This window comes from Hibiscus syriacus, unplaced genomic scaffold, assembly GCF_006381635.1.
Source record: "Hibiscus syriacus cultivar Baekdansim isolate YM2019G1 unplaced genomic scaffold, ASM638163v2 tig00110621_pilon, whole genome shotgun sequence".
Lineage (NCBI taxonomy): Eukaryota > Viridiplantae > Streptophyta > Magnoliopsida > Malvales > Malvaceae > Hibiscus > Hibiscus syriacus.
The window spans coordinates 2,611,982-2,742,152 of record NW_024062802.1 but is presented as its reverse complement, the minus strand read 5'-3'; the positions used below and the strand labels follow the sequence as shown (position 1 = coordinate 2,742,152).

At 35.6% G+C, this 130,171-nt stretch overlaps 10 protein-coding genes, 1 non-coding gene and 10 pseudogenes across 12 annotated transcripts in view; 10 read left to right on the top strand and 11 right to left on the bottom strand.

The window, feature by feature from the left end:
• LOC120136135 (digalactosyldiacylglycerol synthase 2, chloroplastic-like) overlaps positions 1-3,150 on the top strand; it is a 3,189-nt gene extending 39 nt beyond the window's left edge. Inside the window, exons 1-5 of the mRNA XM_039152248.1 lie at positions 1-32; positions 815-1,131; positions 1,503-1,769; positions 2,115-2,464; positions 2,578-3,150. The exon at positions 1-32 is cut by the window's left edge and continues 39 nt beyond it. Coding sequence (XP_039008179.1) covers positions 850-1,131; positions 1,503-1,769; positions 2,115-2,464; positions 2,578-3,064 — 1,386 coding nt within the window. The 5' untranslated portion in view covers positions 1-32; positions 815-849 and the 3' untranslated portion in view covers positions 3,065-3,150. The remainder of the gene's footprint in view (positions 33-814; positions 1,132-1,502; positions 1,770-2,114; positions 2,465-2,577) is intronic.
• The window catches only part of LOC120136136, a 14,375-nt pseudogene extending 2,777 nt beyond the window's left edge, over positions 1-11,598 (top strand).
• An 18,995-nt stretch (positions 11,599-30,593) lies between these two features.
• On the top strand, positions 30,594-32,670 carry LOC120135932 (uncharacterized mitochondrial protein AtMg00810-like). The gene is made up of 3 exons (XM_039152075.1): positions 30,594-31,394; positions 31,448-31,501; positions 32,593-32,670. The coding sequence occupies exons 1-3, from the start codon at positions 30,594-30,596 to the stop codon at positions 32,668-32,670; spliced, it is 933 nt and encodes a 310-aa protein (XP_039008006.1).
• A 1,059-nt stretch (positions 32,671-33,729) lies between these two features.
• On the top strand, positions 33,730-35,138 carry LOC120135972 (annotated as a pseudogene).
• A 202-nt stretch (positions 35,139-35,340) lies between these two features.
• On the bottom strand, positions 35,341-38,278 carry LOC120135971 (cell division protein FtsY homolog, chloroplastic-like). Its single transcript, XM_039152103.1, has 12 exons — positions 37,886-38,278; positions 37,676-37,780; positions 37,488-37,561; positions 37,331-37,389; positions 37,071-37,108; positions 36,823-36,943; positions 36,607-36,675; positions 36,433-36,515; positions 35,995-36,063; positions 35,829-35,891; positions 35,563-35,713; positions 35,341-35,470 (listed from the first exon to the last, which is right to left on the bottom strand). The coding sequence occupies exons 1-11, from the start codon at positions 38,192-38,194 to the stop codon at positions 35,600-35,602; spliced, it is 1,104 nt and encodes a 367-aa protein (XP_039008034.1). The 5' UTR covers positions 38,195-38,278; the 3' UTR covers positions 35,341-35,470; positions 35,563-35,599.
• Positions 37,675-39,766, top strand: LOC120135973 (BON1-associated protein 2-like). Its single transcript, XM_039152104.1, has 2 exons — positions 37,675-37,703; positions 39,219-39,766. The coding sequence occupies exon 2, from the start codon at positions 39,224-39,226 to the stop codon at positions 39,749-39,751; it is 528 nt and encodes a 175-aa protein (XP_039008035.1). The 5' UTR covers positions 37,675-37,703; positions 39,219-39,223; the 3' UTR covers positions 39,752-39,766.
• A 1,729-nt stretch (positions 39,767-41,495) lies between these two features.
• Positions 41,496-41,582, top strand: LOC120136276. The gene has a single exon (XR_005517323.1). It is a non-coding gene; the product is annotated as a small nucleolar RNA snoR114 (small nucleolar RNA).
• Positions 41,583-41,711: 129 nt separating this feature from the next.
• Positions 41,712-43,903, bottom strand: LOC120135970 (E3 ubiquitin-protein ligase At1g63170-like). 2 transcript variants are annotated; one of them, XM_039152100.1, is made up of 5 exons: positions 43,301-43,903; positions 43,009-43,128; positions 42,785-42,917; positions 42,150-42,317; positions 41,712-41,943 (listed from the first exon to the last, which is right to left on the bottom strand). In XM_039152100.1, exons 1-5 carry the CDS (start codon positions 43,870-43,872, stop codon positions 41,782-41,784), a joined length of 1,155 nt encoding a protein of 384 aa, XP_039008031.1. In that variant the 5' UTR covers positions 43,873-43,903; the 3' UTR covers positions 41,712-41,781. The 2 variants fall into 2 exon arrangements, with proteins under 2 accessions (XP_039008031.1, XP_039008033.1); XM_039152102.1 differs by having other exon boundaries at positions 42,150-42,314.
• A 677-nt stretch (positions 43,904-44,580) lies between these two features.
• Positions 44,581-47,368, top strand: LOC120135969 (annotated as a pseudogene).
• A 13,482-nt stretch (positions 47,369-60,850) lies between these two features.
• On the bottom strand, positions 60,851-66,486 carry LOC120135945 (annotated as a pseudogene).
• Positions 66,487-70,327: 3,841 nt separating this feature from the next.
• LOC120135931 lies at positions 70,328-76,263 on the bottom strand (annotated as a pseudogene).
• Positions 76,264-79,178: 2,915 nt separating this feature from the next.
• LOC120135801 lies at positions 79,179-87,720 on the bottom strand (annotated as a pseudogene).
• A 790-nt stretch (positions 87,721-88,510) lies between these two features.
• On the bottom strand, positions 88,511-92,600 carry LOC120135824 (probable pectin methyltransferase QUA3). Its single transcript, XM_039152015.1, has 7 exons — positions 92,045-92,600; positions 91,625-91,828; positions 91,322-91,532; positions 90,966-91,227; positions 90,404-90,778; positions 89,242-89,337; positions 88,511-88,898 (listed from the first exon to the last, which is right to left on the bottom strand). Exons 1-7 carry the CDS (start codon positions 92,468-92,470, stop codon positions 88,676-88,678), a joined length of 1,797 nt encoding a protein of 598 aa, XP_039007946.1. The 5' UTR covers positions 92,471-92,600; the 3' UTR covers positions 88,511-88,675.
• A 640-nt stretch (positions 92,601-93,240) lies between these two features.
• On the bottom strand, positions 93,241-96,286 carry LOC120135959 (COP9 signalosome complex subunit 1-like). Its single transcript, XM_039152093.1, has 6 exons — positions 95,864-96,286; positions 95,468-95,788; positions 94,596-94,712; positions 94,412-94,497; positions 94,024-94,258; positions 93,241-93,631 (listed from the first exon to the last, which is right to left on the bottom strand). Exons 1-6 carry the CDS (start codon positions 96,284-96,286, stop codon positions 93,455-93,457), a joined length of 1,359 nt encoding a protein of 452 aa, XP_039008024.1. The 3' UTR covers positions 93,241-93,454.
• A 543-nt stretch (positions 96,287-96,829) lies between these two features.
• LOC120135961 (F-box protein At4g00755-like) lies at positions 96,830-100,460 on the top strand. The gene is made up of 6 exons (XM_039152094.1): positions 96,830-96,869; positions 97,779-97,969; positions 98,739-99,155; positions 99,255-99,418; positions 99,700-99,818; positions 100,024-100,460. Exons 2-6 carry the CDS (start codon positions 97,843-97,845, stop codon positions 100,319-100,321), a joined length of 1,125 nt encoding a protein of 374 aa, XP_039008025.1. The 5' UTR covers positions 96,830-96,869; positions 97,779-97,842; the 3' UTR covers positions 100,322-100,460.
• Positions 100,461-101,496: 1,036 nt separating this feature from the next.
• Positions 101,497-108,570, bottom strand: LOC120136073 (annotated as a pseudogene).
• Positions 108,571-110,121: 1,551 nt separating this feature from the next.
• Positions 110,122-112,292, bottom strand: LOC120136071 (annotated as a pseudogene).
• Positions 112,293-114,774: 2,482 nt separating this feature from the next.
• Positions 114,775-118,981, bottom strand: LOC120136072 (protein-ribulosamine 3-kinase, chloroplastic-like). Its single transcript, XM_039152185.1, has 10 exons — positions 118,827-118,981; positions 118,279-118,432; positions 118,069-118,159; positions 117,886-117,960; positions 117,697-117,785; positions 117,396-117,514; positions 116,785-116,925; positions 116,430-116,506; positions 115,893-116,038; positions 114,775-114,787 (listed from the first exon to the last, which is right to left on the bottom strand). Coding segments are annotated over exons 1-10 (990 nt in total). The 5' UTR covers positions 118,924-118,981; the 3' UTR covers positions 114,775-114,786.
• A 642-nt stretch (positions 118,982-119,623) lies between these two features.
• LOC120135978 lies at positions 119,624-123,770 on the top strand (annotated as a pseudogene).
• A 998-nt stretch (positions 123,771-124,768) lies between these two features.
• LOC120136043 (ubiquitin-related modifier 1 homolog 2) lies at positions 124,769-125,707 on the bottom strand. Its single transcript, XM_039152160.1, has 4 exons — positions 125,589-125,707; positions 125,345-125,420; positions 125,158-125,240; positions 124,769-125,050 (listed from the first exon to the last, which is right to left on the bottom strand). The coding sequence occupies exons 1-4, from the start codon at positions 125,609-125,611 to the stop codon at positions 124,933-124,935; spliced, it is 300 nt and encodes a 99-aa protein (XP_039008091.1). The 5' UTR covers positions 125,612-125,707; the 3' UTR covers positions 124,769-124,932.
• A 1,301-nt stretch (positions 125,708-127,008) lies between these two features.
• Positions 127,009-129,967, top strand: LOC120136069 (annotated as a pseudogene).
• The last annotated feature ends 204 nt before the right edge of the window (positions 129,968-130,171 follow it).

Here is a 130,171-nt window from a genome sequence, read left to right as displayed (position 1 = left end):
TCGCTTACAAGGAAAAACAAATTACAATACAGGTAAATTTTACTTCTTCCTATCTTTGTTTTACATCAATCTGCTTTGTTCTTCAATCTAGCTTTCTACAATTCTCGGTATTATGATTTCTGTTTCTTTTCATATATATGATTGGTTGAAGATTTTCTCGTGCTCGTATTTTTTAGCGAAAAAGAGAGAAAAAAGAAACGAATTTTAGATTGTGATCCTTGAATATAAATTCTCCCTGAATTTCTTGCTTCTCATGGTTTCGTGTCGAGGCAGCTATCCTGGAATCTCTTTGTTTTATGCCTTTTTTCCCTCCGCTATTGAAGCGTCTTAGTTGATAGGTCAGATCATTGATTAAGATCGTCAAATAATCCTTAATAATTTTTTATCGTTTAAAATTTTCACTAATATGATTTCGTGGCCTAGGATTTGGAAGGACCTTATTATCACACTATTAGTTCGTCTTAGGACCCACTTTTAACTTAATTTCTGCTAAATAGGGAGTTAATCTGACTTGATTAATTCAGTTTCTTAAATTTAAAAAAGGAAAGGAAAAAAAAGAAGCTAAAGCTAGCTTAGTTTAAGCTATAGATTGGAATATGGTGGAATGGATTTGGTATTAGCTTTGTTCACAATTTATGGGAATTCCAATTTAATTATTAGCTTTTATATTTTAGGTAAGAATATTTTGGTTGCTCGACTCTTGTTCCATTTTTTTATTTTTTGCATTTCAGCTAATACTTGTGCTTTTATAATTTTTGATGCAGTTTAGGCCAATCTCTCTATATTATAAGCTGATTCTGTTGGTTCCGTGCAGAAATTATTAGTTGAGAATTTAAAGCTGATGCCTTAATGGATAGAAAACGACATATAGCAATTTTTACAACAGCAAGTCTGCCATGGATGACTGGAACTGCAGTTAACCCATTGTTTCGAGCCGCTTATCTTGCCAAAAATGGAGAGAGAAAGATCACATTGGTGATTCCTTGGTTATCCTTGAAAGATCAAAAACTAGTATACCCAAACAACACTAAGTTTGGTTCACCCTCAGAGCAAGAGTCATATATTCGTCAATGGCTTGACGAGAGGATAGCATTTATAGCTGGTTTCACTATACGCTTTTATCCTGGAAAGGTAATCGTAACAGGCTGTTATTTTCCTGTCAGGCCTTTACCTGGAATTGTAATCATGTCTGATCTTTTCCTGAAATATAAACGTGTTCATTCATTTACATGGTAGGCTCGTGGCTAATTTATCTTGTATTATACATTTTCTGATCATTAAAACTTCTTAATGTCGTCAAATGATATGTGGAGTTAAAAATAAATAAATGTACGTAATTTTGAGTTCTCCACATCTATTGGAATGCTAATCTGGTTGAATTTATCTGTGCACTCGTGCACCATTTTGCTGTATGTCTTCGGTATTTATTTAGACATTAGAACCATCATTTGAGTAGTGTAGTAGTAATCTGATGGTAATTTATGACAACACTTGTGATGCAGTTTGCTGTAGATAAGAGAAGCATTCTTCCTGTTGGAGACATCTCGAAAATCATCCCTGATGAAGAGGCAGATATTGCTGTCCTTGAAGAACCTGAGCATCTTACATGGTTTCATCATGGGAAGAGATGGAAAGATAAATTCCGCCTTGTCATTGGAATAATACATACCAATTATCTGGAGTATGTGAAGAGAGAAAAAAATGGACAATTCCAAGCATTTCTTCTGAAAAATGTAAATAGTTGGGTTGTAAGCATCTATTGCCATAAGGTAAGTTTCCTAATGAATCTTGATTTTCATCCTGGTTGTAAAACATTAATGCGACTTTTGCCCCTATTCTGTTAAAGATCTGTGTTATTTTAGGATTAAAATTTGTACTTCTGCGCACTAGAACAAACTTGTTGAAACAGCTTAGATTAACTAAGGAAGAAGGTACTTGCAGTTTACTTTGCCCTAGATGCTGTATTCTTCGTACTTTAACCGGGATAGGATCTCTGCCAGCAAGGGTAGAACTGGGAAGGAGAAGAAAGTTGAATTTCCTTGAGTTTCCATACGTTGATTTATAAATTATAATTAATTTCATCGAATTGAAATCATGTGTAAGTGTAATCGCAGGTAATTAGGTTGTCTGCTGCTACCCAGGATTATCCCAGATCCATCATCTGTAATGTTCATGGAGTTAATCCCAAGTTCCTCGAGATAGGTAAGAAAAGATTTGAGCAACAACATGGAAGTAACCAAGCCTTCACCAAAGGGGCTTACTACATTGGGAAGATGATTTGGAGCAAAGGCTATGGAGAACTACTTAAACTACTCCATGATCACCAGAAGGAGCTCGCTGGTCTTGAATTTGATCTATATGGCAACGGAGAGGACTCCGGTCAAATTAAGGAAGCTGCTAGCAAGCTGAAACTGATGGTTAGAGTGCTTCCTGGTCGTGATCATGTCGATCCTTTATTCCATGAGTAAGCCTCCTTTGGTTCTCACACAGTCCCGACCCTTTTATTTTAGTCTGGGTGATGAATGCAGGTATTGGTATAAATGAACAGTGATTTCCCCCCCTTGTTTTCCTTTTCAGTTACAAAGTGTTCTTGAATCCTAGCACCACAGATGTTGTTTGCACAACCACAGCTGAAGCATTGGCTATGGGAAAGATTGTTGTTTGTGCCAATCACCCCTCAAACGACTTCTTCAAGCAGTTTCCCAATTGCCGAATATATGACGACGAAAATGGTTTTGTTGAAGTCACACGCAAGGTACTGAGTGAAGTGCCTGTCCCATTGACCGATGCACAACGAGGTGAACTATCTTGGGAAGCAGCCACGGAACGGTTTTTAAGGGTTTCTGAGCTAAACCAGGTCTGTACAACAACAGAAACGGAGAAAAAATCATCGAAGAAATTTGCATCGGTCTCCTTAAACCTGTGGAAAAATATAGAGGACACTTCAGCATATTTTCACTATCTGGCCTTAGGATATGAAGCAACGAGAAGAGCATTTGGTGCGATTCCGGGGAGCTTGCAACCGGATGAAGAGCAACGTAAAGAACTTGGGTTGACCAACTGATTCAAAGTTGAAACTTTGTAAATTCATTTCAGGACATATTTGGAATGCTATAAAAATTCATTTAATGGCTACGTTTTCTTTGTAAATTCTTTTTTATCGTATTTCGACCGATTTATTTATTTAGTGTTGGGTTCAGTTCATCCTATATTTCAGGGTAATCGTATCCAAGAGTCATCCTGAACTAGCAGTTTTATACTTTGAATAGTGCAAAAATATAACGGGTAATCTTGATACTATAGGTAATGAAAATTACCTTTGTCAGTCTTCATTTTATTATTATTTTTATAAATTAAATAAATGTATTATACATACATGTCTTAAAATTGTTAAATATAAGATAAAAGTTGACTCTCCCAAGAATCGGAGATTGTTTGGCCTTAACAATGGGTATTTTGATTCAAGTGGTTGTACCTCTTCCGAGTCCGGATATTTTCCATAAACATTTTCATTGTCATTCCTTTGTCTATTAAACCTCGAAATTTTTAAAGTTTCATGTAGGATATTTAAAAATTATGTTAAATCCGATTAGATTATAATTAGAATTAAATTTTTAAATCAAAATTAAAATAAATAAATTATATTTAAATTTAATTCCAATAAAATTTTATTAAAATCATATATGATATGATTAAAATCAACAAAAAAATTTATCTTACTCTATTTCTTTGTAATCCTTGATGAAATATAATCGAGGATTATAATCTAATAAGACAAACTTTTTTTTGGATAAGTAGATTTTATTATCCATAGGAAAAGTAGCTACAAAAATCGTCCCAAAAGGGAGTATAAACAATAATTACAACAAAATAAAGATTAGTCTATACCCCATTTACAACAAATATTATAGTCAACAGAATCATTTATATTGATATTTTTTCCATTAAGCTTGATTCGGACAGTTTCTTTGATAGATTACAGAAGTAGTGCAGCCTCCCTAGTTCTTTGCTGGAAAATTCTTCTATTTCTCTCCTCCCAAATCGCATAGATGTAGGAAGTCCAAACTATTTTAAATAGGGTGGAGATTAAAGATTTACCCCTCCATTCAACACAAGCCCATTCAATCATTGTTTCTTAAGATATTTGGGGTTTATGCAAGTGAGTCAAGTTTAATATAGAGTTCCACAGAGTTTTAGCAAAGCTACAATCTGTAAAAAGATGGTTTATAGACTCAAAAGCCTCATTGCATAGAACACATTGAACATCATTAAGAATTCCCATCCTTGACAGTCTATCTCGAGTTGGGAGTATGTCTAGGATTGCCATCCAAGCCATCATACTAAACTTAGGAATATGCATAGGGAACCATATGATTTTATGCCAAGTCACCTTACTCTTTCTATCTCTGACAGCTTCCCAAATATCTTTAGTGTAAATTGTTCAAGCATTCAGAATGGGAAGAGCAGTAAGTCTCAGCTTCAGAAGTTTTTTAGTACACCAGCTGTGTGCATTGCTTTCATCCATGTCATGGAAGTCATTATTCTTGAGAACATAGCAGTGCAACCAAGCCACCCAAAGGGATCTTTCTCCTGCCAGAATATTTCAAATTAACTGAATCATGCAAGCAATATTCCAGGATTTTAAGTTCTTCAAACTTAAGCCACCTTCAGATTTAGGACATCAAATACTTGTCCAACTGAATCGCACCCCAGAAGCTGCCTGATCAGTGCCTTCCACAGGAACCGAGAACAAAGCTGATCTATATGGTTAATAATAGACTGAGGAAGCATGAATTGCCTGCACCAAAAATTAACCACACTGAAGAGAACTGTTTTGATTTATTCAAGTCTCCCAGCATAACCGAGCAGCTTACTAGACCAATGATACAATCTTAACTTGATTTTATCTAGAAGAGGCTGGTAGTCAAGTTCAGACAGTTTTTTAGTGACTAATGGAACTCCTAAATACCTGACTGGGAGCTGACCATGCTTAAAGCCAGAAATGGAATGAATAATTTCAAGGTTTCTAGAGGAAATACCAGCAACAAAAAGTTTAGTTTTGCTTACATTGAGCTTGAGTCCAGACAAGGCATAGAAATGGTTTAATACAGAGATGATTCCAACTATAGATTTAGGATTTCCTTTGCAGAAAATAAGAAGGTCGTCAACAAAAGAGAGATGAGTTTGACCAATTTTTTTTATATTTAGGGTGATACCCAAATATCCCTTTAGAAGAAGCAAGATTTAGGATTTTGGAGAGTATGTTCATAGCAAGCACAAAGAGGATAGGGGATAAAGGGTCTCCTTGTCTAATCCCCTTTTGACCTTTGAAATAACCAACTAAGCTACCATTGAAGGAGATAGAGTATCTGGCTTCTTTGAAACAAACCTCTATCCATTTTAAGAAGATATTAGGAAGACCAAAGGCTTTAAGGGTAGCAGAGATGAAATCCCAATGGAGAGAATCAAATGCCTTTTGTAGATCAATTTTGAGAGCATACCTAGGAGATATTTGTTTTCTACCATAACCTTTTAATAAGCTCCTGAGCAAGAAGAGTGTTGTCAGTTATAGATTTTCCACGAACAAAAGCAGACTGGCTAGGAGTAATAACAGCAGGAAGTAAAGTGGTCAGCCTTTTAACAAGGATTTTGAAGATGGTTTTGTACACTACTGAGCAACATGAGATAGGTCTATAATCCTTGATAGTACTAGGATTATGTATCTTAGGAATCAAGGCTATAATCGTGGAGTTAAAAGCAGGCAGAATGAAAGCTTCTTTAAAGAAAAATCTGATTGCTTTGGTTACATCATTTTCAACCACAGTCCAAGTTCTTTTGAAGAAAAGAGGAGTAAAACCATCTGGACCAGGAGATTTATCATTTTATTGGCTAAATATGGCTTCTTTGATCTCTTCATTAGAAACATTTTTAACTAAGTCTTAAGAGAGCTCAGCAGGCATGTCGAATTGGAGAAGGTTTTTCAAGAAATGAGGATCGGTTTACTATAAGTCAAGGTCCACCTTGCATAATTGCTATTTGAAGAATTCTAAGGCTTCTGATGACATGTCTTCAAAAGATTCCAGCCTTTTTCCTTGAGTATTTATAAGGACTCTTATGGTATCATTTTGGTTTTTAGTAGCAATAACAGAGTGAAAATGTTTAGTACACTTGTCTCCCTCTTTAAGCCACTTGACCTTAGATTTTTGCCTTAAAAACAGTTTTTCAACTTCCTATAATGCAACAAGCTCATTTTGAATAGATAGTTCCTTCTCAAGGGGGTTGGTTCCTTTAAGAGTAGAGATTTAAACTTGTTCCAGCTCTATTTTCTTTAGCTTGACTCTAGTAGATAAGTTACTGTAGGAATTCTTGTTCAAAGCTTGTAAACAAGGCTTAAGTCTTTTAAGTTTGAGGAAAAGAGCCTGCATTGGATTACCATGAATAGTTTGTTGCCAAGAATGTCACACTTCATCAAGAAAAATAGGATGGTTGGACCAAAAATTGAAGAACTTGAAAGGCTTGGGTTTGTTGGTATAGGCTTCTGTTGAACTATGTTTTGATATAACAATTTAAGGCAAAATGGTTTTTGGACTTGAATTGAATTTACAAAATGTTTTTGGACTTAATTGAATTTATTCAAAGTTTTAAAAGGTTTCAAAAATAATTCAAATTCCATTAAATTTGAATTTGAGCCAAAATGCTAAAGGGTGTCAAAGTGCATCCATGCACCCCTGCAGTGCATCCATGCACCTGCACTAGTGCATCGATTCACCTTGCAGTGCATCCATGCACTCAAACACCGAATGCAATTAGTGCATCGATGCATCCTTCTGTGCATTGATGCATCAAGGTTGTGCATCGATGCATCCTGTTGTGCATCCATGCATGAAGGCTACAACGGCTAGTAATGACTAGTTTATTTGAATTTAATGAAGGGGTATCGATGCACCATGATAGTGCATCGATGCATCATGTTATGGGCAGCCTTTTTGAGTAGAAATATCATCCCTAAACGGCTCCAAAACATCCCCAACGACTATATACAACATCAAACACATTCTAAGCTATACATACAAGCTAAGGACACTTGAAGAAGAAAGAGAACAACCATCCAAGCAATCAAACACAAGAGAAGAGTTTTTCATTCTTATTTCATCTTTCTCTTGTAAATATTTTGTTCTTGTGAGCTTAATTCTTGTAAACACATAACTTTGAGAGGGTTTTCTTGTTTACTTATTTTATCCTTTTGTAAAGGGGAAAGGTTCTAGCTTATCCCGTGTAAAAGCTAGGGAAAGCTTCTAGTTTAGCCCGGAAAAACTAGGGAGTTTGTAAGGTTACTTTTTATCCTCAAAAGAAAGAACAAATTAGTGAATTTGTTGGAAAATCCTTGGTGTGGAGCTAAGGCAGTGGATGTAGACTTTGGTTGAGAAAGTCGAACCACTATAAATCACTGTGTAATTCTCTATCTTTCAATCTCCTTACTCCCTAAACACAAAACCGTTCCGACCCCTCTTTGCAAACTGTTCCCGTTATCGATTTGAGCTTCCAAAAATCCCAACAATTGGAATCAGAGCCTAACTCGTTAAAAAGGTTTAACCACCTTGAGACGATCCTCAAAGAAGCTCTACCAATTCCCGACACAACTGAGAAGATGGCTTCCATCTCCGGTTCGTTCTACATGGAAGACTCCCTACCAACGGACAAGCCTCCATACTTCAATGGAGTCAACTATCATCATTGGAAGAAATTAATGAAGGTATTCATCCAATCCAATGATCTTGATGTATGAGAGATAATCGAGAACGGCTACTTTTCTCCAAAAAAGAAGGAGAAGAAGTAGAGTGACAAAGAACGGAAGAAAGCTCAACTTAATGCCAAGGCCATGCACATGGTGGTATGTGCATTTGGTCCTGAAATCTATGAAGGAGTTTCTTCATGTTCAAGTGCCAAGGAGCTTTGGAATAAGCTCGAGGAAATCCATGGAAATAAGAAAGAAGAACCAACAAAGGTGGTGTCTCTAATGGCTTGTGAAGATCCCGAGGTATCTTCTAACACAAATGAATTTAATTCATATATGTTTGATGAGTTACAAGGTGCTTTTAATAGTTTATATTCGGAGTTTGAGGCCATGAACTCTAAATATAAGAAAATGATTTCAAAATTTAAAACCGAAAATGATTTTCTTTTGAAAACAAAAATAGATTTTGAAAGCCAAAATGAAATTTTGAAAAAGGATTTAGAGCTTTCAAAAATCAAAATTGAAAGTTTTGAAAAAGAAAATTTTGATTTAAAAGTTAAGCTTGAATGCTTAACAAAAGAAAAAGAAATCATTTTAAATAATTCGTTTAGTTCAATAATGACAATATGCTCACATTGTCATTGCCATGGTCATAAGGAACATACTTGTCCTTTGAAGAAAGGAAAACGTTTTAAAATTAGACAAGTGTGGATTCCTAAAGGAACAAGGGGCATTGAAACTAACGTCCAAGGATCCAAAGCAATTTGGATACCAAAATCGAAATGAATATCTCTTGTAGGTGTATGGAAGCAATTGTGATGAAAATGATGATATTCAAGATGCTCTAGCCACACATGAAGAGGAATGGGTAACCTCTAAGTTTAATGTTTTTAATTTTAGTTATTTGGTTGCTCATTTGATTTTAAGCATGCATGGAGTTTGGTCTTAATGCAAATGATATCTCTCTAACAATTGATATCAACTTTTCAAATGTTTTGATTTTATAAATTTTAAAATATTTGACCTAAATTTAAATGTTTATGCATGTGGTTTAAATGAAAATGATATCTCTCTAACAATTGATATCAAAATTTTCAAATGCATAACATTTTTGGAAAACTTTATGCATATGCACTTAATTTCAATAATTGATATTGCATAAAGTATTTTAGACTTGGATGTATTGAATTTCATGTGCTACTAACACGTTTGTTATTCTTTGTTGAAATTCAATTTTGTTTAAGTGTCAAGATCCTTAAAGCTAAATTTTGATTGGAATGCATTTATTGAGGGGGAGCTTTGATTTTTCAAATGATTTTTAAATGTCAAATTTACCACTTACTCTCTAAAGTTATTTTAAACTTCAAAGATCGAATTATTTTTTATATAACAAAAAGGAGGAGAAGTTTGGTTTGAAAAATTCAATTTCTAAATGAAAAAGGGGGAGCTTAACATTTTCATATATTTTCCAACAATTGTTAACAATTGATATCTTTTTCATTAAACAATTTATTAAGGGGGAGTTTTGCCAAAAACAATTTTTCAAATGTTTTGTTATATCAAAAAGGGGAAGATTGTTGAACTATGTTTTGATATAACAATTTAAGTCAAAATGGTTTTTGGACTTGAATTGAATTTACAAAATGTTTTTGGACTTAATTGAATTTATTCAAAGTTTTAAAATGTTTCAAAAATAATTCAAAGTCCATTAAATTCAGATTTGAGCCAAAATGCTAAAGGGTGTCAAAGTGCATCCATGCATCCCTGCAGTGCATCCATGCACCTGCACTAGTGCATTGATGCACCTTGCAGTGCATCCATGCACTCAAACACCGAATGCAATTAGTGCATCGATGCATCCTTCTGTGCATTGATGCATCAAGGTTGTGCATCGATGCATCAAGGTTGTGCATCGATGCATCAAGGTTGTGCATCGATGCATCAAGATTGTGCATCGATGCATCCTGCTGTGCATCCATGCACGAAGGCTGCAATGGCTAGTAACGACTAGTTTATTTAAATTTAATGAAAGGATATCGATGCACCATGATAGTGCACCGATGCACCATGATAGTGCACCGTCAAGGTTTGTGCATCGATGCATCAAGGTTGTGCATCGATCAAGATTGTGCATCGATGCATCCTGCTGTGCATCCATGCACGAAGGCTGCAATGGCTAGTAACGACTAGTTTATTTAAATTTAATGAAAGGATATCGATGCACCATGATAGTGCACCGATGCACCATGATAGTGCACCGATGCACCATGTTATGGGCAACCTTTTTTGAGTAGAAAAATCATCCCCAAACGGCTCCAAAACATCCCCAACGACTATATACAACATCAAACACATTCCAAGCTATAAATACAAGCTAAGGACACTTGAAGAAGAAAGAGAACAACCATCCAAGCAATCAAACACAAAAGAAGAGTTTTTCATTCTTATTTCATCTTTCTCTTGTAAATATTTCATTCTTGTGAGCTTAATTCTTGTAAACACCTACCTTTGAGAGGTTTTATTGTTTACTTATTTTATCCTTTTGTAAATGGGAAAGGTTCTAGCTTAACCCGTGTAAAAGCTAAGGAAAGGTTATAGTTTAGCCCGGAAAAATTAGGGAGTTTGTAAGGTTACTCTTTATCCTCAAAAGAAAGAACAAATTAGTGAATTTGTTGGAAAATCCTTGGTGAGGAGCTAAGGTAGTGGACGTAGACTTTGGTTGAGAAAGTCGAACCACTATAAATCGCTGTGTAATTCTCTATCTTTCAATCTCCTTACTCCCTAAACACAAAACTGTTCCGACCCCTCTTTGCAAACCGTTCCGGTTGTCGATTCGAGCTTCCGAAAATCCCAACAGCTTCTTTGTTCAGCCATGCAATGATCAGAGGGTCCAGGAGCAAAAAATTCAACAAAAGACTTGTTGAAGGAATTGACCCAATGAGAGTTTATGAGAACTCTATCAAGTTTCCTTGCAAGGAATGTGTCTTTTTGTTTGTTACTCCAAGAGAAGGTAGAGCCAAAAAATGGATGGTCCTGAAGGAGGAGGTCTTTAACCACATCAAGGAAGTCTTTCATATCAGTGGATAGATAAAGACCTAATAGGTTAGAGTTAGAGCTTTCTTTGTAGTGCAGAAAGGAGTTAAAATCTCCTCCAAGAATCCAAGGAAGAGAATTGTATTGGGAATTAAGGATTCTAAGTTGTTGCCAAATGTGCCTTCTAGAAGTACCACTGTTACTGCCATAAATGGCAGAGATGATGAAAGGGATACTGTTGAAGTGGCATTTGATAGTAATACTTTGATCAGAAGAATTACAAAAGCATATGTCAATTCTTTTTTCCCAGAGCAGCCAGATTCTACCATTAGAGGCAAATTCATAATTAGTGAGAGTATTCCAACTTCTGAATTTAGAGTGTAAGATGTTGACAGAATTATCAGACTTGATACGAGTCTCCATCAAACAAAGGATATTTATTTTATAAAGATTGGTTCTTTGAAGAACTTATATTTGTTTTTTAGGGTTGTTTAACTCTTTAATGTTCCAAAAACAAATAATCATTGAGAATAAGGTTTTGAGGTTTCCCCTTTTTCTCTATTGGAAGGGGTTTTGACTTTAACTATTTGTTCCTTCTTTTTTTATTTGAGTTTCTTTAGAAGGTTAGCCACTCTTGGAGCTGATGGCTTAGTTTTCTTAACCTGAAACCTCTGCAATTGGTGAGTTTTCATCAACAGTATTAAGGATTTTGAATCTATTAGATGATCCTTTAAGAGCAACTTTAGATTTAACCTTAGTGGGTATTCTTCTATCACTTTTGGGGAAAGGGGTTGACTCTTGATCCTTGTCAATTAGAGAATGAGGCAAAGGAATATTATCAACTTTGTTTGATTCTTCACTTTGAGAAATATTTGAATATTATTTTCCTTCGCTAGAAGGAATGACAGAAGGAATTGAAGAATCATCCTTAGGAGATTGCTCTGTTAGATGAATGTGATTATCAGAAATCTCTCATGAGTGAATGGTAGGAGCAGATTGTTCCTTTAAGGGAGGAGGGACTTGCTTTGAGTTTTGTACTTTAACATTACTAACTGAAATGTTAGCTTCTGAGTTAGTATTAGGGGCTATTTTTTTCCTCTATATTTTCATTGTTTGAGGTGTTGTTGATTGATGAGAAGGACAATTCTTGTCAAAGTGCCCAAAAGAAATACATTTACTGCATCTACTCGACATCTAGGGAATTTCAACATAAATATTAGTGGTTTGTCCGTTAGCAATTTCCACTTTGATCGATTCAGGAATTTCCTCTTTAACTCTTATCTAAACACAGACTTTAGCATAGTGAATTCTAGTTTTAGAAGCAGTTACATTGTCCATAGATATAGTAGTTCCTAAGGCACTAAAGATATAACTAAGGCCAGCTTGTGTATACAGTTCAAGAGAAACATTAAATAGATGTATACATATAGGCAGTCGAGCTAAGTCAAAATCTAATCTTTGCATATTAGGCTCACATTTCCTTAAAATTAGAGGCTTGCTTAATATAAATCAATCGATTTTAGTGGTTAAGGGATTATTTTTATATCTTGATATTTTGGGTTCAAATATTATACATACAAGAATATAAATATTTATTATTAAATGGTTGAAAATTTTAAATCAGATATTATATATCGTATTCCTCCCAAAATTATTTATAAAAAAAGAACCTCCTTAGTAGAGTTGGTTTACATGAATTTATTAAGCAGTGGTCCACAATTCGTTGCTATCTGGGGCCCAGAGCCTGCGGTATACTAATAAGAAATAACCGTCACTGGCGTCGCCGTTTTGCCTAAAGCACCAGTAAGGCAGTAACACCACCGATGGCAGCAGGACAACCCATTTTTCTTCAATTCCCAATAACGGCTGCTTTCTGGGTTTCTTTCCTACTAAACATTGCCTTTTATGGCCTCAAAATTCCAAATACAACTCATCAGCTTTTACTCATATTTGCTTCATTTATCATTGATACTTCATGAAATCAAACTAATCCTAGTAAAATCAAAACTGTTCTGGGGAGGAATCAATTTCTTACATTTTTTAACCATGACCTACCACGTTTTTCCCTCTCCACGAACGATTTCAACACGTGCTATGGCGGTAATCTTTTCATCCTCAATGACCTCCATATTAACACCTCCTCCCCCAGTCCAGTTCTGCACTAGAGACCTTAATTTCAACAGACAATTGAAGTTCGGTGACAATGGCTGATGGTAAGGAGCTGCAACAATCATTGCAGGAAAGCAGTGTTTCTGATGTTCCAGAAACTGAAATTGAGGTATATTGTGCTATATTAGTTGATAATATGGAATGGGTTTAGATGAATTCGTTTAATTGGTCCATTAATTAAGTTTAACTTTTCCATGTTCGATTTTGCATCAGAGACCTTAATTTCTATAGACATTTTAACTTTGTACATCCCAAAAACTGAAATTGAGGTGTATAAATAATGTATAAATTGATAATACGGAATGGTTTTGTCCTAATAGTCTTTCGATTGGGCCCCAGAATTGGGCTTCGACTTGAAAATGTGGATTGGAGTCGCCACCGACCATTTTAAAACGAATTTAGGTGGGTCGAACACCATCTTACCTGATCTACGTTTTTACCAGAAATGTGTCGGGTTCAGGATTCGATTACGGTCAAGGAAGGATTAGCACCCTTGAACCGCCCTTTCGGTACCAATTAATTTGCCGGTTGTCTTAGTTGTGAAAATTCGAAATTAAAATTAAAATTTAACAGACTCGATTCAAATTACTTACAATTGATTGATTTGAATACCCTTAAAAGATAAAAATGTTTGACTCGTAGTGGAGTATAAAATCGAATTAGGATAGCAAGTGTGCAAACATGAGAATAATAAATAAAACAAGAAAAAATGGAAAATAACAAAACATGTAAAAAATAATAAAAAATAATAAAAATAAACAAAATGAATAAAATGTTAAAAAAAACAAAGACACAGATAAAGGGAAAATATTAATGGAGTAAAAAATAAAAAAGGTAAAAGAAATTAAAAATGAATAAAAATAATGTGTATATATAAAGTAGTATTTACTAAAACAAATAAAAATAATAAATATATAATACTAAGTAAACAAATAAAAATAAAGATACATGATATTAAGAAAAAAATAGAAAAAAAAATAAAGTAAAATATATATATAAATAAATAAAAATAAAAATAGAATATAAAGAAAATATATATATATATAAACGTATAAAATATAATATTAAGAAAAAATGTATATACATAGTAAATAGAGAAAAATTAATACATATATATATATATAATGATATAAGATATATATAATAAAAAATAGTATAATATAAATAAAAAAAGGAATATAGTAAATAAAAAATATATATAATTAAAGATATATATATATATATAGGGGAAGGAATTAATATAAAAGTAAAATTAAAGGGTAAATTTCAAGGTAAATTAAAGATTAAGATTGACTTAGGGGAAATATTAAATACTTTAAAAAAAATGAACATGCCTCGAGAGTATATCTAGGTTCGAAACTTCAAAACCCCACCCCTTTTTGGTCATCGGCGCAACCCACACTTTGGGTTATTCAAACCAAATCTAAAAAAAATAACATGCACATGCGAGAAATGAACGAATCAATGTAAAAAAAGATGCTACCTTTTATTTCATTTTCGAATCATTTACAATAGCTTTGCCTTTGTATTTTTTCGTGCTTTCCTCTGTATCTTCTATGTAAATCCGTGTCTTACAAATGGGGAGGATTACATGTATTTATAGTGAAAAAAACTAACTATTTTTAGAATCTTATTAACAATAGAATCCTAATGCAACTAGACTCCTTGCTCGGTTGTTGCACGTTTGTTGGTGTGGTTGTTGCTTTAAAAGATATGGAGGTGGAAGAGTCCTCTTAGGAGATGAACTCTTGCTAGTTCTATCTTTTAAGAAAATGGGTGTCTACAGCTGTCTCTCTTTGTCTTTTTTCGTGGAACGAAAAATAGGACAAAGATAAAAAGACACAAATTTTCGTTCAGTAGAGTTGAAGAATAACTCCCTGTCGAATTGAGTTGCGGATGACTCATCTGTCGTGAAGTCGAGTCCATCCTGAAATGATTTGAATCAGAATGTGGCTTCTCGTTGTAGTCCACTTTGGTATTCTTCTCGGTTTAAAGACCTTGGCTAAAAATTCGACTGGAATGTAATCCATTGACTCCACAATGTGATTGATATGCCCTCAAGCTGAATGAAACTGAACTCGAAAAGTCTTCGTTGACAGATAGCTTTTCTCGACATAAGCTATGCTGACAGAAAAAAGCTTCTTGCTACTAAGGCACGGCTAACCCATATCTTCTTCTTAGCTTGAAAACCTCGATTGTAGTCGGACAATAGTGTGATTGAGGTGTCATCGAGCTGAATGGAATCGAACTCGACAATTTTCGTTGACAAATAGCCCTTCTTGCCTTGAGCTATGCTGTAAATTTGATTTACCTCTGAGTTTAATGTAATCGAACTCGAAGATCTTTGATGATAGATAACCCTTCTTGCCTTGAGTTATGTTGCAAATTACGTGTCTTTGAGCTGAGTGTAGTCGAACTCGAAGGTCTTTATTGACAGATAACCCTTCTTTGATTTGGATATCCTTCGTCGTGAAGTTGAAATCCAATCTAGAGATGGATGTTGCTTGTGTACACGATTCCCCTTCGTCGTGAAGTTGAAAGCACGGGTGGCCCATTCGTCGTGAAGTTGAACCTGGTAATTGGATATCCTTCATCGTGAAGTTGAAATCCAAGTGGGTAGTATTGTTCCGAGTCCAATATCCTCCGTCGTGAAGTTAAAATTGGCTCTGGAACTGGGAAATTGTTTGTTGACAGCCAGCCGCCCCTTCGCTGTGAAGTTGAGCTTGTGTTGTCTCGAGTTCAATGAAGTTGGAATTGACTCTGAATGAAACTGAAAAGTTGTTTGTTGACAATCAGTCGCCCTTTCGTTATGAATTTGAGCTTGTGTTGTTTTGAGTCCAATATCCCTCGCTGTGAAGTTGAAATTGGCTCTGAAACTGGGAAGCCCATTCATCGTGAAGTTGAGCCTCAAATGGCTCTATCGTGGAGTTGAAATATTGGATGTGCGGGTACGATATCCTCCGTCGTGGAGTTAAAATCACGGATGGCCCCTTCATCGTGAAGTTGAGCCTTGACTTGAATATCCTTCGTCGTGAAGTTGAAATCCAAGTATTGTATGTTACGGGTGGACACGATTCCCTTCGCCGTGAAGTTGAAACCGTGAATGACCCCTTTATTGTGAAGTTTGGCTTCGAGTTAGATATCCTCCGTCGTGAAGTTGAAATCTACTCTCGAGCAAATTGTGTCACTTTGAGTTCAATATCCTTCGCCGCGAGTTGAAATTGACTCTAGCTAAAACCTGAAACAGTTATGCATATATGTGATGCTATGGATGCAATGCTCTTAGGTGTGCCTAAAATGCATATGCAACATATGTTATCTTGGGGCTCTGGAGAGAAATCTTGATCTCCGGTTGCCTGTCTGGAATCTTGATTCTTGAATCTTCAAGTTCTGATCCCTGATCTTGAATTCTTCAAATATTCAAATTTGATGTGCACATTCTATTTTTGATTTGAGAAATACTTCTCGACCATCTCAAGTATGTGTCTGAGCTGAGTGTAACGATTCAGATGATGCTTCAAGAGAAGTTGTCTCGAAAGAGATAGAATTCGTTTCAAGGGAAACGATCTCAAAGATATCTGTTGTTTCATGAAAACGGTCTCAATGGAAACAAAATTTTGTTTTAAGGGAAATAAATTTGAAGATTTTGTGTTTCAAGAGAAACTGTCTCAAGGGAGATAAAATTTGTTTTAGGGGAAATAAATTCAAAGATTTTGTTTCAAGGGACACTGTCTCAAGAAAGACGAAATTTGTTTCAAGAGAAACTGTCTCAAGAGAGAGACAAAACTTAGTTCCAAAAAAAACTGTCTCAAGGGAGATGAAATTTGTTTCATATAAAACATATTCAAATAATTTGTTTCAAGAGAAACTTGGAAACTGTCTCAAGAGAGACAATGGTGAGCACGATTCCCTTCGTCGTAATGTTGAAACCGTGGATGACCCATTCGTTGTGAAGTTGAGCCTTAGAATTGGATATCCTTCGTCGTGAAGTTGAAATCCAAGTAAGTTGTATTGTTCTGAGTCCAATATCCTCCGCCGTGAAGTTAAAATTGGCTCTGGAACTAAGAAATTGTTTGTTGACAGCCAGCCGCCCCTTCGCTGTGAAGTTGAGCTTGTGCTGTCTCGAGTCCAATATCCTTTGCTGTGAAGTTGAAATTGGCTCTGAAATTGGGAAATTGTTTGTTGACAACCAGCCGTCCCTTCGCTGTGGAGTTGAACTTGTGTTGTCTCGAGTGGCACGATATCCTCTGTCGTGGAGTTGAAATCGCAGGTAGCCCTTTCGCCGTGAAGTTGAGCCTTGACTTGGATATCCTTCGTTGTAAAGTTGAAATCCAAATATTGTATGTTGTGGGTGGACACGATTCCCTCCGCCGTGAAGTCAAACCGTGGATGACCCTTTTATTGTGAAGTTTGGCTTCGAGCTAGATATCTTTCATTATGAAGCTGAAACCTACTCTCGAGCGAATTGTGTCGATTTGAGTTCAATATCCTTCGCCATGAATTTGAAATTGACTCTGACTGAAACTGGAAAGTTGTTTTGTTGTCAGACAGTCGCCCCTTCGCTGTGAGGTAGAGCAACCACCATGTACTTTTGAATCGAGCATCTTTCATCTTGAAGTTGAAACTTGACTCTAAAAGCTGCAAAAACTTATGTATACAAAAATGATAAATGCGATGCTCTTATGTATGTCTAAGATGCATGTAACATGAATTAGTTATGTTTTATCCCCTAGATGGAGTCTCGTGATTTATGTGATTATTCTTGTATATGGAAGAAATGCCTTCAAAAGGTCTGATAATTTGCATCAGGATGTTGAATTCCCAAAGATGCCCCAATATTCGATGTTGAATCTCAAAAAATACCCCAACATTTGATGTTGAATCTTCAAAGATGCCCTCATTGTTCCTGATTTCTTGCTTCAACATTGATTCTAAGCATGAGTTTTATGTTTGAGAGCCACATATCATTTACCAAGATCCACTCTAGAGAGATTGTTTTGTTTTTAAAAAAATGTTTTTCTTTATTTTTTATTTTCAAAGTTCTGAATATATCAAAAAGAGTTTCGAAAAATGTTTAATCAAAAGTTTTGTAAATATTACCCCTTTCACGGTTTTACAATTGAGACAAATCATAAAACTAGAGTTCATTCAATATCAAAGAATTAATTATATTGTTAATCCTTCAATAAATTATAGTTGTTTGACACGTGCCAAGATCAAATCTATTTTTGGGAAATGGTTAAGTAAGGAAAAGATAAAAAAAAAGTCTTAGGTTATTGAGTTTGGTCAAAGGTTTGGCATTTTTGTTTATTTGATGCTCAAAGGTTTGATGGGGTATCTTGCATGCTCCTCTATTAGAAGTATTCTCTGATTCCCAATTTTCATAGTCAAGCTCGGATTATACGATGCCTTATCAAGGAATTCGTGCGATCGCCTCAGCTGCCCAATTTTTGTATTCGAGCTGCCTTTTCAGGTTTTCAACTCGAATCCTCCTTTGGTTTCAAGACGTCATTCGTAATTTACGTCTTGAACCCCCCCTTTGTTATTTTTCTCTATCATACATTAATTACACTGTTTTTTTGCAAATCAAGATTAATCCTGATGGGCGGTATGAAATATGAAGATAGTCTCTTCTGTTCAGAAATCCATGTATGATTAGAAGGGACTTTTAAGGCACGTAACGTAGGTCATGGTTCATGGTTATAAAAGAAAGGGATAAAAGGCCCAAACAAGTGTTTAAGGGTGATTGAACCAAGGATCAATTCATTCTGATGTCTTCGATCATATCTTGCTCAATTTGAATCTGCTCGTATGTCTCTCTCTTGATGCTCCATGATCTTCGAGTAGAATGATGCAGTAATTCAGAAATGATTGTGCTTGATCAATCTCATTTGATGCTCTATGATCTTCTAGTGAAGTGGTTCAGTGATTTGGAAATGATTGTGCTTGATCAATCTCATAGTTTAAATCTCGATGCGTCGTTTGAATCGAGAGAATTTTTGCATATGCATCTTGTCTTCTTTTTTCTTCAATTTTCCTTTTTTCTTTTTTATTTTCTCTTTGTTTTTTTTCTTTTTTATCTTTTTATTCTGATTGAATCTTCGCACTTGGCATTTGGTTCACCTTTCGGTATCTTATCTGAATCAATGTCTTCATTCATGCGAGCAGATTTTCTCCACCTTGCCCTCAGTATGGAGGGTGATCCTTGGTTAGGGTTGAATCAAAATAAAAATACTATAGGCTCAAAATGGGACACAAGGGATATATATTTTCTTCTGTTACGAAGGGGTAAAGAAAGAAAATCGTTCATTATTTCATATATGGAAGTCCTCACAGAAGAGGTATCCCCTGGGGGATAGATTTTCATGATTATTTTTATTCACATGAAAAACAGTGCAATTAATGCATGGTAGAATTATTTTGAGTGAATTCTTCTTTCTGCTTCTTGCCCCCAACATGTCTCAATGTTCATGCTCCCTGCGAGATGCCCCAAGTTGTGTCTTAGAAGAAGGCTCATGTTCAAATGAACAACTCAATGCCTTGGGTTTTAATGGCATAAAAAATGTCAATTTTGAGTCTAAAAAGACAATGGTGTGACTTTATTTGACTCAAAGAAAGGTATGGGCGTATCAAAAGATAAAGGCAATGTTCAAAAGTTTCAAAGGGAGGTAATGTCAAAATTTGGACTTTTTGGTAATGACCATGAGTTATTTTGGGTAAAGAATCAATGTATTTTATTTTGGGGTTTGAGACAGGATAAGAAAGGTCTAATCTTGCCATATGTCAAAAATCTATAATTCTTAAAGAATTAAAAGAATCCTTAATTCATTTAATATTCAAAGAACAAAAGATTAAAATTTTTTCAATTGCTCCACTTAGAAAGTAGCATAAATTCAATCGTTTAAAAGATTAAGCAAACATGAAAGATCAAAGACGTGTTTAAACAAAATAATCCTCTAAGTGCAAATGATATATGCAATATCCCCTTCTTCGGCTGTCAATACCCCTGAATCCATCAGGTTTTGGATCTCGCGCTTCAGCGCCTTATAGTTCTCAGAGGAATGTATGGAGCATCCTATGTGGCAACTGCAAACAGCTTCAACATCGTAGCCCTTAGGATATGTGGACTCTTTTCTCAGATCATCCTGGCAGGCTTAGTCGTACAACCATCTGATCGGGCTCATTCGTTGTGATTTCAATTTTTTTTTCTTTTGATGTTACAATCTTGTTTCCATGTGGTGTCATGTGGTTAAAACCACTTCATCGAATTCTCCATGAAGAAATTTCATGTTTATGAAATGGCTTAAAAAATAAAATGTAGATGCAAAATACAAAAAATGCATAAAATGTTCGAGACATTGATCCAAAAACATGTCTGTTATTATAAATAATCTTTATTGGGACAAAAGTGTTTTATCTTTTAAGAGACAATAAACATATTTAAAGGTACATCCGGACTAAATCCTCTAGACCCAGAACAAGTTGACTAGTCATTTGCCTTCGTCTTTCACCGGTTGAATAACCTGTTGAACCACTCCGGCCTCTCTGGATGAACCGTGAAAATGTTGAGTTGAGTTTTTGTACTGGTTCCCAAAAAGTGTCAAATGACTGCATCTCTGGCTTTCATCCTTTGCTGAATTGGAAATTCTATTGAAATCCTCCATCAAAGGGATTATCTGAAGTTCATTTGTGTGTTTCTTGAATTTATCGACAGTGACTTGCCATCTTGTTATTGTTGTCTTTGAATGGACTCTCGAGGTCAGTAACCTTTTTCTCGTCTTGCCCCTGCCACCTTTGTCAACCCATTTTTGAAAAGTTAACTTTTGATGTACTTGATTGTGGGCACCATGTCTTCTTGATCGAATGTGACACATAGTTGTCTTGCAAATTGTCCTCATTTTCTTTCTGAGTCTTTTCTGGCCATAGCCAGACCCCTGCGTTTTTCATCTCTTGTATTACAACCCTTTTGTCCATTAATGCAAATTATTTATGGTTAACGAACACGTTTTTGTGTGTGGATCAACACCTCTTTTGAATGATGCAGATGATGGAAATAAAATAAAAGAGAGAAAAATTGAAAAGAGTTAGTAAGGTAAAGATAATAATAATGAAAATAAAAGGTCCTACCCCACATGATATCTACCCCATATGCTTTAATTCCTACCCGGACATGATCTCTATCCCGCATGCTAATTCCACACAAATCCTAACTGCATATTTGTCTAGTTCGCATGCTTTGAACATAAAGTAAAGCATGAAACAAAGTAGCCTAGGGTTTGGAATGAGGTTTTGGGGTAGGCTCTAATTCTCCATAGCCTCCCAGTTTAGGTTCTAAAAATGGTACCCGAGTTCTCCTTGCCGGGGCCCCCTTAGGCTTACTAGACCCTTAGTCCTAAACTCATCTCAGACTTGTGTGGACTAAGTTAAACTCGAGAGGACACATTCCCTTATGCCCGCACGGTGAATAAATTCACACGAAGACATAAGGTATATGAATCCCAAAGGCTACTTGCTAGGCCCGCACGGTGAATAAATTCACACAAATGTGTCACTTTCACTCACACTTAAGACAGCGTTTGGAGCTCGGGTATAGAGCCTTAAATGAAAAAGATTTGAAGGCTGAAATCACGAGAAAACGATTAGTACAACTATTTACCCGAAAATATAATCAAAAGTAAGTAAAAAAAAAGGATCGAAATGTTACCTTAAAATTTAAACTTACCCTTTTCGTTAAAAAGACAACTGGAAATTACCTTAGTCTGACTCACTTACCTGTCCCCAACGGAGTCGCCAAGCTGTCGTAACCGTCTTTCGGTTGGGCCCCAGAATTGGGCTTCGACTTGAAAATTGTGGATTGGAGTCGCCATCGACCATTTTAAAACGAATTTAGGTAGGTCGGACACCATCTTACCTGATCTGCGTTTTTACCAGAAATGTGTCGGGTTCGGGAGTCGATTATGGTCAAGGAAGGATTAGCACCCTTGAACCGCCCTTTTGGTACCAATTAATTTGCCGGTTGTCTTAGTTGCGAAAATTCGAAATTTAAATTAAAATTTAATAGACCCGATTCAAATTACATACAATTGATTGATTTAAATACCCTTAAAAGATAAAAACGTTTGACTCGTAGCGGAGTATAAAATTGAATTAGGATAGCAAGTGTGCAAACGTGAGAATAATAAATAAAATAACAAAAAATGGAAAATAACAAAACACGTAAAAAATAATAATAAAAATAATAAAAATAAACAAAATGAATAAAATGTTAAAAAAACAAAGACTTATATAAAGGGAAAATATTAATGGAGTAAAAAATAAAAAAGGTAAAAGAAATTAAAAAATAATAAAAATAATGTGTATATATAAAGTAGTATTTACTAAAACAAATAAAAATAATAAATATATAATACTAAGTAAAACAAATAAAAAATAAAGATATACATGATATTAAGAAAAAAATAATAGAAAAAAATAAAATAAAGTAAAAATATAATATATATATATATATATATATATAAATAAATAAAAATAGAATATTAAGAAAATATATATATAAAAACGTATAAAATATAATATTAAGGAAAAATGTATATACATAATAAATGGAGAAAAATTAATACATATATATATATATATATATATATAATGATATAAGATATATATAATAAAAAATAGTATAATATAAATAAAAAAAAAGGAATATATTAAATAAAAAAAATATAATTAAAGATATATATATAGGGGACGAAATTAACATAAAAGTAAAATTAAAGGGTAAATTTCAATGTAAATTAAATATTAAGATTGACTTAGGGGGAATATTAAATACTTTAAAAAATGAACATGCCTCGGGAGTAGATCTAGGTTTAAAACTTCAAAACCCCACCCCTTTTTTGTCATCGGCGCAACCCACACTTTGGCTTATTCAAACCAAATCTCAAGAAAAATAACATGCACATGCGAGAAATGAACGAATCAATGTAAAAAAAGATGTTACCTTTTATTTCCTTTTCGAATCGTTTACAATAGCTTTGCCTTTGTATTTTTTCGTGCTTTTCTCTGTATCTTCTTTGTAAATTTGTGTCTTACAAATGAGGAGGATTACATGTATTTATAGTGAACAAAACTAACTATTTTTAGAATCCTATTAACAATAGAATCCTAATGCAACTAGACTCCTTGCTCGGTTGTTGCATGTTTGTTGGTGTGGTTGTTGTTTTAAAAGATATGGAGGTGGAAGAGTCCTCTTAGGAGATGAACTCTTGCTAGTTCTATCTTTTAAGAAAATGAGTGTCTACAGGTTTTTTTATGGATTTGTTTAATCGATTCATTAAGTAAACAAACTCAACTTTCCCCTGTTCATTTTGCGCTAGAGACCTTATTTTCTATAGAAAATTTAACTTTGGTAACAATGGCTGATATTATGAAGCTTCAACAATTATTGCAGGAAAGCAGTGCTCATGACATCCCAATGATTGAAATTGAGGTATGTTAGGATATGTTTTGCTTTAGATGATATGACATGTATGTGCTTGTTTTGCCTTTGTACTCGTAAACCGGTAATACCGTTTGTAGAATTTGGTAAGTCAAGTGCATCGTTCAAATACTAGCATGTTTTCTGTAGCTTAGAGGTCACTTTCTAGTAAGATATGTTGGTTTTAGACAAATAAATGTGGAGCATCTTAGATTACATGTTCATCAACTCATCGCCAATCTTGTTCGTAAACTAGCACGTGTCCTGGTGCTTGTATAGTTACGCAGATTAAGATCTTTCGGTTTTATACGAATAAATTTGGACACGTGAGAAATGATTATTGATTTTACCGTTTATATTATGATTACTTCATGTCAAGAACAATCGATCTAGTAATCTTGTTATTTATGATGACTAGTGGCATGTGATGAATATAGGTTACCTTAACTTTGTTCGATATGGTCAAAGAGAATCTATTGACAACTGCCTCATTTACGTAACGTCACAACTCACATGCTGATCATGAGCTGACGTATTTTCTATGGTCATAGTTTAATTGTAACGTAACATATTTTAACTTCTGAATTTTGAAGCTAGTACAAAACTAATCAGCAAACACAACAGGATTTTAGTCGAGTGGATCCATATAGTTATTAAGCCAATGCAAAGGATGGAATACCTCAACAGCTGAGGGCTTCTAGTACTGTTTTAAATCAATGTGTATGTATTAGGTCTCACAGTTATAACAAACACATAATGTGCAGTTAACAAAGCATCAACTTAAATTGGTGAAACATAAAAATTGCTTTGTTTTTTATGATAGCACACAAGAATCTGGTGCTACGTTTTTTTTCCCAGTCTGCACTAATATCTGCCTTCTTCAGTTCCAAAAATCTAATTTGTAATAATACTTCATCGGCAGACTTACATAACAAGTATGTATGGTTTCAATGCATCATCATCTGTTCATTTTGGAAAATTATATGTCAAACTTGAATTTCTTGTAGATCGTCGTACAACTTTTTGCAAGGAAACATTTAAAACGATGACAATGCTGCACCCCGGATACTTTAATTGTCATTTCACCTAGTTAATGATGTTTTCTCACACATATTTCGCGCTTTCTCTGTATATTGACTAAGCACTTTTGTTTTGAATCTTTAGGACTATTTTCCAGCTCCTCTGGCAAGCCCTGAACGTCCTAATCTCTAGCAAGATCCAGCTCCTCCGGTAAGTTCGGAACATCCTGATCTCTGGAGAGTGCCAGCTCCTCCAGTAAGTCTGGAACATTCTGATCTCTGGAGAGAGCAACTGTGTAAGTATATCTTAAGCAAAGAGGAGCCGACACACTGCTTTCCACGCTGTGAGGAGATAAGGCATGGTCTTCATCATTGTCCTTATCCAGTCCTTTGTTTGTCGGCAAGTTTCATATTCTATAATTTCTTTCAATTTCCTCAACATATTCATCATCACCGCCTATTTTGCTTAAGCTTTGTCTTCTTGATTCCCAGGTTGCAGAAGAAGGGAATCCCCAGCCAATGGTCTGGAAGCCTCCACAACAAAAATACCAATGCAGTCACTGTGGTCGACAGGGACACAACTGCCGCTCTGTTGTTTTCTGTCAGATTACAGAAGGAGGGAATCCCCAGCCAATGGTCCCTAAACTTCCACATGGAAAATACCGATGCGGTAGCTGTGGTCGATGTGGACACAACCGCCGCACTGTTGTTTTCTGTCAGACTACGGAAGAAGGGAATCCCCAGCCAATGGTCCCTGAACCTCCACAAAGAAAATACGGATGCAGTCTCTGGTCGACGTGGACAAAACTGCCGCACTTGTCATGGACCTGTTTTCAAATAAATAGGTTGTCTGTGTTTTCTGTCATGCTGAACTTTTGAACATCTTTGTTTGCTAGGCTTTTCCTTTGTTTTTTTCTCTTCCTTTTAAATTTTCTTGACAACGGATGGTTATATCTGTGGTTGAAATATCATCCGTGCTGACAACATCACGGAATACGACTATTATCACCAATATAGTGGGACTTTTTGTCTATTATTTAAGCTTTTTCAAGCAAGTTAGAAGCTCTAGGGTAATGCTAGCCATGTTTAAGTTCAAGTCCAAACGTATATGGAAAGAAAATGGAAAAAATGCATTTTCCTTTTGAGCAAAAAAACAAAAGGAAGAAGGTTTTACTAGGTTTCTTTACAAGGTTGTACTATTTGTTACCAAACAAAATATGGCAGCATGATCCCCACTGAGGAACAAGATCGACATGGCTTGCTGCTTTTGACTTCCTTTTAAGAGCCCTGTCTTTGTTATTCTCTTGAACTTTACTCAGCTGCTGATGGAAACAACATAAATGGACTGGAAAAGAAGATCCGATTGAGCACTCTCTTTTGTTTTGGTACATCTCACCGCACTTTAATCAAGCTTTCTTCCTGCATGAGTATGTTGAATGCTTAATAAGCTTTCTTCTGTTAGTGTATGTAAATGCATGGCATATAAGTTCACTGATGTGCATGATGGTTGTGCAGCTGAGGATTGGTTCACTGCAACTGATCAGTTGAAGTAGTTAATTTGTTGTGCAGTTAGTTACTTCATCTGTTATAGCTATAGTACTAGCTATAAATACTCTCCTTGAGAGTTGTAATACACACGCTTGAAAATAATGAATTTCAGAAGATTTGTTTCTCTCATTTGTTTTCTCTGTTCTTGTTTACATAGATTAGACATCTATTGCTAATCTTTACATGGTATCAGTCGCCAAAACGGTCCTGCAGTTTCTGATTTGCTTCTTTTCTTGGAGGTTCTTGAAGGTTCTTGCTTTTCTTTGAAGATGGTGGACTTGCAACAAGCTGGTGTTCAATCTCCAGTGAATACCACAGTTACTTCAACGTCATATGGTTCTTCAGTTCTGTCCAGTATTCAACATATACCCAAACAGGATGTCATAAAGCTTACCGAGTCAACATACTTTCTTTGGAAGCATCAGGTGACCCTTATAATTGATGGCTATGGATTGTTAGCTTACATCTCTGGTAATAGTCCTGCTCCATCTCAGTTTGTTACAAATGAGTCTGGACAGCTTGAGGAAAATCCAGTGTATCCTGTGCATAGGCAACAAGACAAGTTGCTTGCTTCGTGGTTGTTGACAACGGTTAGCATGAAGGTTTTGCCACATCTTACGGGGCTCACATCCTCTCGCACAATCTGGAATGCAGTTTCAAGATTGTTTGGAGTTCGTTCTAGTGCCAAGATTTCTTCTCTCAAACACAGTTTGCACTCTCAGAGGAAAGCTGGCTTGACTGTGAGTGATTATTTAGACAAGATCAAGACAATCTGTGATTTGTTGAATGTTGCAGGTTGTGTTGTATCTGAACAAGAACAAGTAAGTGTGATTCTTGCTGGATTGTCAATGGAATTCGAGTCCATTATTGCTATAGCATCTCGTGATGTAGTGTCACTGGATAGCCTCACTGAAATGCTCCTGGATTGTGAGGCTAGGCAGAAAGCCTTTTTAAGCGATGGTATTGCTGCAAATATGGTTGTGCAACCGAAAGAAGAGAAAGGGACAAAGTCTCAGGCTGCCACTGAAACAGATGCAACAGAAAAGCAGTTTTATTCGGGAGGTCAACAGGGAAGTCAGCAGGGAGGCTATCGCGGTCGAGGCAGAGGAAGGTTTAACAGTTCAAATAGACCACAGTGTCAGTTGTGTGGAAAGTTTGGGCACATTGTTTAGCGGTGTTATCGTCGCTTTGATCGAGATTTCATTGGAGTTAACAGTGAAGATCAGTCTGCTGAGCAGTGGAAGAAACCAACTGAACAGACAGTTCCTGTGAATGGACATGCGTATAGTCACACGCTGCAATCTCCTGTATTCTACCACTATCCATCTAGCTTCATGCATGGTATGCCCTATGCTTTGACTAGTCAATGACTGCCTTACTCCTCGAGTCAAGTAATGAATACCTTCCCTGGGGACTGTGGAACTCATCCTGCAAAAACAGAAGGACAAGAGTCATTTGTTCATACCGCACCTACAGCCTTTGTATTAACTGTGCCTAGTATGGCAGCAACTCACAGTGCTCCAAACCACTCCAATGCTTTGTGGTATCCAGACACTGGAGCCACTCATCACGTATCAAATGATCTTGTACAGTTCAATTCAGGTATGTCATACAAAGGTAACAATACTCTTTTAATGGGAAATGGTGAAGGAATTAAAATTGATCATGTTGGTCAAGGCTTTCTGTCTTCTAGTCTGAGACCTCTGGTGTTACAGAATATGCTATATGTCCCACACATTAAGAAGAAGTTGATGTCAGTATCTCAATTCACTCGTGATAACAATGTATTTATTGAGTTTCACCTTTTTGAGTGCTTGGTGAATGATGCACAGACTCGGAACATTCTGTTGAGAGGGAAGCTCACACGTGAAGGTTTATACCAGCTGCTACCGTATGAAGGAAAGAAATTGTGTTGCATGGTGAATAATGTGACCAAGGCTTCAAACAGTCTGGAACTTTGGCATAGGCGCTTAGGACACTCCTGTGAGAAGACTGTCAAAGATGTTATGAAAATGTGTAATGTTTCTTCTAGTGAAAACAAATTGAACAATGTTTGTTCTGCGTGTTTGCAAGGCAAGGCTCACAAACTGCCTTTTTGTAATTCATTGACTGAATACAAAGAAATTTTTCAGCTGGTTGTGTCAGATGTGTGGGGACCTGCACATGTTGTTTCGACTGAGGGTTACGCATATTATGTATCGTTTATTGACGTGTTTAACAGACATACCTGGGTGTATTTAATTAGAAAGAAATCTGAAGTCAGCCAATGCTTTATCAACCTTGTTAAAATTGCTGAAGTTCAGTTTGGGAAGAAAATCAAAGCGTTGCAAAGTGATGGTGGAGGTGAATATCAAGCCCTGAAGTGTTGGTTTTTTACCAATGGTGTACAACATCGAATCTCCTGTCCCAGCACGTCAGAGCATAATGGGAAGGCTGAACGTAAACATCGCCACATTGTTGAGATGGGACTAGCCATGTTGGCTCAAGCATCACTGCCAATAAAGTTCTGGAGTCATGCTTTTACTATGGCAGTGTATATCATAAACAGGCTACCATCTGAGATTATTTCAGGTAAGACCCCGTTTGAGGTTCTCTACCAAAAAACTCCTGACTACTCTGGTATGAAAGTGTTTGGGTGTGCTTGATTTCCTTTCTTGAGACCGTTTAATCAACATAAATTGGATTTTCGGTCAAGGCAGTGTGTTTTTCTTGGGCCCAACACCTCACATCATGGATACAAATGTCTAGACAGTGATGGCAGAGTTTTTGTCTCTCGGCATGTGAGGTTTGATGAGCAAGTTTTTCCATTTGATAAAAATCAATCTGTGTGCAAGTGTCATGGACAAGAAGTCTTCACGACTGGACAGCTGCCTATAGTTTATAATAAGCGTGGAGCCACACCGCTTGGAAGTCATAATAATGTTGGGGTAGGTGAGAATAATCCAACTCAAAATATTATTGGGAGCATGCCTTTTGGAATGGTGAATGCACATGGTAGTGCTATTGGGGACACAAACGCATGGGTCCAAGAGTTAGAAAATGCACATGGCGAGGTTCAAGATAGTGGTGCGGCAGTTTTAAATGATATTGGTAATGCTTTTTCAACCGGCCATTATATTGGTAATATGCGTGGGGTCCAACGTGGTGTTGCACATGGGGAGCAAGGAGAATATAATGCAAATGTTGATATGCATGATGATATGCGTGAGAGTGGTGATATGCGTGCAATTGAAAGTGCACATGGCATGCGTGGAATTGAAAATATGCGTGGTGCACATGAAGACAGCCATAGTAGTGCGCCAAGTTTAAATAATGGGAGCTCACATGGTGATGGAATCTCACGTGGGGTCCAAGGAGAGAGTAATGTGGATTTTAATATTGAAAGTTATGGTGGAATCTCACGTGCGCCAAGTTATGGTGGCTTCCCTGTTGGAGAATTAAATACGCATGGGGAGCAAGGAGAAAACAATGCAAATGTTGAATTAAATAGGCGTGGTGATATGCGTGGTGCACATGGAGAATTAAATAATGATGATATGCGTGGTGCACATGGGGAGCAAGCTTCGGTCCTAGTAGAAAATAACTCAAGTTCAAACGTTGAAAATGGTGATATGCGTGATGCGCATGGGCTCCAAGGAGGTTGTCTTGGTGCGCATGGGGTCCAAGGGAATTATCATGGTACGATTATTGTATATAATAGGAGTAGTGCGCCTAAAATAAATAATGAAGATGGCAATGCACGTGGGGTCCAAGGAGAAATTTGTGATGGTGCACCAATTTTGAATAATAATGATAGTGATGCCAGCTCACGTGGGACTCAAGAAGAAAATGGTGCAGCAGAAACGTGCATTGAAGCTCAACACGGTGTGGAGAGTGAGGTACCACAAGCAGTCTCCAATGTTCATCCCATGATGACCAGGAGTAAGCATGGAATCCGGAAGCCAAAAGTTTATAACGTTGCAAGTTCAGATCGAGAGCCAGCTAATATCACAGAGGCCTTCATGAGTCCTCATTGGAAAGAAGCTGCACAAGCCGAGTATGACGCCCTGGTAAAGAATGGCACGTGGACACTAGCTCCTCTTCCTAGAGATAAGAAGGAAGTAAACTGTAAATGGATATTTCGTATAAAGAAAAATGATGATGGCTCAATTTCAAGGTACAAAGCACGCTTGGTGGCGAAAGGTTTTCTTCAGAAACCAGGAATTGACTTTGATGAAGTTTTTAGCCCGGTGGTCAAGCATGCAACGATCAGGGTAATCATTTCCTTGGCGTTGTCACGATGGTGGAAGCTGAGACAGATTGATGTCAACAATGCCTTCTTGAATGGGCTGCTCACTGAAGAGGTGTACATGACTCAACCACCAGGGTATGAGCAAGGAAATGGTGAGCTGGTATGCAAGTTACACAAGGCAATTTATGGGCTGAAACAAGCACCGAGAGCCTGGTTTGAACGGCTAAAGGCATACTTGGAGTCTAAAGGTTTTTGCCTAGCTAAGTCGGATGCTTCTATTTATGTTAGAAAGACCTCGGATAGCTTGGTGTACTTACTGGTGTACGTTGAAGATATCATCTTAACAGGGGATAGAGAGGTAGTTGTTCAAAGTGCTATAGACAGATGAATGCTCAGTTCTCGTTGAAGGATCTTGGACCATTGAGTTTTTTCCTAGGAGTGGAAGTCAGTTATAGAGGTTGTGATGTTGTTTTGAGTCAACAAAAGTATATTCAAGATCTTCTACAGAAGCATGGCTTTGGTGGAGTAAAGAGTCTTCCCACCCCTATGGTCTCTAACATCAAGCTGTCAACCAAGGAAGGAACACCACTTGAAGATGCTGCACAATACAGAAGCATCGTAGGTGCCCTGCAGTACATTGTGATCACTCGACCTGATGTGGCGTTTGCTGTGAATAGAGTGTGTCAATTCATGCAAGCCTCACTGGATGTTCATTTTCTGGCAGTGAAGCGGATACTTCGTTACCTACAAGGCACTGTTGATTTTGGACTACGGTTTACACCTTCCTCGAGAATGGCTTTGACTGGCTTTGTAGATGCGAATTGGGGTTCAGATGTTGATGATAGGCTATCAACTTCAGGATTCTGTATATATTTTTGTGGGAACTTGGTCTCGTGGAGCTCTAAGAAGCAACAGGTTGTTGCACGTTCAACTGCTGAGGCTGAGTATAGAAGTGTGGCTTGCGCAGCTGCTGAAATGGTGTGGCTTCGATCACTGTTGGGAGAGCTGCACATAGTTACTCATGGCAAGGCCACGTTGTGGTGTGATAATACAAGTGCAGTTACAGTATGTGCTAATCCCGTACTGCATTCCAAGTTTAAACATGTTGAGTTAGACCTGTTTTTTGTTCGAGAAATGGTGGCCATGGGACAACTACAAGTGCATAAAGTGCCTGCAGTCGAGCAGGTTACTGATGTGCTAACCAAGCCTTTATCAGCACCTTTGTTTTTTAAACACAGACAACGGTTGCTGGTGATGCAGCTCAAGAGCAGATCAGTTTGAGTTTGAAGGAGGTTTGAAGTTGAAGATTGCAAGGGGAATGTTAGTATAAATGATCATTCATTTCATTTTGAGTTTGAATGAGCATTGACCATGTTTGTGCATGAGTTTGAAGGAGGTTTGAAGTTGAAGATTGCAAGGGGAATGTTAGTGTATGTAAATGCATGGCATATAAGTTCACTGATGTGCATGATGGTTGTGCAGCTGAGGATTGGTTCACTGCAACTGATCAGTTGAAGTAGTTAATTTGTTGTGCAGTTAGTAACTTCATCTGTTATAGCTATAGTACTAGCTATAAATACTCTCCTTGAGAGTTGTAATACACACGCTTGAAAATAATGAATTTTAGAAGATTTGTTTCTCTCATTTGCTTTCTCTGTTCTTGTTTACATAGATTAGACATATATTGCTAATCTTTACATCTTCCTGCATGAGTATGTTGAATGCTTAATAATATTGTTCTAGTGATGGATTGATTCAGTTGATCATGTTTTGACTGTCTGTATTTTGTTATGTAATCCGTTGAGTCATATCTTTTATTTTAGGCATGCGTGTTGCGCCTTCGTGTGAAATATCAAGAATGCAGATCTTCTTGTGTTTAGTGGTTATGAACCTGCGTTCTATTTTGTCTGAACTGACAGAACTGTGACATGGATGATGGTTTATAAAGTTTCGACTCCTTTATGTGTGCAATATTCTTCATAAAACTTAAGAGTGGATCCACTGTTGTTGTAAGATCGTATATGCTTAGACTTTAGCTTGGAGTCTGAAACTTGAGCTTTTCATCTGCTCAAGTACCGCCGTACCGGTGAGTTGGAACTTCTTAGAACCATGGTATTATTATTCATCCATGATTAGCTTATAACACAAGGGTTGTATGTTCTTGTAGAGTCTCGGGCTAAATCGGATGTAAACATACTACGAGACAGTAATCCTTGATGGTTAAAAGATCATTGGGGACTTGGTTGCTGAATTTGCTTCAGTTTTTGCTTTAGGAGTTGCCATTATTCTCATGTTCTCACTTCAGCATATAAATCTTTGAGAAAGTTATGGGTGGCCAATGGTTTTGATTTTCCGTTGTGTTTGACTGACATATCATATGCAGCCAGCTGAGTTGGGAAAAGCCGAGTTTCAGATGATTCTGAACCCGAACTGCCGCGGTCGAGCTTGTGCATGGAGGTGACGAGTCCATTACAGTCACAGAAGCAATCCGGAAGGGAGACGTTAAAGAACAGTGTGTACGTATATAAAATATTTTATATAATTACACAAAATATTTCAAAATTTTAATAATTTTATAACGTTTTATGAAATCAAATATTACATGAAATGTTAACAAAATTATAATAAAATATGTGATTTTATCTTAAAATTACTTTTTTTCTTAAGGCCTTAATATAATTTTTTTCTCCAAATTACACTTCTTTTCCTCTTTAAGTGTCTAATTTTTTTAAGTCAATTTAGGTGTTTAACATTTTCAATATTATTATTTAGGTGCTTGGATCATGACAGTCGTTAAAAATATCTCGTCAATCATGTAACACGTGGAGCTTTTATAAATTTTATTTTTTAAAAAAATTAAAATTATTTTTTTCAAAAAACCTCTCAAAATGTTTCTAAAATCTCAAAAAAATTATAAAATCCTTAATTTCAAAGCATTCACCCTATCCGCGGTCAACCACTATCGTTTTCGATTTCATCGGCTATCACTTATCCATCCATCGTCAACCGTGACTTCAAACTCTTAAAATTCTTAAATCTAAATTTTAAATCCTTAATTTTCAACCCCATCTATCCCAACGGTGGATGAATAGTCAACGGGTGAATGAGTGATTGTTAGCGAAGATGGTGGTCGACGTCTAAATTGAAGGTCTCATAATATTTTTATGAAAAATAAGAAAAATTGAGATTTTTTGAAAATCTATGAATTTTGATTTTTAAAAATTAAAGAAAATAAAAATTCAAATCACGTGTTAAATATTAATTAATATAATTTACCCTAACATTTAATACAAAATGCACTATGCAGGAAAACTATAAATAAATAAAACGTAATACATGGTATAATACAAATATATAAATAAAACTATAAACTATAAACTCTTACATGTCAGTAAGGCACAGGGTTCATTGTTGGGTGACAATCCCATAAAGCTGCACCTGTAAACTGCTCGAGATATCAATCATCATCCACAGTGATTTATTTTTAACAATTTTTTTACTTAGCCTTTTCTTAAAACTGCTTAAAATTTCCCGACAATTAGGCTGGGGAAAGGTCTACTTTAGACCGAGAGATATTCGATCCTTTCCAAGTAATCTTTTAAAAGACTTATCAACAGGCGCTGACTGAGTCACACAAATGACGAAGCCCTCCTCTACTTTTCCAGCTTCTCAGGTCTCTTCTTCAGATGGTGCCACCACCACTGAACCCGAGGAGAGATCTACACCGCACGCGTCCAGTGCTATACGTTTCCTAGAAAGCGTCGGAATTTCCGATCCCGAAGTGGAAAACTACAGTTCAAAAGACTTCTACTCCGTTCTCTTATGTAACCACCTTAAGACTCACACCGTCCAACGTGGCCACGTCACCAGCTTCACCACCGTCAAACCCCCTATCACCGTAATTATTCTGGGTTAATTCTCATGTTATACGGATTCTTTTTTCTTTTGTATTGATTTTATTGGTTGTTTTGCAGAACTCTTTTGGCGGGTTACATGGAGGTGTAGTTGCAGCGATAGCAGAAAGAGTGGCTATCGCCACAGCTAGAACAGCGGTGGGTGAGGATAACGACATTTTTCTTTGGTGAATTGGCCATGTCTTATCTCTCTGCTGCTACCACAAATGTGAGTTTCTTTCTTTGGGTTTTCAAAATTCTAATATCTGGTTTTTGGTTAATAATTATTCCCATTTGTAGTTTCAGTGAAATTAAGTGAACCTTGATTGTGAATCGTGGTTATGCCTACCAACTTGATGTGTAAATAATACAATGAACAGCGGCTAAGCAATTCAATTTTCAGATGTTAATTAGAGCAACAGTTTTCTATATAATTATATCATCATACATTCATAGTGGTAGATAGTGGTAGGTATGGACGAAGTTAAAACCAAATATTAAGAGAATTAAAGAAGTTAATTATCTAAATTCGATAACACTGCTTCCATGAAACCGTGAATCCTCTCGTAAACATTGCTCATCAACAGTTAGATAATGACAATCTTTTGTATCAAGCATCTCATATGGTGTTTGTAATGGAAGTGATAGTATGATACCATGTATGTTTACAACGGTGCAGGCAGAGTTGGTCGTTGATGGATCCGTGATTAGAAGTGGAAGAAATATAACTGTAATTGCGACTGAATTCAAAATGGAGAAAACTGGGAGACTGGTCTACAGCTGCCGTGCTACCTTTTATAGTTCACCCGGCCAACTTATGAAGTTTGCATTACTTTGAGGCTCAGTCGATATCTAAATCTTTCCTGTAAGATCTCTGATTCGTTTGGTTGGTATAGCGAAAAATATTCCGTGTTACTTGATAGTATCTATTATTCTTGTTAGTTAAAAACAATATACACTAATAGGATCCTCGTATTCTATGAGTTGGTTCCTGTACTTGATAATATTTCATCAGGCTATTCATCAATTGTTAACAAAGAGGGAGCCTAAAATTGAATCTGGTTAATGATTGCGGCTGCAACGTTTATAAATGTAAGTGTATCGCACTATTTGAAGTGCACGTTTCATTGGCTAGTCTTATAGTCTTGCTCACTGGTGAAGACAATATCAAAATGCTTAAAAACTAGGTGGAATTTGATGAACATATCAAACTTGTATCGTCATAGTAAAGAAGAATTTAACGCGTCTAATCCACCTGTTTAATCCCAACTTGCTGGCCAACAAATACTCTTCTGACCGAGTTCTTAAAATAATATGCATCTAGAAGCCTGACGTATTGGCCAAACATATCTTTAATGAATGAAATACCTAAGAAACAAGAAGGTAATAATGCACTGGTTTAATCCAACAATGCATATGGTGATTGATAAGACGTTTCCAAAAGAGTAGTATTAATGGACCTAACAGGCAATCTGATGACTTTTCCAACCATATTTCTCATGAAAATATGGCATTAACGAATTCCTCTGCGTCAAACGGTTGAAGGTCTTCAACACCTTCTCCGACACCTACAAACTTCACGGGAATCCCAAGTTCATCAACCACACTGACCTGTCCAAGGCAAGGACAGAGATAAAAAAAATGTGAATTGGAAGTTCGTAAACAACCCTCAATACTCTCCCACCTCATCCCAAAAGCAAATAGAAGCTGGTTTAAGAGATGATACCACACAGCCCCCTCTAGCAGAACCATCAAGTTTCGTCAAAATAAAACCAGTTATTCCAACGACCTGACAACATTGAATGTTAATACAGCTGAAACAGCAACTAGGAGCAATAATAAGATATTAGCATTTACAAGTCTTAATATCTTGACGAAGGTGAGAGTAGTGCCTCATTGAACTCTCTAGCTTGAGGAAGCATATTCAATCCAGTGTTCCCATCAAGAACTAGTAGTATCTCCTGCAAATGTTTTGGTATTCTCATAACTAAGATAAGTCTTTGCTATAAATACAAGAATTTGAAAAGATAAACACGTAGCTCAGTATATAATTATTTCAAATTCATCGTCCTTGACAATACTTTTGAATATACTACTAACAGCTATAGCTAAACCATAGAAACTGGAACTATAACATCTTTGAATTTCGTGTCCAAGGAACCATGCCCTTGACAAAGCCAGAAATGATGACTAAATTAAAAGATGTGGAATAGAGGCAGATAAAGTAATGTATCAACATGTTCTTTGTCCGGACAGAAGAGGAAATGCAAATCTCTCTCATTGCCTGGACATTTAACTGATTTCAGGGCCATGAAAAAAATTGAGCTTACGTTAGGTGCACCACGAATAACTTTGCCGACAGCCTTCTTACATGCTATCAACTCTTCCATTAAGCTGTAGTTAGTGTGAAGACCTGCAAAATTAATAAAGCACCCCATTGAGGAACAGCTTAGAGGCCGAGAAATATCAACACGAATATAAGATGAAGGTTTCATAATACTTACGTCCAGATGTGTCACACAAGACAACATCAAAACCTTCCTCTTTACCTCTTTTCACAGCCTGCGAAAGCACTATTCAGAAAGCACTTTAACGTCACAAGTTAAAACTTTGTAATGCATCACAGTCGTAGCAATCACAAAACACAACATTCGTCTCCTTCCACTCCACCCCTTTCAGTCCTAAAAGGAAGACTTTCATTAGATATTATTTTTGTCTACCTGATGATGCTTTGGCATTCCCTTTTTCTGCTACAACTATCTCACAACCAGTTCGCTCAGCCCAGATCTCTAGTTGATCACTGGCAGCTGCTCTGAATGTGTCGCCAGCTGCCATCAATATCTGCCAAGATCTCAAACTGTAAGATAAAATGATATGCAAAAACTATTTATGAACAAACATGTTTACAACTACAAAGCCCTCATCACATTGTAGTAGCTAAAGCATTTTATGCTTTTTAGAAGCTCACGTTTGCCCCTTCATTCTTTAATCTATAAGCCAGCTTTCCTGCAAGGGAATCAATAATTGAATAGGATCAATTTGTAATAAAATGTCAAACATCAATTTTAATTAAAAGTTGCTCATAAATCTCAACACCCTTATAATCACAGTATTAAATAGCGGCCGCAAATTAGTGTAATGGCCGCATCGTACCGTAGCATCAGCAACCGCAATATAGTACTATGCCCTTACCGCTAGAACAATTAAGACTTCGCTTTATCGACTTACCAAGTGATGTTGTCTTGCCACCTCCATTAACGCCGACAATCATGATCACGGCTGGCTTCCTGAATGCATTAAAGAGTGTTAAGCAAGAGAAACAAACAACAGCAGTTTACAGCAGGATGGATCATGAAGTAAATTCAAAATCTGAAACACAAAAAACCTGAATCCAAGTTGAAGCTCGGTGTTACTTCCCTTTGTTGTTAAGAGATCCAACACACACTTCTTCAGTGCATCCTAAATCCATAATTAACTCACATTTTTCAATATTTATAACATCATAAAATAAAACACTCCACTAACTATATTCAACAAAGAATGTAAAAATATTGTTGGACTTGTTGAATTAACCTTTATTTCACTTCCTGATTTAAGTTTTCCACCTAGAATATCTTCCCGCAAGCTTTCCACTATTTTAATAGTAATTCTTGGCCCAAAATCGGATACCAATAAAGCCTGCAAAATCAAGTTAGAATAAATTTATTCATTTTCCCCATCTTTTTAACTGCTTCACTAACACTTTTCCGATAGCGTTTAAACTATGAATATAGATGAGAAAACCTCTTCAAGTTCATCAAGGACACGATCGGTTTCGGCGAGGTTCCAGTATAATAAGAGCTCGTCGATGACGGCGAGGTTGTCTCTGGTTTTGGAGAATCCCGAGAAGATCTTTTCAACGTCACTCTTGGCTTTTTCCTTGATTAACCGGCCGAGTCGAGTGAAGAACCCCGTCTGACTAGCAAGGATTTTGGGAGGAGAAGCGATCGGTCTGGCTGTTGTGAAAGGGGTGAACCGGGTTCGAGGGAAGTTGGAAAAGAGCGGCGACGGTGAGGGTTTGAAAGCGAGGGAGAAGTGAGTAGAAGAAGCCATTTCTATGGCTTTCGGTATACTGTATTGTGTGAGATGAAGGCAAGGGACTCGGAGTGGATAACATCCTACTAACGACGTCGTTTTGATGGAACAAGTGGATAACATTTTAAAATGGTCTCAATTGTAGAGCCTTATTTTATTAAGTCTCTCTATTATTGAAATTTATAAAATGATCCACCATTATAGGAGTTACTTTGTTGATTTCCGGAATTTTTAAAAGTTATTCATATATTTTAAAATTGTTGTTTTATTTTGTTAAAAAATTGACAATCATCTAAATTGGATGTTAATCTAATGACAAAGATATAATAAAATCATATTTTTAATGATATTTATTGGTTATGTTGTTGTTTTCAATCATTGATTCGATTACATAAAGTTTAAATCATTAACTCAACGGTATAATGTAAATAAAGACTCAATCTAGAAAAATGCAACTCAAATGATTCTTGGTCAATTTTTATCATATCTATGTAAGTAAAATAACTTCTAACTTTAACGGTCGCTAATGTTTTAACAAAAAATGATAAGTTTAGAACATATAAATAATCAATTGATTATTTTATAATTTTTAATAATTAAAATATTCAATAATATAACATTTTATAATCTTGAGACAATTTATAATTTTTAATAAAAAGACTCAACAAAACTTTATAATAAATGGATCATAGGTGTAGTTCAACCTTAAAATTAATCCTTTACAAACTTGCTTCCTTGCAAGTAGGCAGGTGATTTCGTTGGCATTTATCAAAATGCAAAAAGTCGAAAATGACCTACAAATGTCACACGCTCTGAATATTCAACCCCTTTAAATCTGACTATGATTTGGAAGCCACACGGTTCAACACTGAAGCACCCTCTCTCTTTCCGCCGCCTTTCTCGTCAACTTCATTCCGCCACCTCCGATATAAACCCTTCCTCGTCAACCCTTTCTTCTCATCAGCCGTCGCCCCTCTAATTTTCATCAAACATTCAATACCTCGCTTCATTCTTCTTAAACTTTCGCTGCCGCTTCTTTTTCATTCTATGGAGACCAACTCTCGCACCCTGGAGATCACGATTTTGTCAGCAGAAGATCTGAGAATCGACAACAAATCCATTAAAAACAACGCTTTCGTCGTTGTTTGGACCGACACTTATAACTACAAGACGACGAAGATCGATGCAGAAGGAGGGAGCTTTCCTTCCTGGAACGATAAACTAGTGATGCCCATGCCCATGCACACACGCTTCGTTACACTCCAAGTCAAATGCAAGGCTTCAAACGGTGGGGATAAAGCAGTCGGAATCGCAAGAATACCGGTGACGGATTTCATTGGAGGGTATTACCCCGAGAATCGTTTACATTTCTTGAGTTATCGATTGAGAGATTCGAAGGGAGTGAAGAACGGAATCGTCAACGTTTCAGTTAGGGTAAAAGAGCCTTTACAACCTTGTTCTTCACAGGCTGCGGCGTCTGGTCTTGGAATAGCCGTCGATGGACGTAAAGATTCGGGAGTCGTTATTGGGATTCCGGTTTGGAATGGTTATCCATCTGGTCCTTTGTTTAGATGATTTCCACTGAATTAGATTGAAGCAATGTTTATAAAAGAAATGTGTTAATTGGCGTCAGACAAATGCAAACAATTCTTTGTTAATGATAATTAGGTATTCCTTATAATATTGATCAGTGAGATTAGAGTTTTAGACTTATAGTGCATACCCAACACCCAATCTTACACGTGTTACAGGTTCAAATCAAAAACATTGTTTTTGTTATTGAAAATATAAGGTTATGTTTATTTAGATGTAATTGATTTTCCAGAAAATGAATTACTCAAATTTGAATTACTGGAATTTGAATTCTAGAAAATGAATTATATTTCTGGAAAACATCTTGAAAACGTTTTATGATGTTTGGAAGATGTTATTTAAACATTTTTTCCACTAGTTGAAGAATTTTTTAAAAATTATGTATTACAAATATTAAATATAATAAATAATATTATTTATCATAAAACTTAATATTATTATTTTAAAATATTAAAATAATTTATTTATTATTAAATATTATTTTTATAATTTTATTAATAAAAATAAAAATATTGGTATATTTTAGTGAAATAAAATATTATAAATTATATTAATTATTTATTAAAGTAATAGTGCTATATTATATTTTAAAAATATTAGTATATTTTAAATATCTTTACTAAAATATTATTGAAATATATAAATAATATTATTCATTATTAAATATATAAAAAATTTATTATATATTATTAAAATAAAAATATAATATCTTATATTATTATAATATAATTGATTATTTTATATAATATTATAAATATTATATTATATTATTATAAATATTAATAAATATATTTTAAATATTTTAATAATTAATATTTTGATGAAAATGATATTAAAATATTTTATTAATATTAAATTCATAAAATAAAATTATTTTGAGTATTTATGCTTTGAAGTGAAAAGTTCGGAAAATGACTTACGGAAAATGAATCCGTAAGTCATTTTACAGAAAACACAAAGGAAATTCTGTTACTAGGAAAATGAATTACATTCCGGAAAACGAATTACGTGAAACAAACACGGGAAAACGTTTTCCAGAAAACGAATTACGTGAAACAAACACGGAAAAACATTTTCCGGAAAACGAATTACGTGAAACAAACACGGGGAATTCAGGGAAAATCAATTCCGTAATTCCAATTACGGAAACAAACAGACCCTAAAATTTATATTAATTAGTTTAAGGGTACATTAAGTCCTCAAACTTCTGAAAGTGATTAAATAAAATTTTTAATTTTTTTCATTCGATTGATTTCTCAAATTAAGAAATTAAATTAATTAAATTTATGAATAAAAAATCGAATTAATTAAATTATTTGATTAATTTTTTAGTTTAACCACTTATATCCGATTTATTAATCGATTAATCCGAATCGAGTACTATAGAGACAGGGCAACCATTCCAACTCAATTTGCTCCGTTCATAAACACCAAGATTCAAACTTTTAACTTTACTTAAGAAATCTAGTGTCTTGTTCCACTAGACCAACTGGTTATTATGTGATATTATTATCACATGACACATTATGAATTTGTAATTATGTCAAATGATATTTACGAATTTATAAAATTAAAAGTCTAAAAAATTAAAATAATAAGCTTCTGATAATGAGGAGGAGGAATTAGCAAATATTAAAGCTACAAAGATTTAATTAATAAAAATTTAATTATTAGTGGGCTAATCAACCAACATATTACAAATATGCCTCAAATGGTACACAATTTAGAGCTATGTAGAAGATATATGCGCTATCGTGATGGTGGGTTCATCATTCAATCATCACCTTCGATGAAAAGAAGAGCCTCTGAGCTCTCTTATAGTCATTTCTTTTAGTATTTTTCATGTCCGCTTTACGGTCCATGTTCAATACCCAAAATCTATTGGTGAAAAACCTGCCTGTGTTGCAAAACCTGTTCTTACCTGATGTATATAGTCATAATTACATTTACATACAGCCAGGGTATTTGCAAAGAAGCACTGTTACTATTTACTACTCCGATTTAGGGGTTTTCTAAACTTCTTCACTGGTCTGTAATATGTTGGACTTGCAGAGAGGACATGTAGCATTGATGTACAACCACTTGTCTATACAGTTGCAGTGGAAATGGTGATGGCACGGAAGCTCCCGCAATTCGTTCCTGTCTTCGTAAGCGGAAAGGCAGATGCAGCATTCCTATATCATGATCGGAACATAAACTTTCGTCAAAATCGTGAAAATCGTTCAGAAAAAAGAGAGGCCGGGTTGACAAAGATGGTGACCCAACTACTCTAAAATGCCTGATGTAAGCTACCGCCTACCAGCATTTTGAATTATAACTTCCTAAAACTTTTTAATGGTTTTATAAAAGATCTTAATACACAGCAGTACAGGCTACTTACAGCATCTTCGTGTGGAAGAATCCGTCCAGAAGGTGTATCAGTGTTGCATTCAGTCATTATTCCCTCATGAGATTCTGGAGTTTCAGAATAAACTTTTTCGAGATCTCTGATCCTTTGGAACTTGTACTTTGGCAATCTATCGATTTCTTCATCTGTTGCTCCATCCTGTTTTTAAATATCGAAGGTGGTGTAAATAACTCGGGGTTATTCAAGAACATAGAGACCAGAAGGGAAAGTATAGACTTGTACAAAGATTAAGAAGGGTGTTGTATATATATAACATTGTCTAATCACTATGATTCACTCAACGGAGAATTCCATTTATGCAGCCGGAATCGAAACCCCCCCCGGACACACATTTGGTCTCTTAAATTATTCTGTGATACCGGATCAACGGAATTCGCAATCGAAGGAGATCACAGGTGGTTCATCAAACAACAAAGGCGGCCATCCAGATCAGGGTCAGGATTTGTTTATCATACATCATGATTTTGTTATTAGATTGTGTTCCACTTTGACAAAACATAAAAAAAAAAAGGACAATCTTCCTCTCGATCATGATTAAAGTACTAATCCACCAACGAAATCTCTATAATAATGTAATAATAATCTGCATAAAAAGTAATGAAATTTACCCGGTCTGTGAGAGTATACAAAATTGCAATGATGCAAGGAAGACGGCAGCATACAGCAAGACCAATAAGGCAGGCAACAGCAACACAGATGAACAAAAACAGGACATCTAATACAAGAAATGTAACACAAAGCCTGCCAAATTAAGAACACATCTAACAGTTACCAATAATTGATGAAAAAATATTGTAAAAAATATATCTTGAAATGATCATAGTAGCTGTACCAGTAAAGCTGAAGGGACTGATGAATCAAAGCTTGTCCTTTAGCAGTTACCCAATAGAATCCAATTATCCACCAAAGAAATGAAAACATTGTATTTGCAGACTCCAAGCTTTTGGCTACTCTGCAAATTTCATAAATATTTGGCCTAATAAGCAAATTCCGTAGTCACATGGATCTTGATTATATTCGAAACCGAATCGAATAGGTTCTCTATATACAGGACTTAAACCCTGAAACTTAGTTAAACTTGCTTAAGGATTGAATTACTTACTATAACTAATATGGTTATTTACCTGTTTTCATCTCCACTGTTCAGCTCCTCTGTTTCATGATCATCGGAATCCTCTGTTTCACTCCCGGACTTAGAATTCAAACCCGAATCCGAATCCTCGTTATTCTGCAAACCCGGAAACCTTCGTTCGTTTCTTATTTTATATTGTACAATCACGCAAGCAACGCGAAATAAATACTGTAACCCGTAACCCGAAACCCAGAGCCTTAATGGGACGGTTGGCTCTTCTTCATGGCTGAGTCCCAAAACGACAACCGCCATAACTACAAACGTCAAGTTCCAGATAATGTCGAGGATTATGACGGGCTTCGAGTACGACCAATCGCTTTGACGATCTTCGAGTTGCTCCGCAGCGGTTTCTCGCACACGAACCGACGGCTCGCGTAGCATCAGACGACGACTGCTGGCGCGTCGGAGGAGTCTAGCGGCGACGCCACGTAAAGGCGGAGGTCGACGACGGAGGAGGCGGCGGCTGCGGAGGAGGTGGTCAGATATGGAATATGTCAGGAGGGGTGACGCGTCCACTCCATCAGATGGAGGTGACGTCTGAGGTAGTGAATTTGATGGGTTCATCTAAAAAAAAATATTTCTGGAAATTAAAGGTTGTAAAGAAGAAGGCGTGTTAGAAAGGGTATCTGTTTGAAGCAATTGTTTAATAATGAAGATGGAAGACTAGACTTCCATGGAGAGTGATTTTAAAGGAAAATTGGGAGACATTGATAGGAGCTTCAAATTTGGTGGGTTTATTTGGATTTATGTACAAAAAAAAAATCAAACTTTAAATTCAGATAAAAAGCAAAGAAAAAGGGGATAATCTCCTACTTATAAAATGACAATAACTTTGGTACGGAACAGTTGAATTATGATGATGGTAGGGGAGAAATTGGTATCGAAGACGACGAACTATGGTGGTGAAAAACAGAGGCAGACAGCAACGGCAAACAGCTTGCTCTTACTGGGGTGGGCGACGGATCAATTCAATCTATTTAAATTATTTAAACTGATTAATCATATTTTATATAATTAATTTAATTTAATATTTTTCAAATAATCTAAAATGATCCTAAAATAATATATATTAAAAAAATTAATAATTTATAACATATAGATATTCTGCAAAATAACTTTCACTATTGAGAACATTTAATAGACTATAATTTAATATATTTTTAAGTGAGATTTGAGATAAATAATTTTGTTTTAATTAAATTAAAAATACTTATCATATAAATTGATGTCTTGAATTGACGACACAACCAATCTGAAAGAAAGAAAAAAGTGAAGAGAAAGAGAAAAAGAGCAGAAGAAAGCAAGGAAATGAAAACAAACGAAAGCAATGGTTACCGGAGCAGCTCAGCTTCATATGTTATGTTCCCGTGGAGATTCCCGCCAAGTTGCTTCAACATTTGGCGCTCCATGTAAACTCGAAAGGACCCACCTCGTATCTTTTTCAGCTGGGGAGGCTCCGACTCGTATTCGGTATTTCTTCTCAAAATATATTTACATTTCATAGTTTTGGTAGTTGGGGATTTGACTTCTGCTCGGCTTTAATGATAAAACTGAACTTCAAATTCCTCAACTTTTCTTTCAAGTCATTTCACCAATGCATTCACTTGCGATCAAATCATTTCCAATTTGAGTACTCCAGCCAATCGAAGATTGAGTCCAATCTGGTTTTGAATGAGTTGTCCAAATCGGGTCGGATAAATGAAGCTCGGAAGCTATTTGACAAAATGCCTGAACGGGATGAGTTCGCCTGGAACACATTGATAGCTGCTTATGCAGCATCCGGGAAATTAACTGAAGCTATCGAACTTTTCAAAGGAACCCCAATAAAGAGTTCCATCACTTGGAATTCATTAATTTCAGGTTATTGTCAACATGGGATGGAAACTGAAGCTTTTGATTTGTTTTCGAGAATGCAAGTTGAGGGACAACGGCCTAATCAATACACCATGGGAAGTATTTTGAGGTTGAGTTCAACATCGGGATTGCTTGGAAGAGGCAAACAGGTGCATGGTTATGTAATAAAGACACAATTCGAGTCGAATGACTATGTTGTTACGGGTCTGGTTGATATGTATGCAAAGTGCAATTGCATTTTGGAAGCTGAATATCTGTTTAAAACGATGCCTGACAAAAAAAACCATGTCATGTGGACTGCCATGGTTGCTGGTTATTCTCAGAATGGAGAGGCATTCAAAGCAATTAAATGTTATCGAGATATGGTGATTGAGGGAGTTGCATCTAATCAGTTCACTTTCCCCAGTGTGTTAACAGCTTGTGCTGCGGTTGAAGCTGGTAATTTTGGCGCACAAGTGCATGGTTTCATTGTTAGGAGTGGTTTTGAAGCTAATGTTTTCGTTCAAAGTGCATTGGTTGATATGTACGCAAAATGCCGAGATTTGGATAGTGCCATTAAAGTCTTGGAGAATACGGAGGTTGACGATGCTGTTTCTTGGAACACTATGTTAGTGGGGTGCGTGAGGCTGGGTTGTGAAGAGGATGCTCTCTTGTTGTTCCGGAATATGCATGCTAGAGATATGAAGCTGGATAATTTCACATTCCCGTCCGTTCTAAACTGTTTTGCTTCGATTAAAGATATGAACAATGCAATATCAGTACACTGTTTGATTATCAAAACCGGATTTGAGGCTTCCAAGCTAGTGAATAATGCTTTGGTTGACATGTATGCTAAACAAGGAAACATGGATTGTGCTTTTCAGGTTTTCAACTACATGTCGAACAAGGACGTGGTCTCGTGGACCTCTCTGGTGACAGGATATGCACGTAATAACCGTCATGAAGAAGCTCTCAAGTTGTTTTGTGACATGAGATTGGCAGGCGTTTATCCCGACCATATCGTTCTTGCTGGTGCTTTGAGTGCTTGTGCGGAATTAACAATTCTGGAATTCGGGCAACAACTTCATGCAAACTTTGTTAAATCCGGCCTCCGATCATCCATTTCGGTAGATAATTCCCTCGTAACAATGTATGCTAAGTGCGGATGTATAGATGATGCAAGCAGAGTATTTGATTCTATGCAGATTCGGGATGTAATATCTTGGACTGCACTAATAGTTGGTTATGCCCAGAACGGTAAAGGAAGGGACTCAGTAAGGTTCTATGATCAAATGATTTGCTAGTGACACAAAACCCGACTTCATTACTTTTATAGGCTTACTATTTGCTTGCAGCCATGCCGGTCTTTTGGAAAGTGGTCGCTCGTATTTCGCATCAATGAAGAAGGTATACGGAATTAAACCGGGTCCCGAACACTTTGCTTGTATGATTGATCTCTTGGGTCGCTCCGGAAAACTCGTTGAAGCCGAAACATTGTTAAATCAAATGGATGTGGAACCAGATGCGACTGTATGGAAGGCTCTTCTTGCTGCATGTAGAGTACACGGCAACCTGGAATTAGGGGAAAGAGCGGCAAATAACCTCTTTGAGTTAGAGCCCACAAATGCTGTGCCATACATCATGTTGTCTAACATGTATTCTGCTGCCGGGAAATGGGAAAACGCTGCTAGGATTCGAAGGACAATGAAATCAAGGGGGATCAGTAAGGAGCCTGGATGTAGTTGGATCGAGGTAAACAGCAAGGTGCACACCTTTATGTCGGAAGAGAGAGGGCATCCTAGAACTACCGAGATCTATTCCAAGATCGACGAGATCATGGTTTCGATCAAGGAAGGTGGTTATGAACCAGACATCAGTTTTTCCCTACATAACATGGATGAAGAAGGGAAGGAGCTTGGTCTGGCCTATCACAGTGAAAAACTGGCGGTTGCATTCGGACTTCTAAGCTTGCCATCCGGGGCTCCGATCCGAATTTTTAAGAATCTTCGGGTTTGTGGGGATTGTCATACTGCTATGAAATATATATCGAGAGTTTACCATCGTCACATCATCTTGAGAGATTCTAATTGTTTCCATCACTTCAAAGAAGGACAATGCTCATGCGGAGACTATTGGTAGAAAAAGGCCGATCCATATGCCTGCCAAATCTTAGTTTTCTTATATTAATTATTTATTTTATTGATGGTTATTGATGCACATTTTTAATATTTTAAGGTGAAGTATAGAAACGGCCCCTCGACTATATAATATTATTTTATTTGATTCTTCAACTATTTAAAATTATAAAATAAACAACAATTATAGGATGTTATTTTGTTTAGTCCCTGACTATTAAAAGTTATAAAATGTTCATTTGACTATTCATATGTTCTAAACTCGTCCTTTTTCGTTAAAAAACTAACAGTTGTCTGAATTGGATGTTAATCTATTGATTGAGATATGATAAAATTACCTTTTAAGGATATTTATTAGTATCATCGTTGCTTTCAAGCACTGACTCAACTACATAATATTTCAGGCATTGCTTTGACCACGTAATGTAAACAGAGAGTCAATACACAAAATACAACTCAAACGGTTCTGGGATCAGATTTTATCATCTTAGTTAACATTTTAATGTTTAACTCAGACGGTCGTCATTTTTTTAACAGAAAAGGAAAAGTCCGAAATATATGAATAGTCGAGTCGTCATTTTGTATCTTTTAATAGTAAGAAGACTCGACAAAATAATGTCCTATAATCTAAATATTGTTTTGTAACTTTTAATAATCAATGAACTCAATAAGGTAAAACCCTAAAATTAGAGGATAATTTATGTATTTTACCTTAAATTTTATTTATACTCACTCCAATAAAAAAAATTACATTGCTAAATCTTCCATTATTTGTAAATATTTTTTTTGTCTGACCGTATTACTTTTTCTACATACGACTTAATATATATATATGTGTGTGTGTGTGTGTGTTAGGATATTACACGAATTTAAGATCGTTAGATGAGTGAAAATAGATGACTGAGATTAACTTCTTGTTTTTTTTCTAGTGAATATCTTCTCATTTCATATTGTAAAAGTAAAATAGTTTTACATTATGTAATAAAGCCCTATCCTTATATATATATATATATATATATATATATATATATATATATATATATATATATATATATATCTATATAATACCCCAAAATGTTGGTTAGTGATCAAAATGAGTAAATTGAAAGTTTGATGTCTAAAGTATAAACTTTGGAAGTTTAGGGACCAAAGTATAATTTTAAAAAGTTGTGTAACCTGGTCCCGTAAATGAATAGTTTACCCCAATAATGACATTTTCGTGGGTTTTAGATTTTTCGTACGGAATTTGTGTTAAAAGCTAGAAAGTGTGAATGTTTAAGAAAAATTTGAATAATCGGATCGAATCAAAAATTAAGAAAATTTTCGTAGATGATAAATCAAGGGCAAAAATGTCTTAGCCATTGGATTAAAAAGGATAAGATTGTAATTTTGGAACTTTACAAGGGTAAAGTTGTAAACTACTAACTTCATGGTTTAATTTCAGTTCTTGGATGATAAATTTGATATGTGATATAACTAGGATCATTAGATTTGAAGGTCATAATAGTCATTTTGGACTAAAATAAATTTTAAATTCATTTGGGTTATAAAATAAAAAATTAAAGAAATATCTTAAAAACCTTGTTGCTGCCGTGAGTTACAAAGATAATCATAGGTAAGTTTTAAAATTTATTTTTTAAGCATTTTGAGTTGGATTTAAGGTTAAGATATGAAATCCAATTTTGTTCTCCATTGGATTCTCTTTCATTCGGTACCATTTGTTCATGTTGTTCATGTTTATAACTCTAAATTTATGAAAATCGTGAGTGAAGGGATGATGAAATTTGAGGTTTCAAGGCTTGAAAATAATGATATAATTGTTGTGATGTTGATTTCATGTTCCATGTAATGAAAAATCCATTAGTTTTTCTTTAGGAATCCATTTGGAAAAGATAAAAAGTTAAGGGGTTGATGTTTTGAATTGATTTTTATGTTAGATATGATGAGAATATTATATTGTATGTCTTAGTATGTTTATTCAAGCTTGAAAATTAGGAAGAATGGTTGAATCCTAATAGTGACCAAAACGGCACTTTAGAAAAGTTTGGAAATTATATTCAAATGTTGAATTTGATGAAGGCTACGGTAGAAAATTACAATAAATGTTTAAATGTGTTATTTGGAACTTGAAAACACCTTGTAAGTTGATGAATTATATTCAGTCATATGGGTTTTTTAAGGAAAAATTTATAGAAAAACTCAAGTGACTTATTTATGATATTTGTTACCTTTCAAAGATTAATTTATGATTAAATTATTGAATTTAGACTTGAAATGTAAAAATTTTATGATTAGTTCTTAAAGCCTAAAAGAGAAAAATAAGGACTTAAGGTGAAATTATGATTTTAAAGGTATTCAAGTAAGTTGTTGAAAACATTTTGATGTTTCGATATAACAAATTAAATTAAAAGAATTTTAATTTTGAAAAAGATTTTTCTAAGCATATTCGATATATTAAATCGAATATCAAAATATTACTCAAAGTATTTCAAAGTTCATTTTTAATCCTTACTCAAGTGTAAAATTAAGTTTTAATCTTAAAATAATTTCAAAACGATTTTACAAAATATTTCGAACCAGTTCAAAGCCAAAAATTCCAGATTGCTCAGAAGGAACCGATTCCCCCCAAGGGGGTACTAATTCCCCCATGAATGGTTTGGCTCTGAGAATTCCAGTATGCTCGGAGGGAACCAATTCCCCCCAGGGGGTACCGATTCCCCCTACTGTTCAAACGCTCGAAATATTTGAATTTTACACCTAGGGAACCGATTCCCCATTAGGGGTACCGATTCCCCCCACGCTCCAAGCAGAAATATTAATTGTTTTCACACTTAAACGGCTCCAAAAACTTCATTAATGATCCCCAACATTCAGAAGTGATTCAAGGTGTATTTAAGCAAGCTTATAAGACATTGATCAATAACAAGAAACATCAAGCAACTAGAATCAAGAGAGAATCAAAGAGAAAGCATCAAACCTCAAGTTTGAGCATTTCAAGCCTATTTTTCATTCAATATTTATTTTGCTTTCAAGAACACTTATTGTGCTCAATTGTATTCATTCTTAAGTGTTCTTTTCTTTGTTCTAGAATTATGCAAACAACCTACCATTTGAGGATTTCCTTGTAAGTTTGCAAATTTGTATTGTTCTCTTTGTGAGAGAGTGTTCTCAAGAATTTGGGGTATAATTCTTGAGGGTTTGTAAGGTTACTCTTTGTCCTCAAAAGAAAGACAAATTAGTGAATTTGTGGAAAATCCTTAGTGTGGATAGCTAAGGTAGTGGACGTAGACTTTGGTTGAGAAAGTTGAACCACTCTAAATCGCTGTGCAAATTTCTTTCATTTTTTTGCAAAAGCTTCCATCAAAATTTTAATTGTCAATTCACCCCCCTCTTGGCCATATTCGTCAATCGATTAACTCAACAATTAGCATCAGAGCCTAACTCATTTGAAGGTTTAATCACCTCTTGAGTCAATTCGGGAAGAGTACATCGATAATCAAAGTCATCAATGGCCTCTACTTCAAACTTCGACTCTGGTCTCGATTTGATGCCCGTCAACAAGCATTCTTTCTTCAATGGGGCTAACTATGCCTATTGGAAAAATAAGATGATGTACTTCATTCAAGCAAGTGACATGGGAGCAGGAAATGTCGTAGAAGAATGATACATCAAGCCTTTCACTCATCCAAGATTGTAGAGTGAATGAGAGACAAAAATGTTCCAGCTCAACTCCAAAGTCATCCATATCATATTTTGTGCTCTTGGACCAGATGAATACAGAAGAGTTTGATCTTGTACAACCGCCAAAGAAATATGGGACAAACTTCAAGTCATTCATGAAGGTACTGATGAGGTAAAGAAATCTAAAATTAGTATTCTAACGCATAGCTATGAAAATTTCATGATGAAACCAAATGAAGATATCAAAGCTATGACGGATAGATTTTCAACAATTATCAATGGTCTTAAATCATATGGAGAGATCATTTCAAATGAAAAGCTTGTGAGGAAGTTAGTCTACTTCCTTCCAAAATTGTGGCAATCAAATAAGACGGCAATCATCGAGTCTAAGGACCTAACGTCCTTAACTCTTGAAGAGCTAATCGGTTCACTCCTCACTCATGAAATGATGCTTGAAGATGAGGTAGACCTTGATAAGATTGAAGAGACACCAAAGGAGAAGGAGAAGAAGAAAAACATTGGAGTTGCTCTCAAATCCATAAAAGATGAGAGTGATTCGGATGAAGATGACGATGATGAGGAAATGGCATTGTTTGCCAAACGGTTCAGAAAAATGATGAGACCTTACCGAGGGAGAAAATTCAAACGAAATGAAAGCCTAAAAAATGAACCAAAAGAGAAGGACCCGATCATTTGCTATGAATGCAAAAAGTCGGGGCATGTCAAATATGATTGCCCACAATTGAAGAGAAATGGTCAATCAAAGAATAAGCACAGGGCTCATGTGGCTACATGGAGCGATGAAGAAGGTTCCGATGAGGAAAAACAAGAAATAGCAAACTTGTGCTTGATGGTATTCGGGGAAGATTCCAAGGTACCTCAACTCATCTGATTTGATGATATCCTATGATGAGCTATTAGAGGAATAATGGGTTGGCTTCGGATTATGAGAAATTGTTTTTAAAATATAAAAATGATGTTTCAAAATTGAAAAATAAAAATAAACTCATATTCAAAACCAACAACGATCTTGAAAGTAAAATCAAAGATTTACAAATCAAACTAGAAGAGTTTGAAAAGAAAATTTTGGATTTGCAAAATTTACTTTCAAAGGTCAATGATCATCAAAAGAAATTGATGATCTTAAAACTTCTTTTGATAAAGTTGGAACAAAACGTTTTGAAAATGGATAAAATTCAAAATCCAACTTTGTTAGAAAAAGTTTTAAAAACTACAATCATAGAAGTCCCCAAAGAACCTCTAATGGAAAAATCGTTAGAAGTATATAGGTTCCTAAAGAGCTCATTACTACTAAAGATAAGGATATCCTACACAAATGGATACCTAAGGGGACTAGGATTTTTGAAACTAATGGATATGGACCCAAAAGAATTTGGGTACCAAAAATTAGAAATTAATCTATGTTTGTAGGAAAAGGAGCATTGCTACAAGGCACGGGAAATAAATCCAAATTCATGGTACCTTGATAGTGGATGCTCAAGACACATGACCGGAGACAAAAGCCGGTTCATTGAGCTTAACGCCAAAAATGGAGAAGAAGTGACTTTTGGTGTTGATTCAAAAGGTCACATTTAATGTATTGGTACTATTGGTAATACCTCTTCCATACAAATTAAGAATGTTTTATATGTGAATGGATTAAAGCGTAATCTCTTGAGTATTAGTCAATTATGTGATAAGGGATTCAATGTCTTATTTGAAACTAATGGTTGTAAAGCCATTGACATTGCATCTAATAGGATTTTGCTTGTTGGTCATAGAATAGGAAACATATACATGGTGCATTTAGACTCTATAGAAATGACTAATTTATGCCTAGTTGCAAAGGATGAGCATGATAGTTGGTTATGGCATAGGAGACTAGGACATGCTAGCATGAGTGTTTTGCAATGGTTAGTTCAAGGAGAATTGGTTCGAAAGCTGCCTAAACTAAAATTTGATAATGATAAAATATGTGATGCTTGTTCTAAAGGAAAACAAAAGCGAGTTTCTTTTAAATCCATTAATGACGTATCAACTAGTAGAGTATTACAATTGATCCATATAGATCTTTTTGGGCCAACTAGGACTACTAGCTTGGGTGGAAAACAATATGCATTTGTCTTGGTAGATGACTATTCTAGATATACTTGGGTTCTATTTTTAAGTACTAAAGATGAAGCATTAGAACATTTCATCACATTTTCAAAAATAATCCAAAATGAAAAAGGTTACTCTATAACTAGTGTTAGGAGTAATTATGACACTGAATTTAAAAATCTTGGATTTATTGAGTTTTGTAATTCTAATGGTATTAGCCATAATTTTTCAGCACCTAAAACCCCTCAACAAAATGGAGTTGTTGAGAGGAAAAATCAAACTTTAGAAGAAATGGCTAGAACCATGCTTTGTGAAAATAATTTGCCAAAATATTTTTGGGCAAAAGCCACAAATACTGCTTGTTATGTTTTAAATCGAGTAATGATTAGGCCAATTTTAAAGAAAACTCCATATGAAATTTTCAAAAATAAAAAGGCTAACATTAGTTATTTTCATCCTTTTGGATGTAAATGTTTTGTTTTGAACAACGGTAAAGAAAACCTTGGCAAATTTGATGCTAAAAGTGATGAAGGAATTTTTCTAGGTTATTCCTTAAATTCTAAAGCTTATCGAGTATTTAATAAAAGAACTTTAGTTGTAGAAGAGTCTATACATGTTGTTTTCGATGATAATCCCCTTCCGAGGAAGGATTCTTGTGTGAATGATGATGTAAGTATTGTAAATACAAATGAAGTTAGACATGACGTTGAAGAACCATCATCAAAGGAATAAACAAAAGATGAGGTAACTCATGATCCTCTTGAGAATCCAACCATTGAAGAAAGGGAAGTATCTTATCCAAGAGAGTACAATTATGTCAAGGATGGTGAGATTATAGGTGATCCATCCAAAGGGGTAACAACTCGATCTTCTCTTAGAAATATTTGTAATTATGTTGCATTTATTTCATGCATAGAGCCTAAGAATATTAAAGAAGCATTAAAAGATGAACATTGGATTATGGCTATGCAAGAAGAATTAAATCAATTTGAGAGAAGTAAAGTATGGACATTAGTTGAAAGGCCTAGTAATAAATCTACTGTAGGTACTAGATGGGTATTTAGGAATAAGCTTGATGAGAGTGGTAATATAGTGAGAAACAAGGCTAGACTTGTTGCTCAAGGGTATACTCAAGAAGAGGGCATAGACTATGATGAAACATATGCTCCCATAGCTAGGATGGAAGCAATAAGAATGTTATTAGCATTTGCATGTTTTCATGAATTTAAACTATATCAAATGGATGTTAAAAGTGCATTTTTAAATGGTTTTATAAAAGAAGAAGTGTATGTGGAACAACCTCCAGGTTTTGAAGATTCAAAATTTCTGGATCGTGTTCTTAAATTGACAAAAGCACTTTATGGTTTAAAACAAGCTCCTAGAGCTTGGTATGAAAAGACTGTCAAATTTTTTAATTGAAAAAGGTTTTTTCAAAAGGGAAGGTTGACACTACATTGTTTTTAAAGCATAAAGGTAAAGATTTATTAGTAGTTCAAATTTATGTTGATGATATAATATTTGGTTCTACTAATGATGTTCTTTGCCAAGAATTTTCTAAGCTAATGCAAAGCGAATTCGAAATGAGCATGATGGGGGAGCTCTCATTTTTCTTGGGACTCCAAATCAAGCAAAGAAAAGATGACATCTTCATCAATCAAGCTAAGTACGTCAAAGATATGCTTAAGAAGTTTGGACTGGAAAATGGGAAACCTCATGACACTCCAATGAGCTCTTCTACAAAGCTTGACTTGGATGAAGGAGGTAAATGTGTAGATGTTAAATTATATAGGTCAATGATTGGATCTCTACTTTATCTAACTGCAAGTAGACCAGACATTATGTTTAGTGTTTGCTTATGTGCTAGATTTCAATCATGTCCTAAGAAATCACATTTACTAGCTGTTAAGAGAATCTTTAGATACCTTAAGGACACTCCTAGTTTAGGACTTTGGTATCCTAGAGACTCTAGCTTTAGCTTGCATGCCTTTTCTGATGCGGATTATGGAGGATCCAAATTAGATAGGAAAAGCACCTCCGGTACTTGCCAATTCCTTGGAAATATGCTGATTTCTTGGTTTTCAAAGAAACAAAATTGTGTTGCATTATCTACCACTGAAGCCGAATACATTTCAGCTGGTAGTTACTGTGCTCAAGTTTTATGGATGAAAACAACTTTTTGATTATGGAATTGAAGTAGGTACCATTCCTATCAAGTGTGATAATACTAGTGATATTTGTCTCACTAAAAATCTCATCCAACACTCTAGAACTAAGCACATTGAAATAAGACATCACTTCATTAGAGACCATGTCGCTAAGGAAGATGTAGTTCTAGAATTTATTGATACTTTGCACCAATTAGCGGATATCTTTACAAAACCTTTAGACAAGGAAATATTTTAGACACTTATGAGAGAATTAGGTTTGACCAACCTATCTTCACTTAGTGTTTAAAATAATTTTAGCACTTTTAAGACTAAATTAAAAACGCTTAGAATAGTAATTTTTGATTGCATTCATTGCTATTAGTTAGGGGGAGTTTATGATTCTTGATGAAAATTAACTTTATGTTCAAATATAGTTTAAAGATTAATTTGATTGTTTGAACATGATTAATTTTCAATATATGAGTTGCTAATACCACTAGAGAAAGTTAATTTAGCATTTTGTATGTTTAAAAACGGATTTTAGCATTTTGGTGCAGAGGGAATCGATACCCTCATAAGGGAACCGGTTTCCCCTTTGAAGGGGAACCGATTCCCCCTGGGGTTCTGGTTTTTACGGGCAGAACACCCTAATTTTTCCTCAAACCCTCAATATTTCTTCATTCACGCCGTTCTCTTCCTCTCTCTCTCTCCTTATCTCCTCTTTGACTCATAACATCGATTTTTAATCGGAATTTCATCATATTTCAAATCCTAAACCTGCTTGCATCATTAAAATCGTGCAAACAACATCAAAATCCACTCAATCTCATCTTTCAAGGTAAATTTTTCTAAACTCTCTATTTCATTGATTTTGAACGTATGACTAGTTTCAATTAGTTCTAGATAGAAATACTGATCGGGCATTGATTGTTTAGTGATTAGAAACTTGATTTTACAACTAATTTCATCAAAAACACAAGAATTTTCCAAAATTCTTTGAAATTTTCGAAATAAATTTTTTTTCTTCAAATTATTGTGTTTTGATTGAATTATGTTGTTGTTATGAAAACTATACATATACTGATTTTCAAAACCTTATTTTTCAATATTTTTCAAAAAACTTTGTCCATTAGGATTGGTTTAGAGAACCTTGACATATTGAGAACTCAATTGAGTTTTGGGATTAATTGAATTGCATACATATGTTTTCTAAATTGCAGGTTATCCATTCTATTCCGATTTCCTAAACAATGTTCAATCCTAAATGTGCTAGGTCATCATCTAGTCGCTCAAACCGTCAACCAAATCCACCTCCAAATCCTCCTCCTATTCTTGAAATTCCAATTCCTAATTCTAATCCCATTGATCCTAATATGACTATCCAAAACTCGTGCTTCAATCATCCTGGTCCTAGAAATCATCGTTTTTGGTATTATCAATATTTTGACTCTTACAAAATTAGAGAAGAACGTATCCCTTATCGTCAAACTATGATAGATATCAATTTTAGATATCTTCCTCTTTTACAATAGTGGAAATTTGATAAACTTTGTGACCTTGAACCTATAGTTTACCATCAACTTGTTCGCATATTCTATTCTAATGCTGTGTGTGTTAAAAATCGAGCTCAAACCAAAACCATAGCAGTTCGTTCCTATCTCCTAGGACAATTCATCCATCTTGACTCGGCTTACATAGTTAATGAATTAGGATTAGATAATGATGGTATATCAAATGAAAAACAGCTTTTAGGTTCTCGGTACAAAAGAAGAGATAGTGCGAGTGTCTTAGATCTTCATGATCGTTTTTTTCATCTAATGATTTCTTGGTGGTTTCGACCATCCGGAGGTATATACTCTACTCTTCGTGCTTTAGATCTTTGGTGGTTACATTGTTTCCAAAATAGTATTAAAATAAATCTTCCTGAGATTATTTTTGCTGAAATCGTTGAAACCGTAAACTTAGTGCCAAATAAGAAACTTTGTTCCTCTCTAGTTTATGGTTGCATTCTAAGTAATCTATTTTCTAAAGACGGGCTTAGAGTAGGTCTAGATGTCATCGTTCCTCTCAAGAAACAAATTAATATTCTTTCCTTAACGAGAGCGGGATGGATAAAGAATAAAGACACCGGTGAATGGGTTCGATCTTCTGAAAATACTCCGGGAGCTAGCTCTTCTCAAGCTCCTCCAGCAGATGACGACGATCCCGAGCTTGAACAATTAATGCGAGATATCGATGAAGCTGAAGATGATCCTGAGCAGCCCCAGGAGCAAGCACAACAAACTAATCAAATGCCTCCATATTTTCAATCTTTTATGGAGACATTCGGTTTCCGATATGCTTCCATATATTCGCGCTTTTCTTCTATAGAGTCCCATTTATCCACAATGGGAGCTCAACAATTGGAAATTCTTCGGGAGATGCGTGCAAACAATGAAGCAACCAACGCTCGTATTAGTGAACTCACTCATGAAATGGCCGCTATGCGAGCTCGTTTTCCTCCTCCCGATCCTCCTACAGATGCTTGATTCCGTGTTTTGCTTTAGTACTTTGAACTTAAAGCTTATTGTTTAAACATTTTGAATGTTTTTGGATTGTTTTCTTTTTGTTGTTGGATATTTGAACTTATTTGATGGATTATAGATGTTTGAACTTATATATTTGGTGTGGTTAAATTTCTTCATTATTGCATCATTTACATCATGTTAGATATATGACCAATTTTGCCATGTCACATTGTTTATGAATATTGATTATGAAACTAATGGCTAACGTTTCTCTTGATTGTGATCTTAGCAGCTTAAACTATATATATATAATCAATTGGCTAAATGATTTCAAAACCTTATTTAAATTCTTTTACAAATCTTTTTGATTTAACAAAAAGGGGGAGAAATGTTATTAAATTAAAAGGAGAGTTTTTGAAGAGGAGTAGTGTTAAAGTAAGGGGGAGTAGTATTTTTCAAAATCAAAATTCATTTTGAAATTAGAAAATCTTAAAATGTTTTGTTATATAAAAAAGGGGGAGATTGTTGAAAACATTTTGATGTTTCGATATAACAAATTAAATTAAAAGAATTTTAATTTTGAAAAAGATTTTTCTAAGCATATTCGATATATTAAATCGAATATCAAAATATTACTCAAAGTATTTCAAAGTTCATTTTTAATCCTTACTCAAGTGTAAAATTAAGTTTTAATCTTAAAATAATTTCAAAACGATTTTACAAAATATTTCGAACCATTTCAAAGCCAAAAATTCAAGATTGCTCAGAGGGAACTGATTCCCCCTGAATGGTTTGGCTCCGAGAATTCCAGTATGCTCGGAGGGAACCGATTCCCCCCACTGTTCAAACGGTCGAAATATTTGAATTTTACACCTAGGGAACCGATTCCCAATTAGGGGTACCGATTCCCCCCACGCTCCAAGCAGAAATATTAATTGTTTTCACACTTAAACGGCTCCAAAAACTTCATTAATGATCCCCAACGTTCAGAAGTGATTCAAGGTGTATTTAAGCAAGCTTAGAAGCCATTGATCAATAACAAGAAACATCAAGCAACTAGAATCAAGAGAGAGAATCAAAGATAAAGCATCAAACCTCGAGTTTGAGCATTTCAAGCCTATTTTTCATTCAATATTCATTTTGCTTTCAAGAACACTTATTGTGCTCAACTGTATTCATTCTTGAGTGTTCTTTTCTTTGTTCTAGAATTGTGCAAACAATCTACCTTGTGAGGATTTCCTTGTAAGTTTGCAAATTTGTATTGTTCTCTTTGGGAGAGAGTGTTCTCAAGAATTTGGGGTATAATTCTTGAGGGTTTATAAGGTTACTCTTTGTCCTCAAAAGAAAGACAAATTAGTGAATTTTTGGAAAATCCTTAGTGTGGATAGCTAAGGTAGTGGACGTAAACTTTGGTTGAGAAAGTCGAACCACTCTAAATCGCTGTGCAAATTTCTTTCAATTTTCTGCAAAAGCTTCCATCAAAATTTTAATTGCCAATTCACCCCCTCTTGGCCATATTCGTCAATCGATTAACTCAACATAATTTAATGTGGAATGAAGTATAGAAAACATTGTAATTATAATGTTGTATAGGAATGAATATTATGAATTTGTCCTACATTATATGTGCATGGGTTAGATGAATTCTAACATTTGCTTTTGATTATTTATGTTATATGTTTGATGTATTTATAGACATCAATCAAAACCGCAATTTAACTAGCAACAAAGGAAAGGAAAAAGATCCAACTTAAAGCTTAGTGAGGCTTATATTTTGACTTGTATAAAAAGTGTCAAGGTGAGTGCAATGCATACATAACATGATATATGGATGTTATATACATCATTAGAAGACATACGATGAGTCTACCTTGTTTATATTGACATGATATTTATGTCATAATCATATATTTGACATATTCTAAATATGTCAAAAGTTAATATAAAATGCATTGATAATTAGTTTATTTATGATATTATATCATCAATGTTATGAACTGCCCAATTTTGAATTATGTTGATATACAATATCATGAATGAAATAAATATAGATTATATGCCCAAGTAGGTTATTGAGGGAGAGTGGTATAGTTGACATGTCATAGAGTCCAGCAGCGCGTTGCATATTTGATTTAGCACTATAGTGTATATAAAAGACACTTAGTGCATATGGTGGGCATGACCTTAAGTGTATTAGCACTTCGGTGCATATTTGACTCGTGTACCCAGGGTTCTCATAGGCTTATATTTGGGCTATAGTTTATTGGTTAATAAATTATAAGCAGATAATTAAGCTTATGAGCTCATGGAATAAATGACAAGTATATTGGTAAGAAATTAATATACATTGTTTATTTCTGTTAATATGTGTAACATGAAGGTAATATAGGTAAAGTGATAATGATGAATTGAGTATCGTTATTTCTTTATATATACATTGTATTGCACTGATTGTTATTATTGTTGGCTCACTAAGTGTATACTTAACATGTAATGATTTTCAATCGTAGGTAAAAAAACAAAAAATTGGAGTAAGGAATATCAAGCATCACACTCATCAAGAGATATATCTACAGTATCAGTAGTTGCATCAATCTGATATAATTTAAATTTCTAGTTGGCATGTATATAATAATAATAGTTGATTTCTACTAGTTTAGATATAACCAGTAATAAATTATAAGCTAGTCATGTTGGTAATAATGGATAATGATTAAAATAAACAATGGATATTGTATATTAATGTTTGTAATTGTTAAATTAAATGCAAGTTTAATAATATGGTAAATAATAAAATAAAATAGAGCTACTGATTAAGGTTGAATATAGATAATTTTTAAGAAGCTATTAGTTATGTACTGCTAATGTAGTACCTGAAATTGAATTTAGTTTTGTTAATTAATAACTAAAAATTGATATTACTTGATAAATCGATAAATGATTTAAATTGAAATGTTATAAATTCAAATTATTTAAAAAGAGTAATCTAATACGAAATAGGATCCTATCCCATCATTAGAATATATATATTCGATTTACAAAATCATTGATTCCATAGTATTTACCAAACCAAATAAACCTTATATTTGTGAAATTTGAATCTCATTAGAACTTATACGAAATTATAGCCGGAAAAGGTGGAAATTCCTCTGGTCGAAACTTAAATGGAAAAAGAGTAATCTTTTTCATTAGTAGAATAACAAAACACATGAGATTGTAATCGAAAAAATTTATCAAAACCTTATCGCTAACTGCAATAACCCACCCATCTCAAAGCACCATCTGAACCCATTGTTTGTGGTCCTCGAATCCAATAGCCTCCTGATCCCGATAATATCATTTCGGGTATTCGGTCGTAAACTATCAAGGAATAAATGTGGTCACCTCTGAACTAGAAGAGACGGGGCAGTGAAGCTTGTCTGTCGTGGTAACTTAAGCATCGTCCAAAACCAGTTTGCGGCACCAACAGATGCTGTCCCACTCGATCATTTATGTCCGTGCATGTTCAGGGATAAGACGTCGACACAGTTCAGGAGATGCACCAGCCAGTTCTGCATAACCATTGACATTTGAAACTCCCGAACACCGCAATTTTAAGAGAATAATAAGAAGTGATGAGGTGAAACTCACCGTTATCTGTGAAATTGAATAAAGGAGGTAGGGCCTGGCCGTTAAGCAAACATACGTTGGGGTCTCTTAAATCATCGAAGAAAGGGTGTGCGCATGCCTCCAACTGAAAGCCGGGAAGTGTCACTCGCATTATATAGAACACAAAGGCTGGTTGATAAATTACAAAACTGAAGTTCCCACCCAAGGTTCAAGTATACTAGCACAAACGCATATGTAACGGAAAACAACAATAATATGTCTCAAAATACTTACAGCGGTGCAACGTAGGTTCGGTGAATACTGAAGCAGCCTTGACACAAGATCGACTGCTTCAGGGGGCAAACGCTTGTGAAATATCTGAAAATATAACTTGAATAAGATTTCCGTTTTCATGTACAACATATAATAAGGTAACAACTGATGATCCAATCAGCTCACCTTATGCCATGGATGAGCTTTGATCTGAGGGAACTTAAATTCATTGTAATTTGGATTCATGCATTTGATTTCTTCTCTGGTTGGTGTACCCAGTATCTGATCAAATAAAGAAGAAGGTGAAAAGAATGATAGTATCAATGAGACATTGAAGAAATAGATGCTAAAAGTGATACGTAAAAAATGTTTAAATGTCGCAACGCTTATCATGAATGTTAATAAAATCAGCAGAGCTCATAATCATCAAATGATACATAAAATGAGAATGTGAGGAGCATGAACGCTATTAAAGCATTGTTAGACTTGCAAGTATTAGAGAGGTAAATAGAACATAAATTGATATCAATCTGAATGTAACAGAAACTTGAATTTATGCACTCACTTGTCCAAGCAGAAGCTCAGCCATGACAGCCAACGGACCACATATCAATAGCAGTTGTATACACTGTCGCCCCAAATATAAGCTCTGGAGCTCTAAAATATCTTGAGCATATATATGATATGTTAGGCTCATCTGGAACCTAAACATTGCAGAGTAAATCTCGTATAAATTTTACACAAGAAGAGAAGACTTTCTAACTTTCCAAAAATTTGATGTCTTGAACATACCAACATCTTTGCGCTACCAAAATCACATATCTTCACCTGGTGGTTGTGAGGATTGACCTGAAAATATATCACAACATAAGCTCTAATATTAATAGTATTAATAGTAAAAACATTAGCAGAAGAATAACAAAAGCAATCAAATGTTAAAGCCAACAAAATTTCACAGACAAGAACCACGTTATATCATAAACATACGCAATAAATCCTTAGACAAGCAGTATGGCTGACCACAACAAAAACAAATAGTGTCACATTATAGTGCATTCAAGTTGATGAGAAATTTGTCAAGTTATGACAACTTCCAGCTTATGATAAAAGATAAGAATGTCTCACCAGTAAATTTTGCGGCTTAATATCACGATGACATACACAAACCACACGATGCAAATAATTTAGCCCACGAAAAATCTTCAAAAGCAATATAGATTGTCACAATATGAACAGAGAATATAGTCAAATTCATTAGATCAAAAATCAAACCGGTGGAATTTTGCAACCACTACTTATTAGCAAAGCTGAGGCAAGGATCACCTGGTATACATACAGCTGCACATGAAGAATGGGCATATGTTGATTCATTTTGCTGTAGTGCTTTGAAACTTGGTAAACAGTTTCTGACACATACTCTAAAACAAGATTAAGATATAGCTCATCTTTGTCAGTAGATGAAAAGAAACAGCGCTTCAGTTCAACCACATTAGGATGTTCAAGTATACGCATAATCTGAAGTTCCCTGTTTTTGTATCTTTTATCCTGCAGAACCTTCTTTATAGCAACAGATTCACCACTCTCCAAGCACTTCGCCTACATCATAAACATAAAGTCTTATGTAAAACTAAAAGAGAGAGAGTATACTGAATAAATGCAGACACCAGAGACAAAAAGTTACAAGCAAGAAGATGGTTAAGAGCCAATAAATGCATACCTGAAAGACAACACCAAATGAACCTGTGCCAATCACATGCTCTACCTTGTATGAGATTGTCTACATCCCATGGAAAAATTGCAATGTTATGTGTTAATTGCAGGTTAATCCAAATAGAGTAATCAAATGAAATGGAACACCAAGCATGTAAACCAAGACTCTAACATGACAATCACTTGAGCAAACTATTGAGCTTTGCTGTGTTTTTAAACAACAAAAGGATATGGGATAATTTACAGTTCAGATGAGAAGTTATGTTCAACAAAAAGTCACCCAAAAATCAAATCACCTGTTTTGGTTGTCCATTCTCACCGCCAATAGTAGCTGAAATTATCTGACCTGCTTCTGTTCCATTTCCATTAATAACTGTAGCCTCCATATCCTGTAAAATACAAGTTACAAACAATAATTTTAGGAATAATCAAGGACCTAGATAAATTTAGACAACTTCGAATCATTTCATAAAATCAAGTAACATTTCCAAAAAAACTTCAAAGTTATGTGTTAATTGCAGCTTAATCCAAATAGAATAATCAAATGAAATGGAACACCATACATGTAAACCAAGATTCTAACAAACAGACTTAACAAGAAAAATTATTCCCACTCCATCAAGAAAGAAAAGGACATGGGAAAATTTACAATCCAGATGAGCAGTTATGTTCAAAGAAAAGTCACCCAAAAATCAAATCACCTGTTTTTGTTGCCCATTCTGATTCACACTAGTAGATGAACTTATCTGACCTGCTTCTGTTCCATTTCCATTAATGACAGTAGCCTCCATATCCTGTGAAATACAAGTTACAAACAATAATCTTAGGAATAACCAAGGACCTAGATAGCTGTAGACAGCTTTGAATCATTTTATAAAATCAAGTAACACTTCCAAAAAGGTTGGTCAGAAGAACTCTTGCAGAACCCCAAGCCATAGCCCGTGGAATATGTAGATATTTTCCTCATTGATTCAATCCATAGACAATTCAAGTCATAAGATTGAAAGAAAATAATTATTCCTCATCGATTCAATCCATTGCTCACATTAAGGCTCAATTCAAGTAAACATCGAAAGAAACTTCAAATTATATCAATGGCTTCTTTCTTTTTAAGTTTCAAGAAGTTAATAAGTTCTTAGATGACATTCCAGCATACCTTGTTATCATTTTAAAACAAGATGGATATGAAGACAATATTTAAGAGGGAAATTTCAACATATATGTAGGCCTAAAAGTTTGAAACAGAGTGACCCAAAAATCACCTTCTCATCTTGGACGGCTGTTTCCTCATCTCTAATATCATTTCATGCATTTCATTAGAGAGCTGATCGACAGATGGTTTCTCAATTCTATCATCAGATGCTACATAGGATGTACTGGCCACAGCTTCCAGTGTTGAAGAAGCCATATTATCCCCTGTATCAGCGGTGCTCCTCTCAACTAAATTAGATTCCTCAGTTACCTTACGTTCTGATTCTTGATCAACCTTTGTCCTCTTGGTTCCAGTATCCCCACCCTTATGAGAAAATTATAATTTTCCAAAAACGAAAAAAGAAAGAAAAATCAATCATAAAACCTAAAGATTAAAGAAACCAAGCGTCAACATAGTAATAGTCCTTTTTGTTGCTATCTTTATATACTAGTCCCATTGTAGATCCATATGTTTTCTTTTCATCAGAACAGAATTACATATGTTCATTATGTTTAAGTGAACAGATTAACATTCAATTCAGCCTCCTCCTTTAAACCACTCTTGTCTATTGAATAAGATCATGTGGCTCACTTGGGTATCCAAAAGTCATCCAAGATTAAGCTTAAGATTCAGTAAGAATAGATACATGGACTAAAAACAAAAGACACCAGTCTGAAATTTAATGTGTCAAGTCTCAAGTTAAGTGCCATGCATGTGTTTCATTGTACTTTGCTTCATAGCTCTGCAGTAGATGTAAAGGCAAGAAAAAGAAACAATGACGAGGCTCAAATGTATTTTTCTAAGTTCCTTTCCTTTCTAGAAATCAGTTCATAATTACATAATGCTGTTAACATCACAAGGACCCAATCAGTCCATAATTACATAATGCTGTTAACGTCACAAGGACCCAAGTCCCCAACAGTCTAGGCAAATAACATATCCGCAGAGAATTTTACCTCAATAATACAGCCCCTACCAAGAAAAAGAAGTTTGTTTAGGGCATTACCCGTTCTTAGGAAAAACCAATAATGGTGATTTGACCCATCACCAACCTAAAAACAATGCTCTAAAACAATCCAACCACTGATGCCTGGTCTAAAATAAACCTCCATGGTAAACATATAATCTAAAACTACAGGTTAACCTATGACAATTACATGCATAGAAGCGCAAACGTGAAACTATGCTCATACGGTAATGTAATTTAAATCAAGGTATCTTAAATCAGAAAATCAAATAAGAGGTCCACCAAAATTGATCAATAAATGAAAAGAACACAATCAACGGATACAAAATTGAGAAAACATGGCTAATAACCATTAAAAAAAACAAAAGCAATGAAGAAAAAAACAAAAGAACTCAGCGAATGATGTCATTCCTCTATTGTTTCAAAGAATAATAGTTTAAATAAACCAGCTATAATATAAGCAAGGAATAATTAAGCGACGAGAACAAATATTAAAATGAAAAAATAAACACAAACAAATAAAAATCAGCTAAATCTATAGATGAATTTAAAAAATAATAGGAGCAAAAGGACATATTTTCTGCATTTAGCTGCACATGGAAGACAATGAAAATCTATCTTTTCAACGAGATAAGCTTAGAAATAATCCAAAAATCCGTTCCATTTCTCTAGCCTTTAGATAGCGCCAATTAAATCTATGAAACGAAAAAAAATAGAACTCACGGGATTGGAAGAAACAGAAGGACGACCGGAAGCAATGCTCTTGATACGACGCATCACATTCATGATTTTAGATTTCACCGAACCACACCGCAGCTTCTTCGAACCAAAACAACGATTTTGGCTTCCACCACAACAACGAGAAGAGAAGAGAGAAACCCCGCTTTCTCTCTTCGTCTCCTCCGCCTTTGATCCTCTTACCAGAATTACAGATTACGTAAAACCAAGCAAAAACATAAAATATCAATGCAATCAACAAAATTTCAAATAACCTAATTACATATTTCCAAAAAAAAAACTCATCTGCTTTATTCTCTTCTTTTCTTTTCTCCCTGAATATCTAACGAAACTCAAAAGAAAAGAAAAAATATATTGATTTAAAAAAAAGGAAAAGGAAACTTTCTGTGTAATAGAATTTTTTTCTTGTTCCTTAAAAGCCACCAAAGGCCAATCACACAATCCTAAACTTTTGCTGCTTCAAAACACACGCGGAATATTGGCCGTCGATCCCTCGCAACGAGAGATCCAACAGTCGGGTATATTTAGGTTTTTAGGTACATTGCACTATCCTTTAAATAAGTTCAGACAGATTTATCCTGGACGGGATATTCGGGGGAGCTTTGACCGATCTTTGACGGATCTTTTGGCGGTTAATTTTTTTTTTCTATTTGAGAAATTTAAGATTTTAGGATAAACTATATGGATAGTCTCTTGTGTTTTTGGTTTGATCGATTTTAGTCATTTATTAAAATATTAGTAGTTTGGTCCCTTATTTTATCGATCAATTCGATTCTAATTCCTCAATCGTTAATTCTCGTTAATCTATTAACATAAATATGAGTTGACTAGTAAAAAATTGAAAAATACACTTACAAGTATGAGTTAATAAATAAAAAATAAAATACAGTTCTTCTTCTTCTTCACTATCATGTCACATTCTCTATTAAATGTTATTGGTAAGTAGTTGGATTAGCATAATTCAAATTTTTAAGTGATATAATTAACAAAATAGAAATATCTATGGTCAGATTAGAATCCTCTCATAATTAAGTCATCATTAACATTTAACAAAGAAGATGTCATGACAGATAAAAATTTTGATATAATTATACATTTGATAATTGTTACTACATGTGTCATCATCTTATTAGAGAAAAATAAATGACAATTAAAATCAAATCAACATAACATGACATAACTTAACATAATATAATATAATAGAGACCATATATATAATTTTACCAAACTTCTTAGTTGTCATGTCACCTTTTCTCTTAAATGTTAATGGATGATGACTTGATTGACATCATTTAAATAGTTAAGTGATTTTATTAAAAAAAATAGAAGATTGATTATTTACTTAGAATTATTTTATAATAAATTGACTATATGTGTAATTTTCCCTTTTATTTACTAATTTTAGTTTTATTTTTAGGTGTATGTCAATGGGCTTGTTTTTTTAAAATATATATTTTGTTACATAAATTTTGTTTAAAAGCATAATTTATATTTTTAAATTTAGTTTTTAGATTTAAATTATTATTTGAAATTAATTTTATAATTCAATTATTGATATTAAATATATTAATTAATTAATTAAGATTAATTATTATAAATGTCTATTATAAAAATACTATCTTTAATTTAATTTAGGTTAACTACATGATTGATCACTTATATTTGTGTTTTGTCTGTTTCTCCTCATTGATTTTAAAAAACATAATGTATGGTCACTTTTGTTTTTATTTAATTAAGATATGGTCACCCCGAGCTAACTGTGGTTGATAGTTGACAAATTAGGTGACGTGACAGTTAAATATTTTGACATAATCACACATTTAATTCATGTTATTTACATGTTCTCTAAATTTAGCCATATTTTTAATAAATTAAAATAAATTTAATCCCCCAATTGAATTATGCAACGTGTCATAATAATAAAATATATTTTCAAAATTTTAGATAAGAATAAAATATATATTTTAAAATTAAAATAAAATATTTTTAAATTAAATTAATAATAAAATTTATTTAATAAGTTAATATAAAAATATATTTTTTAATTAATATATATAAAATATTATGAGTTTAAGTTAAGTATTTATATAAAAATATTTTTTAAAGTTAATATATATATATATATAGATAGATTATACCACGTGGTGTCATTTGATTGGAGGATTAAATTTATTTTAATTTATTAAAAATATGATTAAATTAAGAGAATATATAAATAACACAGATTAAATGTGTGATTACACCAAAATATAATGTCACCTTATCTTTTAAATTTTAACGACAGTTAACTCGTGACGATTACATCTTAATTAAATAAAAACAAAAACGATCATATCTTAATTAAATAAAAAACGAAAATAACGATATATTGTGTTTTTTAAAATCATTAAAGAAAGTGGATAAAACATAAATATGGGTGATGAACCATTAGTTAACCCTTTAATTTAATTTATTTATAATATTAAAACTAGAACTTATGTTTATTTAAAAGTTTTAATATATTATTTTTTAAAATTAACAAATTGTTGATTTTTTTCCTTTAATGTAATAATGCTAACGGGGTTATTTTTTTTTTAAATTGAACGTGGAAATAAACACCCAATAACTTGATGCTTAACCTACGCAGTTTTCTAGACCTCGCATAAGTTGTATATATTTTTATTTGTGCAGAATTCAAATTTTAAATAATATAATAATTCGGGATCCCTCAAAAAAAATTGAGATAAAATATTTGAAGCTTGAAACTTCAAACTCTATTCATAATTAATTCGTATATTAAAAACTTTAACTCAAATGTTTTTTTTAAGATTAACTCAAATGGTTGAACGTTGAAATTGAATATATTGTGGATATAATAACGATCTTGACAGAAGAATTTGAAGTTTAATCAAAGTTTTTAAATTTTTTAAAGTTTTGGAATGAAAAAATAATTAAAAAAAAGTCTAACTAATTCTCTGAATTTTTAAAGAATTTTTTATTGTTATTTAAAATAAGAGTGTTAAATAGAATCGATACACAATACCATTTCAAATTAAATTTTTACACTCATTTCTATGGTATCGATACCACATTACATTTTCGATATCTGAGTTTATAAAATAACTTTTAAGGACTAAAAACCACCCCAAAATTTTCTCTACATGTTACCGTTAAGGCTAAACTTTATTTCTAAAGTCTAAACGAGTCATGTATGATCATTTAGCACTTAAATATCCTATGCTAATATTAGCTCAAACATTTCAAGCCACAAGCCTACATAATACACAGAAACACGCTTTCAAGATATATCTACCGCTATGCGTCATCTTTATGGTGGCTATGATATTACAAAGAATTAGAGATATACTACTTTTGTATAAAATCGATTAAACAAAGCTCTTTACACACGATTTGCCGAATTTTAGTTGTCTTTAAATTTAAAAGACTTCCTTTACTCAATTAAACACAAGTAACAGAGAATTTCAATATTTTGGATGATCAGATAAGTGTTGAAGAACAAATTAAAAACATAAATATGCTTTAGGACTCCGTTAACTACATCCTCCAAATCCCCCTCCAAGATTCATACCTTTCAAGATGTTCAATATGTCATTCAAACTAAAGCTCTTGAAAATATTAACATGTTACATACATGGGAGAAAACGTGCTTAACACTTGAGAAAAGATAGGATGGATGATGTATGAATATTGGGAGTGGGAGAGAATAAGAATAAGCAAATATGGTTAAGGAAAAGAGTGGGTGGAAAATGACATCATGGGAAATTAACCCAAATCAATCTTTTCTTTACAATAGATTATTTGTATTTTTAGTCCCTCAACTTCAACTCTCTCATAAAAATATCCCCTTTTAGGCCTAATTGGGTCTACATCTCGGCTAACTAAAGCCTAACGTAATTAAATGGTCCAATTAAGGTCATTTATCATTTCTCTTACGCTGACTCAAAAATTTTAATTATTACAATCTTTATTCTTGAAAGATCAAAACAAAAAGACTTCAATATTGTAACATACTAATAGATTAATATATGATTCTATATTTAATGTTTCTTAATAATTTGATATAATTCTTAAAATATTTAAATTTGTATTATTATAATTTTTATAAATTGATATTTTTCTAAGTATTAGATGGAAATACGTAAAACCAATCAGGCAATCAGCAACCTCTTTTTCCCTTAAAAAGAAAATATGTATTCATAAAAGAGTAAAATACAGAGTTTATAACTTTTGTTTGAGTTTATAAACTTATGGTTACTGGATTAAAAAAGATTAAGATTTGATCACTTATGTTGTCATTTTATTATGATTTGTTCTCTAAGTCGTTAGTTGTCCTGATTTGGATGATGTGTCACATTAATAAAAATGTTTAATTTTTATTTTAAACCTTAGACTTTAGATAATTTATTAATCATGGGTCTTTTTATAAACCCAAAATATTTTAGGGATAAAATATCAATTTACCCCATTTTTCATATATTCTCTTCCCCAAACCTATCTTCACCTCCGCTTCCCCTGCTTCATCTCTAAACCACTGGTAAAACATGACAATCCCAAGCTTATCACAAGGAGCAATCCCAAGCTTCAATATTGATGACAAAACAGAATGATTGTAACACAAATTACTATTCCCACCAACCTTGAAAAAATCTAGTTTCTTTATGAAACTAGCATTGAAAAGAAAAATCCCATGAAACTCATTGTTCTCAAGTTTCAACACTTTCAAGATTTTCAACTCTGAGAAAAACCTTGGGACAGTACCATTGAACTGGTTATTACTCAGATCAACATGAACCAAGCCTGTTATAGCTGATATAGAATCTGGGATTGACCCGGAAAATGAATTGGAAGCCAAAGATAGATTCTTTAATGATATCAAGTCACCGAACTCAGTTGGAATCACCCCATTTAGGCCATTTGAAGAAAGGTTCAAGTACCGATCAAGATCTTCGAGAAAGGTAACGGAAGTTGGTATGTTCCCTTTGAGCTTGTTATCAGATAAATCAACAGGGGTCAGATTCTGAAGCAGGGGTCTTGGAAGTGAACCGGAGAGATTAGCATGAGAAATGGTTAATGTCTTCAACTTGTGCATATACCCAAGGATCACATAAAGGCCAGTTGTATTAACCGGAGTGAAAGAAACTGTGAGATCGGTGAGGTTAACGAAACGCGAGAGCTAGACGCCGGTGAGGCAGCGGAGGGACCTAATGCAAGAGAAATAAGTGAGGGAAAGAGAGAGATCAGAAGGGAAAACGATAGGGGAAGCGTGACAGTTAGTGAAGGAAAGTGAATGAAGAGAAAAGAGGGAAAGATCGGCGGAGCAGTTGGAGAGGTCGAGGGAAACAAGGTGGCGGAAGGGCTTGGAGCTGTTGCATACGGTGGCGTTGTGAGAGACGAAGGTTGAATGCAAGGGTCTCTTGCGGTGGGAATGTTAAGGTGTATCACATCAGCTAATTCGTAGTAATTAATATTTTAATGATTAAATCTTAATAAAATAGTAATATAAATAGTCAAAACTTATAATTTTTAAATTCGGTAATTATAAATTTATAAAAATCAAACAAAACTATGGCGTATTTCTCGAAAAATCACCTGTGACCGATATATTTATCGATCTAACACCGGTCAGATTATATTTTTTGATCTAACACCCGTAGCAGTAAAGTGCGCTCCCTACCCCGCGCTATATGCTGATTTGGCGTCACGTGGGGTATAGGGAGCCCTTGTACCGCACTATATGCTGACATGGCTTACACTTTGGTATAGCGCGCCCTCTGATCCGTGCTATACACCACGTAGGGGTATAGCGCTGCCCCTGCTCAGCGCTATACATGGGTATGAATTATATTTAACACGGACCCTGGTTCGCGTTATACCTTTTATCTGAATAATTACATATAGTGCGGTGCAGGTACCGCGCCTTATATGGTTATAAATACCCTTCACTCCTGGTTAAGTTTCTCACATCTCTCCTCTCAACTTATAAATTAATACAACAATTCCGTCAACAAGTAATAATTCTGGTAATTTTCTCATATTCGATTTAGAAGTTCGTGCGATTTTTCGTTATAAATTTCGTTATAATATTTTTTATTATACTTATTGTTTATTATGATTATTTGAAAAAATATTATACTAATTATTTTCAATTAATTTTTGTGTTTGTAAAATTGAAAAGCAGGAGCATACGTCAAAACAGTTTTGCGGTACAGATAATAATATAAAATTATATTATTTAAATTATTTACGTTGATGTGTAAAAAATTTATTGTGTTATATTTTTTTTCATATATAATTTATTTAATTAGGTTTGTTTCAGTTATTTTTTTTTGCAGATATAATATTGCCGCACTTTTAAACTCAAAGAATGGCGCGACTTTCAACTATTGTTTATTATGATGGTGAAATTCGAGAAGATGAAACCGGCGTTGTTTTCGTATCAAATGAGCGTGTTAAAATATCATTCAAGATAAACAAAACGCTTGAGGAGCTGATAACGAAGATTTTGAGGAAGATTCATGTTGGAAGTAGTAGAAGAATGTCGTCGTTGCATTACAGATTTCCAACATCATTGTTACCATTAACTTATACAGCGTTCGAACTTTCGAACAATGTTGATGTTCAAATGATGGTTGAAGCTCAAAGTATTTATTCAGACGCCGCTATTAAGATGTATGCATATTTTGTTCAAGTGTCTGCTGTTCGGGGTCAATCATTAAGCTCCCACTATGGGCTGGCTGAACAAGTTGATCAAGTTGACAGCCCGACTATAGTAATGTGTAATGATTTTAATGCCATAATAGGAAGACATTCATCCACAACTCCTTACGATATGTATTGAGGTGAGTCGACGAACAATCCATATGGCAACACCGCGTCCAGTTCAAGGGGAAGGCATTCATCTGCAAATTTCTTTGACCATATGGAGATGCCATCGACGCAACCATCTGTACAATTTCTATTTGACACGATGACTTCAAGCTCCAGGGGGAGGCATTCGACTGCGAGCTTTTTCGATCTCAATGTCGATATGCCTTCCAGTTCAAGGGGAATGCGTGCAAGTACTAGGTTCTTCGACCTAAATGTGGAGAGCATGGAGGAACCATCATCTCTACCAGAAGAACCGCTTCGTGAGCCTGGTGTGGATGGTGCTTAGGCTGGACTATTCATTCACCCAGAATCACCGCAATTCAACTCCGATGATGATGAAGTTCCAGGAAATGTGGCACAAACTGACCCTCCTGCACATATGTATGAAGCTGATTATGGTGCAATGTACGGGCCAGAATTTGCGGTGACTATGGATATTACTCATCAATAAATAATTGTGAGTTATATTTATGCATGGAGTTTTCAAGCAAAGAAGAAGATATTATGGCTATAAAAAATTACAATATCCGTAATTTTGTTCAGTCCAGAGTCAATCGATCGACGACCGAAAAATATGTATGCTATTGTGCCCGACGCGAAAACGGATGCAATTGGATGTTCGCGTATCGAAAATGAAGAGGAAAAACAATATATAGGAACTAATAATATACAACGGTCCTCACACATGTTGTGTTGGAGGGGTCAACCAAGATCATCCCAACTTGGAGTCTGAAATGATATGCCAAGCCATCATGCCCATGGTAAAAACAAGCTCTCATATAGTTGTTGCAGTGTTGATTTAAGTTATACAATCGCAGTATGGGTACACTGTCTCCTATAAAAAAGCTTGGTTGGCAAAACAAAACGTCATTGTCAAACTTCATGGTGAATGAGATGCATCTTACAACGAACTTCCAAGTTGGTTTAGGCTGGTGCGGACGTTGAATCCTGGGACAATTGTGGACTTCGAAACCTCCTATGCATACCATAATGATCGAGTTCTTCGCAATCGAAGCCAATTCTACCTGTTTTTTGGAGTTACCCACAGTGCGTTAATGCTGCCAAATACTGCAAGTATGTGGTCCAGATCGATGAGACTTTCTTGTATGGAAAATATAAGCAAGTTTTATTATTGGCAGTTGTCCAAGATGGCAATTGCAACATTCTTCCAGTTGCTTTTGCTCTTGTCGAAGGAGAAGATACAGATTCTTGGGCTTTTTTCCTCTGAAATTTATATGCACATGTTATCACGAGGGAAAACATCTGTGTCATTTCAGATCGCGGAGCTGAGATCAAAGCAACAATGGAGTCTTTGGATCCAATGTGGCAACCACCCTTTGTCCAACATAGGTATTGTCTCCGACACATTGCTGCGAACTATCATGGAAGGTACAAGAAGAATGATGAGCGTCAATTAATTGTGGGCATGGGTAAGTGAAACTGATGTAGTTTGTTTTCTTTCAATCGTTTTAATTTTGCAAAGAAAGCAAGTTAGTAAGTTATACATTTTTTGATCAGGTTACGAACTACTTCCTCGAACGTTTGAATCAATGCTTTAAGATTTGCGGGCGAAGAACGAGGAATGATACGATTACATCAGCCTCATCGATAAAGAAATGTGGATGAACGCATATGATGGTGAATATCGATATGGACACATGACGACCAACTTGGCTGAGGCAATCAATTCAACCTTAAAGGGTGCATGTCACTTACCTGTAGCAGCTTTGGTAAAAACAACATATTTTCGTTTGGGGGAGCTTTTTGCGAAGCTAGGGGAACAAGCTCAAACCTGGATGCAAGGAAGTCATGTCTATCACCCTAGATTAGTTGCAGATCTACAGAAAAAAATTGTTGCAATAAATGGAATGTCTGTAACAAGCTTCTCTAGAAGGCATGAAATGTTTCGTGTCACAAAGTTGTCGCGACCTCTTCAAGGGATTGAAGCTGTGTCGTTAAGAGTAAATCTAAGGGACAGAACGTGCGACTGCGGGTTTTTTCAAGCTCTGAAGTATCCATGCTCTCATGTGATAGCAGCTTGCTCACATACACGTCAAGACTATAACCATTTTTTGGATCCCGTATACCTACTATCTGAAGTTTTTAAGGTATACGAATTTGAGTTTCCCTTATAGGTAATGACAAAGACCCTGATAAGGTTCAAGATTGGCTTCAGATTGTACCAAATCCGAGTTTATTGAGGGAGCGTGGACATCCAAAATCTAATCGAATTCATTGCGATATGAATATTCTAGAAAGATCTAGACAAGACAGAAGATGTGGGCATTGTAGAAACCCAAGACACACTAGAAAAACATGTCCACTTCTGTTGTCATCAAGTAACAATTGATGAGGAAATGATGTATTTATTTATCAAATAATAATTCTTGTACTTTAATTTGAATTTATTTCAAGTTAATGTCATTCGATAATCGCTGATGAAGATTAAGAAAACGAACACAATCATTAAATTTTATCAAACTAATAACAATTTGGTATTTAAATATAATTTTAAATATAACAAACTTACAATAAGAATTAAATGGTAAATGATAACCAAATTACAATAACGGATATTAAATGGTAATAAACAAAATTAACTGAAATACATTAAAAAGTCCAACAAATTTAACAAAATAAAGTATTAAATGATAAATAATAAAAAAATTACAATTTAAAAAAATAAAGTAAATACAAATATAATAAAAAAATCTATCGATGTCTGCGACGCGAATGTGTTCCGCAGGGCGGTGGCTATCGGTCTCGAGGATGATTTTTTCATATCATTGGTTCTGACTCCTCGCTGTCATCATCATCACCGTCGTCGTCGTCGTCGTCGTTTTCGTCTTGAGCAGGTACATTAGGTTGATGAGGAGCTGATGACGATGAAGCACCTCCATAAAATAAGGACCCTGGAGGTGTATGATTAAATATCCCACCGGCCTGCGAAAACTAAGAAAACTCATAAAACCCAGACATTGCTGAGTGTGAAAACTGTACATGAGGTGTATGTGCTGCGGCCATGGGTGATGAGGCTAAACCCGCCAGATATCCAGTATATGAACCCCAATTCGGATCTACAAACATAGACCCATAATAGCCTCCAGGAGGGGTATTCTGTGACGGTGGCGGCGGCGGGGGTCATAAAACCAGGTGAAGGCGGCGACGACGACATCTGATAATGGAAAGGCGGTGGCATCATATATGGCTGCGGCATCATAAATGGCTGCGGTGGATGCTGTGAAGGTCTTGCTGGTGCAGCTAAGGATGAACCAGAAGCACCTGTTCTCCGTCCACGAGTCAGGGGATGATGGTGTTGTATCGGTGAACGTCTCTGTCGATGTCACATAAATGTCTACCCTCGTGTATCATCGGGAAGTAGAAACGATTTCCCGTTACTGTTAAACCACTCATAATAACCTTCAGCAACACTCAAGAGGTCAAGTAAAATGGGCTCTCTACGGGGAATGCACCGATGTCGATCTTCCCACAACACGACCCACTCATGATGCCTCACCAGCCAATTTGTATCTGCCTTACCGCGTCTATCTAAGCTATGCAACTCGTCCATATTGCGAGGTGCTTCCGGAATTGGTTGAAAACAACCAAACTGCCGGAGTATGCGATCAGTAGAGTGCCACTCGACGGTCGCATAACAGATCAGATGGACCATCGCCATCCAAACATCTGATGGGCCCCTCAACTCAGGTGGGATCACCGCCCTCACATCATCAGTACAATATGGCACCCATTCATACTAAAACAAATATTATATAATTTTTTTATCAAAATAATAATTTAATTATATAACTATAATCTAAAATCGATTTTTAAACATTAAAATTCATACCTGTGTGCCAGCCTTCTGATCGATTAGCACCCTAATTTTTTCTAAATCATCAGGTAGCTCCTGATGATTTTTCCTATCAGTAGACCACCTATTCAAGGGAAAAAAATTATTTTACGCAGTATAAAATTATTAATATACAAATTCAATTTTATAATTACCTCAGAAGTAGTGAAAATAAGAATGGGTTCTTCACAACGGGACATAAAAAGGGCAATCGATACCATGCCCAAGACTGCAGCAGCAGGAGACATTCGCCGATAGCATTACGCCTGTAGTCAGTGGCTCCACACATCTCCCTTTACAACAAAGCTAAAACTGTCGAGCCCCAATTGAATGATCCGGCCAGACGAAGGTCGCTAAGATGTCGCAACCATATGCAATGAATTAGGTTGCGCGATTTGTCCGGCATTAGCAATCCTCCTATCAACTGCAGTATACTTGCCCGTGCATACATCTTAACTTCATCCTCATAGGTGTCTGCGCTCAACTTCCGAAAATTGACATATAACCAATTTAACGGTTTCCTATCTCCGATAAAACTTTTCGGGGCACATCCTAGATTATCCCGGCACAAAGTAGTCCAGGAACTCTGCGAGATCCCTGATATCACATCTCCATCCACCGGAAGCCCTAGGTGCATAGGAACATCCTCAAGTGTAATCGTGCACTCTCTGCATGGAAGATGGAATGTGTGGGTCTCCGGCCTCCACCGCTCTACTAAGGCAGAAATAAAGTCTGGTTCTATCTTACAGTGACCCTGATATCTACCTATGTAACCAAATCCAGCCTCTACTAAATACGGCAAGACACGACTAGGTATCACTAACTTAAGATTCCTAATAAAATGATCTAATACACGGTCCTTCTCCTAAAATTAAATAATTATACAAATTAATTCTTAATCTAATAATCATGCATTAAATAAATCAACAAATTATTACAAATATTTAAATTAAATTAAAACGTTAAAATGTTACCGCATCAACAAAGTGTCGAGATATATGATTTCTATCCAAACGAAGTAGATCACATTCCATTATATATTTGCAAAAAAATTATATTAGTAAAATATTAAATAAATTAAAATGCTTAAATAAATTAAATACATAATATTAAAAACATTATAAAATATACTTTAAATAGAGAGAGAATTTGAGAGAATTTGAGAGAATTAAAGAGAATATGATGTGATGAAAGTGATAGAGGAGGGAATATTTATAGGGATGGTGGGGTAATTAAAGGTATAGCGCGCCTCCTATATCGCGTTGTATACAACATGTCAGATAAACAATTATAGCACAGATCAAGGGTCGCGTTATACCCCCACGTGGTGTCAAATTAACATATAACTCGAGATAAGAAACGTGCTTTACTGCTATGGGTGTTAGATTAAAAAATATAATCTGACCGATGTTAAATCGATAAATATACCGATCACCGATGATTTTTCGAAAAAATCCTTCATAAAATTTGGTATATTTCTGGCTCTTGATGCGAATGATTTAACGTTTCATGAATGTCCATTCATCATACGATCAAATTTCACATATTTTTATGTAATATATTTACGAATACATTTTTATAAATAATTTTAGTTTATTATTATATATTTTAATCTTTAATACATTAAATTATAACCTAAATTTTACATTAAAAAGATAATAGTTTTATTTAAATATCCAACCAAAATAAACGACACTCTTTATAGAGCTATCGTTCTTTAGGTTGTGACCCACCGTTCACCAACATTATGTTTCAGTAATATCAAGGTTAACTATCTTCTTAGTCAAATTACCTTCGAACACGTGGCGTTGTTTCATTCGCTTCATCAAACTTAATCTCGGAGAGAATCCAAATGCCTCTACCTTAAATGAAAACCAAGCTTTCTTCCCAACAACTCCTGCTACCTCATTTAATGCACTTTAAAGGCTGACCCAATCTAACTTGCATCGGTGGTGCGTTGGCTTTACTCGCTCCGGCTCAGTCGCCGTGAAAAATTAAGGTTTTGGAGGCAAATGTTTAAAGGGAAAATACTTGGTTTATTGTGATAAACTGTAGAAAATTAGAAATTAAGTTTCCAAAAGCTAACCCCAGGATAAGATCTGTGGATTAATACGATAACAAGGAGCTCTTTTTCTTTCAGATATCCTTAATCTATGGTTCTTTTTTTCAGTTTGACGGGTCGACCCGAGTCAATACCCGAACCACCAAGGAGTCTATCCACGCAAGGAGTCTATCCACGCGCGGTTCATTCTTGACTCAACACCCTCCAACTCACTGAGTTACACACAAAGACAAATGCAAAACAGGAAAAGCTCTCCAGTTTTCACTCTTCACCACAAACCATCCAACCCTAATAAATGACTAAATACACAAACACACTTGTTAAAAGAAGATAAAAGAACCCTAAAAATACTGAAGAAATGATCGTGAGCATTTTGCCACTCAGCTTTCGCATTGAAGGGCATCTTTAATCTTCTGGACGGCGCACGAAATCCGATTATTCACCGTCTCCATCGATTCCACCGTGATCTTGACCGATGGTAAACTGTTGACCAGTATTTGGAAAGCCACCGTGAGAAGTGACCCACCCACTCTCGGAGAGCCGTCTCCCCCGCCGTTCCTATCAGCATTTCCATTAGAGGTGGGCCCGCCACGAGAGCCTGGAGGACCATCCGGTACGATAGCGAAACCCGATGGTAAGATAGCTACGTAAGCGGAATCACCACCGTTCATAACCACGTGCATGGATGGGATGTCAACGGGCACGTACACAACAAGCGACCCCGCCGCATCGATGCATGTCTCCTGCAGTATCAGCATGCTGCTCTGGTTTGAGTTCATGGCCTGCACCCAAAAGAACAAAACAACAAAAGAGAAAGCTGTTGATCAGAAGACACTAAAATGAAAGGTGAAAAAGGTTGCAAGCGTCCTACACATTGACTTTTCAAAAAAGAGTTATTAATCAGCACACGTTACAGTAACATTTCATGACTTCTTTTTCACCTTAAACTATCTTCACGGATAATTCCAAATTCCCAGATTTGACGTTTGAATTTGTCATTTTTGTCCCTAAATTATTACCCTATTCGTCACCAGAGGTTTTTCTTATTAGATATAGGAGGGGCGTGAGGAAGTTTACATTGGCACAGAGGAGGGAGACGCAGTTGCCGTGATCTTGGCCTTTAGCGATGTGGGCTATCTCTTGCATTGGACCACCATCGGACAAGATGTCCCACTCGCTTCTCAGTCGTTCATCGCGTAGGAAATCGAACAATCTTTGAGTAGACACCAGCAACCAAACCGAAGTAGCGGCGCTCAGCACGATTCCCGGTGGCTCACTGGGATCGTCCACACTCGTACGAGTCATAACCTAACGTCCTCATCAACATGCCCTACGTTCAACTTGTTCCATATTTTAACCGTGGAGGCACACACTCCGGCGCAGAAATTATCCGTCATACCTTGTGCAAGCTTTAGCATGCTTCGTCTCCCACCTGCAGTTATCCCTACAACAATAAACACATTACAAAGTTAAAAAATCATCACACACACACACACACACATATGACGTATATAAGTTACCTGTGTGGTATCGGGTCGGAACAGTGGAGGACGTAAGGATAGCAAGGCATTCGCATTGGCGTTGAAAGGTGGCAACCCAACGTTGGACACCAAACGCCATGCCTGAGCTTAACAAAGGGCGGTAAAGTTGGTGAACTAGGCTCTCCTCATATTCGACATGTTCGACCCATGTCACCTATGTAATTTTTTAGTATCGTTTCGTCACTTGATGCATAAATTTTGACTAATTACACTAACAGTCGTTGGAATAAAAAATACTAGTATAATATCGTTGGTGACAAATAAGACTGCCTTTTATGCAATAGAAAAATACGAGGCAAATATTGGAAATGGCTCAAAGATTGGGCTCAATGAAAGAAACGATATCTTCCTTCTCTCTCACTGTGGCTTTGTTCCATTGTAGTGAGGCATTACAAATTGAAAGAGGTTTGAATAATGGAGAAGATCACCCTTTTCTGAAGATTTCGAAGGAGCATCGAGATATGTACTGATGTTGACTTAAAAGGCGCGGGGGGGGGGGGTCCTGGTTTAGAGTAGGAAAACAGGCACAAAAACGGGTGCTGGAACCAGGTCATACGCAGTTTTATGCCTTAAATGTAGCTGGCTAGATTAGGATAATTGAGGCATAATCAAAATACTGGAATAAAAACATCAAATCAATAGTTTATTCGATAAGGATATTATATCAAACTATATTTTATTGTGTTTAAGCATACTCATATGTTGAAACCTGCGTTTTGGGGGGAGTTAACGAGTTCGTTTGAAGCAAAAAGCCAGGCACTGACAGTGTAATCACTAGACAAATTATAACACAAGATTCTTTAGAGGCATGAGCCTTAAACTAGGTGCTTGGAAATGCAAATTAATGTATTTCTTTTTACCTTGGAGTATCCATTGGGCATATCTTGCACGACACAGCCAGAAGGGAGCCTCCTGCAGTTCACATACGAGGGTGTACCCGTAGTTTCTCTGAACGTGTCGATTGACACATCGACGATAGCCCAGACCCCACCGGCATGCTGCTTGGAGAACCTTAGGAAATTGACCTCGCGAACTGGAACCAACGGAGAAAGGACTTGAAGCTCAGCATGCATCTAATAACAAATGAAAATGAGATGATTAAAAGGCGATGTAATTGAGGAATGATCATTAAATTAATTATGGCTTGAAATTAACCTACCAATTGAAGTGCACCGTTTCTGGATCCTCCAACGCCAGTAGATATCACATCAGTGGTTGATGTTCTGGCAATCATACAAGGAAACATCTCCTACCAACGATTCTATGTAAAATAGAGGGGGATTAAAAGTTAATTCCAATGGCTCGAACCTTTTAAAAAGTGAGAAGTAAATGACTCACCGAGTCCATCAAGGTTTCAACAAGGGCTAAACTGTTGATAATCACTACCCCAGATACTCGAGAAGTCTCGGTGACAAAGCCATTTGATTTCATGGCAATGCAAGGAGTGAAAGTCCTCAAGTACTCATCTTGATTTAGAATTTCCCTTCCGAGCTCCTAATCCAAAGCGGTTCATCTGTCCGTGCCATCTTAACCATTTCATCCATGGCAGCCAAAGTGAGTTCCAAAAACATAGATCTTTCCACCGATCTATCGACACCGCTCACGGCGGTTGTTGACCTATTAGGAGGAACCGTCGCAGACAAAGCATTCGTCATCTCACCTCTCAAATCAAACCCCAAAGGCAATGTTGTGCTTAAACCCCCGAAACCATTGTTACCGACCCCGAGTTCCAAAGTCGAGTTCGACAATGGAGGTGCAACCGAAGTGGCTACTGTCGAAATGGGTCGCCCTAGAAACTTGTCGACTAGAGTACAAACTCGATCTAATTCCTTCTTTAAACGAGCGTTCTCGACCCTAAGATGTTGCTCTTCAAGGGATATGTCACCGATAATTGCACCCCCACAGTTCGTACAAATTAGGTTCCTCATAGCGTCCCTTATAGACATGTTCTCGGCTTGGAGCTTATCGTTCTCTTGCATGAGCAAAATGTTATCATGGCGTTCCAATTGGGTCTGAAAAAAAGATGATCAAGTTTTAAACTTTACATAAACAATCAAACTCTCTAAAGGAAGATTCTTTAGAAAACGTACCTTCATTTGAGTACGGCGGTTTTGGAACCAAAACTTAACCTGTCTGGTTTCCAAGCAAAGCCTTTTGCTAAGCTCCAATCTCTGTTTCTCATCGGGATGAGGACACTCCTTGAAGAGACTAAACCAAAACCACAACTTGGTAAGATGATAGTTCCAAAATAGAGAAAATATTTGGTTTGAGACATGAAATCATACGCTTCAAGCTCTTGGATTTGCTGAGGAGTGTGTCGGTGGTATCTCTTCTTCCTCGGAGGCTTGTCGGCGGCGTCTTGATCATCACCGGAAGTTCCATCCATGTTATAGCTTCCAGATCTGCTGATCTCATGTTCTTCTCTGCTTCTTCTCCTAACACTTCCCTCGAAATTCTCTTGCATTAGTCTAGTCTCATGATCCCCTTGATTATCTATATCTTGTTTCTGCTGCAAAAAAACATCACGTAACCCAGATCAATCCTAAACAACAACAAAGATCATTAAAGAGAGAGAGGGAGAGATTGTGATCATTTACAAGAGCAAGAGAGAGGCCCGGGGAGTTGAATATGTTCTTCGCAAGAGAAGCAGACATGAACTGAGGTTGCTCGACAACACCGGTCATCATGTTGTTGTTGCTGTAAGGGATGTCTGCAACGATTCTTGCACCCCCAAATCCTTCATCAGAGCTGTTAACAAGAAATCCCCCAAAACTCATCAAATATTATTGTTCTGAAATCTATCAAGATTCAATCACACAGCTTTTGATATTGGTTTCTCTCTACAAATTTACAAACACTCTTTCTAACTACACTCCCATCACATAAATGAAAGAATATATGAAACCGTGTTCCTTATAAACAAGTGATCGTTAATGGAGAGAAAGAAAGAGAAAGAGAAAATATTCAATCTAAATTAATCTACCATCGATATCAATGACAATACAAGTTTAAAGTCAGAACATATCTAAGATCCAATTAAGATTTACATAAGAATTTACAGATTGCACACCAAGAATGACGGTAATATGATTCAAACTTAACATTACAAGCTCAAATTTATAAAGACCTAAATAAAAATATAATAAAGTTATTTACGCAATTCAGATCGACAATTTTACTTCTATACAATTTTGCTGATATAAATTTATTACAATATTCTTCTATACGAGAGATAAAAAATTTCAATCTAACTATATAAGCTAATTGTAGGCGTTTTCCTATAATATTATCTCAGCTATTCTATCTTTTAAGTAATTCATATTATTTATTCACTTATACAATAATGATTTATTTGTCATTATAGATTACTCTTATATCGGCGAGTAATTAAATAATCAATAGGAATTACTTGAGAGAAAATATGTATAATAATATTGCATGAGAACACATACAACTCATGTGTGTAATTAGGGTTTGAATTAGTGATATGTACTGAAAAATATTACAGGATAAGTATAAGATAATATATGTTTAAAGATAACTCAAATCATTTGACATTAAACACTCATACTCGTGTCATTTGTGGTGTTCAAACTTGTATCCTTAATGCATAATAACAATTCATTTACCACCGAGATCAATTGAGTTTTCATTTTTCAACCACAGTAACGGGTGAAGTTAGAAAAGAAGATGAAGGGGAAAAGCAAATAATAAAATTTAAAAAGATTAGTGTAAAATTTATTGTCGCTTTTGCTTGCAATTATATGATTTAAAATGAATTAAACTGAAATTCTATTATTTTTTGGACTAAATTTAAAATGGTACCACTATCTTAGTTTTAAAACATTCAAGTAAATTACTAATTTGTTATCCATTGAGTTTTATGCTCGTTGGTGATCATAAATGGTTTTTTGTATAAAATTAATGATTCTTCGCATCTGATATATTGATCGACTAATCTTAAACATGTATTGTAGAGATTCATTATGAGAACAATTATACCAACCTAGTTTATCTCATCCACAATCACGATTCGAACCTTTGATCTTACTTAAGAGATCTAATACATCATCTTAATAAATTCATTTAATCGTAACAAAATATGAAAGTTTTTGTTTAATGTATAAAATGAGAACGTTAATCAAAATAAAATTAAAATAATAATATACATATGACCTAGAGTTTTGGTGGTCCCAATAAATTGCAATTTCACAAATCATTTCCATATATGTGCAGCAATTCTGCAAACTACTTATGGTCCCAATAAATATTGTTACCATTGAATAATCAAGCCATCAATGATTATGTTATTTGAAAATTTTATTCATAGTTAATTTTATCGTACATACTTAAACTATAATTCTCATTTTTAAACCGATTCCTGTAATTTTGAACATTTTAATTTTATCCTTAAATTACGACTCTTATTTTAAATTGGTCATAGAACTTTTAAACACCCAATAACAAGGTATTGTTACACTTATAATATTTTAATTTCTTTTATTAGTTTAGGATGATTACAAGGTATTATATATTCAAAAGACTCAACTATTTGACAGTTAACTCTCAAACATCCCTTGCATACGATGTGCTCGAACATGTAACATTTAAGGATAACAATCATTTAATCACTTAGATACATTTGATTTGTACAAATAATATTTTGAAATTATATATTAAAATATGTTTTAATTAAAGATTTTAAAAGTTAAAAATAATTAGACATTTTATTAAAAAAATATGTACTGACTATAAATAATACATGAATTCTCTTCTTCTTCTTTTATCCATTTAAAGCACGTTAGATTGTTTACTATGAGAGTTAAACATCAAATTTCTCCCAATGCATAATCACTGCCTCAAATTTAAAAAATTGTTATATTGTTTACAGAGATAATATTTGAATGAAACTGTGATTTATAAAATATTATAAAAAAAATAAATTCAAATATATTAGTTTTATAAAAATATTTATAATTTATGTTATATAACTAAAAGATTAATACAGAAAAAGAAAAAAATATAAAATATAAAATATTATAAAGATATATTTATAACATAAATTATAACCACAGTTAAAATTTTAATAAATATTTGAGTTTGATATGGGTCTTTTTATTTATTTATTTTATGTTTTAATTTATGATATATCGATTATTTTACATATAAAGTAGTTTATATGTACATTATTATATATTGGCGGTAATTTATCATCATGTGTTACTGATTAATATTAAAATAAACAACTAATCAAATAATTATCTTTTATGTTATGAGAATTTAAATACATTTTAATTAATGTTAGGGAAGGAAGAGATTGGTGCAAATAGGCTTTAATGGCGGTTTAGTTAGCTTGTTGCATTTGTTGTACCCTTTTCCCCCGAAAACATAGCACTACATGCTATGTTTTGCCGACACAAACTTGTCTTGTAATCGAAGCAGCCGCCCCCTCTGCATTGGTTTTCATGCCGGAGTTTACATCTTCCAGTTTGAATTGTTCTAATATTTACATATCATCTTTTACATCACACCAAGACTTTGGTTCATTTTAGAAATCTATGTGGAAATGTTCTCCACTTTCTGAGCGTTTGACGAATGAGCAAATCCAAAAGAAAAAAATTACACTCAAGAATCGAATTAAATTAAATAAATTTATCGTAAACATTTTAAAAATAGAATCGAATCGAATCGATTTTAACCCTAATTTTCGCGGTTAATCCAAGGACCACACCGATCGCACCGGTCTCCTATTTCTTTTTGGCCGGTGTATTAATATCATTGTTATTTTTGGTTTGATTTCTAACCAATCAACTTCAAGTTTACATTGAAAGCAATTTATCTCTTTCAGTACTATCTTTCTTTCTACATACGAAAAAGTCATATCAAATGAAAATTAAAAGAGGCCCTTCAAAGTTGAAAAAATTTTCAAGTCACTCCCTCATGTTCTTTCCCACTTTCAAAAGCTTCCAGGAAGGTATCCTGTCTCTTATCTGCCTTGAAAAATAATAAATGAAGATACTGTCCACTGATGTTTATTCGTGACGTGCTAAGTTAGCATGCTTAGGTGGTGATTCGTTATGGCTAAGAAATAAGAAACTTCATGAGATCGAAGAGTTTTGTTTCTTAAGATTCTTATAATGAAATTTTAGATTCGAATTTTTGAAAATATAATATATCAAATATTTGATAAAAGAATAACCGTCTTTGTAATTTTATACGATTCGACCAATTCGATCAATCATTGAAAAGCTAAAAGTTGGTCAGCTGTGCACTCCACGTGTTTTTCATGTAGAAGTAACAACGAATTATGTGTTCTTTAGTGTACACCCTAAAATCATTTTTCTATGTTAATTGTGGTGTTCATTTTGAAATTTTATTTCTGTTTACATTATACGAAAAAATTATATTATTAACACATATGTCTGCCTTAAAAAATATTTTTAAATCCGTCATTGGACTATATGTATACCTTAAACAATATTTCTAAATCCGCCGCTGGACTTATCGAGTCATGTGTCAACCATGGGATGCTTGGAATGAATGGCTATACACCTACGTTCACATAAGTTGATGTTAATGGTTTTTCATTATTAAGGCGAGTCACATGCATGTACAACTTTCAATCTTTGATATTCAACTGGGCTAAAACGGAAGCTAGAGTTTATGACTAGTCTATTGGTTCACTTTTAGAGGTTAGATTAGTCGTTCAAATTTAAAGTTCAATCTAAAATTTGATGAGGTTAACCACTTATTTGATTCAGAAAATAGATTAGTAGTAAAATTTGAATACGTTTAAGATTGAATCAAATTTGGACTCTAACATATAAGATTTGAACTTGATTTGGTTTAATTTATTTTTTAAAATTATTAATTTGTTACAAACATCATGTAATATATATCACAATTAAAAACACAAATCTGTTAAATATTTAAACCTAAATTTTAAGGAGATAAATATCAAATCTTTCTGTAGGGGTGGTGGACGGATGGATGGGGTACAAATCTAGAATATGCAATTCCTATGTGAGAAAAGGTGGAAGCAAGCATTGCCGCCTATACTGATTGCCCCCCAAAAGCTGCTGCAGGTTCTATCTGATGTAAGAATATTGTCAAATGTCAAATGTCAAATGTCAAATGGTAGCTAACCTCACATTAATATCTCCCACCTTTATTACCCAGTTTTCCAATGAAGGCAAATCTGAGAAGAAAACCACTAAAACTATGATGATGGATCAAAGCTTAAGTCAATTTTGCACTCTGATACTCGATTATTTAGTACTAATTTGGTTGGAATGGTGAAGCAATTAATCTAATGATGGGGGCATGCATTAGTATTAGTATTAATTAGCATTTTGCATTTAATTTCATCCACTTTATTCAGTCCCCGCACCTCTGTTTTCTTCAACCGGCAGCTTCATGTGGGGTCCCCCACTTACCGTTTTCCAGTTCATATTGACCATTTACCTTTTTGTCAAATACTAGGTTATAAAGAAAGTTGTTCAATCTTTTCTTCTTTTCAAAATTCAAACTACTCAACATGAGATCTGACTTCAAACTTTTTGGCAGCCTTTTTTCTGCTTTACTTCTCCTTATAGCCATTGGCAATCCCTTTTCCAACTTTTCAAAGGTTGAAATTTTTGGCATAAATTTCAACTTCTTCTCAAATGATGATGCATTATTCCATGCATTGTACGTTTTCCTATACATGAAACCATCAACATATAATGCCTGGATGGTAAAACAAAGATAATTATTCGATACACCGACAACCGGTATTCCAGATTATACTCTTGACACACATGCACATGCATATATGTATCATCCCCTATTATAAAAAATGTATAATCTAGTAACAGCAGGTGTTGGGATAACACTTCCATGATGAATAACCAAACAGCAAAGAACAGGATCACAATGGTGACGACGAAAAATCAAAGCGGCATATAGTTAATGACAATCTATATATGCCCACTGCCAGAAAGCTGTAGCTTTTTTTATGTTTAGACTCTTTGTAAATCTACAGTTTCGAGTTCATGATATAAATATACCAAACAAGGAAAAAGAAACAAAGATTGCATCTATTTGATGCACGGGGGGAGACAACTTGGCTTCAGATAATGAACAAAAATAAAATTAAAAGGAAAATACCTACATTATAAAGAACAAATCTGTCTCAATGAGATGGTGAAGTTAGCTTCCAAAACATTTTCGTTGCTACCAGGATTTTCTCTCTCCCGTGTGATTCGGGTTCCTTTTCATGTATAGTAGGCATCCACCTTACCGCGTGAGCTATGCGAGCCACTTTGTCGATTACTTCAGGAGAATCTCGAATCACAACTGTTCCTTCTGGACGCAACATCCTATCCATCTCCACCATTAGGTCCACAAGATTACACCTGCAGGAATATTAGAGTTGATGAAGGTACTTGGAAGTCAAAAGATAACAGACAAAGCATGCAAAGATTAAACTTAACAGAGTGATCCATGCAGTAATATTGCACGAGTCCATTCAATAGCGATACAACATGCGAGGTCTATCTTATGATACAAAGGTGCAAAGATTGCTTTTTTTCTCGGGAGGGGGGGGGGAATAAGGTTAGTTAAGGCATGGAAAACTGTGATATAAGCAGACATTCAATTTCTTGCATAACCAAAATGATTAGGGCAGAAACTTGACTTGCTCATACAATGATACAAATGCAAAGAGAATTCAAGGGTGAAGTCAGAGGTTACATTTACCTGCTCTTGCTTGAGCCAGGAAGCTTTATTAGTGATTCAATGCCAGCTACATGGATAAAATCATAAGTACGGGGGTATGTTGAGAAAGGCTCACACCTGCAAACAGTAATTGAGATCATTAGGTAATTACAATGTTTACCCTATAGGTATACATAATCCCACATCAGGAGGGTAGAGTCGATTACAGTCGACGGTGCCAGAAGGAGAAGGCGACCAAGGTGGAAGTGGGAAGACTGCTTGAGATCTGATTTGATGGATTTAGCCCTTACCGAGGACATGACCTCTGATAGGAAAATATGGAGACTTAAGACTAGGATAGTCGAGTAGTGTGAGTCACATCTCTAGGGTGTATCATCTCTGTCTTCTTTTAATGCCTTTGTAGTAATTTACATAACTTCTACTTTTTATCCGTTTCTGTTATTGGTATTTATGAAGGCTTAGAACTGGGCTTGCTATCGTTTGACTTCTGTGTATCATTCTCTCCACTTTTAAATTTAGTCGGGTCTTACGTTTCTGTCTATATACAAAGATTACTGCCCATTACAGACGCGCATATGATATTAATGATATTAATGACTGCATATGAATACTGTACAACTATGTATTTATGTATTTATTTATACATGCATTGTATTTTATCTATATTTTTATTTTTCTGACTGCCGGAGGTCTTCCACGGAAGCTACTCTCAACCTGGCGTTGGGGGCAGCCTACTACCCTACCTCCCCCTTACCCCATTGCATATGGGAATTGGGTTTTGTTGTTGTTGTTGTTGTTGTATACATAATCCCACAGATAAAGAGGAATCCGGAAGACGGGCAACCATAACAAACACTAAAAGAAGGATAACGATTAAACAAGTATCTAGTTTGAAAGTTAAACACTGTAGTACATAATTACGGCTCCAGTTGAATAATCACTTGTCCAACTAAATTACCTAAATCTGAGTTAGTACAGTTTTCATGGGAGGTTCAATCAAACAAAGGAATAAGCACTAGAAGGTTTTCTTAGGGCAGAGAGGAGCGAAACATGGTATTTCCATGAGAAAATTTGTCACATATAGTAGATGACAAGGCACTAACAGTATAGTCTTGTTTTCGGACGGGTAATTAACTGTTAACTTTTTCAGAAAATAAGGATAAAAAACCCTACAGTAACTCACCAGTCATGGTATACTCCAATAAGGCTTCTGTCATATATAACACCAAGAGTTAGTGGCTTTCTAGCAGGCACAACATTCATCACCCATATTGGATATGAAGTAAGTGCTGCTGCAAAACCTCCAAAAAATGCATTCATGTCCATGACATTGCGCACTGCTGGAGTCCCAAGCTTCAGATGCAGAGTATTCTTATAATAGGCAACTCTCCTTGTCCACCGCCTTGTGTCTGCCTGGAACAAATCAATCCCGTTTTTCATGACCAAGGCCCTTGAAGGAGCTTTTGTTAGCCTGTCTGGCCATTTAGGAATCATCCCGAGGGGAAATTCTCCATTCACAGAAGATGTTGGAGTCACACATCTTCTTAACTTAAAGTACCTACCCCAGAAAAAGAGAAAAGAAACTTAGAAGAACACTATATTTCAGTTCTAGAAACAACAAGACCAGGGTCGCAACCAGGAACCATCCATCATACAGCTAAATTTTGAGGAAACGTACGTTGATTTCTTGAAGAAAATACGGACAGATTCGAACAAGATATCTAAATGCTTTCCATAGCAATTACCATGCATTACTGGGGTCATTTGATTCATCACAAGATTCAAGCCCAAATTCATTTTGGTTAGGTAGACATGAATCTCCATCAGGCTTTTTCCAAATGACTGTGTTCCCATCTACAGCAATCAACTCATAGCACAATGCTCTTGCCACAGACTGGAGGTCTGCCCACTCCTTATCTTGCTTAGGCCACTGTACAGGGGGTCCAGAGATGACCAAATATCCACCAGGGCGCAGTAACCGATCCACTTCAACGAAATAAGTTGCATCTGCAAAATCCATATATCTTCACGTTAACACTGGACAAAGAGAGATAAAATAAGAATACACTAAAAACACTCCACCACACAGACAAAAACCCACTATAAGCTGTGAAAGGGATCAGGCATCGAGAGCAGTGGATTAAGTCAAATGCAAATGCAGGAAACGGGAGTCTGCGAGTGCCGAGCATTAGAACAAAGGCTGGTATTCCTCTTTCCAATGCAAATTGTATTTGTGATTTGTGCGAATCTCTAGGAGCAAATGAGAGTGTCAAAATGCCCTCTGATAACAATGAACCCCCAAAACTAGCAACCTGCAAAAGGATAAAGGATGATATTCAAACAATACAAAACTAGAGTACAAGCATAACAAGATAGCGTACTATACAAAAAAGAATCAACTTACCCCGCATCCGATATCAAGGGCAGTCCTTAGAATTCCACCGGTTATGGGAATGTACTGCCCGAGTTTCTCGATATATGGAGTGGCTCCATCAGGGAACATTGTTCCACCACCAGGGAAAATAAAGTAAGGACCTTGCTCTTTCATCCATCCTTGGTGACCTTTCCTATCAGCAATTTTGTTGTGTGGCATATTGGAATGCCATATCTAACCATTACACAATTAAAACCGTTTTAAGTATAACATTAACAATTAAAACCGTTTTAAGTATAACATTAATAATTTACTTCCATTTCCAAATGGGAATAATTTATGGCAATATATATATATATATATATATATATATATATATATATATATATAATAATTCTATTTAATAATAATAATAACAAGAAACCACCCGAGAAATCCACAAATTGTTACCTTATGCAAGCTTTCAGGCCACTGAACTGGAATCTTATAACCAGGAGGAGGAGGGATCAAGCAAAGAGGCATTTCATCAGGCAAAGGACAATGCCTTTCTCTATACCAATTCAGCTCCCTGCTCAGCTGGCTGTTACGCCTGGGGTCCTCACACGGCATATGATCAACGGAATCAGCGGGGCAGGCTTCGATGGGCTTGTGATGGTGGCCGAGTTCCACCAACGACACCAAACGATGACGTTGCCTCGGATCCGACGTGGAGAGCAACAGGGCTTGCCTACCGGAGGCGGCCATGGAATCCCCGAGAGGGGTGAATACTAAAAGGAAGAACAAGAGTACAAGGGCGAAGAATACGGCGGATAAGATGTCCAAAATCGTCCATTGCCGCGGGTTCCGTTTGGACGCCGGCATATTGACGTGACCCATGCTTTGGAATGTCCGATAAGATTAGACAAATGGTTTTGATTGGTTTTAAGAAGATGGGAAGTGAGGATTAGAGGGAAATGAGAGATAAGTTTGATGGGATTTGGGGACAATGGGAGGCTGGGATGTAGCGTGGCGTATGCGGTGATGATGGTCTTGGGATTTTAATTTTACTTCTCATTAGTTCCTTGGAACATTGTCGCCTCAAGCCGATGGGGGAATAAAATAATAGGCCGTACCAACCCATATATTTCGTTTTCTGCCAATTAATTAAGGTTTAGATCTTCCATGAACACTAATGGGTTTAGAAATGTGGACAAATTAATGCATTTGTTTTGGTGTCAAGTGTCAACATCATTGTTTTCGTTGATAAAACTTTAAAGAAGAAGAAGAAGAAATTGTATCATATTTTCTTTATTTTAGGTATTGATCGTCTAGGTGTTTGATATTTTTATTTTGTAAATATTTTAAGATTGAGTTGTTATCACCTACTAAATATATAACGAGTGACATGATTCTTAATTTCTTATCAAAATTTTTAAAATCACTTTATTCACTCTGTTCATCGTCATCCAATCAATTATTACTGTTCACTCCTTTTAATACTAGACCTTCAATATTGGTTATCCCATTCTTTTACCATTGTTCTTTTATCATTGTAAATTGATAAATAAGATGTCTCGAACATACGAGAATAGGTGTCACGAACATTTGGCAATCGGAGTGACGTAAAATCAAATAAAAGACCAGGGGCAATGGGAAGAAAAAATTTGAAGGAAAACAAATATTTCCATCTTATGAGAGAAATTTTGAGTATATACAGAACAGTGTACCCCAAAACCATGTCAAATCCACCATCATCATGTATTGTCATCAATCTCCATCTCAAGGGTCTTCTTACGATAGCGCCTTGCACACCAAGAATCCAGGCCCAGCAATATAAAGAACCATATCAAGAAAATCTTGGTAATGATTCAGTCACAGAAATCAGATTTTCCTAGAAGCCCTAAGATTGTATTCATGCTTCAGAAGATTTGCTCTCAGCAGCATTGCCCTCACATCCAAATCAAATTCATTACCAGTCTGCAAAACCCGCTGGAATGTTGCATTTCTTTGATCCGCATGACGTGCATAAAGAATTTTGTTGTGCGAGTCAATCCGAGCCTGCAGAGATATTATAATCATCACGGTAAAGGATGTATTCAGACAAAAGGTTCATTTGATTTCATTTGAAATGGCTTCCTTCGCTCCCGGGAACTAAGGGGTTAACTCTACTTCCCTCTCTAACTGTTCTAACATTTTGGGAAGGTTCTGATTTACAAATTAAGGTCATTCACTTTATTTGCACTTCTGATCTTCACAATCTGATAGATCCTATTAAAAATGGGCAATACCAATTCAAATCTAAAGAATAAAATCACACTTATCGGTCGCCAAAGAGGAAAAGACTAATTAAATAATAAAATTCATAAGGATATTAGAGAAATCATATATAGAATCATGTGCACATTCACCAATGAAACTTAAGAAAGCATGATACAGGTGAAAATCAATACCTGTATCTGGTTGTCAGCAATCAAGGATTCAAGTTCTTTCTCAAGACCTGCAACACTTGTTTTAAAGGCATCAGCCATCATTCGCAAATCAACAGACACAAATGGGTGCGTATACTGGATGAGGGCTTTGCTCCTGATTTGATCATACAGGGTCTCAAAATGGTTGTGTATATGGATGTCAAACATCAGGTTGGATTTGAGGTTTCCAAGATATTCCAAGCAGGAAGCATAATGGCTGCAATAAAAAAGGAAGGCAAAATTTAAAAGGGGTTCTCATCAATTGAGCACACATAAGGACTTGCCGAAACCCAATGTCATGAGACAAAAGATTGTATATCATGATATTAACCACAGAAAATTCACTGCATATTAAAAAGATAGATAATACCTTGAATAAAAATCATTAATAAGCTCCCTTACTTCAGGTACCAACTCCAAGAAATTCCGGAAGTTAATATTGTCAATAACTTTGTTCTGCAAAGTTAAAAACATTGCATGACAGAGATATCTAGCAAACAACAGTACAACACGCTCAGAAAATAAAGGGAGCAGCGGACTAGAGAGATTCATGCCTTCAGTTCAGTTCGATCAAAGCTTGCAAGGGCACAAAGTCCACCATAAGTAGCAACATCTTGAGGAGCAATCACTTCACTGTATGAATTCCCCAATTCAGGACCCACCTCCAAGAACTGCACACATAGAAAAGACGATCAATCCAGCAACAAAAGAGTAACGGCTCAAAATAAGACTAACCACAAAACCCCACCTGTTATATTTCATAAAAGATAATTAATAATCAATACAGGATGACCAACAGAAGGATGCCTCAGAGCCTCAAAAAGCATAGTGAGCAAACTTGGAATTAATCAGCCCAACAAACTTTTAGGGATTGCAACAGATAAAGGAAGCAGAACTAATCCTCAAGGTACACAGCCATTGTACTGCATTAGTATCAGAAGGAATACTACAATACAAATTCTCTTTAAGATTTCTACCATAATGTACACCACCAAACCCAACACCATAAAAGATTTCAGGCTTCCTTTTAGGAAAGCAATGCTCCAAGAATGTTTAAAATGTATATTGTTTACACTAGGTTCATTAAACTTATTCCGCTCAAGATCAAGTAAGATTTATTTTGATCTTAAAGGAAAAGATTCCAATCCAAATTGTGTGGCTTGAATAGCTTCTGAACTTGAGTTCAAGAAAATGAATTAGTAAAGGACCAGAAATAAAATGAAAAGATTTATATATGAATAACCACCCATTTCCAGATAATCACAAGTAAATACTATTATTTTCTACACACTTCAGCCATATCAAAATCAACATATCAGGAATAAATGATAGTGCATGTCAAGATACTAAATCAAGAATTAATGAAAGCAAAAAATGCAACATTTGAATTATCCAAGATAACCAAACAATTTATAAGCTAACAAACCTTACGAGCAGCAAGCTTGTACTTCTTAGCCTCCAAATGTGCCAATCCGGCAGCACAGTGTAGCTTAGCTGTAGTGGGAGGGTCAAGTGCTTCGGGTGTTTGCTCAGCCTTACTGACGTAGCTTGTCACATGAGTAAATTGACCCATCTCAATGCTCACAAGAATTGCACTCAAGCACATCTGAATAATATGTTTTGACGTAGTACAGTAATCGCGAGTTCGAACATAGCTTTTAAAAGCATCCCCCAGTGCACCGTGAGCATAGTAAAAATCTCCAAAATCATTGTATCCCATTCTAATACTTTCTTTGATTAAATTCGTCTGAAAGTTAGAACCCAAACAAATTACAAATAAAAAACTAGCTTCTAGAAATTATCTTCAGAAAAATCGAATTACCCTATAGGCATTGAGTTCACTTTCGAGCTTATCTTTCCTTTGCTCGGCTTTCCGATCAACCGTAGCGCACCACGCGGCATCCATACAATAGTCAGCACCCAATCGACCATCTATCTTCTGGACCACTTCACGGAATGGCCGAGTGTTCTCCCCCTTTTTGATCTCATCGTAAGCCATCCTTAAGGCTTCCATTTGCATCGCCGTATTATCGCAGTGATCGGCAATGAATATGAGCCGCGTGATCTTGGTACGGCCGGAGTAAAGCCCAGCATAAGCCTCAATATCTAGCTGTTCGCCACTAATGATGGGCCGGTTCTTCCGCTCCGTTGTCGACGTTGAGGACGACGGCGCTTCTTCTGCACCCCCGATGCCGTTCGCACACATCTCTTCCATCTGTGGATTCGAGATGTCCACTCCATCCATTTTGAACAAAAAAAATTGAAAGAATTAAAAATGATAGGATATGGGAACTTAAGGGATAGGGTTTGTCCGGGAACTTAAGGGTTAGGGTTTGTCCGCGAACTGTTTTTTGAACGACTCTTAGGGAACTTTCATGATTGTTTTTTGAATCTAAGGTGTCTTCCAGGAACAAAGATAATTGTGTCGATTGATAGTGATTTATCTTTAGTAAATATATTTAGTTTATATGTTAATAGATATATTTATAAATATTAAATAAATAAATATAAATATACAATAATTTTAAATAAAACAAACATAAATATAGTTTTAAAATCTTTAGTAAAAAGAACCAAATATCAACAAACTTAAGAATAAACAACTAAATAGAAACAAAGATCTGTTGGATTCATTTAAGCCCTAGGCAAATTTGCCTCTTGATCTGATGACGGCCCGGCTGGGTATAAAATATTCGTAAAAAATTCGGCCCAAATCGGCCGTATATCTTCCCTTTCATACGCCATCGCATGTACCTTCTATTCATACGCCATTGCTCTGTTCTCTGATTCTCGGTTTCCTGCTTTTCTTTTCTTTTATCATAAAAAAAGTGAGTAACTTTGCTTTTCACATTTCCCCCCTTCAAAACTCTCGTTCCTTGCCCTTATTTCCCCTCATTTTTTGTTTTATTTTCTGAATCCATTATAATTGGTTGAATTCAGGAGCGTTTAAAATCTTTGAAGTTGCCAGTTTCCGTGTCTTGTTATTATTTTTCTGTAAGGATTGCAACTAACTCAATTGATTGGATTATTGGTACTAATCATAATACTGATTAGAATTGGCTGCTAATATTGTGAATAGGCTTTATTTATCACTGAATTGTAAATCGTTTGTTGTAATTAATGATCTGATCGAACCCTCTCAAGTTTATGTTTATTTTACGCAAATTACTTTCTTAGCTTAGTCAGATTAAAAATTAATGACAGTGTCGTAGTTAGATTGATCCTGTATATAATTCGATGATCTCACTTACGCAACAAATATTTCGTTTCCTTCTCTATTTTTTAGCCCTTTTTTCTCTTGCGTGAATTTATGGATAGGGGCGCTCTTTGCCACAATGGAACTCATAAATTGTTTGTTTTCTGGTTACATGATGTGCGTTATTGGCATTATTAATTTAAGCTCTCTTTTTTTTTCTTTATTTGTCACTTTTACTCTCTGAAAGAGAAAAAAAGAAGGTAGAATGTGTCTTTGGATACAATATGGAAACATATTATTGTAGGAGTAGGTTATAACCTGAAATTCAACTTGCAAGAATAAGAAGCATGATTTTACTTCTATGCCTAACTGATATGTTTGCATTGATATGTGTGTTTTGGCCTGTTTGAATCACATATGATATTGTATTTACTATTTTCTTGTTAACGGCAGAGTTTGATAATTGAAAAGATAGTGGTTAAAATGGGGTGTTAAATGGATTAACGAAGCTAACTCCTTTCTTCTTCCTTTTTTTTTACAGTGCTAAAGGAACCTCAGGGCTGCATAGCTGCTTGATGACTTTGTAGAAATTTAAAAGGAAAAAAATGAAAAATGGTTGGGATTTCTTGAATTTGCTCCATTATGACTTGTCAATAAAGATTCTTACATCTTTGGAGGATCCATCTGATCTTGTTCGCTTTGGTGCTGTCAAGCGCTCCTGGCAACATTTTGGTGAGCTAGAATTATATATACAATATTCTTCTCATTTAATATTGAAAATTATTTGTAGTTATTAAATGCTATAAAAGCTTACGAGGCAAAAACTGGATTCATCTTACTTTGTCATTTTGGTAAAGTTCTATGGAATTATTCCATTCGGTTCCTTGTTTTCCATTCCTTGTTTCTTGTCCCATGTTTATCTATTTAAGAAATTTGAATGTTTGAAGTAAAATGGTTTTCAATAAAAACAATAGGTTATAAACCTCTCAGTTCAATTCAGATAAGTTCTACCAATTCAATTAAATTGCTCAAAATCTTCTTATCAAATATTTCCTTTGAATCCAAAAAGTTTTGATTGATTAGCTAGCTGAATGCATTTGCTAAATGTTCTTTTATCCTCATTTGTGCATCCCGATTTTACCAGTACTTATCTTAGTAAGCTGCTTGGTTTGCAATCTGATCTTTTATTCTCATGGTGTGGATTTGGTTTGCAATTCTCTTCTACATTTAAGTTTTCTGAGCCAAAGCCCAACTTGAAGATCCATCCTAAGAACTTGCTTCAGAATTTGCTAACGTCTGTAAGGAAAAGAGAGTAACCCACCTAAGCAACGTTTAAAGTTGGGAATAGATGAGACAGACATTCATGTCCTTTTTTGTTCTCTATGGTAGTGTAACATTTATGTGTTCATTATGATATAAATCCTGCATTGCTGGTCTTTGGCTTTTATGCATGACCTGCTTGCTGTCATTGCTGACTTTATGAGTTTTCAATGGTTTGCAGTGATTAAAAATGGCCTATGTAAGCAACTGTGCCAGAGAATGTTTCCTCAATTATCTAGAATTGATCATGTCAATGAGCTAAGTAGTGCTGCAAAAGGCCATGCTGAAGCTGGATCTAGCAATTTTATGCAATGGGAAGCCTTGAAGAGGGAGCATAGAGTTTATGCCTTTTTAGCTAGAGGTTGTTTGTCATTTGATATCAGGGAGTGCATCGCAGAAGCAATCATCGCTTCTAGCACTGATAATTACCCGGAGGAAAGCATAGATAATACTTTGGAACCAAGAGATAGGGTGGCACGGAGAGCTTCATACTGGTCAAGTAAAGGACAAAGTAACCCTGCAGTGCCCGAAACTTTGACATATAGATTATGTGCTGATTTATGTGTTATTACTGAAATCAATATAAGGCCTTTCCAAGGTAATTGTTTCAATATTCTTGTAACACTGTTTTCCCGTATTTCAATCTTATTTTATTTTAGCTTGAAACTCTTCTTATCAGATATATTTTTTAATTCAGCTTACTTCCAGTTTGGTAACCCAATATACTCAGCTAACTCAGTGAGATTTCGGTTGGGTCATATGAAGTACTATGTGGACAATCTTGTGAGTGAATCATGCCAGGATTGTGGTCATGAGAAGTTTGTATGGACTTACACCTCAGAAGAGTTTCCTATGTCTCAGGTGGGTTCAAGCATCTGGGTTCATTTGGCTTCATCTTTTTTTGGCTTTCTCTATTTGTTACTATAATAAATACTAGATCCGGTTATTGTGCGAGCATCCATTGCCTATACTGAATAAAAGTGACTTTATATGATACTAATACAATTCAAATGACTCCTAACGTAATTTCTGTTTTCAGTTGTTATCATCTTCCAGATGCATGCTTTGTGAAGTTAATTCTCTTATAGTTTTGTAAAAACTCACACAGGAGAACTGATTATGTTGGATTTTTACATAAGCAGGAAAATAAACTGCAGAATTTCAAGCTTCCAGAACCTGTTATTTGCATTGGTGGGATGTTACAGATTGAGCTGTTGGGTAGGGTCCAGAGGCAGGACATGGATGGCTTATACTATATATGGTAATGTCAGGTGCACCCTTTACTTTAACCTAATTTGATACCAACATGTTGTAACAGGGTCATGAGTGATATGTATTTTTTTGACAAGATTTCTCTTTGGGACACATGAATCAACTGCAATGTTTATCTCTAGGTGTATTTAGTGATTTTGGCCATCTTTCTATGCCCTTGTTTTGATGCAATCTGTTGGGTGGCATCATTGCAGTGTCTCTCATATTCAAGTAAAGGGACGCCCATTATCTCCTGCCTTTGGTATACAGATACTCGAACCGTCTGCAAATTTTATGCTGGAGGCACGGAGTTACACGCAACCACCTCCCGTACCTGAACAGACAAGCCTTGAATCCACACTGCAGATGCGTGTGAGAGACTTGGAGCAGGTTGTGAATTTACTGCGGGAGAACGGGGGGAATGTAGTCGACGTCATGGAATATGGATATAGATGGGACATAGAGGATGAAGAATCAGATGAGGATGAGGAGGAAGACATCGACATAGAATAAACTTGTTCTAGTTTTCTTCCCCCAGTGACCTGAGTTACAGGTCACGTGGAAGCTAAAATTTCCTGTAAACAACACTTGGAGTCTTCCTGGGTTTTACCTAAACTTTGTTCGTTCATGATTTAGTTATTGTGTCGTAATATGCCAAGTTTTATCAATATTTATAAGCTTTATCTAAGTGCTTCGAGGCTTTCAGATCTGCCCAGTGTGATGCTGAGTAAGGGAATGACAAGTTTATTTAAGGCATAAGTGGTTAAATTATACTGTTTTGTTTTTTGTTTCAAGTGTTTAATTTGTTTCTTTTTCCTTTTGGCCAGAGTAGGTGTATACTGTTTTTATTTCGTAATCATTTAAAAATCAATTTGTTATCTCGATTGAAAAGAATATCTGTTCAATGAATGTATGACACGTGTCCTGATTATTATTTCTTGTTTTCTTATATTTTAATTATTAATTTTTACATTTTGCCATTCTCCAATCAGCTTCTAAAAAAATCTACTCATCGTTCTAGTTTCTTCATTTGTTAAAAGTTGATGGTTATCGGAACACCGCCTTTCATATTTAAACAGTTTCGTCGGAGTGGAAGAAGATATATATTTGGAAACTTATTGGATCTGATGAATGGAGGGTTCAAAGCTAGGATCTAAATTCATTTCCATCGTCGACTATGCCATTCTCTGTCTCGACTCTCTCTCTCATCCTCAACGGTGATAGTTATACCGTTGATTGCTGTTTATCACCGCATCAAAGTTTCTATTAAAGTAAAAACTGTTTGTCGAAGACAGTAGAAGAGCCATGAAATAATCCGTCGAATCGGTGCAAGCATCGGCGATCAATAAAATCATTTATTGATTGATTAGAATAATATAAAATCCAGACTTGTTTTTCGACAACATTAGGATAACCATCACTGACTAGTGTAAATTTCGATCGTTGATAGGGTTGGTGAATATGGTAAGATGAGTGCTGGCAGCTGAGTTTGCAGAGAAGAAAATAGTTTTTATCCATTTTAATTTTATTTTATATATTTAAATTTAAACGAAAATTACTTTTTTATCACAATTTTGTTAATGAACCTAACGAAATTAGCCTTAAAATAATTACAAAATAAAAAAAAAAAACTATTAGACTGTATGATATAAACAACCTAAGTGGAGAGTTAACAGCAATATGTGTTGGTATTATTTTGTTGAGTGCTTGAAAGAAATGCAAAACAGAAGTGGTGCTACATAGGAAACAGCATCAGGTTGACATATTCTTCAAAGCTTACACTAATAAATAACAACTTAAGAGCACAAGTTCAATGAAGTTATTTAAAACGATACTCTAAGCTCGTTGAGCAAAACAGGCTTCCAACTTCAGGATGTCTTGGACTTGGGTGGTGATGGAAGTAACTGCAACACACAACATAATCTTGTCAGCCTCCAAAACCGGTATATCGAACCAAAAGTATTGTATATGTCCTATTCTTGTCACAAAAACAATTGATGTAATACTGATTTTCTTTCATCTCGATTGGCATTTGATTATTACGATCTAAAATGTCCCACTTCATAACTTGAGCTACTTCCCAAAGGTTATCTTCAGTATATGATTGACTAGCATGTATAATTTCTCTTTTTCCCAGTTAATGTTCGACCATTTCTCAACAAAACTAGCAATTCCCATGTATGAATTCACTTCTAATACCCAACCAACCAGTGAAAAAGAACGATGTGCAATCCAAGACCATTAGGATGGAACCGAATACCTGATAACAGGAGATGAGAGATGAAACAAATCCAAAGGCTCCCGTTACACGGGGAGTAACTTTCTCGGGTGCCAGTTGAAGAAGCCCGGCGGCTACAACTGTATCCATTCCTGCTTTGACAAGGGCCAGAGTCCTCTCATTTGATTTTTGGAGCTTCGAACGATACTCCTCATCCTGTGTTTATATAAGCACAAGAAAAATTGGAAATTACAACAAAAGAATCGTAGAATAGAGATGAATGATCATGACATTTCAAAGAAAACACATATTGAGCATACCTTATACTTATCGCTATTCTTAAGATTCTTTTCCAACTTTTTCATTGATATAGATAGCCTTCCGAGCTCCCCAAGCTGATAAAAAGAAGTTAAATGTTCCGAAAAGATGGATATTATAGCTAACTGAACATGTTTAAACAATGTAGGCAGAGACTTGATCTAAAATTAATGAAGAGCAACAAACCTCAACTAAGGAGGTACAGACTGAAGAACCCAACCAACAGAAAAGGGATATTCGTCCAAGCAAATCAGCTCGTTCTTTGTTCTGTAAATGGATTTTTTCCAGTTAACACTTGTAAACCAAGACAAACAAATTAAAGAGAATGCCTAAATGAAGTGGTTGCAGCATACCTTATAGATGCCTGATCAGTGAAGCCAGACAATTTGATCGAGAAATAAGAAAGTAGACAACAATGCATTTTTTGACTGAAAAAGCATCAAATTAATCCAATGGGACATTAGATTAACTAAGTTGAGAGTGTACAGAAATCCCTCAGAAATTTGGGAGTTTATAATACCTTTCCTAACAGAACAAGCGGAAGGGGAGTTCCTTGAGGAACCGGGCTAATAAGAGCGTGCAAATCATTGACAAACTGCAAAATCACGGAGAGACAAGAATCAAGTTATAATTACAATAAAAATAACACGAGAACTTAAGTTTGCCATCATATCCCTTCGGTAGTACCAATACAACAAACATAAAAGAAAAATATCAAACAATTGAACAAAGCCAATCCTTGTTCAACATATGCTAACTGGTTAGTTTTAGTATTTGACATAGTGAGCGAACCTTAAAAAGACGAAACACTTTCCAAGCCAAGCTGGTTGATTTGTCAACATTTTGTGCTGTGCCAGGTTGCCCGTTACTTAAAAATTTCGAGCCATATTGTATAGCCCTGCATATCTTATCCCTTGCTTCAGCCTTATTCAAATACAAAACTATAAGAGCAAGTTCCGCTCTAGTAACATCCAGCGTACTCATCCTTTATCAGCGAAATACCTAAAAAAATCCTAACAATTACATTCTCACACAAGCTTACGGGGTCGATGCACATGCACACATATGATCGTAAGATGCAAGCAGGGTATGTTGCTACTTAAACAATCAAGTTCTACCTAATGACATGAACATGTTAAAAAAATTGCTATCCCTAAATAGCATGAAAGCTCTAACTAACGGCTTAAACTCGAACTTAACAACCATTACCATGTTACAATTTCGTTGGAACTCGATCACTTTTCTTGAAGATATTAAGCATCAAACACTTTTCACAAATACTATTGTCTAAAGTCTATGGCTTGAAAAAGAACATACAAGTACCTAACAATTAGCTTAGTTTAGGAATCGAATCTATCTAATAAACAAGATCAAAGAATTTAATTTCCAGTTTCCCAATTTCCTATCAACCAAGCAGACCTGAAAACAAAAAGGAAAAGAGTAAAAATTCAAAACTTAATCAAATCATAAAAACCCGGACCACCCAAATTGGAGAACAGAATTAGAATCTTATGAACAGCATGAACTAAATTTCAAAGAAGTACCCAAAAACAAACATTTAACTGGAGCCATAAGAACAACAGCTGCAACATACAATCAAGATAAAAAGGCAAAGATTTTTCTTCTTACAGCTATAAAACGATACGAATTAATGGAAAAAAGTATGGGTTTAGTGAATGGGGGATAAGTAGCCACATACGAGGAGGTGAGAGAAAGAGACTGAGAAAGGTACCGAGGAAAGTGCTTGATGATTTGTCATGGTTGGAGAAGAAGAGGGACGAGGAACCATCGAAAAATAATTGGAAAATGAGGATCGAGGGTTAGGGGTTGAAGACAGGGATTGGGAATTAAATCACGTGAGGTGCACGAGGAAATTTACCATAGCAGTGGAGCAGGCCAGGCAAAGTAAATGTCTGAAGGAGCAGCCCAAAACCAAAGGTTCAGTACCTGAAGAAAAAAGGAAAGAGAAGAATAATTCTGTTATTTAGTTGTTATATAGCAAGGACAGCTGGCATGAAATGTATGGCAAATGTAACTAAATAAATTACATGCCTTGGTTGTAAAAATCCCTTATGCCATGAATGAATGACTGATTTCTTCTTTCAATTCTCTCATTCCTTTCTTAAACCTTGTTCTATTTCTTCTATTCCATAACAAATTGGTATCAGAGCCTCCATTCCTGGCTTTTGATATTTGTTATGCTAAAGAAAAACCACACAATGACACAAAATCCAGAACTTTCTGCACTACATAAACAAATAGAGGATTTAACGCTTTTGGTGAAGAACGCAACAGACGACACTAATCCACCAAAGTCGTGGGAGGGGCAAGACAATCAAATCAACTCATTGAAAGTCCGAATGAATACATATCAAGGTTATGTCGAACAAATTTTGGGTATACTGATTAGAAAGAAGGACGGGCAGGAACCAAAAAGCCCCGACAGTCAGCAGGTGAAGACTCTTGAACCTTTAAAACCTGATGGTAAGCAACCAGCGGCTGTGACAATAATCAATGAAAAATCAGGCTTTACTTACCAACTGGAGGAATCTGGAATTCTAAAGTTCAAACCAGATGAACCACCTCAGAAGCCGAACGCAGATTTGCAGTTGGGTGACGGCAGTGGAACAAAAATATCACAAGGAGCCCTTGTTGATGAACGACGAGGGTCATTTGGGAGTCTCGGATCAGTGACACCAAGACTTCGAATAGAATTACCTATATTTGAAGGGACAAATCCAAAGGGATGGATCCAAAAGTGCATCAAATTCTTTCATTTTTATGGAGTTACTGCTGAAGAACGAGTGGCGCTGGCTGCAATGCATAATAGAGGAAAGGCCGAAACTTGGTTTGATGATTATATTTTGCAAAAACATCGGGTCTTATGGCATGAATTTGAAGCTGATATATGTTATAGATTTAACGACAAAACTTTTCCGAAAATTATGGAGGAATTTAGTAAGTTGTTGCAAAAATGTTCTGCTGACGAGTACCAAGATAAGTTTGAAGAACTTAAGCCCTATATTCTGATTCAAAGTCCAACATTGCGAGAGGAATTCTCAGTGTCAATTTTTTGTTAGTGGTTTAAAGGAGGGTCTCGAAATGGGTTCCACTCAACCTTTGGCAATAATAGTTGCTAATGGAGAGAAAGTCTTCAGTTCAACTAGATCGAATCAAGTATCTTGGACAATACAAGGATTCTATTTTAATCATGACTTTCGAATCCTTCGACTTAGTGGGAGTGATAGGGTGCTTGGTGTCGATTGGATGAAGCAATTTAGTCCAGTTCTTATGGATTGTAAAGACATGACTTCGAGCTTTCAAAAGGATGGCAAACTGATGCTTATACAAGGTCAGACTACGATGGGTAATTGGAAATCGATACTAGGAAACAGAATGCAAAAAATGACAGCAAAGGTTTCTTCTTTAATGGACGAATTATATGTACTTGATATGGACCCTGTTGCTTCAACAGTTTCCAGTGAATTAGAGCCTTTATTACAAGAGTTTGACAGTATCTTTGATGAGTCTACGGGTCTGCCTCCTATCAAGGCTCATGACCATCCAATTACTCTCATACCAGGCTCCCTTCTAACCAATTTATGACCCTATCGCTTCACGCATCATCAGAAAAATGAGGTGGAAAAACAGATCACTCAGATGTTGACTTCCTCTATAATTCAAGCAAGCAAAAGTCCGTTTGCTTCTCCCTATTTGTTGGTTAAGAAGAAAATTGGTTCTTGGCACTTTTGTGTTGATTACAAATAGCTAAACAATCAGACGATCAAGAATAAATTCCCAATTCCAGTTGTTGAGGACCTTTTGGATGAATTACATGGGGCAAATTTTTTTCCAAAATAGACTTACGCTCGAGCAATTGGAAAATCTGTATCCAACCACAAGACACCCATAAGATAGCGTTTCGGACTCGTCACGACCACTTCAAGTTTAAGGACATGCTAAAGGTTCTGGTGCTCTATATAATCGGAGCTTTCATTCCAGCAACTATGATCGCTGTCCTGTATTATTTTGATCATAGTGTAGCTTCGCAACTAGCTCAGCAGAAGGAATTCAACTTGAGGAAACCACATTCTTTCCATTATCACAGTCTCCTACGCATACTAAAAGCTTGGTTGCATTGAAGCATCAATTGCTTCGAAACAAAATAGTAGCGACAGCCCACAAATGTATGCATAATAATGCAAGCTTAGGACAAGTGTACGACAGCATGCGAGAAGCTTATCAACAAATGCAGAGTCCACTAGTTTACCAAGAACCTGCTGCTAGGAGATTAAATGAACTGAAAGCATCAACGATTCAAATGTCTTCAAGCATGGGAAATATTGATGCCTCTGTTGATGAGACAATATTTGACGTTGAGAAGGAAATTGATGATCTGCTTCCTATCGAGGTAAAAGAACAGCGGCTAAGTAACTTGGTTCAAGCTATAATGTTCGGAGGGTGCGTTGCAGCAATGATTTTCATAAAAACGGATCACGAGCCACTAAAATATTTGTTGGAGCAAAATGGTGTTCACTGTCCAGATTCAAATGGATTGAGACATTTGAGATCTAATTCAATTGGTGGCTTTTTTCTTGCTTTCCCCACTGCACTTGATTCTAACGCAATCAATGGCCATTCAGATACTAGGCTGCTGAAGGGTACCACAGGTTTGCAGGAAGGGAACAATACTTTGCCAGAGGTTATTAATGAAAGAGAATATGGATCTTTCGAAGAGAGCAAAAATAGTACGAAATGCAGAAATTCTACATCAGTAGCTAATGGTGGTCAAGCTGAGGCTGATTGGATTGAACAGTATGAGCCTGGAGTCTACATAACTCTTGTAGCATTGCAGGATAGAACTAGGGATCTTAAATGTGTGCGGTTCAACCGGCGAAGATTTGGAGAGCACCAAACAGAATCTTGGTGGTCAGAAAATCGCGAGAAGGTTGTGGACAGGTACTGGGATTAGGAGCTTATAAATGAAACTCAACCTATTTGGAATATGTTTACTCATCTAAATAAACATGTAGGGTATAAGTTTGGGTATATTGAGCTGCCAATTCATGACCCATGCCTAGCTATGGGGTTTCTACCTCTTTATTCTATTGGTCTTCGAGTCGGGCAACTTGTTACATTGAAACGGAGAAATGAGAGGCCAAACGATATAGGGAAGAGCAAAGTTTCACAAAACAATGATGAAGTGTTGTATGAAGTGAATGTGAATTCCGATAAACTACCTACTCTGCTATGGTGTTTAGAATTCACAGTGCATAAGGTCCCATATATGTTGCAGAATAGAATTAAACAACATGCTGACAAAAATCGAAGTGAACGACAGTTTCAAATTGGAGAAGAAGTATACCTAAAATTGCAGCCCTACAGGCAGATGTCCATCGCCCTGCGAAAGAACATGAAGTTAGCAGCGAAATTTTATGGGCCTTATCGAATTCTGGAAAAAATAGAAACAATAGCCTATCGATTAGACTTACCAGATTCCTCTCAATTGCATCCAGTATTCCATGTGAACCTCTTGAAGAAGTTCATCGACGATTTATCCACTGCTGTCACTGATCCTCCTACAGTTGATGATGAAGGGCTGTTACAAATCAAAACCTTAAAGATTATGGGCAGAAGGATTGTAAACAAAAACGGCAAACCTGTGATTCAACTTTTGGTTCGCTGGGAGAATCTCGCTGAAGAGAATGACATTTGGGAGGATTATTCGACACTCAAGGGACAGTTTACTGCGTTCGATCCTTGGGGACAAGGCTCGTCTCGAGGGGTGGGTATTGTCATGGTTGGAGAAGAAGAGGGACGAGGAACCATCGAAGAACAATTGGGAAATGAGGATCGAGGGTTAGGGATTGAAGACAGGGATTGGGAATTAAATCACGTGAGGTGCACGAGGAAATTTACCATAGCAGTGGAGCAGGCCAGGCAAAGTAAATGTCTGAAGAAGCAGCCCAAAACCAAAGGTTCAGTACCTGAAGAAGAAAGGAAAGAGAAGAATAATTCTGTTATTTAGTTGTTATATAGCAAGGACAGCTGGCATGAAATGTATGGCAAATGTAACTAAATAAATTACCTGCCTTGGTTGTAAAAATCCCTTATGCCATGAATGAATGACTGATTTCTTCTCTCAATTCTATCATTCATTTCTTAAACCTCGTTCTATTTCTTCTATTCCATAACATGATTTCACCTAGAAATCCACACACTGTTTTCTTTTTAATTAAAAATTTGTTCTTTTTAAAGGCAGCAGGCAGATTGGAGTTTCTGGGTCTCAAGCTCCCTCCAACATCAACTCAACGTGTCGTTTTTCCCTTCTCTGCCTCTGCCTCTGATAAAGGCTTGTTTGGTCCAATCTTTTCCAAAGATTGAAAACAACAACAACAACAATAATAATAATAATAATTCTACTCTAACAAATTAAGATTTAATTTATTTATTCTAATTTTTAAATAATCATATGAGATTGACTCAAACTCTAGTTGATAATAGTTAGGCTAAGATGAGATTCTAATAAATATTATTGGTTGGATATTACTTGATTATTCAAGTATATTTAATATAATAGATGTTAATTTTTTTTATAGAAATAGATAGATATTAATTAATAGATGAACAAATTAATAAATATGATTATTTGGTGATTAGTTTTTTTTCTTCATAATCCTTATAAGATTTAGCATTTATGACTAAGTGAGTTAGAAAGATGTAATCCTTATGAATATGTTTGGACGGACAATTTAAGAGTTTTAGAGGTTTTCTAAAATACTAGTATTTTGACGATAATTTTATTAAATAAATAATTATTTTAAAAATAGATTATTATAATTTTCATTTACAAATCAAAAAATAAAAAATACACTTAATTTTATGTCCTTTTATATTATATATTAATGATAGTTTTAATGAAATTGAACTTAATCTCGTATATCTACAATGTATTTTAGAGGAAATTAAAAGGGAAAAAATAAAAGGTTAATTATTACATTCATACATGAAGAATACCAAATTCTTAATTTTAGACATAATGTTTAAAAATTCTCGATTTTATAGACAGTGTTTTCTATCATTAACGAGTTTATCTATTTTCATCACGAAAATTGATGTGTAACCATGTGACCATTAACAAAATATCACGTGCCACTTTATTTTTTTTTAATTTTTTTTAAAAAATAACTTTTCACATTCAATCATTCACCGTTACCCATTGCGTTCAATCTTCTCTGGCCGTTTTGTGGTGTGTATCATCATCATCGCCAGCATCATCGTCGTCCCGCGATTAAACCTTGATCGTCAGTTACTTCTATTCGTTTTTCGTTCGTCAGAAAGTTGTAAGAGACCGTTCAAGTTCCTTGTTGCCTATCTCTGTCGTCGCTGGTTGGTGATCGTCGTCGCCATCATCATCGGGAGCGCCCTGGCACGACTACCAAAACCTCGTTGTTTGTTTGTTGTGAATAGTCATCGATCTCTGTGAAAGACGCGTCGAATGTTCGTAAGAAATAAGTTCTTCGTCGATATTTTTTCGTTGTTCTGACCGATCCCAACGTCCGTGAGCCTCACAGCCGCCACCACTGGAAGTCTGGAACCCCCAAGTTGTTCTGATCAACACCTAATTTGTCCCTTCACCGTCGTTGACCTCGTTGGGATCTTGCACTAGTTAGGGGGAAACTAGAAAATAGAGGGAAAAGTTTTAAAATAAAACATTTTTTAAAAAAATTAAAATATTTTTTTAAAATATCATGTCATCTTCTGTAACGAGGATGAAATTTTAATTATACAAAAACGAGAGAGTTTCTTTCGTTTCTTCCCGCTATTTCCGGTTAAACAGACACCGGATTTCCCCCCTTTCCAACCTCTCGAGTAGCTTCTTCGAACCGGGGACATCCATCTCCGAAAGCTTCTTGAGGTACCCGATTGCTCCGTAGAAGATCATAAGCTTCTTGCATTTCTTACTTGATGAAAGAGATGCTAAGCATGATACCGCGTACTTTTTCGCGGTGTTTAGCGTGCTTGGATCGAGCAACTGGACTAGATTCGGCACACTTAGATCATTCCTTTTCAGTTCTCTGCAATTTTGGGAGACAGTTATCAAGCTTGAAAGGGCTTGAGCAGCTACTTCTCTAGCATTGTTTGATTTAGCCTCGAGCATTCTGATAAGAAGAGGAATGAAACCGGCTTCACCCACGAGCTTTTTCGTTTCGTTCGTTCTGCATACTTGACAGATTGCCGACGCGGTAGCTTGTTGTGCACCCGGAGATCCAGATTTAAGCACGTGAACTAATCGAGGGAGGAAGCCAAGTGACGTAAGAACTTCGATGGATACCGAGCCAACCAAATTCCTCAAGGCTCGAACCGCGGATTCTTGTGGCGAAGGACTATCTAGGTATACCAATAGACTTCGAATTCCACCTTCTGCGATGACGAACCTTCTCAGATTCTCATTGCTGGCAGTGAGGTTCTGCAAGCATTCTGCAGCATATTCTTTGGCACCCAACAGAATTCCACAATCAAGGAGATTGCACATTACCTTTATTATTCCTTCCTCTGCTAGTACTTGTCGAACCTCAGGGACGGCTGATATGTTTTTCAATGTACTAGCGGCTGCAGCCTGTGCAACCGAGCCTCCAGTCCGGCAGGTTTCGATTAGTGGTCGGACCCCACCATGTCCGACAATTGCTCGGGCTGTTTCGGTCGTGACCGATAATCTCTGCAGCGAAATGATTGCCTTCTCTTTACCAACTGTGCTACCAGATTCAACAAGCCTTATAAGAGGTGGCAAAACACCTTCCGAAACAAGCCAGCTCTCACCACTCCCGGATTCTGCAAGTGAGCAGATTACAACCACGGTCTTCTCCCCAATAACAGCTCAACTAAAGCCGCGATATTACTCCGTCCCATAACAGACAATACACCCTTTTCATCCTCCTTCATGATCTCAACAAGGCTGTCAAGAGCTTTGTGCTTTGCTTCCAGGTGCCCTATCTGAAGACGTGCAAGCAGTTCCTTTAGATGGACGTGCGTTGCAATCTCCGATTCCGACGACGACGAAAAACCGACGAAAGACACAGGCAAAGTAGCTTCACCGAGTACACCGGTCTTGATCAAAAGTCCACAATCCCTTAAATTCAGATCCAATTTCCCAGATAATGCATCCAGATCACTCTGCATCTTAAGCTTCCCCTCATACTTCTCCTTCAAACATAAATCTGCCAATTCGATCGCTTCCTTCAACGTATTCGACACGGCCTGCAATTGCTCCTTACAAAGAGCGTTCTTCACAAAGAAAGGATGGTTCGACAAATCCGATAACCGTGAAGGGACCAGCTCCAGTTTGGATATTATCATCTTCCACCTACTAGGGAACACTTTCACCTCCCTTGCCTTATCAAGTGCCATCGGAACAAGCTCTTGAGCATTCGATAAACATTCCTCGGCCGATTTACCGACCCCCGAAACCCCATTTCGAGTACCATCTCCCATGATTCGGATATGAATTTGGATCAAAATGATCATTAGAGCTGTATCAATGAACCAGATGAGAAAGGATAATTAATACGGAAAAAATGATAAGCAGTGGAGCAGTTGCAATCATCAAACATGAAAATTATTAAATTAATCAAATACTATTAAACAAAAACAAAAAAGGAGTTTCTAGAGAATCTTGTCCAACCACACAAAAGCTTGTTCACTGGAAATTGAAGTACCAAAAGAAGCCCGCAAGAGCCCCTTTACTTTATCAAGTGATCATTAAATGCCAACTAAAAAATTTATGATCTTTTTAAACAAAACATGTAATCATATGGGAATGAAAGAAGTTTACTTTCTAACTACTAAAAATTGCAGCCTAATCAAGAAGCAGTCAATCCAAGTACCCAAATACCCTTTTGAAGTAGGTAGAGAAAAAAAAGGGATTAAAAATCAACTTTTAACCATGGGAAATCCTTGTCGGAAAAAATTTCTGGAAACGAAAGCAAGAAGAAAATTGAATTTCTTATTATAAACCAATAAATAGTGTTAGCTGGTGACGGTAATGAGGCAGAGAAGAAGCCTTCACTTTGAAGAGAAGATAGGAGTCACTATCTCCATGGTGGAACAAACCCCACTAACAAATATATTTATTCCAAGAAAATTCAAAGCAATAAATTCCAAAAGAAAATACCTCAAATTGCTTTGACTTTCCTTGAAATTCACAGCACTCTCTAGTCTGTAACATTTACAGTGAGAATGCATTCTAATTCATATATATGAGAACAAAATGGAAGAAAGTAAGCTATACCAACCTTTACGACTCAGTTACTCCAAAGCTTGTCCCTTTTTCTCCTGCAAGCTACCCACTGTGGCTTAATCTTCGAACTTTTCTTTCTCTTTTGAGTCTCAACCCAGAAAAACAATGCTTCCAAGAATCAGCAACACGCCATAGCTTTCGAAACTTTGAAACCCGCTGTCTGATTTCTTTATAAGAATAAAAAATACCCAGAACCCATTGTTTGTTTCCTGATGAAGGATCTTAAACTATGAAAGACAAAGAAATTTCAAAAACCCATTTAAGTATTCGAGGCTTGGAAACGATTCAAATCAGATTCAAAACTCAAACCAGCTTCCAGTTTCTCTCTTTGTAATAATATAAAATAGAAGGCACTGTGTCAGAACTCAAAGGCTTTTCAGATTCTGGTTCTTCTCTCTAAAAAAATAAAATAAAAGTTTGTTTCTTTTTAAACTTTTGCCAGTTGCCAGCGAGGTTTCGATTTCTTAAAGAAAGAATGACCATTGTGTTTTACTCATTTCAGACAGGAGCGTTTAAGTGTAGAGCAACTTCTACGGTTTTCATTCCGCTTTAGGACAGATCCGACCGTTCGGATTTGGTTTTTTTTTACATGCAGGTTCCGTTCCACGTGTTTTGCCGGTATTGGTAGAAGTTGGATTTGGATTTGGTACACCCAAACCCGACAAAGGTCAAACTCCAACCTATTCTTATAAAAATAAAATAGAAATTTATGCATGCAGAACTTACCTAGGATGTTTAAAAGTTCATCAATGGTGGTAACGGGTAAGACGTAAGAAATATATCTTACATTTCACAGCAGCTTTTTCAAGTTTTAGACCTGACAAGTTCTGTTTTTATCAAACTTGGTTGGGAGAAGAGTACAGTTGCCCCGATAATAAATTTATGTAAAAATCGAAAAATACTGAACAGACGATGTTAGTGTCGGCGTCGCCATGATGGGACGTTTTGGTTTGTCGGCTATTTCTCAACTGTTTTGCCTTTTGGCTTTTTCGTACACCAACCTCCACGAAACCAAACAAAAAAGAAGAATTGACTCTCTTGTTTTACCAAGAGTCAGATCATTGTCATTAACTTGACCAAACGGGGCTGTGTTGATTTAGTAATATATAGCTTTCTGTTACCAAAACATGTTGTAATATATCTGTAGGAAAATAGAATAGCTTGTACGTTAAATAGAGGAGAGGCCTCGATTTGTATAGTTTTAGATTGAAGTGAAAGCACAGCAACTATATATACCATGAATCGACCAAATCTCATGAATCGACTCTAGAAACCGATGTCTAGAAAAGCTTGTCCAGAATCAAGCTGTACAACCGGGCCTGGTTGTTTCAGGTTTGACTACATTATCATTATATAAATAACACTTGTTTGCTTGATTCATAGTTCAATGTTAGATTAAATTGTGTGTGGAATTTTTAGCTCCATAAGAGTAGCACATATTAATTTGTTGTTTTAGTTCAATGTTCATCCTCAGCTCCAAATTGTTTCTTTCTTTGCTAGCATATTGTAACCCTGGTGAGTGAGATTATATATCATCGGGGGCGAAGAACTTGGATAATTATAGCAGCCTCAGCAGGCGTGCAGTTGTTAATATGTAAAAAGTTTGGTATTCATGCCAAGTATTTGTATCCTGCAAGTAGCATATATCATTAATGTTACTTAACCCACACCAAAACGGGACCACTCAACTGCTTCCACTCTTAGCACCACCACCAAACAATGTTACCGACTAGCTCTACCTCCAGAGTTGAGTCAAATTCACGATGAACAACTCGAAGCAAGATAATCAAGAAATGGGAATTAGACAAGAAAACATAGATATCCGAAGTAACTTCACATTCAGTATTATGCAGAAAATGAAAGATCATGGTTCTCTACTTTCTTACAAAGGATCAATCCTCTATCTCTTATTCTCCAGCTAAACTTAATCCACTCCAATCAACAAGTGACTCTTGACACACGAGTAATCATCATTTTTATTTATTTATTTACTTTTGCAAACAAAGACCTCTTATATCATTTTGAATATGATGACATACACATCCTATATCTAGAAGTAATACCCTTATGATTGGGTTTTGCCTTATGAACTAGCTAGATAAGTGCCTTAAGGAATTTATCTTCAATATAAGCTTTTGATGTTTCTCTCTCTCTCTCTCTCTCTCTCTCTCTCTTACAGAAAGTTTAATTCATATATTCTTACTATAAAGTATTTATCACATGCATATGTAATAAAGATCAACCAAGTGCTGCATCATGCATATGCACTTACTTCTTGTCTCTATTGTAGGTGGACCCTCCAGAAGTGAGGAACTACCATAGAAGAAGTCAATAAGAAACCTTGAAACCTCTTTTTCCTTGAACCATGATGATGATCAGCAGCACTTATTCTTTGACTAATCTTGGGCTGTTGATCCACCCCATCAATCATCATTAAGACTCATTTCCCCCATATCTGACCCATCAGACTCGAACCCATGTTTTCGAGACCACTCCATTCATTGCTGCAATATGAAACGATGGAGCTTTCCCAATATGTGGATGGGGGCTGCTCATCTACCACATGGGACACAATGATGCTTTGGTTGCACCACTTTTTCAGTATTCTCCATATCAACTGGGTTCTGGTGTTGGCAACTCCTAAAGTTAAGTGGTCACTCACTCTTCCTTTTGTAATTTGTAGCACAAGTCCCCTAATCACAGTCTGGCACATTGAGATGAGTCCTTGTTTTCTGCCACCCATCTTTCCGAGGCTCCTCTGCCTGACTCTCAACAATTTCAAACCATTGGTTCCGTTAGCTTAGTTATGGTGTTTGCTGGTGTTGGCGATGACAGTGGTGGCCATGGTGCTTTGAAATCCTGCCATTAACACCAAACTTACAAGAAAAAGAATTATTCTACTAGCAAGTGTTTAACTGAGAAGCTAACCTTGTTAGATCCAGAGAAGACTTGTCAATTAATTTTTCATATAGTATATTTGATTCAAAGAAAATTCCACTCAACTGTATGCTAAGCCGTCTGAAGACTGTAAAGTAAATGATATTGTATTCATTCGGGCAGCATGCACCATCATACAGGGATTGTGAAGAGGAAATCAGAACCATTCTGATAGCATATTCATCTTACAACGACCGTAAGATAAATAAAATGAATACTGATCTTCCTCGCACAAGGTTATTACATACAGATAATGTACGAAAGAAAGGTTACTACATACAGATGTGTGAAAGCAATTACCGTCTTGACGAGACTATACATTCAACATTCTTAGATAGTCATCTATTATTGAAATAGCAGACGAGCGGTAACCAGAGCCGAAAAGATTGTAGTGATTTAGGTAATGATACAACAGATAAAGATCTCTCCTCTTTTCAAAGCCTGGTTGTTTGGGCATCACCTGGTAAATGAAAGCAACACGAAAAGTAAAATATGAAGCTCTGATGAGGTTTCCTACAAGACTTAAAGTCAACATGATGTGATTTCTGATAAATTTACGGCTCAACACAATCATTAGTTATAAAGGGTAGCCAATCATTAAGGCTAAAGCTTCAGCAGCTCCATGGGCCGGAATGGCATTCAAATTGATCGAGTTTAGTACAGGTCTCAATGGCAACAGTTAGCAGCCAGAAAACCTTTCAGTTTTTTTTTTTTTAATTCAAGTGCTAGTGACCCTGAAAGATATTAATGTCTTCCAATGCAAAGAACAATTATACGGGAATTTGATCAATGTTTAAATCTAGTGCGACTGTAATGCTTAAAACATATAAAGCTTTTTGAGAAAACAGTACCTCAAAGTAAGAGTTGTAGAAAGATCCTCCAAAGCCGGCACACCATGACATTCCAAATTCAGCCTCATTGTGCCCATCTGTGAGGGGCACAGAGATAATAGTGAATTATTTCTTTAAGCAGCCAATTCCAAATGTATTCATGACACTATTGATATGATAGATAACTCAACACCACAGTATTTGGCCTTAAATTGTTCTAGATTCAAGAACAATATAACCAAAATCTATATTAGTTCCTTCAGGAGTTCTAGGCTGTTGGGATGCAGAATTAGATTGATTCAAGTCTCAATATACATACTAAGGAAAAATAAATTTACCAATTAAGAGTGATTTATCAACACAAATAATAACTTACAATAGCAAGCAGGATCGAGTATAACAGGTTCGCCATTCTTGTCAGAAGTGATATTCCCACTCCATAAGTCTCCATGTAACAAGCATGGCTCTATAACAATGTTTTCAAAAAGAGGCGCCATGTTCTTTATCAGCCTTTGTCCTGTAAATAAGATTTCCATTGTTATTTGAAAAGTGCATGACACTCTGCTTTAACAAAACTGATGTTAGAGTCAATATCTATCTCATTTGATTTGGAGTTCCTAAAAGTTAAAATTTAGGGTAAGTATTTGTGAAAAACTTCAAAAAAAAGTAAATATTTTTTTTTTGCACTTTCATATGTTTTTGAATCATCTTGGTAAACAAACTTGTCGAAAAAATGTAGTTATCACTGATATCTTAAGAAATGCAACTACCAAGATGCACAACAAACAGAAGCAAGGAGATAGATATTCTTGCATAAGTAATGCAAATACTCTAAAACCATCAATTAATACGCATGTAAGTTACACATAATTAATAAATGTAGATAAACTTAACTTGTTATCTGTATCAGAGTATAAATGGCAAGTCACAGTGTTGAATATAAAGTACTTGAGAAAAGTATACAGTGGTTCATGAAGCAAGAATAACCTCTTTGGTAAATGGTTGAATCACCGCACTGGTCCTGTGCCAACTTCAGCTGGTAACCTAATCTCTGTTCTCCATAAAACTGAATCCAATCAGAGCACCAAGTATTTATCTGCGGAGTACTACAAAGGCAGAACGTATTCACACGTTAAAACTTAAAAAGGAGTTCTAAAGCATACATATCAATCTTGAATTCCTTGATACCATCAAAGCTAAAATGTCCAACAAGGCAAAATGATTGTAAACGGCATTAGAAGAATGACCAATATGATTGAAAACAATATTGGCCTTTTAAAAATTGCACCTTCCAACAGTATTATTAACCGGAAAACCAAAGCCTTTTTCTGATTTCCCAGCCTTGTGCATTTCAGCTAGCTTCCTTCCCAGTTCAGCCTAACAGATAATAAATGGTTAAGGGTTAAGAGGCAAATTCATATTACTGTTACCACTATCTACACAAACACACACACAAAAAGGAATTGAAATGGCTCACTTGATTGCTTCGAGATGCACCGAATTCAATAAATTCCATAATGATGAATGATCCACTGTTTCGTAAGGGTCCAACCTACAATGCATAACAAAGTCCAATTACAAATTTTCCGTGTAAAAGAATAGCATTATAGAAGTTTAAGAAACCAAGTTGTTCGGCATCAGCATAAACTTAGACTCTTACCTTATAGGGCTTAGGCACACGAATTGTTCGAGTTTCATACATGGCATCTAAACCGATAGCTTCGGCCTCAAACATTGATGGACCAATACTCCTGGTCCATTTTTAATAGCAACACAAAAACTTTCATCATTTGGAAAACAAGAATTCAACAAGCAAAAGAAACTACCAATTGCTGTAACTTAGCTGCATTACGAACTTTGCACAACATACCCATTTGTTTTAACAAAGAAAGAACCAGCATCAGTTTCATAACAACTTGCAAGATTGATGCAACCACCACCTACGGGACGAATCCCTGTAATCTGGGTTGCTTTCCCTTCAGTGAGAATCCATTCTTGAACAGGGTCATCACTCAATGCTGCCACTGTAGGATAACACCATGAATTAAGCATTAACAACAATTTCCAAATTAAGTCCTTCGAAGCACAATTTCATAGCACACAGGCAAAACCCAAAAGTAAAATTCATTCCCACCCATGAAAATATATAAAGATTATCATATTTTGGTCTAAACATAACCTTAAAGCGATTCCCAGAAGAAACAGACATGAAAAATCTTTCAAAGGAACATTAAATAAATGGTGGGTAAAGGACTTGATTAGTTCTAAAATCAAAACAAATAATTCATTCAGTAAATACTAGGGAATTCCTCAAAACCCCGTGGCTTGGTCCTAATTCTCCTGAAACATGTAAATTCAACCATAAACAAACAAGTCCTGCAAAATTAAAAAGAAGAAGGTAGTGGTAGTGTTGCTTACTGACAAATGGTCTACGTTTGGTGAAGCCAATTCGAGGAAGACAAAACATAGACGGTAAAGAAACGCCCAGGGAAATAACTCCCACGGATGCTACCATTATCTGGAAGATTATAATCTCTCACTGTGTCTCTCTTGTAATCTCTGGAACATACATCTGTCTACTAAATTACCAATCCTCGACTGATTGTGTCTTTTTTAAAGACAATGGATGACTGAGATTAAAAGAGAATAAATTATTTTTTTTTTACATAAAAATCTCTTTTTTTACAGTTAATTTTAAACATTTAAATGAAAATTCCTTCTCTCTCCTTTACGAAAATTTAAAAGTTATTAAAAAAATAATTCAATACTTTTTATGTACCAAACAAGTAAATTCAACTGTTGAAATTAATGTGTATACTGATTTTCAATAAAATATAATGACCAAATTTTAACAAATAAAAATAGAGAAACTAGTTTTTCAAATTTCATAAAATTTTCAATAAAATAAAAATAGAAAAATCACTTTTACACATTTCCCCCTCCAAAGTCTATAACTTCATTAATTCATCCCTACTCTTTACATGCGGATTTCAGCGACATAAAAGCATTGGAAGCGTTTGTGTTGAGCGGGTAAAGTAGCGCTAGCATTCACCAACATATACATACTACCCCGCCCATCAGCAAATTAGCCCACCGCCCATTCGCCCGTTTCGCCTGGAACAAGGAGAGGGAAGGTAACGATGAATTCCTCACTGAGCTGAAATTCAACTATCTCTCAGTTCAAAATCCATTCATCTATTTCACTCTTTCTCCAGATCTGCCAGCATCGCCATTCATCGACGTCATTTCCTATCCCAATCCGGTAACATTTCCGTTTCATTATCATTCCGGATCTGATCATTGTTCGTTACTTGATGTCATTAATAATTTTAGGATAATTAATTATGAATTCTTATGCCTCATTTAATTTTAAGTGATTTTGCTCTGTTGTTTTTGGCTGAGGAAATGAAACTGGTATTCGACTGTTGGAGGATGTAATTTTAATTAAGATCGAGTATAAGAAATCCTGGCAAGCTCATGTTTGAAAATCCGTCGGCAATCGGTTCTTCTTACAGTCCTCATCTTCGGAAATCTGGCGCCAAATCTGTTTCTTCTGACCTAGGTAAATCTTTTATCTGTTCCAATTATTGATCGACCTTCGATTTAAACATATCTAACAAAATACAATTAGTTTTTTTTTACTTTTTATTTATTTTAAATTTTTATTTATTTTAAATTTAGGGGCCGGTGAACCTGGAAATAGTGTTCAAGAAGGTTAAGTGTTCCCTTTCGTGGTTGGAGAAATGAAGGGTTCCAGTTCACCTATGCACGCCGCAGCCATAATGCCTTCTCCTACCTTTCTATGGAGATTTAAGGTCCTATGGTTTCTGATCTGGGCCTTAACTTGTTGCAAGGTCACTATTTGTACAGTTAGCTAGAATGCATTTGATTCTTGTGAGAATTGATCTAGAGAATGTTTGATTTCTTTCTCTGAAACAGATTGGATGGGATTCAGTCATGAGAATGAGTGCAGACTTAAGAGATTTGTTCTTGTATGAGGCATTCTTATATTATAACCCTCTCCTTCTTGTGGTTAGTTAACATATCTTTGAGATGATTACAGATTGATATTTGATATTAGATGTCCGTCGAGACTTACTTCTTGCTCTTGCAATTGTAGACCATGATGGTTTGGCTGTGGGGAGTGTGTTTATGGGTATTTTCCCAGAGTACTATTAATTATGCAAAAATATTTGATCTTGATCAAAACCACCTTACTCACAGAGAAATATGGAAGGTACTTGTTTTAAATGTGCTTTTCATTTTATTTGGATCTTTGCACTTGGCATGCTTTATTAAGAATTTGGTCCTGTGATGGTGGTTCCACTAAGAAAAAGTATGTATTCCTATTATAATGTCTTCTTTCTGTTTTGCTATATGCAGTGTAGCATATGGATGACAGTTATAGTGCCAACTAGCATGACAGCATACCTTTATCTTTACTCCCACGGAGAAGTAGCATTGACAGCATTGCAACCAGTGTAATATCTACCCTGTTTCCCAGCTTTATATAATCTTCTGTCCCTATAATATAACTGCAAGACGGTAACCTTTCGCATGTTTTCAGCCATTAGATTTATCAATTATGGCCTTACTACTTGGTTATTACTTGTCAGTTTAATGATTCTGTATGAATGCAAATGTTTAGGTGACTGTGTGTAGTCCTCTGTTGTAATTTTGTAGATTGGATTCTGTAGGATTGCCAAGTTTCTAATGCTATCAATAGTTTGACACATTGATGGTTCTGACATTTGAAATACAACCTGCAGGTGATCCTCTATGTTGCTGTTGCCTTGGTTTTGATATTCCCCTTCGACATTTTCTACTTTTCATCTCGTTACTTCTTGCTAAGAACACTCTGGCGGATAGCTTTCCCACTTCAGGCTAGTTTCTAGTGTAGCTTTCTTTTTCTTTGTGCTTGAGCTAGCAAGATGCATTTTCCGATTAGCATTTCCTCATATTGGGAGTATTTTCCCTTTACTCTGGAGACTTTTCTTTTTAGTGGCAATACTCAAGAGGTTTGCTTGCAGTGGCTGACATGCATTTACATTTTTTTACTTGTTTAATTCTTGTGCAACAGCCTATTTCTTTTCCCGACTTCTTCTTGGCAGACATTTTAACCTCCATGGCCAAGGTATGAACCTGTAACATCATTTCATATCCTTAAGCAAGTAGCTTGTTTCATTTCTCTTAACAATTAGATTTTACCAATTAAAGGAGCAATCTATGAAAATACTCTTGTACTTTGATACTCCTATGGAGAAAGTTTCAGTTTCCTGCTGCTTAGATGTGTCATAGGACAAAAAATACTGGACATACTCATAAGTTCATTAAATTAGGATTTGATTTAAAAGTGGAGTTGGGTTTTCCCCCTAATTCCTTGTAATCTTTATTTTGTGAAGGTATTTTCAGATTTGGAGCGTTCAGTCTGTCGAATGGTTCATCGCCAGGTAATTTCAATACTGAAGATTTTTAGGTATGTTATTTATAAAAGGCTAAGAGCGCTCTCAAATTTAGTGCTTGGTGTTTTTTCCCCCAAATTGGCTGACGATGAGACCTTCAGTACTCTTCCCAACAACCCAGCAATTTCTTGGCCTTTAATTATTAATATCTGCGAGTTGTATCGCCTACTTCATTATGTATCCCTGCGATTCTAAGACAAATAAGCTGATGGTAGATCCTTCAAACTTGGAGAAAAAGGATCATAGAGAAAGGCTTTATGAGAATATGATTACTCTTGCTTCTGGTTTTTGGTGCAGTTAAAATTCATTGAACTTGAGGCATAATATTGTGCCTTTAATGCTTTACAATACAGTTGTTTTCAAATTGCTTGTATTAGGTTCTAATTAACTAATGCTTGTGGTTGTTGGCCAACCATTTTATCTATTTAGTGATGATGTAAAGAAATAAAAAAGATATACTTAGTTTTTCTTATTTAGTACTAAATATATCAAGCTTAATTTGGATTCAATCAACATGTAACTGTTGAAGCTCTTTTTGTTGACGCAATGTTGATATCCTCAGATTAATAAGATGAGGTTTCTCTTGTCATGTAGGTTGCAACAATCGCTTGGTTTGAAGCAGACTCGGTTTGTGGCAGCTACTCAGTTGCAATCCACTAGTGCTTGTTATTCCATATATTTGGTGGCTACTGCAATGTTTGCGGTAGTACAAAGATACAAAAGAGAAGCCAACCCTTTTAAATGGTAATACACCTAGGACCTTGATACTTATTATTTTCTAATTAAAATTTACTTCTGCTCAGAATGGATATGGATCAATGAAGCTGTAAAGTGTACAATGTTTTGCCTTAAGAAATTTCTTAAACTCTTTGGACAGCCCATCATCAAGCTCTGTTGGTGATTTCTATTACCAGTTCTCATGTGGTTTGTCTCATATGGGCTATATGCAACTATTTACACCCGATTTATCTTCATTCTGTTTCTGTTTAACTGCTGTCTTTTTTATTCTAACCCAATTTGCATTTGGTTTTCAGCTTTAAAATATTCAACAGCAGTCCCTGTGATTTTTCTATCAGCCCTTAAATATCATGTCTTGCCTGATAGTTGGACCTATGTTTATCGTCGACTCTGGCTTTTCTCAAGTCTTGTTAACTCACTCTACTCATTTTATTGGGACATAACCCGTGATTGGGACCTTAGGTTGATTATATATCCCTTTTCCAAACAGTTTATATATATTGTTTGATTGTGAGGCCAATTTGGATTTCCTTGCGCCTAATTTCATTTTAAATTCTGCATGTACGACAGTGTCTTCACTAGGATCTTCAAGTTCAACAAACCAAGTTTGTGTTCCAATCTGTTCTATGGGAGAAGATGGGTAAGAATCTTAATGCTGATAATTATTCATGCAATTTCATTCCGCAAGACACATCAATAGGTATTTCACATGCATGATCGCCTTCTTCGTAGGTTTATTTTTGGGTTATTGGAAGCAACTTGGTTTTACGTTGCACGTGGACGTATAAACTGTCTGCTCATCTCCGCCACAATTACTTGACTGTGTTTATGATCACCGCCTTAGAGATGATAAGAAGGTTCCAATGGATATTCTTTCGAGTAGAAAATGAATGGAACAAAATTACCAAGTCCGGCTTTCAGATTCCGATGACCGACATCCCAAGAGAGGAGCAAAAATTACTAGGCTCGACCAATCACAATGTGTATATGATTGTACAAGTCTCTCTCTCTCTGGCTTTAAGTAGCTTCAAATTAAATTCATTCTTTGCACTGCTATGGATCCTCGTATTATGTCAGCCCTGAAGCAGTTGCCGCATTTTGGTTACCCATGTTTGACACGGATGATCATGATATCTATTATATAGGTTGGGTTTTCATGCAACAATTTTGAACTGGCTTAGATTAGATGTATTATGTTGTAAGATAAAACATACAAATAGGATTTTTTTTGGTCGGCGACAAAAAAAATATTTTACAATCAAATTATAAGATCTGAATTTCAGATATGGCATTCAATAACGCATTCCTTGGATCCGCTCTTTCCATTCGTAGTGCATGAATTATATGAACAAAGTTGCAATAAAATGATTAGAAGGGAGATGGAACCCATCAATGAAGCAAAACAAAAATAGAGCTATCGTATTCTATCGTTATTCTCCTTTTCTGTTTTGGATGCAATCACAAAACTAAAGAAATAACCAAACAACTCAAACTCTCGAGCAAACACCCAACGGTGGCCTCTCCCCTCCCCCCACCACTGTAAACCACCAATACTTGTCCTCAGCCTCACACAATACAGGTGTAGTGCCCCACTCTCCCTTTCCCATTGGCTTCTGATATTCGTTGTCGGAGTTGGATGTTTGCATTAATATCTACAGCTGAGGACGAAGCATCTTGGTGATGCACCTTCGTATTGGTAACCGTACTACTACTCAACTCTTTCAAGGAAACTGACTCTACAATGGCAAGCGGAGTATGATGACAAAGTGGTCGGCCATCAGCTGTTGGAGCGAGCGTGTGATGAAATCTATGTTGTTGCGGAAGGAGAAACCCTTCACTCCATAAGTGATAAGTGTGGTGAACCATTATAGTGGAACACAACCCTCATATTCATGACCCTAACGATGTTTTCCCCGGACTCATCATCAAGATTACTCCTCTGAACTCTGTCTTCGACATCATTTAAACCCTCATATCCGGAGATCCAGATGATGTTTTCCCCGGACTCATCACTCCATAAGTAGGTTGGAAAATTTTCCATTAATTTCATTTTTTTAAGTCAATCAACAAACCAGTGTTTTAGGTCAAGTAGTATGCTGTTGGTAAAACTTGAATACCTGCCATGGAATTTCTATGTATAGCAAAATGACAACGATGGCAGATAAAGAACGTGAAACAGTAGACATTTTGTTGCAATTTCATATAACATCTTCAATAATGAAGTTCAAAGGTGAAAACACTTTTTGAAAAAAAAACTGATACACTCTTCGTGATGATTGTTTGTAAGATATACTAACTATATATAACCTAGATGGTCATACCATCTATCCACCATGCAAAGTTGAAATGAAAACTACCACATCCTTCTCTTCCAAGGTTGTATCGAGCTGACCGCTCAACTCCCAATCGCAGTCGTTTACAAGGACGAGAACACCGGGTCTCCTGCACAAACCAATACTACTCATCAACCAAATGGATGGTTTTCCTAATTCAATATTTTGCATCAATTGCAAATGAGTGCTCAGAGTCTAGACCCTTGAAACACTTACACAGACTCCCCTTTCATGAACATTTCGGGTCTCTCTTTGATCAAATTGGTACGAACCCATGATAGTAAATCCTTCATGGTTAACTGAGAAAAGCACAAAACGAAACCCAATACATTAAATCCTCAAAAATTAAGCTCTGCTTGAAACATGCTGGGTTTAAAAAGGAAAAGGAAAGGAAATAATTTACCTTATCTGCTCCTTTTGGCATATCAACATTGACATTATGAACTTTAACAGACTCACATAGAAGTTCTAATCCTCCACTGCATCAAACAATGAATATCATAGAATTAAAATAAAAAAAGGCATGAATTAAGTAAATTAAAATGAACTTCTTTACTGAAAACCGCAATACAAATTAGGATCAAATTGATTGTGGCACGCGAAAAATTGATAGTACCCAAAGTAATAAATTTGATTAAAAAACTTACCCAAACTCGAGCGTCAACTGCATTTTGAACAAAATTGGCAGAAATTCAAAAACCCTAATCGTGTGCCGCTTTGCATTCACGCAATAATTAGCTTTAAAGGCGTCGTTTCTAATATTAGATCATCCATTCTTTGGGCCATAGTTATTGGACTTCAAATACTATTACATGGACCTCCCTTTAACAAAGGGTTTATCTTAAAGTTATACGTCACGTATAAATTTCATTTCAAACCTTATAAATTATATTATAATCTTCAGAATTTTATAAATTTTTATTCACCAAATGAATTCAATTCAATTTAATTTATTTTTATATTAATTTTAATTTAATTTTTTATAATTATTTTGGTTTAATCCTTACATGTTATTTAATTTATTTAAATTTAAATTTATCATTTTATATTTATTTAATTTAATTCTTAAAATTATATTTTTATTTGAAATTGACTGATACTTATTTATCTTTTTTAATTTACTCCAAACTCCATAACCACATCATAAACTTCATTTCACTCTATAAATTATATCTTAATCTCTAAATACTATTAAGGTTTTTCATCAACTTTTTAAATTAATGCAATTTAGTCCATTTTTATATTAATTTCACCTTCACTTTTTGCAATGATTTCGATTTGCTCCCTTATCCTTGTATGTTGTTTAATTTATTTAAATTTAATGTTTGTTCAATTTAATTCTTAAAATTATATTTTTATCAAAATTGATCCATTATTATTTCTATTTTTTTGTAATTTACTCTAAATCATATACAATTACAAAATACAATTCAATGTTCATAAAAAGACGGAAATAATTCATCCAAAAATAATCCGACCTGAAGTTCATCTGTACGCGATAAAATCTGACATGAATTTATCTGTCAATGTGTGACCAAATTTGAACGTGATCTGACCCGAATTTCATCCGACCTGAATTAACCTGATATTTAACTGATTCAAAAATGAATTAATATCGATCTAAACTAAAATTAACCCGATATAAATTCGAATTAAATCTAATTTTAAATTATCCTGAAAATAATTTAAACTGATTTAACACAGATTTTACGTGACCTGACATAATTCGACCGAAGCTTGAACATTTCACATCCCTACTCATTTATGGTTGATGATATCGCATAGTCGATGCTCCATTGCTCATTGAAATGCAGAAAGCCGATATCTCCTGCCCGAGTTTACCCTTTTAGATTTATGGTTGGTTCCCTGCTTTTCGTCACCTCAAGAGCACTATATCCCCGCCGCTAAAATTTGCTGTATCTTACATCAATCGGTTCATCGGAGAAGACACAGATCGTAACCAAAACCAATTATAATCCTACATCACAGTTACACTTAAAACGCTCGAGGATCAGATACCCAATTTTAGTGAGTAAACAGAGGCCCCACCCACATTCACTACATTCTTCCATTTTCTCTCCCTCTACAGAACCGAAGTCTACGTTGCAAAGTTCATTGTTAGCGTGTTTGCTAATTTGGGTTTCTTCCAAAATTTCAAATCCTGGCGAAGATTGAGCTTGAATTAGCTTGTTTGTGACTCAACGAGTTGGCGTTTTGGAATTTCTGGTTTTTGATTACTTGATAAAAGTTTGTGAATCAATGGAAGCTTATAAGGCATGGGTTAGGAGGAACAAAGTCTACGAGCACTCCTTGGATTCTCTTGCCAATGTAAGCCTTTATCTATTTCTATCAATTATAATTACATAAAAGTTAATAAAAAAAACTGTTACGTTACCTATATGGTTCTTGGTAATGGTTTGATCTTTTTGAATGTTTAGCTGCATCAAAAATGGAAATTGCCTTTTACATGTGTTTTTCAAGATGTTGGATTGGAAAGCTCAGTAAATGGAAGGTTATTGTATTGGGAAGAACCATGATTGTATGCAAATTTGCAGTCTCCTGTTAGCAGCTTTGAGTAGATTTAATATTTGATACCATTGTAGACAGTACATCTCCTTGGTTTTCATTTCTATTTTTTTGTATCTATGAACTATGATAGTTTGACTATTTGGATACGATGATGTTCATGTTAAGAATGAGCTTGTAATGTAGGCAAGATTTTGTGAATGACTTTGGACTGTGTTCCGAAAGTTGTGTATTGCTATCTTATGCTGTTATCGAAAAATGTTTTGCAGGGATTGACATGGGTTCTTCCTGAACTGTTCTCCGATTCAGAGATAAGGACAGAAGCAGGTTTTTGTGAAACTTCGGTAACATTGGCTACTTCTTGCTAGCTTAGAAACTAAAAAGGTTCTCCTGCCCTCAACTTGGTTTATTGTAATCATCTGATTGATTGCTTCTAAGTTGAGAAGGAAATGCATTAGCACATTAAGTCTGGTGTTCCCACTATATTTTGATTAGGATCCAATTAAATGTTGCTCCCCCGTCCCTTCTTCCATGGTTTATGAAGTATAGAAGATTAAAAAAAATCCTCTCTTAAGTTGTATTATCTTTTTCATTGTCTACAATTTTTCCCTCATTGGACAATTTGATACACTTATGCAGTAACTTCGATTGTGGGCATCTTAACTACAATCAACGAGCATATACTCGATACTGCCCCTGATGAGAGGCATACTTGCTCAGCTGACCCTTCATCATTCCCTTATGGGTTGTGCTTATCTGTGCTAAGTAACTTGGAAACTTTGGTTGAAGTTGTGGCAGAACGGTATTGTGGTGATAAGAAATGGAATTTTATAGCTGTTACAGAGGCTATCAAGTAAGAAACATTCATTATCTGACTAATAGCACTTCAAATCTTCCCCTGGGTTTTGTTTCTAATATATTGGCGTTAAGTGTTTGCCTAGTAACTTGGTACTTGTTGTACATCAGGGTGATTGTTCGATTAGCTTTATTCCGGAACTGTGGATATAAAATGCTTCTTCAGGGTGGAGAGACACCAAATGTTGAAAAAGATTCTGAGAATACAAGTTTACAACATAGAATTGGGGGTTTTCAGAAGCTTGGAGGCCGTCATGGACCTCATTTGTTACAAGACGATCATGGTCAAAACCCATGGAGTGTTGAAGGAAAGGCATTGTCTGCTTTGAGAAAATTTGGAGAGAGTGGTCTGATGGTATCTGACCCGTCATGGATGCAGAGAATTAAACAACAACATGCAATTATGAAGCCTCCAATTGATTATTTTGTTAAAATCTCATCATTTAGTACTCGTTATATTGAATTGATCAGAAAGTCTAATAAAATTTGCAATTTCTCCTTTCACAGCTTCAATAATTGAAAGGCCTACTCTTTCAAGGATTTTATCAGACAAGGGTGTCAACGGAGCTTTATTTGTTCTCGGGGAGGTCCTCTATATTACGAGATCACTTATTTACGTACTGTTCATTAGAAGATACATAACTAGATCATGGATTCCTTGGTTTCTTTCCCTGGCTTTGGCTTTCTCTTGTTACAAGATCAGGGAAGAGCGGAAAAGAGCAACGGTTCCATCTTTTTGACTCTGAAACCCATGAGGTTAGAATCATTAGATAAATTTTCCAATCACATCCGACTTATCAACTTTTGGTGCGATTATCTGCAAACCTGCTTTGTGGAAACAATATCATTGCTTAAAATCATTACCTTAGAGCTTTGGTGATGTCAACTGTTTGATCCTGGTCAAAAGACGAAAACTGTTGTGGGCTCTTTACCTCATGAGAGAGCCATTCTTTAACAATTACATCAGGTAACTGATAAATTCATCACAAAGTTACTTCGCTATTCCTTTGTCGATGCATTTCACATTTGTGACGAATTTAATAAATTAGTATGTGTATGTGTGTATTCAGGCAAAAAATTGAAAACACTGGAAAGCTATTGGAGCCTGTTCCACTAATGGGGAACTCTAGCAGGTGCATTGGACAGATTCTTTCCCCTTTAGTATCTTGAATTCATTGAAATCATGTCAACCGCATTATTGATCAAACATTAATAGGTAATCTCTTTTCTTTTGGCAGAAAAAATAGTTGAGTTTATAATTGGAGTTCAGACAAGGTACACGTATATGTCGGGGTCTTAAAAGAGTGCTGCAACCGCAACAATTCATGCTTCGACGTAGGGAGTTTCCCCCCCTCTTCTGTGGTATGGATACTAGTCTAAAAGTGACAAGGGGGCAATCACTTTGCTGTTACCTGATATCCGTATCAACCATGCATAACACAAAAGTCAAGTGTTCATTTTGTAAATAAAACTAGTCACAATATCATGTTGATGTCGCATTACTAGCAAACTGAGTAAACTACTGGAATCACGGGGTTTGGAAATTCCCTGAAAACCGGAGAATATCGAAACACACCGAAAATGTTGTGGAAATAGACACTCTGTTGCCCTCCGAAGGTTCTGATGCCCCGGTGTGTGCTCGAGATTCTAGCATTTCCTTGTCAATCGAGCGGCTTACTTAGCTCGTCATTGAGGGACATCAATGAGTCACATATGTTGCTTATCGTTTGTGAAAACTTCATCACTGTTGAATAGTTTGCAGAGTGTAATCTGTATTACACTGTTGCTAAATGCTGAATGTGAAGGAAAATAATGTGATCCAGACTTCTAATACCGCTTGGACATTAAT

Bases quoted from the DNA above. Each gene is read 5' to 3' on its own strand.
- LOC120135932 (XM_039152075.1), top strand. From the start codon at position 30,594: ATGAATGCTCAGTTCTCGTTGAAGGATCTTGGACCATTGAGTTTTTTC. The intron at 31,395-31,447 runs GTTACTGATGTG...TTTTAAACACAG, and splicing joins AAGTGCCTGCAGTCGAGCAG to ACAACGGTTGCTGGTGATGC. The intron at 31,502-32,592 runs GTTTGAAGTTGA...TATCATATGCAG, and splicing joins TCAGTTTGAGTTTGAAGGAG to CCAGCTGAGTTGGGAAAAGC.
- LOC120135971 (XM_039152103.1), bottom strand. From the start codon at position 38,194: ATGGCTTCTTCTACTCACTTCTCCCTCGCTTTCAAACCCTCACCGTCG. The intron at 36,944-37,070 runs GTGAGCTTCTAA...AGATCTTGGCAG, and splicing joins TAAAGAATGAAGGGGCAAAC to ATATTGATGGCAGCTGGCGA. The intron at 35,714-35,828 runs GTATCATCTCTT...TGCCTTGGACAG, and splicing joins CTGCTAGAGGGGGCTGTGTG to GTCAGTGTGGTTGATGAACT.
- LOC120135973 (XM_039152104.1), top strand. From the start codon at position 39,224: ATGGAGACCAACTCTCGCACCCTGGAGATCACGATTTTGTCAGCAGAA.
- LOC120135970 (XM_039152100.1), bottom strand. From the start codon at position 43,872: ATGAACCCATCAAATTCACTACCTCAGACGTCACCTCCATCTGATGGA. The intron at 43,129-43,300 runs GTAAATAACCAT...TGAAATTTGCAG, and splicing joins AACAGTGGAGATGAAAACAG to AGTAGCCAAAAGCTTGGAGT. The intron at 42,918-43,008 runs GTACAGCTACTA...TTAATTTGGCAG, and splicing joins CAGTCCCTTCAGCTTTACTG to GCTTTGTGTTACATTTCTTG.
- LOC120135824 (XM_039152015.1), bottom strand. From the start codon at position 92,470: ATGGGTCACGTCAATATGCCGGCGTCCAAACGGAACCCGCGGCAATGG. The intron at 91,533-91,624 runs GTAAGTTGATTC...ATCCTTTTGCAG, and splicing joins CCCTTGATATCGGATGCGGG to GTTGCTAGTTTTGGGGGTTC. The intron at 90,779-90,965 runs GTAATTGCTATG...TTTCTGGGGTAG, and splicing joins AATGACCCCAGTAATGCATG to GTACTTTAAGTTAAGAAGAT.
- LOC120135959 (XM_039152093.1), bottom strand. From the start codon at position 96,286: ATGGATGGAGTGGACATCTCGAATCCACAGATGGAAGAGATGTGTGCG. The intron at 95,789-95,863 runs GTAATTCGATTT...TCTAACTTTCAG, and splicing joins GTGAACTCAATGCCTATAGG to ACGAATTTAATCAAAGAAAG. The intron at 94,498-94,595 runs GCATGAATCTCT...TTAACTTTGCAG, and splicing joins TTGATCGAACTGAACTGAAG to AACAAAGTTATTGACAATAT.
- LOC120135961 (XM_039152094.1), top strand. From the start codon at position 97,843: ATGAAAAATGGTTGGGATTTCTTGAATTTGCTCCATTATGACTTGTCA. The intron at 97,970-98,738 runs GTGAGCTAGAAT...AATGGTTTGCAG, and splicing joins GCGCTCCTGGCAACATTTTG to TGATTAAAAATGGCCTATGT. The intron at 99,156-99,254 runs GTAATTGTTTCA...TTTTTAATTCAG, and splicing joins CAATATAAGGCCTTTCCAAG to CTTACTTCCAGTTTGGTAAC.
- LOC120136072 (XM_039152185.1), bottom strand. From the start codon at position 118,923: ATGGTAGCATCCGTGGGAGTTATTTCCCTGGGCGTTTCTTTACCGTCT. The intron at 117,786-117,885 runs GTGAGCCATTTC...ATTATCTGTTAG, and splicing joins GTGCATCTCGAAGCAATCAA to GCTGAACTGGGAAGGAAGCT. The intron at 117,515-117,696 runs GTGCAATTTTTA...CTGCCTTTGTAG, and splicing joins GTTAATAATACTGTTGGAAG to TACTCCGCAGATAAATACTT.
- LOC120136043 (XM_039152160.1), bottom strand. From the start codon at position 125,611: ATGCAGTTGACGCTCGAGTTTGG. The intron at 125,421-125,588 runs GTAAGTTTTTTA...TGTTTGATGCAG, and splicing joins CAGTTGACGCTCGAGTTTGG to TGGAGGATTAGAACTTCTAT. The intron at 125,241-125,344 runs GTAAATTATTTC...TGCTTTTCTCAG, and splicing joins TGCCAAAAGGAGCAGATAAG to TTAACCATGAAGGATTTACT.